The 144,179-nt window shown below is 45.1% G+C and overlaps 1 long non-coding RNA gene and 1 other non-coding gene across 5 annotated transcripts; one reads left to right on the forward strand and one right to left on the reverse strand.

Moving 5' to 3' along the window:
- Positions 1-28,749: 28,749 nt before the first annotated feature.
- LOC107518072 lies at positions 28,750-110,550 on the reverse strand. Of its 4 annotated transcripts, none has more exons than XR_001598726.2 (5): positions 110,434-110,550; positions 78,021-78,155; positions 56,646-56,742; positions 44,897-45,050; positions 28,750-43,451 (listed from the first exon to the last, which is right to left on the reverse strand). It is a non-coding gene; the product is annotated as an uncharacterized LOC107518072 (long non-coding RNA). The 4 variants fall into 4 exon arrangements; XR_001598725.2 differs by having other exon boundaries at positions 28,750-43,151; positions 43,330-45,050; XR_001598723.2 differs by having other exon boundaries at positions 28,750-45,050.
- Positions 77,443-77,516, forward strand: TRNAV-UAC. Its single transcript has one exon. It is a non-coding gene; the product is annotated as a tRNA-Val (tRNA).
- Positions 110,551-144,179: the final 33,629 nt, after the last annotated feature.

Genomic DNA, 144,179 nt, shown 5'->3' on the forward strand with positions numbered 1-144,179 from the left:
GGAGGGTGGCACAGATTTGGGACCAGGATCCTGAGAGGAACCACAATACTGTAAAAGTGGCCCTCATGTCCCAGGCCCCCCAGCTGCAGTGCATGGGGGCTCAAGGGTCCTCACTTCTTTGAGGAGCTTCCCATTCCAAGCCAAACATCCCACAGCTGGGGTTTCCTGAGGTTGAAACCAGAGTCTGGGTGAAAGCCTCCTTCTGTCAGAGCTGAGAGGGAACAGATTTTGATTGTCCATTAGCACACAGACAGTGTAGAAACACCTCTGAGAATTGGAAAATGCTGAGACACGCTTTGCAGTCAGACAGATCTGGTTTTGAATCCCGGATCCCGAGTCTGTGTATCCTTGGCCAAAGCACTTGACAGCTCAAAGCCCTGATCTCCACGAATGTTCATGGATCCACCAGGAGAGTTTTATGAGATAGCAAATGAACATTTGGGTCCCCAGGAGGTCCTTGCTCCATGCCACAACAATGGACATGGTCCCTATCTCTGCATACCGCATTGTAGTTGAAAAGTATTTTACATCTAGGACTTTGCTGAGCATTTGTCCCCTCTTCTGTGAAACAGAAATAACAGTTCTGCCCTCACACTTTCCCCTGAAATCCGAATGAGCCCCCTCAATTTCTGAAGCACTTCCTGCTTGTGTGAGTCTGCTCCTTCTGGAAAGCAGACACAGATATGGGATTCAATGGACAAGGGATTTGTTGGGGAACTACCCTTGTGAGAGAAAATGGGGAGGGAGTCAGGAAAGGCTGGTGAGCCACCAGATCGCAGTGCTGGTCTGACCATGGGTGCAGGGGGAAGGGAGGGCTCCATGCAGGTAACGAAAAGTTTGGCAAGCCCAAAGCCTGTGGTCAGAGCACATTCTTCATCTTCTGGGACATTCCTACCACACCAAGTCACAAACGCAGCTTTGGAGGTCAGAGTCCAATGGCTGAGACCCAGGGAAAGTGGTGTGCAAGGCGCCTCCCCACCACTCTCACAGTGCCCATCCCACATGCTGTCCCTCTGCCTCCAATACTCTCCTCCACTCTTGGCCTGACTAACTCCAGCTTGCCCAATGAGTCTCACAGCAGCGGTTCCTTCCTTCCAACAGCCTTCTCTTATCTCCGCTTTCTTCCCCTCCTGGCATTACTGCCATGTTCTATAATTGCATGAGGAATCATCATTCTCCCACTACACTGAGACCTACTCACAACTGCCCCACTTCCTGTGCCCGCCCTGATTCTGAGACTGTGCTAGAGCTCTTGAATATTATTGAGTAGAGAAAAGAGATGAATGACCCAGGGGCTGGCAAAGGTATTTGAACTAGGGAGTGCTGATTCTAGAACCTCTCACCTGTCCCATTGTGAAGACTCCTGCTCAGGGGAGGGATATGCAAATTATTAGTAACAGTATTGTGGTTCTCCACAGGCACAAACCAGTCAAAATGACAATAGACAATCATGAGTATCTGCCTGAGCCCAGATCCAGGATCCTGGGGTCTATGAACTCGTGTGCCTGCAGATAGGTACCCAGGACTTTTCTTGATGCTGGTTCAGGAAAGACAGCATCAAGGAAATAGATGTTCCCATCAACGAGCTGGAAGGCACTTAGAGTCACCAACTATCACCCTAAATGGGACATCTGGCTCCTCTATTTGACAGTCCCCCTGCTGTGCTAAGGGTGAGTGAGTTATCAATTGGCTAAGATGTCAACTCCCCTACCTTCTTGATGGCCAGAGCAGACCCTGGGACATCCAGAGCTCCTGAGCTGGTCTCTCCTGGCTTTAAGCAGCCTTGCCTGCTGACAGTTGTATGTGCACAGAGTTTACCCTTCTCAGTGCTGCCATATAAAAAGGTCAGAAGTCGCTGATTCAAGTCCAACCCCATTTTACAGATGAGGAAACTAAGGCTCAAAAAGAGAAAGGGTGCTTACTCAAAGGCACCAGGAATAAGTTTCTGGATCCTCATCCAGGGTCACTGCTGAGCCCACCATCCCAAGACCTCAGCTCTGCTCCTACCAGCCTCAGTCCTTTGTCAGCTCCAGAACCAGCTAGGACTTCATCCCCAAAGCAGCTCCCTCCACCAAGGCCTGGAGATCCCAGAGTCTCTCCTGATAGCCTCTGCAAAGAGTGAGCTCATGTCCCCGGCAGCTGTCTCCACCTCTCTGATTTCTGACTCGTTGAGGAAGGCATCATGCCAGAGTAGAATGTTGAGCTAATAAATATGTATGCAGGATTTTTATTACTTAATAGTTGTAAGGTTAATCGTCGTGGTGAACGCCTATATTTAATGTGTCAATGGAGCTGCAAAATGCCAAACTGAATAGCTTTAACACACATTAGTTCTACTTGTGAATCTACAAATAGGAACCTTGTCAGAAAAGTATTCAAACCAAGATCAGTATTGATTTTGGTCCTCAGGAAAGGCACTGGACTGTGACAGTTTAAAGTGATAAATGTCTAGAGAATTATTTGCCTGTATTGATAAAAAGAAGCAGATATAAAGCTGACAGTCTCGGAGGCGTCGCCGCTGAGTGAGGGCACACATCTAACATTGTTAGGGCTCCAAGCTAATCTCCCCTTGGATATGGAGAAGATCCACATCTAAGCTGGCCTTGCCCTGGGACTCGGCTTGTAATTGCAAAGGAGGGGCTCTGAGAGCTTGTTCAGCCCACTCCGGGATCCTGCCCTGACCACCCCTACCATATTTTTGGAAGGTAGCATTCTACAGGGATCCAAGTGTCTTTCATTCCACCACTGTCCATCTGCTCAGTTACCTTCTGTAGCACAGAAAGCAAAACTGTAGACCTCAGCCCAGCCTTAGTGTTCTTTGTCCTAAATGGTACTACCTCCCCTCCTCCACCTTGTCAGTCAAAGCTCCGCACAAAGGACCTTTGTGTCAGCAAGACTGGTGGTCGAAATCTCGTGAACTCCCCCAAAGGCTTTGCTCATACTATTTCTAAAATGCACCTCCTACCCATTTTAGCTATCTAGGCAGACACTTTCCTCAAGATAACTCAATCTCCATGTTCTCTTCATTCTCTGCTTTAATGCCACTGTGACCTGAGCAAGAAGGGGGACTCATCAAGATTCTCTCTGACCAGACACTAGCCAAGCTCTTCTGAATCCTCTTCCCACCTAGACCTCGACTTTTCAGCTACTGTGTTCATCTCTGCATTGTCCAGTTTTAGTTAGAATCTTGCTAAGTCAGTTTAACCAGGATCCTCCACCCTTGATAGCTTATCACCCTCCATTTCTGATCACCTCCAATATCTGATCCAGTTCCTCTTTTCTACCATCCCCCGTGTGATGTCTGACCACCCTGGACCACCTTCAGCAAGAATCCTGTTAGGTCAATTTAGCCAGAAATCCCCTTACCCCTGATATTTCCTCTTAGTAATTTTTCATCTACTGACACCTACCCTGCTCCTTGGCTGTAAATTCCCACTTTTCTTTGTTGTATTTGGCATTGAACCCGATCTCTCTCCCCTACTACAAAACTCCATTGTACTAGCTACTTCTCCCCACTAAATAAAGTCTGCCTTACCTTCTTTAATAAATGTCACGAGCAAATTTTTCTTTAACACAGGACACCTAAGCTGAAAGGGCAGCCCTCTCACTCTCAGCCTCCTTATCCTGATGTATTTTCCTTCTGAGCCTGTTTCAACATCTGATAGATGAATTTATATGTTGGCTAATTTTTGTCTGTCTCCTCCAACAACAATTTAAAGACAGACACTGTTTATGTTGTTCACTACTGTGAAATAGCATCTCACATGGAAGGTGCAAGATACATATTTACTGAGCAAATGAGTCTCATGCCTTGGGAAATATCTTGACATTTTCCTAGGGCAGGAGTCCCCAAAGAGGCCTTGAGAGATCCCAGAATCAGACCACTCGTTGTACAACTCTGGTGCCAAGGCCCAGAGAGGGCAACCTGCTTACCCAAAGTCACACAGTAACTTAGCAGACCTGAGACTGCAAACAAAGCTTCTTGCCTCCCAGGAAGTTACTCTTTATAGCAGCCCCAGTACCTCATAAAAGTATGTTTGTGTTTCCTTGTGACTATCAGACCTCCGAAGCCACAATGAATTAATGTAACAACTGCCAAGGGGTACGCAGCTTCAGCTGAGCTGATGAGAACTGCACAGGGAATGGGAGGCCCGGGTTCTAACATCACCCCTGGCACTTCTCCTTTCTAGGCCTCCAGGACCTCAGAAGGCTGTGTTTTTGTTTTTTATTTTTGTACTTTTTATTATTTTCAAGTAGAAAAGAGGGTCATGACTAGGTCAAAGTGAATGTGTGTGTGTGTGTCGTGTGGGGAGTGTGGGGAGGTGGGGAGGGTGCATTATAAGAAAGCAGTCTAGAATCCCAACCCCGTGCTTCCACCTAAGCGGCTCTGCTTTCGAATGTCTTTCTTCTGGGGCCTCTGTTTAGAGTTATCTAGAAAAGGAATTCTACTAGTAAACAAATGCGACACTCCCTCATTCCCCCACCTCCATCCCAATAAGGCAGACTGGTGAAGAGGCTTGGTAGGAGGAGCTGCGCATGGGCAAAGGATCCCCTGACAGTCTTTCACCAGGGACACCCTCAGCTTTCCAATATCCTCTGACCCAAAGCAAAGTTGTAATAAGAACCTTGGACAAATGACACCCCTGGGAAAAGAGGTACTATCATTCCTTCTTTAAATAGCTACATCCAGAGTCTTTGGGCTGGTCAGAGACAGTCCCAGCTGCAGGGTGCATTGGGAGTTACTGCCAAGAACAGGCTGGGCGGAGTCCGGCAGATACCAGAGAGCCATCTGGCGAGGCAGTGGCATGAAAAAAATGGATGTTTCTATGGTCCTGAATGACCAGACTAGCAAATCCACCTGTCTTTTTTCAGCCTCCCCAGGGCCTGGCCTGAAACAGAGTGGTAGGTCAGACAGGTAAAAGTTTCGAAGACCCCGCAGCCAGGAATGAAGGGCGCCCCAGAGCCTGAAATGCCCAGTAAACCAGCTAAAGGAGATAGTGAGTCTTGTCATCCTGAGAGCTGGCCCCCGCCCCAGAGGAAGGTGGGGCGACGGCAGCAGATCAGAGACAAATGGCCAGGAGGCTTAAGTGGCCGAAAGCAAGAAGTCAGCAGCAGAGAGGCTGCAGCCAGATGCCCTCAATGGCTCAGGCAGGTGATGGACACCGGGAAGAGGTGACTGAGTCACTGGTAGGGAGCTGGCTGCCCCATTCAGAGCTGACAGTCAAGGGGGTAGGTGTGGGTGGGTGCTAGGAGAAACCAGCCCTGCTGTGTCAGTACCAGGAAAGCAGACCCTCCTTACAGGAGCCCCTTGGCCAGGATCATTCCTGATGAAGCTGAACTGCTAGTGAACCTGGGAAAACAGGCTTTGGTTGGCTGGCCCCCAGCCCCAGTTAGCTCTTTTCAAGTGTTGGACTTGCTCCATATATGTCTGACCCTTGGCATTCTTACACTGTCTCAAGTCTCACTCTCTATCAGCACAGACTCACCTATTTTCCTGAAGGGAGGTTGCATCCAGCACAAGAAAGTTAATTACAAAACAGGAACACATGAAAGGGGTGACCAAATCTGGTTTTCTGAATCTAGTGGCCGTGGCACATGAACCCCAGAGAGCCAAAAAAAGTCTTGGAGCCCAGTGGGGTTTGACTCTTCTAGTAGCAGCCAACTGTTCTTTATACATAATCTTACTTAGAATCCTGAACAAGAGTCAACAAAAGCAAAGCTGCGGTGGTTGGAGTGAGGAGGTGGGTCTGACTCCTGCCTACCTCCTTTCCCTCCCTAACCCTGCTGTGGAACACTAGGGTGCCGCAGAAACTAGTTTGGAAACCAATGGCCTTGTCTAGTCCCTTCATTTTACAGATAGAAAAATAGAGTCACAGAAAAAGGAAGGGGGATATTTAAAACCACGCAGCCAGTCTGGAGAAGAGCTGAGGATGTAGGACACAGTTGGATGGGAAGAGTCCTGGACATTCTTTTTCTAATACCAGAAAACCATGGTCCATCAAACATGTGGACAGAGGACCCAGTCATCCCTAAACAGACTGGGGCAGGGCCCCTTCCCCTTGGAAAGCTGAGAGCTCCTTCTGATAAAGAGAAAGTCCTCTTGCTGCTGCAGGCACTGCTCTTCTCCCTTGAGGCTCCCTTTCTCTATCTCTCCCTCCCTTCCCTTTCAAGTCAGAGTAGGCTCAGCCCCAAACAGTTCCCAGACTGGGCCCATGCCCTCACTCCCTGCTCGTAATTACCCTGTGATAGATGTTGGCATTGCTGCTAAAGGTATCTGCGTGCAAGCTTTATGGTTATTTTCCAACAGCCCAGACCTTTTAAACTCTCTTGTGGGAACAGGTTAAGATGATTATGCAGATGGATGGACCCTGGTGCAATATTATGTCAGCGATGGAGATGTAGGAGCTGCAGAAGGGGTGCGATTACCGCCAAGAGGAGGTTGCTGCTGCCAGTGTGAGACAGAGGGGACCTGAGCAAGGACCCTGGCTCCTAGAGCATCTCTCTCTCTCTTTCACACACACACGCACGCACGCACATGCACACATGCACACACACACTTGTTCCTGCTCAGCATGTCTAGTTAGTTGTCTGGCTACAGGAGGACTCTGTTCCCATGGAAACGTGAAATGTCAGCCTCATCTTTTGGAACACCAGGAAGGCACAGGTATGTGAAGAGGAGAGGCAGCCAGGGCTCAAGGAAGACCTGCTCCTAAACTTGATAGGGATGGGGCAAACTAAGTCAGAGACAGAGGTGGACCCCCAAGGACAACCCAAAGAGTGGCCCAAAAGGACCAGGACACTCTGGTCAAGCCTAAACCAGGGTAATGTCAGCACACAGAGGTATTTATGCTATACTCTTGGGCACCTTCTAGAGATGGAAACACATTTGGCTCTGTGTTTCCCTTCAAAACAAGGAAGAAGGAACTATTAAATAGACTCATTTCTCCTACATAAAAAGAAATGCCCCTTTCTTGACCCTCCTTTTCCCAGTTCTGAAGGTAAGAGAAATGCCTCTCAACAATTTCTTTGGCAGCCTCTCTTTTATAAGAGGCATGGTAACTAGCTTCTTAGGGCTGATTCTCCTAACGCTGCATCTTCAGCACAAGCCAATGGCATAATGCCAAAGTGGAGCTCAAGGAGGCAGTTCTACCGGGAACAGGACAGGCAGCAAGGTGAGGAATGGCTGACTCATGAAGGTCAAGCACAAACACTGCTGGGGGACGAATGGATAGCACAACCTTTTGCAATCCTCCAAAAATAGAATTCCTTCTTCAAATACAGAGAGCTGACAATTGTCATCTCTGAGAGTAACCAGTAGGAAAAATACCCTGTGTACCGAGGCAGAGTGCAGCCACATGTTTGTATACCAATCAAGCAGAAAGTAGGAATTACATGTGTAAAGCACCTGGTAAATAGGGGTCCAAAATAGCAATGATTATGAACAGTGAAAGAAGGATTTACAAGCCTGGCTGCCCATGACTCACCCTGGCCTTAGTCTTAGTAACTAATCCTAAGTCCATCGTGAGTGGGGTAGAGGGGGCTGCTATGCTGACAACCCATGTCTAGGCTGTCTTGGAACAAGGCTGAGCCTGGACCTGAGCACCAGCAGCCATGAGGAGCTAGGGTACAGGTATAGGGGAACAAAGATAGTGCTGGCAGTAACCTTCCCATAAGAATTCCATTCTGTGTCAGAATAAAGGGGGTCAAGCTGCAATTTGTATCTTCTAAAGCCAAGTACTAGAAGCAAGTAAGAGAAATGGATTTCTCTCTTGGTATGGGAAGCAAGAAGGTCATCACCATCTCACAACACCGTCGACTATGATTAGAAGTTCTTACTAGCTGAGCATCCACTAGTGTTAGGAGTTTTCATGAGTAACTTACATTCATCCTCTCTGCTCCTCACATTGAGCCTACGAGAGGCATGTAATAATCCCCATTTTACAGATGGGGATGCTGAGGCTTGGTCAAGCAGTGTGGGTCACCTAAGGTCACCCAAGGAGGAAAGGCTCCAGCCCAGCACATCAAGTCTGCAGAGGTGCCCAATAGACCAAAAGAATCTGCATCAGATGTCCCAACCTTTGGAAACAAACACATCTGGGCTTGAATCCCAGCACAGCTGTTTCCTTAACTGTGTGACCTGAGCTGAGCGATTTAACTGCTCTGAGCCTCTGGTTCTCCATCTATAAGTTGGTGTTAATTATGCCCATCTCCAAGAGTCATTGTCAAGACTAATGAGGTTGTGTAGGAAGCACACCCAGACCACAGCAGTGCCCATTAACTTGGAGACAGGATCACTCTCTGGGAGGGTAAGGGCCAGCCTTTCTGGTGTGCCACTGAATCCGTGGGGTCTCAAAAGGCCTGGTGCTGAATAAATAGCTGTGAAATGACGTGGACTTTTTTCTTGCTGAAAAGCAGCATATGTTCATAAAACACATGAAAAACGAAAACAGACATTTTAAAATGTCATGGCTAAGTCCCACCTCTGAAATATAATCAGCGTTCTGCTTCTCTCTTAGGTAAATCATTTGAGTTCTATGAATTCCTCACTTCCCAGGCAAGATTTCTGCCACTAATGTTTCAGCCAAAGACTCCCAAACAAACTAAGCCAGCAACTGTCCTGATGCTCTCTCAGGCCCCCTCCCCTGTGAGCCTACCTGAGTTAGGTCAAAGGGAGATGCATCCCTCTCCACCATCCCCTATCTCTACCACTTGTCATCCTTTGTCTTACTACAATCAAGATGGAAGACCTCTTTCAGGAATGATGGACACTCAAGTGATTGAGTCTTTAGAGCTGCCACATCTTGTGAAAAAAGTAACCAACCAGACCCTTCAAAACATGAGCCTTGTGGAGAGGGAGCAAGGCTTACCCAGACCACCCAGAGATGCTTCTGAAAAGTGCCTCTGGCTTCCAAACATAGCCTACAAGGCCCTTCAAGACCTGGCCCCTGCCCGTCCCTCACTCCTTCCCACCATCTCCTCCATGCTCCAGTCACACAAACGTTCACACAGGTCTCATCTGAGTGGTGAACTCCTATTCATCCTTCAAGATCCTACTCAGGTACCACTTCTTTCGAGCCAGGAAGGTTTCCATATACCCCCAAATTTGGTGAGTTGGCCCTATCCTGGGTTCCCACACCACTGGGTGGCCAGTTCAATTTACTGATGATGAGTGAAGCAAGAAAGTCTCTACATCTCCTAATCCAGGAGACATGGAGAGGAGAGGAAAAGTTTTGAATGGGCAGGGCATTTCTCCTTCTCCACCAAGGAGAGAGTTTTGACATAGCTGTGAGGCCGATGTTTCAGACCAAGCCAAACCAGAGAAGGTTCTAACCAAAAGTGGTCAGAACTCATGAGACATCCCATGGAATTGTAAGGGACAAAGGGAGAAGAGAGAGAGGAACAGGAGTAAAGGAAAACCATGTAATGACTCCAGCAGTCTCCTGAGCTGGGATCCTTCACAAAACTAGTTACAGAAGGAAGAAAGGGAGGGAAGTAAAAGGGGTGCAGAGAGAAAGAAAGGAAGGAAGGAAAGAGACAGGAAGATGGACTTGGTTTCAGAAGCCCAGGCTGGGAAGAAGTACCCGGATGTCCCCATGCTGCTCACCCTCTTATGGCTACGCCAAGCTGAGCCTCTCAGTGACTGGACAAGGGCCCCTCTGATTCCTAGAAAGTGGGTCCTCATTTCTCAGGAAAAGCCCTGGCCTGCATTCTCAGTCCAGCCATACATCAGACTCACCTAAGGAGTCTTTTTAAAAATATTTACCCCAGACCCCACCCTAGCTTGGGGAGGGAGCCAGAAACTGTTCATTTTAAAAGCTCTCCTAATTATTCTCATGTGCAGCCAGGGGTGAGAACCAGTGAACAAAGCAATTACCAAAGGATGGTCTTTGCACCAGCAGCATCAGCGTCACCTAGAAACTGGTAGAAATGCAGATACTTGAGTCTTGCCCCTTATCCACAAATCAGACACACTGAAATGGACCCAGAAATCTGTGTTGACAAGTGTTCCAAGCGATTCTGACCCAGGTCATAGTTTGAGACCCACCGGACAAGAGTATATCTGAAAAGAGAGGGTAAGGAGCAGGAAGGTGAAGCCTGGGCTATGGGGTAAAAAGAACCAACATTGCATCCAGGTCATGTTTCCCTTTTACCAGCTCTTCAGCTCCCAGGAGACTTGCTTGTAAGCATGCACTAGAGAGAGGCTTCTTACTGCACAAAATACTGAGCTCCCATGGGCAACATCTATTCATTCTGGTTTCCCAGGCATATGGAGAGTGAGGGGAGCTGCTTGAGCTCCCATTAACCATCCCTGATTAAATCAGCTGGCTCCTCAAAGGGCAGCACCACACAAATGAAAACTAATAATAATAATTTACTAATTGTCTCCAAGCTGGAGTCACCCTAATCATTCGTGGACAAAAGAGAACGATTAAAATCCTCCGAATTCTGTGAGCCATGGCTGTGCCCCTCCCCCATCTAGGCAGCCTGCAGGAAGAGGGTACAGGTGGCAGGGGTGCTGTGTTGAGAATCAGATGCAGATCAAAGGGAAGGGGTCAAGGATGAGTGCCTTCTGGACGGTGAGGTGGACAATAATGAGAGGACCCAGGGAACTGAGGCAGAGAATGTATCCCACAAGCTTGCTGCTAGTGAGATTCACACAGCTCAGCCTGTTGTGGTTGAACTCCCTGGCTTTGTCTTTTATCTAGCAACCTTCTTCTTCATCACCTCCTCCAGGAAGCCCTCCCAGACTGCTGTGTGAGGACATAGGCTGAGAATACTGGTGTGAAGCTACACACTGGGAATGATCTGTTCCTATGCATCATTGATCCTTAGCCCTGTTTTACAGGTGAGGAATTAGGGGCTCAGAGAGGTGCAGTAATTTGGCCAAGGACACACAGTAAACTGAAGAGAGAGCAGGATTAAAACCTCAGGTGGTAGAGCACAGGGCTTTTCCCAAATGCAGAACTAGGGAAGCTTGCAGGGAAAGTAGCTGTTCTTTCTAAGCACTTTCTCTCCGTGTCATCTTTTCAACTATTTTTAAGGAAATAAGTTGACAAGAGAGTTGTTTTGACTGTGATGAAAAGCTATTAAAGAAAACAGTGTAAAAATGAGCCTGTAAGACACACAGAGTAGGCAGGCAGAGGTGCAGGTTCTTTTTAATGTTCTCTCCTCCAAGCAATAAACAGGCCCCAGCCCTCCCTACCTGAACCAGCTTCCAGGCTCCCTCCTGCCATGTCTAAAGCAGCTTCTCCTCCCTAGGAGCCCCCTAATCTCCTATTACCAGCTCCCAGACCCACTTATGTGAGACTTGACAGCTCCCCGTCTAGACTGCAGACTCCTAAAATCTTAATTGCTCTTTCATCAACAGAGAAGGACTGCTTCTTCCTCAAGCAGCCAACCACTTAGTGAGCCCTTATGGAGCTCCTACCGGGTACCAGGACTTGCAGAGAAATCAGCAATGTCTGAGTATTTGATGGATCATTTGGGGTCAGAGGAGGACAATTCAGATGCTGCCTGAGCTGGGCCTCAGGCCAGATGCTAGGCTTCCAACAAAAGCAAGTCTCAAGCTATCTGGGTGCTCCATCAGCCTCCAGGGAGAGAAGGCAGAGAGAGAAGTCTGGGCTGCCAATGGCCTCCCCACATTGCCTTTCAACAACCTGGTCCCAAGGCATCATGGCCTCTGAGTGCTCCAGACCAATGCTTCAGCCACACTCCCAACATGGGTTCTCCTCTTCCCTTGATCGAGCACTTACTTCATGCTGGGTGCTGTGCTTCCTTCAGGGAGAGTAGATATGATGCACATGGTCCTCAAGTTAGGACCTCTGATGCTGTAGCACCAGGCTAACCTGTTCTCACTCTCATTCTTGCTCTACCCTAGTGATGGGAGAGTTTAAGGGTAGGTGTTAGTGGGTAATAATCCTCCATGGGACCAGCCCCCACTAGTCTGCTCCCGCCCTGATATCTCCTGCCTGCCCTCTGACCCCACCTAGATGGCCCTCCTCCCACAGCATTGCTCTGGATGCCAATGCTGCTTTTTTCTCTCACCAAGCCCCTCAGGCACAATTTGGTTGTCACCACCAGGCTCCATGAGCTATAGCTACAGCTAAGTGACGACCCCACGTCTTCTGGGGACAGCTAGGACAGGGTGCCTATCACACTTGTTTCCAGAAAACAGTTCCTTGGGGCTCAGTGGAACTGCAACCCCTCCTTGGCATTCAGGACAGAAGAGAAGAGCCCTCCTTTGTCATTATTCTGGAAAGAATGTCTCCCTGGGGGCAAGGCTCTGGGTCGTCATAAACAGGATTGTCAAACCGAGAGCCATTTATTTATCCCACAATTGCCTAAGTGCCTCTGGTTTTTAAAAAAATCATTGATTGTGCACAACATGCCAACCCTGTCACTTGCTTTTGCCTTAAATCCCACCACCACCCTCTGAGGAAGCTGGACTCAGAAAAAAAGACTCCTTCAAGTTACCCAGCAAGTCAAGGCACCTTAGAATCCAGCCCCACCTGCTTCCAGATCCAGATCCCTGCAGTGGCTGCTTCTGCCACTGCTCCCCTGCTTCTCCAAGCAGGCAGTCATTAGCCTCACTGTGGATTAACTACCTGAGGCCGAAACTCGCCTTCTACCAGCCACCACTGCGGCAGCAACTGCAATCAGGATGAAATAGTGCCGCAGAAAAACCAGTAGAGTCATGGCCATAAACCATCTCTCTCTGCCAAGAATCACCCGGTGCCTCTCACAGGAGGGGTGGTGACAGTTTAAGGATATGGCAGCTAGAATGGAAGACTGGAGGGGGAAGAGTCCCTTCTAGGTCCATGCTGCACCCTGGGAGGTTGGAAAGGGGAGGGGAAAAAGGATATTCTGCTAGACAGAGGCCAGGTGCTCTTCCACAGGCTGCAGTAGACAGGGTTGGGGTGCCCAGTCCAGTCTGCACGGGAACCATATTTTCCCTATGACATTGGCCGTATCTCTGTAGGAGAGCCCCATGATGGCCTCATAATGGAAAAGTTAGGGCTCTGCTGGGCTGATATGTCCATCAAACCTGCCCCTGAGGGGACACATCATGCCTTCTAGAGCAGAGAACAATGGACACCCAGCTGAGGGGTGTGTGTGTACATGTAAGCATTCTCTCAGACACCACTAAAGGAAAAGATCAATTTAGAGAATTAGAGGCCAGCCCACTTTGCATGGCTTCTAGGAGGCATGTACGGTAAATAAGGATGCAGGAAAAGAAATGTTGCATCATTCAATTAATTTTAGCCTTGAATTGCAATAGCTTGTGGGGGCAGGGGGGCGGGAGTGTGGCATTGGGGGGAGTATAATCAATACCAAGCATTCAGCTTGCTAACATGAAGCACATTTCATACAAAGCTGGACATTTTTCTCCTTGTCATACAGAATTATCTTAATTATTGTTTCAAGGGACAGCCTTATATAGCATCATCTAGTAGTCCAGGAGGCGGCTCAGAAACTCGTCACTGAAATAATTTATGATTTTTCTTTCTAACATCTTGGTCTTGTTTGATATGCTTGCCATTTCTCCCTGACAGGGAGGTCGATTAAATCACATTTATATTGTAAACGTATGCATTGCTTTTTACCCAAGGCGCTGGATGAAGAGATACAGGGGCCCCAAGGGAGGGAGAAGCCAATCCACTTTCATATTGCAAATTTCTGCTGTTCGGAAGAAATGAATGGTTGCCAAGGAGAACTGGGAATTACTTGAGGATGCAAAATGTTATTTTAGAATCCTTTTGAGAGGGTTTTTCCCTCCCCCCATCTCCTTTAGCATTTTCACTTCTCCAGCTGCTAATGGAGGCCAGGACCAGTCTCTATGCAAACACCGAAGGAATGCATCTCGCTGGCTTTCTTCAGGGAATGGGCCTGAGCCAAATTTCGTGCTGGCAGACCTGAAGCAGGCTGCCTCTTGGTCTCAAATGAGGGTGGGGGGCACAGAGGAAAAAGGAGCTATTCACATTTTCCAGGGTATTTGATTGTCCCATCCAGGGCTTGATGAGGCCCCTCTGGAAGCTAGTAGTTGGATTTGGTGTTGGGGGTGGGGATTGTAAATAATAGAAAGTGTTGAAAATGAAGAGGGGAAAGGTCGTTAGCAGGGACCAGGAAGAAGTGGCACTGTACCATCATTAACCTAACCGAACTAATTAGGAAACATTCAGGTTTTATAAATTATGCAAGATGCTCAATTTATACTTTTTCAAATTCCTACCATAACATAGATAATGAGAGAACATTTACAGTAACAGTGTAACCTAATCAAGAAACCCTTTCATTAGCATGAAATCTTCCAACATGGTGTTTGCGAGCACAACAAACGGAATTATAGATGCTGGGGTAGGCCAAGGGATAGGCTGAATTTAGGGAGGATAGAAAGGGTATGCTGAGTTCACATTCAGCAAGGCCTGTGGCTCTAAGAAACTTTCCCTTTCCACCTCCAGCATGAAATAGAGGTTTCCCAGGGCTCAGTCTTACAAAAGGGCCAGAGAGATCTGGAAGGTCCCTGTGACTTCCCAGCCCATTCTGGGCTGTAAGTTAACTGTCTCCTCTGTCTTGACTCTCTAAGCCTGGAAGGCTGATAACCAAGAGCAAGACAAAATTTTCTACAGGTAGAAATACTCTTTCCCAGGAGGCCATAAGCCAGGCTCCTGTTGAAGGTGTTGTCCTTCATAAATATTGGACAAATGCCTTAAGTCCATTCATGGAGGTGACTTTGCCTGGCAGTACTGAGCTCATTGCTAGTGGACAGAAGACAAGGAAGATAGTCCAGGTGCCACCACAGAATCCCAGGACTCGAAAAGATCCCACCAAGATCAGTGGGGCCAGCTGAATCTCTCCAGTAAGAACTCATTGCCTCCTAGGAAAGTATAAATAATTATAAAGCCTTTCAAAGGCTCTCATAGGAAAGTGGTAAAAAGTAGAGGCTTCCAGTGACCTGTACAATCGCTGACCCTCCAGGTAGGGGGTTGGATGGTGGCTCTTATATCAGTCGACTCAGGCTGCCATAACAAAATGCTACAGACTGGGTGGCTTAAATAACAGATATTTATTCCCACAGTTAGGAAGCTAGGAAGTCTGAGATCAAGGTGCCAGCAAGGTAGGTACTATTCTGAGGCCTCTTCTTGTGGCTCATAGGTGCCTACCATCTCACTGTGTGCTCACATAACCTCTTCTTTTATACACAGAGAGAATCAGAGACAGAGAGACAGACAGACAGAGAGATAAGAGAGAGGGAGAGAAAAAAAGAGAAAGAGAGAGAGAAAGAGAAAGAGAGAGAGAGAGAGAGCACTCTGGTGTCTCTTCTTACAAGGGCACTAATACTCTCATGAGGGCCCCACCCTCATGACCTCACCTAAGCCTAATTATCTCCTAAAGGCTCCATTTCCAAATGACAAATCACAATGGGGGGTAGAGCTTCAACATATGCATATGAAGGAGACACTTTCAGTCCATAACTCCCCCAAAGGTATGTCCATGCAGAATTTGTAAATGTGACCCTATCTGGACTAGCGGTATTCACAGATGTAATTAAATTAAGGCTCTTGAGATGATATTACTCTGAGTTATCTGAATGGGGCCTAAATCCAAACCAAGACACAGAGGAGCAGGCAAGGAGTTTCGAGCAATGTGTCTACAAGTCAGGGAGCACCCAAGAATTGCTGCTGGCAGCCACCAGAAGCTGCAAAAGACAAGGAAAGATTCTCCTCTAGAGCCTTTGAAAGCAGTGGGCCTCTGTATCCCTGATTTTATACTTGTGGTTTCCAGAATTGTGAGAGAATGACTTTCTGTTATTTTCATTACCCAGTTTGTGGTAATTTCTTACAACAGCTCTAGGAAACTAACACACCCTCTTAGTGTATTGATCAGGGTTCTCAAGAGAACAAATAGAGTAGATATATGTAAGCAAAAAGATTTATTAGAAAGAATTGGCTCATGTAATTATGGAGACTAAGAAGTTCCATGATCTGCCATCCATTAGCTGGAGGTCCAAGAAAACCAGTAGTATAGTTCCAGTTTAAATCCGAAGGCCTGAGAACCAGGAGAGCTGATGGTGTAAGTTCTAGTCTAAGACTAAAGGCCCAAAACCAGAAGGCCAATGGTGTAAGTCTCCAGCCCGAGGGCAGGAGAAGGTGGATGTTCCAGACTAATCAGTCAGGCAAAGAGAGAGACTGCTCCCTTCCTCCATCTTTTTGTTCCATACGGGCCCTCAATGGCTTGGATGAGGCGCATTCACAATAAAGAGAACAGTCTGCTTTACTCAGTCTGCTGATTCAAATGCTAGTGTCTTCCAAAAAGGCCCTCACAGAAACTCCCAGAAAAGGCATTTCACAACTATCTGGGTACCCTATGACTCAGTTAAGTTGCCACATAAAATTAACCCTCACATTAAGTCTCTATGTCCACCATCTTCAATGTCCTGCATGTAGTATGTGTTCCATAGATGTGAGCAACTGGCATTAGGTAGAGCTGAGATATGCCTCTAGTTCTTGTTCTACCCATTGATCTTGATTCTAAGCTCCTAGTGCCACAGAGAATAGCCTGCTCCCCTCCTACCTTTAGAAACCTGAAGACAAGGGTATTTTATGCTCATAGCTAGATACCTCTTATTCATTCTACTGTTTCTTATGCAACATAGGTGTGCAATATCTTACTGTTCTGGCAGTGAGACACTATTCTGTCTTTTGGGCAAACCTAGGCACAAGCCATGAGATGAACATAGGTGCAATGGAGTGGAACTTTCACTTCATTTATTCTAGAACCATTCATTTATTCTCTCACCATTCATTCACTGAACAAAATATTGTAAGGATCTCAGAAGCATCCAGCTCCATGCATAAAACTAAGTATATAGTGATGAAAATAGATGGAGTCCCTACTCTTATAGAGTTTTCAGACTTGCTTACTCCCTACTTCTCCCCCATCCCAACACAGACACCCAGCAAGGATCCAATTGTATGGGCAAGAGCCCACTGTGGGCAAACCCTACCTTAGTTCTGAGTTCCTTCAGACCCAAGGGCCTTGTGTGAGTCTAAGTCCAGCGCTCCCTGGTTCTGTCTTTCATCAAAGTCTGGCTTCCCCAGCACTGCAGTCCTCCCAGGCAGTAGGGCTATTTCCAACGCCGTCACAGAGATTACCTTTGCTATAGCTGTTCAGAACGCGAGCTTCAATTACCCAATCTCTGGTTCAGGGAAACCCGCGTCAGCGCCTGGGAATGTTCTCTCCCACATCATCACCCAGGTTTGCACATTCCCTCCAGTAATTTGCAAGCTACAGACTATAAATTCTGCCAGGAGGAGGCCAGGGACAATGATGTCCTGCTTTGCTTTCATAGCGAGTGGGAGGGATGAATCTTGGGTTTCTCTCCCTCTAGTTTTACCACTTGCTAAGAAAAAAGAAAGAAACAAAATGTTTCAAAAATTACTCTCAAATGTTCCTCTAAAAGCCTTAGGCTGACTCTGGCTGCCAGTGAACTATTCATAGGGTGACAATTCCATAGATCTCGGTCAATGAGCATAAATCTCTGCTTTGGGTAGGGCAATACTGTCCCCAGTTTGGGCAAGCACACACACAGCTGTTCCCAAACTTCTAGCCATTTGTCACCAGAATGGGACTTCTAAATAATAAGCTAGAGGTTTCTCATCCAGAGGTTTGGGGATCAGTCCAAAATCGTGCAAACGAGTATCTGAAATAACTACTTTCTAAAGCTGGAAGAAGAGCATCTTAGATCTGCAGCCAGCCCAAGTTCCCACACGTTCATAGAGCCAGTTAGCAGAGAGATCTTGCCATCTTGTAGACGAGGGAACTGAGGCCCCTGAGGTTGGAGAATGAAAGATTTTAGAATTAATGGATTGTTGGATTAGATTATTATTGAGACTAGATAGAACCATTCAAATGCTGTGTCCATCCAGTGGAGTCAGCAGGACACAGTGATCATCTCCATTCTATGGCACAGCAAATAGGGACCTTCATAGGTGATACTCAGCACTCAGTATCCTGGTTAGTCAGTGTAGAATCAGGTATTTGAACTCTAGTCCATTGCTCTTGCATATACACCCCAGTAGTAGCCTCTTATCCAACAGGTTAGGGTGAGCTTGAACCTGTGCCTAGCTCTGAAGGAGATAAGAACAGTCATACATCACATTTGGAAGTCATGTCTTAGATATTTCATGACATTAACTAAAAATCAAGGGGAAATATATGTTTCAATTGCATCATTTTAGTACCTAAGACTTAATAACAATAAGAGGTGAGGATGTGGAGTGGGAGGGAGTACAAAGGAGAGAGAAGGGCAGAGCCAATGTGTGGGGAGAAGCAGGAATACCTTATAGAAAGAGACTGCTCCCCATGGCACCATACTACATACAATTTTCCTTCCGTTTTAGTTTTCCGTGAGGCCTCACTGAGGTGCAAATCCTGTTTCTGAAGCTCCAGGAAAACCTGTATCTTTCAACAAAACTTCAAGAGGTGCTTGAGCAGTCTTCTCTTCTTGGCAATTAAACGAACCCAAGTGAAGATGTCTGTGACCATCTCCCCAAACCACACTTGTTGGTGCACAGGTTTCATCCTTTCTTCCTCCAAGATGCATGTGAGCATCAACATTCCAAGGTACAGCCCTCTCCCATGGTGCCTGTGTCCTAGCTACAGAATTGCCCAGATCCACTCCAAAAGTCATTTAGCTGCAGTGCTTTATTCACAGCAACAATTAACTCAAATCAAACTCACCTGATAGTGAGATGCTAGTTACTGCATCATGTTGGACATACTCTGTGCTATTGAATTTTTGTTACAGGCCAGGGACACAAGGTAAACAACATTGACAATGGAACAGAAGAGCAAGCAAAGTTTGTTGGGAACCAGAAGAACTCCAGACAGGGGAGTCAAGGAGTCTTCTCAGAGGGAATGGCACTAAACTGGACCTTAATGGAATGTTCACTTGTAGGAGGGGTGAGGAGAGGGTGGGAAGGGCATTCCAGGCAATGTAGTAAGGGTGAGGGGGCATGAACACACCTAGCTCATTTGGAGAATGCTGATATATTCTATTGATCTCAGCCTGCCTCATCAGCTATCAGCCATGGCTACTAATACCTGTTGAGGGACATGGTGATAAAGAACAAGAAGAAAACAAAGTCGTATTTTCTTCCAAATTTCCTGCTTTGCTCCTATCAATTAAAGGCCAGTGATGTTACCAGATGTTATTATGTATGAGATATCCTGGGGATGTGGCTTTTTCTGAATTTCACAGATGAGGCACATGTGGCCCAGAAAGGTGAAGTAATTTACCTGAGGTTACCCAGCAAGATAATAAAATAGCCATGACAAGGATCCATGTTTGCTGACCCCAGACCCCTGGCATGTTCCACTATACCCTTCTCAGGGCAGCCAGTTGTGAACATCTTTTGATTCTCTCCCCAGTGGACTCTACAGTGAGAAATTTCAGGGCCTAGCCTTTCATTATTTTTAATGCTGTTTACATATGAGAAAAAGACAAGATACACAAGGTGGTCAGAAGGTACAAAAGAGCACCCAGTCAACTTTAACACTCCTGGGAGCCACAGTGCTCTTCTTTTCTCCCTCTACGTCTCCACCAAACCCCTCTGGTTGTTAGGAAATTAATTGAGGCTGCCATCTGACTCCCAGCTGAGGAGCTGAGGTTGATTCAGAGAATTGATGGCCTCTCCTGGCAGTGATGGAGGAGCAGGGGGCGCCAAGGTTAGAAATGCAATTTCACAGAGGAGTTGAGGATGGTATGGGGGAGGGGAGAAGGGGCAGAGAGGAAAGAAGGATTAGTATGGAGAGCCACTGAGGGCTGGTGGCAGGCTTCCACACCCAAGCATGGGGCTCCCTGGAGGCTGAAGAAAACTGAACACTCTCTGCTCGTTTCTACAAAGAGTGCCTTCTTAGGAGACCAGCTTTTCCCCCTTCTAAGTCTCTGTGGCCTTTAAGACTTAGTTTTCTTCCCCCAGGAAGTCTCCCTTGACCACCCTCAAGGCCAAGCTATAAATCCCTCCTCTCCTACAATCCCGTAATATTACTCTATCTTAGCCCTTACTGCATGGTACTGGGATTGTGTGTGTGTTTATGTATTTGGTGTTTGTTTTTCTGTGTGTATTTGTGGATGTTTTATTGTGTGTGCGTTTATGTGTATGTGTGTATGCATGTTTGTATGTTTGTATGTACATGTGTTTGTGTGCCTGCGTGTATAGTGTGTGTGTGTGTGTGTGTGTGTGTGTGTGTGTGTGTGCTGGTTCCCTGCTGGACATGGACTACTTGAGGGTATATCAAAGGAATTTCTGTTTCCTTAGGGCCTGGCCCTAGGAAAGTCTTAACACATGAGCGAGTGCATGAATGAATGAACTAACAAATGGACTATCTTTGGGATACACCTTGGAGGACAGAGGCCTACTTTATTGGTTGTCTGTATACCAGGAGCTAGCCTCCTTGAGGGCAAGGATTTGGTCTAGACTGAGCACCACTGGGAACCCAGTGTCTACAGCAGGGTTTCTTAGCCCCAGCACTACTGATGTTTGGGGCTAAATAATTCTTCATTGTCGAGGTCATCCTGTGCATCGTAGAATGTTTAGCAGCATCTCTGGTCTCTACCCTCTAGATGCCAATAACAGCCCCCGCCTCCCAGTTATGACAGTCAAAACTGTCTCCAGATGTTGTCAAATGTCCTCTGGAGGGCAAAATAGCCCTCAGTTGAAAAACATGGGCCAAAGGGGATGTTTGGCACCGAGTCAGCTCTAACTAATATTGTTGACTAACTAGCTGACCTTTCAGAGCCTTGCAGCTATCTCTGGCTTGCCCAGGTTGACTGCCAGCCCAAATAATTTTGAAAAAAGAAAACAAAGTCAGAGGACTCAAACTTCTCAATTTCAAAGCTTACTAAAGAGCAACAGTAATCAAGATAGTTTGATATTGGCATAAGGATATAATCAATGGAATAGAGAGTCCAGAAGTAAACTCATATGTTTATGGTCAACTGATTTTCAACAACAGTGCCAAGACCATTCAATGGGGAAAATAATAGTGTTTTCAACAGATCATGTTGGGAAAAGTGGTTAACTATATGCAAAAGAATGAAGTTGAATGCTTACCTCATACCACATACAAAAATTAACTGGAAGTGGATCAAAGACCTAAACGTAAGAGCAAAAACTACAAAACTTAGAAGAAAACATAGGGGTAAATCTTCATAACCCTAAATTTAGCAAAAGGTTCTCAGATATGACACCAAAATCACAAAAGAAACAAAAGAAATATAGAAAAACTGGACTTCATCAGAATTAAAAACTTTTGTGCTTCAAAGGATAGCATCAAAAAAGTGAAAAGATAAACCACACAATGAGAAGAAATATTTCCAAATTATATATCTGATAAGGGTTCATATCTAGAATATACAAAGACATCTTATAACTCAATAATGTAAAATCAAATAGCTCAATTAAAAAATGGGCAAAGGATCTGAATAGACATTTCTCCAAAGAAGATATGCAAATGGCCTATTGTCCAATTGGCACATGAAAAATGTTCAATATCATTAGTCATCAGAGAAATGCAAATCAAAACCACAATGAGATACCACTTCACACCCACTAGGATGGCTAAAACCAAAGTCAGATAACAAGTGTTGGCAAGGATATGAAATAATTAGAAATCTCATATGGTGCTGGTGGGAATATAAAATGGTGCAACCACTTTCAAAAAGAGTCTGGCTGTTCCTGAAAACTTAAACATACAGTTACTTCATGACCCAGAAGTTCCACTTCTAGGTATATATACATAAAAGAAATGAAAACATGTCCACACAGAAAATAAACACAAATATATATAACAGCATTATTCATAATAGCCAATAGGTAGATACAAGTCAAACATCCATCAACAGATGAATGGCTAAACAAACCATGGCTATTCAGCCACAAACTGGAATGAAGAACTTATAGACGCTACAACACAGTTGAACCTTGAAAACATTGTACTAAGTGAAAGAAGACAGTCATGAAAGACTACATACTGTATGATTCCATTTATCTGAAAGTCCAAAGTAGGCAAATCTATAAAAACAAAAAGTACATTAGTGGTTTCTCAGTTTTCTTAGAACTGGGGTAAATGATAGGAGAGCAGGGGCATGGTAGCTAAAGGGTACAGGGCTTCTTCTTGAGGTAATGAAAACGTTCTAAAACTGATTATGGTGATGGTTGCACGTATTTGTCCAAAACTGTCGAAGTCTGCACTTTAAATGTGTCAATTGTATGGTATGTGAATTATATCTCAATAAAGTGGATTTTTTAAATCTTAAAAAAAAAAGAAAAAGGGAAAAAAAATACATATATCCTCAGACATTGGATTGGTTAGAATTTTAGAAAAGACATCCTCCATCCTACAGACTTTACAAATGCAGAAACTCTACCCCCAGAAATGAGTGTTAATTGAACCCAGGTCACACAGCACACCTGTGACAGGGCCAGATTAGAAATGTTAATCCAACTGCCACAAATTTGAGGCAGCTTTGATCCTCTGACTCAAGTTGCCCATCTGCAATATGGGAGCTCCCTCTCAGCCCTTATTTCCCAAACCCCAGCCTTCATGCTAAAAGGGATAGGATGTGCATAAAGGTTCAGAAACTCTAGGTAAAGAGGGGCAATCTTCCCTGCACCATGGTTTGGAGTGTCCTTACCTTCGATGTGTCTGGGCCTCTGTCCCAGCTCTGCTTCTCCCTGCAACCAGAGCCCAGGGCTGTTTAGGAGGGAGGCTGGCTCTCTCCATCGGCATCTCATAGATTCACTGGGTTGCTGCTTCTGGCTGTGATGAATTGGTGATGTCTGGAAGCGCTTTACAACCATCAACAAATCATGCTTAAGTCTTCCTGCGTTCATTAGTGTGACATTAATCCTGATGGACTCATTTGGGGTATAAGGTAAGGGAGCACTGTGTATGTATACCCAGTCCCCCTGAATCACTTGAGCTGTTAAGTCTCATTTTGGAATAGCTGGGATTCTCTTTTCAAAAACTCCCCAAGAATTCTTTGTCAGGAGGTGAAAATGTGATTTGAAACATAGCCAGTATCTCAGTCTCCCACTAGGGACAGAGCAGAAGAGAGAGGCTTGGGGCCCCTAGCTGCAGGGTAGGAGGCCAATATTGGCTGCACTGAGCCAGCCACAGCTGGAAAAGCCTGCATTTCATCAGAACCTGCAGGACTCTGGTGACCAGACACTAGCCCGTGCTCAAGCCATGGTGTTAACTGCATTGCCCACGGCTTCCTGTTGTATGATACCCAGGCCCCCAAGGCCTCATTGCCCAGCTCTGGGGCCTACAGCAGCTCCCATCATCTACAGGGTCCCATCCAAACTCCTCCAAGAGCACTGGACCAGGTAATGGCAGCTAGGGTGCATCCTCTCTTGGGAGGCTGGTTTCCTCATTCTTAAAACTCAAAGAGAGACTCAGTTGAGAGCAGGGACCAGGTAAGTAATGCAAATTGCATAGAGTGGAGGAGACAGTAGGAAACTGGAAAATGTGGGCTGTATCTACAAGATTTTGAAAATTAACAAAAGTAATAATAATAAGTATTCTATGGACTAGACAAAATGTCTGCAATATGCATTATCTAGCCCAGGGTCACCAACCGATAGACCCTACTCTAAACCTTTCCCAAGGTCCCTTACACCTTTGATACTCCATCATCTTTAAAATAATCTATTGCATAGCCTTTTCCCACCTCCTGCCCCACTCACTGCCTCACCCCCATGTCGCAGGCCACCTTATTCACCACCACCATCTATGCCAAGCTAGCCACCAACTCTGTGCTTTGGCACACGTTGTACACACCCTTTCTCTCTTCAAACTCTCCTACTCTTCCAGTCCCTGGTCAAGGCTGACTTTGTTCCATTGAACTCCTGATCCGAATAGCTGTGATTCTGCAGGTGTGGCCTCCAGGGACAGGTTCATCATTGCAGCCTTCTGATAGCACTCATGTGGATCGTCAGTGATGTGACGGCAGGGCCCACATGCTGGGGTGTGCACCAAGAAGGCAGCCCGAGTCTCTGCTCATCCCTTCGGCAAGGAGGAGAAAGGGGCACAAACTCACATCAGGCAGCTGCCTCGTGTGAGACATAGGTCTCTCTAATCATGCACATGAGCCCTCTTCGCCCTCACCACAATCTAACAGCATCTTTTCCTTGACCCCCACTCTATTTATAAGTAAACTGAAGTCCTAAGGGGATGTAATAAAGACAAAGGGGATCTTGGTTTGGATCAATATTTGCCTCTGTTTTTTGGAAAAACAAAATGGCCATAATCTCCTCTTTCCCACTAGAGTTGGTACGGAGATGGCAATGGAGGAACAGAATTCTCACTGGGGCAGCCAAAGTCATCAATACCCTGTTTAAGAGGAAAATATGGTTAACAAATTATGACATATGAGACAGGGAATGGAAACAACAGCAACTAGCTCTCCTTAGCAATCTCTTCTCCCAACAACATCAAAACATTTTGGCATCTTTAAGATTAAGGCAGGAGACAGCCCCTGGCCTCTAATTGCTCTCAGTCAAAGACTATAGCTAACATGTTATTAAATATGTAAATAATATGAAAGCCAGAAGAGAATTAATATTTCATATATAATGAGTTAAGATGAATTCTCCTGTGTCTAATTTTCTGTTTTTAAATACATAATGCACTGTGGAGTCCAAAGTGATTCATAGTATTTTATATTGGTTAAAGACATTCGGGGTTTCTCTGAAGCTGCTTCCTAAATGATTAACCTGAATATTATTATTACAAATACGATTTGTTTTTTAAAAAATTAATTCTGTGGTTAATCAGGATAAAAAGCAGGGAGTTCTTTGCTGGTGGGCCAGTTTTAAATGGGGAAAAGAAACTGAGAGAAGAGTTACAAATCCTAATGCCTACAGGGGCCTGGAGAGTAACTGAATGGAGTAAAAGGAAGCAGAATTAAGCAGGCTGAGGAACAATAGGGAGCAGTGGGGACTGTAGCAAACATTGGGAGTCTAAGCCTCATCTAGAGGGAAAGCCATTTGTCCTAAGCCTTAAGTTTAGATTTTTATGTGAAATTTGCTAATATATAAAGTTGGTTCCAAAATCCAATATTTTTAAACATTGTGAATTCAAAAGAAAACAATCCAGGGGCTGCCAGGTTGCAACCTCCAGACTGAGAAATGTGGCTTGAGGAAATGTTGCCACCAGTTCTGGGTCCTGCAATACCTGGTGCAGTGGAAAGAGTTTGCTCTTATTTTGACTAGAGGATAAACTGGTAAATAAAAAAACAGATTAATCAGGCTTTTTGGAGGGCAACTTGGCAAAATATGTAAAAGTGAAAATCTTTCAACCTACCAGTTCTACTCCAGGTCTACTTCTAAGAATTTATCCTAAAGAAATAATTAAGAATTAGCCAAAAATTGCACTGTAATTATGTTCTTCATAGTACTGTTTAAAATAGCAAAAAGTAAAAAATGGAAGCTTAAGTTCCAACATTCACGTATAATTATTAAATTATATTATAGTGCATCTAAAAACATTACAACTGTGTAATCTTTGACAAATACAAATAAGTATAAAAAACAAATTTAAAAAGACCATGGATGATATATAGTATAATCATAATATTGTTTTTTTTAATAGACATATATTTATATGCCCAAGGAAAAGGTGGGAAGGTGATACACCAAGTAATCAGCAATGATTTTCTGTAGGTGAATGGTACAATTGTGAGGCGAATTCTATTCTATCTTTTTTTTTTTGCTTGCCTATATCTTTTAAATGATTTCAAATGAACTTTCAGTGCTTGTATATAAAATTAATAAATGAAATAAACTCAATATGACATAGTACAATGTAAAAACTTTCACTGGCCTGTGGAAGTTTTCCCATCTAGATCCCCATCTTCACTCTGCTGATGACTCTGTGTGGGCTGATGAGGGCTTTCACCTCCTGAATCTTACAGTTCTCATCTCAGGAATTAATGATGGTGCTACATAATTTCTAATGTCTCTACGATTTGAGACCATAGTCAAGGGACTTGGAGGGGATGGTAGCTCATCTACTTATTCACAAGAATTAATTGACTGTCAGATGAATGCCAAGGCTTATGCTGGGCTCTGAGCTTGACACTGTCCTCCAAGAACACCCGGGTGAGAGACAGAGAGATACAGGTAAACAGTACTTACCTCTTCCTTACTACATCATGTTTATACACAGGATTCTACAAAAATGCAGAGGAGGGGCACCTACTTTCAGGACTAGTCGAAGACTTCCTAAAAGAAATTACACCTGAGAGCTGAATCATAAAAATGAGCAGGAATTAGCCATTCAGACAAGGAGACAGAGAAAGGCATTCCAGGGAGAAGAAAGAGCATGTACAAAGGTATTGAAGCAAGCATGCAGTGCTGGTATTGGGGTTCAAGAGGAAGGGACTAGATCATAAAGGTGCTCTGTTCCCCGCTTAGGAGTTGGGATTCTAAACTGGGGTGAAGGGAGCCTTGAAGTTTTTAAAAATTAAGAAATTCATGTGGCCAAATTTTTTGAAATCTTCACGGCAGCGGGAAGATGGATTGGAGGGAACAGGCACCAGGGAGCCTATTGTAATAGTCTAGGTTGGAAATTGTGGCTGTGGCAATGTAGAGGTGAGACCTACTATATGGGAGGGGCAGAGAAAGGAAGCTAAGATGACTACTAGATTTGGGGCTCTGACAGCTAATGGATGGGTATGTATGCCATTCTCTAAAATAGGAATTACTAGAGAAAAAGCAAACATTTGGAAAAGATCCATGTTAAGTTGTAAGAGGTTATGCAACACCCAAGTGGATGCATAAACTAGGCAAATGGATGAATGTATCTGGAATTCAAGAAAGTTCTAGATTTGGAATTCATCAAAGAATTATCTACAGAAGTCAAGGTAGGGATGAGATAACAGACCCAAGAAGAGAGAGAAGTAAGCTGTGCATGGAACCCTGGAAACCACAGGCACAGAGGGGTCAGATGGAGGAAGAGGAAGAGGTCCTATGAAGGAAGCTGAGAAGGAGGATTCCGATGGTGGGGGGAGAGCTTGACAGAGTTCTTTCAAGGGGAAGAACATTCTAGGGAATAGAAAATGACCAGAAATGTCAAATGCTTCTGCAGAGTCATATAAGATAAAGCCATTGGTGGTATGGAGGGGGAAGTGAAGTCCACAGGGGAGTGAAGACAACCCTCTCAAGAAGAGTGAAATTGTGGAGTAGGTGTGGGTAGCAGGAGATAATGCCTGTGGAAACGACCAGAGATGGTTGTACTCCTCCAAGAGCCATGCATAGCAGGGCTCCGGAAAAGGCTGACTTGCTTCTCTCTCTGCTAAGTTCCATCGGTAGAATCACACTCTTCTATTTCCTGAAATCGTGCCACTAAATCAGAACAATGGGTGCAGTAATTCCCTCAGGATACAGTCAGGGGTCACAGAAGGAGAAGGGGCCACACTGCCAGTTTTCCAGCAGCCCGAATAAATGACCTCATCTGGCCCTTCAGGACACATTTCCCATCCTGTCCCAGAGCACACACAACTGGAAAGACAGCTTCAGAAAGGGATCCCACCTACAAAAACAATGAAGCGTTTTCCATATCTGGGAAATAGGTCAATGAAAGAGGGAGACAGAGAGCTAGGGGTCCTAAAGGCTAGTGGAGCACCAAACCCTTCTCTCCTGCATCCAGTACTCTCTGCCTCAGCTTCTGAACTTCTCTACCTGCCCAAGCGTCATCTTTCTTTAGATCCACTGTCTTCCCTGGCATCTTGCTTAGATTGTTGCAGAACAAGACCTTCAAGAGATCTGAGACAGCTGCTGTGTCAGGCTTCTCCCACTATGCCATAATGCTCTGTCAGCTTCTACTAAGACAGGTCACCCAAGGAGCAGTGAAAAGAGCTCTGGGCCTTGAGATTCCTAGGCTTGAGATAAACCATAGCTTACATAGTACCCAGTAATGCTGTTCATCAAACATTTTCAGTTCTCCACCTTCTGGACACATACTAGGATTAACCTCTGTGTTTGGGTTCATGTGACCAGTTTGAACCAATGAGTTGTGAGCAGAAGTGAGGTGTGTGACTTCCAGGCCAAGCACTTAATCTGCAGTATAAGATCCTCCAAAAGTCTATCTTCCCCTCTGCCATGAGGACCAGTCATGCATTAGATGGTGACTATTTTGACAGCCTGGGTCCCAGAGCAAGAGTGATGAGAAGCATATCCCCTAGCTGACTCCGGATGGAAATGTAACATAGGCAAGAACTAAACCTTTGTTGTCTTGAGTCACTGAGATTCTTACCACAAAAAAACCTAGCCTATCTTGACTGATACAGCCTGGCTCCAAGGGTAACCCTGTGCAAGAAGCCTCACCCCTCTGAGGCCAGCATCCTCACTGGCAAAACTGGGAAGTAGCAATCAATCATGCTGAGAGATTGGTGAGTATTAGAGGAGCATGTAGACATGAGCAGCAGACCCTCACGCACAATCAGTTCATGTTAAAGGGGCTCAGTGCCTCCTGTGACAGAACTTAGCACCTCCAGAGTCTGCCTATTCCAGGATCCACAGAACCATGACAGCTACACAATTTGTCCTCAGGCTTCCCCTTGGCCATCTCAGAACATGTTTGTGCCTTCTTCCTTATGACAGCCATTCAGAGATTTGAGAAATGTGTGTGTGTGTGTGTGTGTGCGTGCGCGCGCGCACGTGTGTGTGTAAGAGAGGGAGAGAGAGAAAGAGAGAGAGAGAGAGAGAGATGGGGTGAGGGGAGGGAGCATGCAGGGAGGCGGGAGGGGGGTTGCGGGGGCGTCGAAGCTACTGTCTCTCATGCTATCACATGCCAGGGCCTGTGCTCTGTGCTGGGAACTTCACTCTCTTTATCAATAATCCCCCTTCCAAGTGTGGGAGGCAAGTATGATTGTCCCCACTGTAAGGAAAGAAGAGAAGTGTGCTGGTTACGATCTGTTTATCCTCAGCCACTCCACCGTTTCTTGTCCTCCCTGCCGCACTCTGCTCTGGACTAGGAGGTGGTGGGACACAGTCCCTACTGACTACATCAGTTGCTCCGGTACCAACGGGCAGGAGTCTGGAGGAGAGAGGAGAGAAAGGACGGATGTTTCTTCCCTAGTACCTTCCTGCTCAGGCTACTTCCTCAGCATGGCTGCAGGTACAGTTCCTCTGCGTGCCAAGCTCTCACAGAGTTCTGCTAGCACTGTCCCTATCGCCTAGTCCCCTCAGCCTTGGGAATGGCCATGACAGCCTTCCTGCTGTTGCTAGTTTTTGAGAGCATCATCAACTCTCATATTCCCCAACACTGCCCACACAGTGCAGTTTTCTCTTCACTGGAACCATTTGGGGTGAATTCTGTTTCCTGCCAGAGCCCTGAATTCACACCGGGCCTCTGACACCAGGCCCTACCTCTATTACTCTACCCTTACCCTGCCTCACCTCTCAGGACCCAGGTACTTCTTTTTCTCAGCAGACACCTTCCTGCACCCTCCTTTCTACATATGGCATAGTCTGGAGGTTCATCATCTCCACCTCACTCCCTAGGTATGTCAGCTTTGGGGAGAGATGCCCAGAAATGGCCCAAGGGTGCAGCCTCTGCTCCTCTGCTCTGTGAGCCTCTGCTAGGCTACTCTTTTGGCTCCTCTGGCCCACACCTGGACTGGCTAGCTGCCATGGGGCACTTCCTAGCTGATCTTAGTGCTCCAGGATGCCAGGATCCTGGCCAGGCAGTGGCAGGCTGAGAAAGCCCATGAACACAGCTTTTTGGGAACCATCAGCTCCAAGACATCCCAGAGCCAGAGAAAGCCAGGCAGGTTCCATTTTGGGCTTCCTTTGTTTTGCTCTGGATTCTGCTGGCAGATACGTGAGGTCTTTGTCATTCTTAAACCAACAACATGTGTGAAAAAAACAACTCCCAGTGATCATCAATTACCACAAGCCCATTACCTCAGAAAACATCAGCCAAGACTGCAGTATCCGTCCCTGCCACCTGCAGCCTACAGCTGAGCAAACATGAAGTGACCAGAACTCTCCAGGGTCAGCCAGTGGTGGTTTTGTCTTCGTTCCTCTCCAGAGCTGATCCCTAAACCAAGGGCACAGAAAGCTGGCCACTTTGTGGGAAAGGCTCTGAACACCCCCAAGAAAGCAGGTCTCTGAGTTGCTCTAGAAGTAAAAGAAACAGTTACCTCAGAAAGAGATTTCTGAGGCAAGCTCACCTCTGTCACTATCAGCTATGGGATCTTGAGTGAGACCCTCTATTTTCAAGCCTCGTCCTCATCCCCATTTCATTGATAAGAAAGCAAGTCTTGACTCTGGGCTGGTTTATGGTACAGGTGCATTAAAAGTAATAAGGCAAATATTTCTGGAATGCCTCCTATGTGCCCAGCTCTGGGCTAAGCACTTTGATTCTACCATTTAATTTTCGCGACCCCATGAGGTTTGATGTAGTGAAATCCCCATTGGACAGAGGAAACCAAGGCTCAGTGCAGTTAAAGTCTTGTCCAAAGTTACACAGCTAATAAAGAATAAAGCTGAAATCTGAACCCTATACATGCTGGATCTACAGCTCTTATTCATTATTTTTTCCTTTATTATTTTTTTTAATCTTGGATCTCTATGGCTTTACTTTTCCAGTTCTTACTATGAATATTTTCAAATATACGCAAAAGCAAAACGAATAATACAATGAACCCCCACAGCCCATCATCACCCAGCTTCAACAATTACTAACATTCTGCTGTTTTGCTTCATCTATCCCTATGCCCACCACTATTTCTTTCTTTTAGAGAATTTTAAAACAGATGCCAAGCATGGGATTTCACCAGTAAATAGCTGAGTGCGAATCTGCAGAGCCCTTATTCCTCATCATCATGTGACCACCTTGATTTGCACTTCATAAAGGGCCATGAACAACCCTAAACGCTAGGCCTCCTTGAAAGGCAGGTCAGAAAGAACAGGGCCAAGTCAGACCTGGGCTCAAATCTCAACCTCCTCACTGTGTCTCTGTGAACCTTTCGGTATGTCACACCTTTCAGACCATTTGTCTTCTGTAAAATGAAAATCATGGTTGGAACTTCACTGAGTTGTCATCTAAACAAGATAATGAACATTAGTGGCCCAGTACATGGGTTGGGCTCAGTATACTAGGTTCCCCTTCCTAGGCCTCTACACTTGTTTTCTGAACATACCATAACCAAATACTATAAACTGGGTGCCTTCAAACAAGAGAAATTTATTCCCTCACAATTCTAGAGACCAGAAGTCCAAAATCAAGGTATTGGCAAGATCATGTTCTCACTGAAGGCTCTAGGAAGGAACTGTTCCAGGCCTCTCTCCCAGCTTCTGGGGGTTGCTGGCAATCCTTGGCTTTTTTTGGCTTGTAACAGCATAATTTCAATCTCTGCATCCATCCTCACATGGCCTTTCATTCTTTGTGTGTGTCTTTGCTCAAATTTCTCTTTTCTTATACAGACACCAGTCATTGGATTAGAGAGCACCCTATTCAATACGACCTCATCTTAATTTGATCATATCTGCAAAGATCCTATTTCCAAATAGGTCATATTCACAGGTTCTAGATGGCCATGAGCTGGAGTGGCAGAGACACAATTCAGCTCAGTACACCCAAACTGCTGCCTGCTGCTCAGGCCTGGGTGAGAGCTAAGCTCATTCCAACCCTCCCTTCTCTCCCTGCCACCACCCACCTACGTTCCCCGGGTTCCTGGATGCACCAAGCCTATCTTCATCTTCATCCTCACCCAAGCTCTTTGTCTCAGCAGCCTTTTGCCTGCATAATTCCCATCATCTTTGGGTCCCAGTTTTGCCATCACCCTCTATCCTGAAGATTTCCTGACCCCATTCGAAGGGTCCTTCATGTTATTCTCGCTTGTAGCACCCTATTCTTCTTCTCCAAAGCATGAATATCAACATATATTTATTTGATTGTTTGATTACTTGTGCCCTGACTGTTTCTCCTACTGTAAACCCCATATGGGAAATAATCAGATAAATTTAATTTGTCTCTGTATCCCTACGTCTTAGCACAGTGTCTGGCATGTAGTAGATGCTCAATAAATCCATGTTAACTAAATTGACAATGAACCATCCAGATTCAAAGCCATCTGACTGTGCAAAGAAGAGTTCAGATTAAAGAGAGAGGGCTGCTTGTCATCGGACAAGACAGGTCCCCTATCAGGAGGCATGTACACACTTTCTGTTTAAGAAGTTCCACCCACTGTGGGCCCCTCACATAGCTCTGAGCTTGACATCAGCATCACACAGGAACCCACACACCCTTGCCCAGCTCCTCCTTTCCCTCACGTGGTGCTGACTCTCGCACTGCTCCACATGGTTCTCCCCTTTCCCAGCAGGGCATCCCCAGTGTCTTCTGCTCCTCCCTGTCCATCAGACTTCAGGCTTCAGCTCCCTCTCCTTCTCTACTCCATTTCATCCAGGTGCCTCCTCATGTTCTACCTCTGAGTCCAAGACCTCAAAGGAAGAAATTCCTTTCAGGAACTCCAGGGTGGGGGACCCTCAGCAAGAGCCACCACATTCGGTTGGCCTGGCCTTCAGGCTGGCTTCCTGTTACTAGCGTATGAGATTTGTGGCTGGGAGTACTAGACCCAAAATATAAATTCAGCCATAAGGTTGGCCCTTGGCCCATGCAGTCGAGGCATGGGGCATGTCATAGTATAATCCACCCAGTGCTCAGCATAGGACAGCTTCACCTCCCTGACACCAATCCTCACCCTATAGATCCAGGTTATTTGGCCACCACATGATACAAGGGCTCATGTAAACATACCACCAGCTATATCCCCCCAAAGAAAAAGACGGGGCACAAAAGCACCTCTCTCTGAGAACAGTTTCTCTTTACACCAGATTAGACCAGAAGGGTCTCATCTGGTAAAGCTCTACATTCACAGGGTAAAGGTCTTCACTCTTGACCAGGAAGAACCTAGAAGCATGATCACCCAAACTCAAGGCATAGAAGTAAAATGCTTATCTAGAAATAGTGAGCTAGAGGATGCCAGAAGCAGTATCAGATCTAGCCATCTGCCTTAAGGCAAGGGAGGGACCCTCCTGAAACACCTGAGACCCTGACTGGGGAATCATCCTGGCCAGGGTTCCCAGCGGGTCAGGGTGAGAGGTGGCCTGATGAGCTCTAGACAGTGTTTGTTGCAGGAGCCCGCACCAAGGAGGAAGCCAGATGAGACAGCACCTCAGTCCCACCTATGCTGCCTCCTCTGGAGAGTGTCCCCACCTCCTTTAGCAAACAGCCCTACTCCCCCATGCTTTGAAAATAGCCCCAGTGCTTCTTTCTTCCAGCAAACAAAGCTGACCACTGAATGTTAAGAAACTAAAAATGCAAGGAAACAGCAAGATCAAGACTTTGGCTAGTGTTTAAACAAACAGAACCAGACTGTGCGTCCTGGCCGGCACTGTTTTCCTCCTTCCTGGTGCTGTCATTTCCAGCCCAACACTCTGGTCCCATGTGTGCCATGGGTGGCACTGGAAAACCTGGGCTGTTTTAGGAAAAACCCAGCTCTCCCCAGCTGTACCCCATGGGGCAGATGTGGACGCATTTCAGGCAGGCGTCATGGAAATGTCAATTGGCCAGCTGTTCCCCTCCTGCTCGCCCCCTTCTTCCCAACACTGCCTGTCTGAAATGGAAGGTCAGCCCTGGAACTTCTCAATCAGAGAATTCCCTCTGCTTGGATTTCGTTTTATTTTTTCCTCCTTTCTTTCTCTCTCTCTAGCATTAGTAATAACTGGCTCAGCTGTCCACATGAGTCAGCCTTGCTGGAGGCCCTCTTAGCTCACCCACATGTACCCATTAACTCTCCCCTGGACCCTAAGTATCAGGCAGAAGGCAGCTCTCTTAGTGAGCCTGGCTTCTCCCTCAGCCCCTCTGCAACATGTACATCTACCCAATTTCCTTCACCTCCTGCCACTGCCCAGATCCAGGTCTCATCACCTCTCTCAACTTGTTCCCACCTTCTGATGGGTTTTCTGCCTCTGAGACCATCTCCTATACGTGTACACTCTCCTCAACTACTTACAAAATGACTGTGTAATACCAGACCTACTAGCGTCACAACCATGCTCAAACAATTTCTGTGGCTCCCTATTGCCCAAAAATATAAAATTCACTCTCACCAAACTTATACTTAAGACCTTCTCTAGTCTGGCCCCTACTCCTACAGTCCTCTTGAAAGCTATTCCCTAACAGGAGCCCTCCCATGAACTAAACACTGAGCCCCGGGCTTTGCACTTCTGCTGTTGCCAATCTCCCTATTTCAAAAACACTCTCTTAACCAATTATTCCAGCCTCCCTCAAGTCCCAGTTCTCATCCTCCCGCCTGCCACCTGCCCTCCCCCCTGCACACACACACACACACATACACATTAGTTCTTTCAATAACCTCTTCCTTCTAGAACCTCTACTGCATCTTTGTCACTCTGCACCTGGAAGGTTCCAACTGTATTTTTATGTAACTACTTTTATAGGTCTGCTTGTCTTCTCATCAGCAATTAACCTAAGTGCCCAACAATGGGGGATTGGTAAAATAACTAGCAGAATATCCATTCGAAATAAGTGATAGGAGAAAAAATTTATATGAAAAGATTATATATTATTATATATCATCTTTTATATTATATATTATATATTAATCTGGAGGAAAGGGGTAACAAAATAAGATGCACCCTAAGTATCCATTTTCATTTGAAATATATGTGTACATAGGAAAAGGATCCAAAAGATGCTACAACAAAATGTTGAACAGAGTCTTTTTATCTGGGTACTGGAATTATGAGTCATTTTAATTTCTTCGTGTTCCTTGAATTTTCAATAGTTAATATGTATAATTGTGTAATAAAAGACAATAAAATATATTTTAAAGAGTGCTGGGTTATATATTTTAAAGCACTTTGGAACTAGGCAAGCTAGTTCTTTTGTGTTCATCGCGGAACTGGCATGCAGAGAACACTCATTGTGTGTTGGGGTGGGGGAGAGGATTCTGAAGACCTTTTCATGTTCATCAGTCCCAACCTCTCCCTTCTAAAAAAGAGGAAACAGTCATTGAGAATTTCTCTGGGTCAGGCCTTTTGCAGGGGCTTTATCCCTAGTCCCAAATCCACTGCTTAGTAACTACCTCATGACTTTGGAAAAGCTACCTTCCTCCCCTAGTTTCCTCTGGTTTTTTCTTCTGTAAAATGGAGAAATAATAATATCAGCCCATTTTATTGATGAAAAAGGTAGTATAAGCAAAATACAGCCAGGTGCACAGTAAATATGCAGTAATCATTTGCTACGGTTACTATCACATACTTATGTGGCCTGCACAATCATGTAAGTAGGCGCTATCATCATCCTCATTTTACATGTCAAAAAATTAAGAGAATTATAGAATTAAGAATGCATACATACACACAACAACAAACTTGCTCAAGGTACTAAATCTGGGAATGAAAGAGGCAGAATTCAAGCTCAGATCTTTCCACTTTGTAGACCATGTTTCCAGCAGTAACTACTATGATAGTGATGGGAGCGACTTGTCTCAATGTCACACAGCTATTTCAGGGAGAACTGGGATTAAACCTGTCTACTTCAGGAAGTCACAGGCCTTTATATGTTCTTTAAAGCATTAATAAAATAATCAAGGTCATCCTTTTCATGGAAAGCTGGTCTTTCAAAAATGTGGCCACAGAAAGCCAATGCTGGGTTTTCCAGGAATGGGTTTGAACTGGGCCAGATCCCCAAGATCCTCGACGGATGGGTCTGGTTGAGCACCATGCTTTAGATCAGATGAGACTCAAGGAATCACTTCTTTGGGAACTACTGAGTCAGTGAACGAGCAGTAACAAGGATGAACATGAGATGATGCTGCAAATGGTGGACACAGTCACCCAGAACAGCTTGTTCCTTGGGAGGTTTGTACACGATTCGAGGTCCATGCAGCTTGCAAGAAGTAAGGAGCCCTCCAGGTCAAATATGCTTACAAGCTGGCTGCATTTTGCACCATGAGGCTAGTGGAGGGGCCCTGCCTGCACTTAAGGGTCCACCAACAATCACCATGAGAGGACATTCTTGTTCCACCACAGTTACATACTTCTTCCCCCAGTTTCTTGCTGCATCAGCCATAGTCAGCCAGGTTAATTAGAACTTAAGGTTAACTCTGCCACTGGCAATTTCAGGGCAAGAGAAGGAGAAAATTAAATACTCCTGAGATCTCCAGGATGAGAAGTTGTGAAGCAGAGAAATTCGTTCGCCAGCCCCCAGTCACTTCTCAGAACACAGCATTAGTCCCCTCTGCCCCCATTTCTGCTCTTTTTCCCCAACTCATTTCTAAAAGCCATAGCAGAGTTACATGTATACCTGTGTGAGCCCGGACACTGGAGTTCCTGGCCCAGAGCCTAGGTAGGCCCACTTGTAAAGCTTTATCTCTCACCATTAAATTTTAGTCTGCCAAATAAATTTCAAATATCAGCAAGCAACTAGGAGACAAATGGGTACATACTGTCATGTGTTCCTTAAATATTCATAAGTCAAGGTAGGGTACTGTACTAGGTACAACGAGGACGCCATTCATTTATCAGACTTTACTGAGCACCTGATGTGTACAAGATATTCTTTCCCTGACTCAAAAACCAAACCAGGAAGAAGTCACATGCCTACGCTCCCCTGGCCCATCAGACTTGAAACCTCTCAGAGCTTCAATTATGAAAACAGTGAGCTTCCCACAGAAGTGTGAATTGCCCCACAGCACTGGAGATTTCCACTTATAAAATAAAAACTATGTTTTAAGAAAGAGGCTTCAGTATTCAGGGCATGGGTAATCCATCTTGCAGTCTGATACTTTCAGCATGCTCACATCTCCTTCTGATGACCCAGTCAACACATTATTATCCTTGCCTGTGCCTCGCAGGAAGATAGGAATGTCTTTCTGAGGATGATAATTTCTATTCACCCCCACACTGAAAGGCCCCAGAGTGCCTAAATTTCCTCTGTCTCCCTTAACTGTGAGACAAGTTTTCTTACACCCCATTAAGGAATCAAAATACATAACCCTTGCCATCTTCTGGTTATCCAAGTCCTATATTTATTCATTCACCCATTCAACAAAGGCTCTCTGAGCACCTGCTCTGTGCCAACCTCTGGGTTAGGGACTCTGCCTAAGAGGTCAGAAATGGGTAAAGTCTGTCCCTACTCCCTTCCAGCCATGTTTGCTGACCTGGAACAAACCCACTTCACCTCTCAGATCCTCAGTCTCTTCCTCGATGAAGTAGGGAATTAGGGCTGCTATAGTCTATAGAGATGATCTGGTTCAAGAGCAGGAATGTACAGCCCTCTGGCCAAATCCACCCCTCCATCTGTTTTTGAATATCCTGGGAGCTAAGAATGGTTTTCACATTTTTAAATGGTTGAGGGGGAGAAGAAAGAATGCTTGATGACACGTGAAAATTATATGAAATTCAAATTCCACTGCTCATAAATAAAGTAGTATTGGCACACAGCCATGATCATCCATTTACCTATCACCTATGGCTGCCTGGCTGCCTCACTACAACAGCAGGATTGAGGAATTGCAAGAGAAGCCATATTAGTTCACAAAGCTGAAATAATTTCATTTACAGAAAAAGTTTACTGACCCCTGCTCTAGTCTGAGTAATACAATTTATCCAACACCACATCCTTCTAAGGCATCAAATCACACCAAAGGACTCAAGGCTGCCCCCAGAAACCAGGCAGCAAGCTTCAGGTCAGCACTCCACATAGACAGAAAGGCCCTGCCACTTGGGGACCTTACTCCTCTCCCAAAGTGTTAAGTGTGTTTGCTTAGTGATCCCTCTTCCCCGACCTACCTGGAGACTCTGGTTCCATAGACCTCCTTCCAAGAGGCCTGACTACCTTTGTGCTGGGGCAGTCAAGGCCCTAGAAGATGTAGTCCAGTCTCACAGCTGATCTCTGAGTTATCGTGGGTTATCAGACAGTTTGGCTCACGTGCTCCTTGGAGAGTTCTCTGGGCACTGTCGCCATTTCTGCCATCACAACTTTCACTCTATGAGGAAATCTCTTGCTGCCTTGTTTCTATTTCATTAAAGCTCATCATCAAGAAAAGTAAACAAGATCAACAATGTCAAGGAAAACACAGCTCCTCTTAACTCCTAGGTGGCTACCATCTGCACAGCCTTCAGGCTTCCTCTGTGGACCTGGGGATGACAGCCCTCTTCCAGGTGGCAATACAGCCAAGAGGCAGAGGAGTACCATGTCTCATTCTAAAATGTGTTCCCAGAATCCAAGGTGGTTTGCCTTCTATTGAGAGCCCTCTTCCCCCCTTCTTTGTCTTCAATCCTATAATCTGCCCCACACCTGACAACTCCAACACCTTCTTCCTATCACCTGAGATAGTACCCTCTGCCTCCATCTCATGTGCCACACTCATTCTCTCTGAATAAAACTACAGCCAGAGAGACAGAGGTTTGAGCTTAGAAAGGGCTTCCTAGCCCATGAGATTAGGAATACCTGAGAGGGAATTATTTTATGATTTCAACTGCTAAAGAAACAACATTCTGCATCCAAAAACACATAGAATTGAAAGGGAGTTGGCAGGTAAAATGGCTGGAAGCACACAGGAACAAAGTCCTATACTTTTAGCTACTTACAGGGTAGATGGAAATTAAATAAACAAATGGATGAACAAGGTTAATTCAAGTAGGGGTGAGTTCTGTGAAGGAAACAAGCAAATGGATGTCATTCAGAGGTGGAGCTTATATTTGATTTGCTCATCAGAGTTGGCCCTGGAGCAGAGGAGGAGCCAGGTTTGAGGACATCTAGGGAAATACCTGCAGACAGAGGGAGCAGCAAGTACAAAGGCCCTAAGATGATGTAGTGAATACTCATTACTCTGTTTGGGGCTCCCCTTTCAAGCTGGGGCCCACTGCCTTATATAGAACATAAAATGTCAGATAGTTGCTTTGTCGGCCTCCCTTGCAGCTAGCACATGGCTCATGCAGGTTCCTCAATCATTCTGACTCTAGACTTTGAGTCAGAAGCAAGCGACACGAAGAAGCAGGGGCTGTGCAGGCTGCAGGCTGGCAAGGGTGTCCCAATGCAGTAGTCCTATCCAGTCTCTAAGGAACAGCTATGGCTATGGTTCTAGTGACAGGGTCCATGTCCCGTGCCAGCACTGTTGTTAGGGATGGTCACAGCATCTGTGCCCAGGAGCAGGATCTCAGAGGTGCTCTGCAGTGTGGTTTGAGACCTTATTTCTATCTGCATAGCTTCCATGCTTAGTTTTTTGGTTCTCCAAGGGATTCACTAAACTCCATGATATTGTTTTATTAAATTCCTTTTCTTCTTACAAATCTGCATCCTTTGTCTACTAGTAAACCCCAACAAGTCTGAACACATTCCCCAACCCTCAGAGGGCCTTTGCAGAGCTTACTGCCTGGTTCTGTTCTGCTGAACACACAGCCCCTGGACCCTGGCCTTCCAAAGTCTGTCTCTAGCAAAACTGGATTCTGAAAGCTAAGTACAGTATGGGATTATAAGTCTAGAATCTCAGCACATAAAATTAGCCCAGCATGAGAGTAGTGGGTTCACAGAATCCTTTATGTTCTCATAACTCTCCTCATATATCCCCTGTAGTGAGCACAGGGGACATTCAAATATTGGGACCTGGCTCCCTCTGACTGCCCTGGCCCACATCCCCAGCCTAACCTTCAACTCCATGAGCTGATGCAACAGGAATTTATTTACAAGCTCATTATCCCTGTGAATCATGTCCAGCTTGAGTTGGGGCTTAACAAGGAGCTGAGGAGTGGTCCTTCAAGCAGCTATGCCCAGGAGGCTTGGGAAGGGGATGGGCCAGAACAAGCAAGGCCTCACTACACCAAGAGCCAAGAGGGCAGATGGGAGCAGTAGATGGGAGGTGGTTCGTGCCAGCTCTGGAGTTTGTTCTGGCTCCAGCATTCTAGGGCTTTTCCAAACACTGGCTTAATTCCAACACAGAGGCCCCAGATGGAAGATTTGGCTGGCTGTCATTCTTGACTTCTAAGTCCAAAAATGTACCAGGGCACTTGAAAGGGTAGAGAAGCAGTGACCAATATCTTTCTGATTTCTATCCCATCGGGAGGACCCCTGCCCCACGGACCCTGCTCCATCAGTTCTTAGGGTGGAAGGCTTTATGCAATAGTGTTATTCAAATGCAAGTGATGACCATTAACTTATTCAAACTTTTCTTACAACCAGTATTTTGTTTGATAATTGCATATAAGCTTATTTATATCCATTTGAGAGAAAAGGATTTAAGACTCTAAAAGGCAAAGAGACTTGTCCAAGGTTGATTTATATAAGTGGTAGAGCCCAGGACTCAAAGCTAAGTCTTTAACTACACGCCCATGCTTAAACCAAATCTCAATACCTGCCAAGTCTTTCTGATTACCTTTGAATTGCAGAATGATGCTTTATCTGTCAAAGTTTACTCAGGGAAACAGAAACATACCTGTTACACAAGAAGGAGTTTAATACAAGAAATAGGTGCTGTGGTAGGTTGTTTACAAAATTAGCCATGATTATTCTCCTCCTTGTATCCATACGAAGTAACTTTGAGTTTGGGGTACTCTTGTAGCTTAGTTTGGACAATAGAAATTACGTGCTCCACTTTCAAGCCTAACCTTCAAGAAATCTCACATTTCTCCACCTGCTCTCTTGGAACCCTGCATAGCATCGTGTATACAAGAATGAGAGACCTTATGGAGCACAGACAAATTACCCTAGCTAAGGCCACTCTAGACCAACCAGCCTGTAGGCCACCTTGCCACTGATTTAAGATGCATGAGCAAGTCCAGCCAAGACCAGAAGAACCACTCAGCTGAACCTGGTTCAAATTCTGATCCATAACGATGTGAGCTAAATACATAATTCTTGCTTTTATATAATTAATTTTGGGGGTGATTTGTTATTCAGCAAAAGCTAACTGATAACGGTTCTTACAAAACTTTGGAATAGCTAAAAATAAAGGTCATGAGATATTCAAAGAATGAAGGTTCTCTGCAAGGTTTCAGGGAGAAGAACTTGCAAGATTTGCAGGAACTGCTGCAGTATTCACAGATGCCGCCAAAATTGTTGACTCACAGGAAAATTTTGAGGTTGTTTTAAAATCTCACATCTGCCAAAGCCCACCAATTTACTCATCACAGCTGGATAACATCAATATGGCTTCTGCTTCTTTCCCACCTCCTGAATCTCATGTGATTGCCTCTCATTAAAAGAATCTAACCTGGTACCTATGTGGCAAGGATTCTTGGAAATGTTGTTCCAGGCCTCCAGCACCTGGTATAGAAAGGAACACATGCAAGCAGAAAAGTGAGACTCAGTTGCCAACCAAAAAATGCACAGGCACAGAGGTCTACTGTGCCTCAGACATTGCTTCAGAAGATGCTTAGTATCAGGAAGGACTTCTGTTGCCATGTAACACCCTCCACCAATCCCCACTGACACTGGTTCTACCTTTGGAATCACACGGGCATTATCAACTCACTTCATTCTCATTTAAGACCTGCAATGAAGGAGTGGCTGAGTGTTCAGGTACCCCAAAGTGCAGAGGGTTTGGGTAAGTCCCCAGAAATGAGGACCAACTTCCCCAGCTACCACTCTGCTGGCTCTGTCTTTCTTTAGGATGAAAGCAGCTGACAAAATCCAGTTCTCTCCACTGTAGTGATGGGAAAACTAGCCCAGGAACACCAGCAAAGCATAGCAATGACAAGGTAAGAGTAAAGAGCTTGGGCTTCCTCTCTGTTCCTAAGTCATTAAGTCATACTAGGGACTAAACATCACAGCTCAGGTTTAAAACAGACAAAATTTGAGGGTAGAGGAGATTTCCCTGGATAAGGAAAATCGGTTAGTCTAAGAACTTAAATTAATGAGAAAACTGAATTTCTAAGTGTCTGTGGAATCTCCGCCCTAGCAGGAGGTGTCTCTTCCCAGCCTCCCAGGGCTCAAGCTCTCGAAGTTGCTTTGATCCTAACACTCTTTGAACAGTCCCATCCATTCCTATGGATTTATTTTCCATTGAAATGCTGATGGCTCTCAGATCTAAATCTCCAGGCCCATTCATCCAGCTGCTTGTTGATTATAGCTACTAGGATTTCCCATAGGGTTCTTCACTCAGCATGACTCAAGCTCAGGTCCTGCCTTCTAAACTAGCACCAATCACCAACAAGCCAGCCACTGGCATCATCAAGTCACACAAGCCAAGGATTTCCCTATCTCCCAGCTTGATTTCCAGAATCAACTCCCTACCCAGTCTTTCAGCCTCCTGGCTTCTGCCTTTCCAAACCATGAGTCCTACAGCTGCCAGAGGGAGCTTCCTAACTGCATACCTGCCATAATACTTTCTAGACTGGAACACTTTATTAGCTCCCTGCCACCCACAGGATAACATCCCAGCTCTTCAATCCATTCCCTGACAAAGTCTTTGATGCCACTCTCACATTATCCCCTAGCCACAATGAACTGCCTGGGATACTCTAAGCTGTCAGGTACTCCCTTGCCCTTAGTCTACAACACCTTACCTCCATATCCGTCAGTCTGAACTCAGTGCTCTTTCAGTGAGCTGTCACGGTATCATGTTTTCACCATCCCTCTTTGCAATTATCACTTAACTTGTCAGTCTAATCCAAAAGATTGGAAACCCCATAAAGGCTGAGGCTGTACCACCAGAATCATCTTCGTATCTCAGTTCCCATGGCTAGTGGACACCAACGAATGATTATTAAACAGAGCCATGAGCTCCCCTAGATGCTGTAAAGTTCATGGCAGAGAGTGTGTTCAATTTATAATAATATAATAACAATAATAATAGCTGAATGTCTTTCGCACTTACTACAGGCAAGAGAGCTTGCAGACATTATTAGCTCATTTAATCCTCACCACAACCTCAAGAGATATTACTGTTATTATCCTGATCTGTAGATAGGAAACTGAGATTTAGAGAGGTTAAAAAATTTACTTACAGTGAAATCAGATTCTAGTTTTCTCGTTGGGGTCACACAGGCATTATTAGCTCATTTAATCCTCATTTAAACCCATCTGCAGGTTCCAATCCTAGGTGATCCCTATGAAGATAAGAAGATTTCACCTATATGTCTGATGTAAGAGACAAAGGACCTGGATATGTTGACAAAAATACTACGCATTAGGATCTCCTCACCCCCTCTCTCACTAAGCTAGTCTAGTCTTCACAGCAATGAAGAAAAGAATGTCAGGAAGGATTCAAATTCAGGTGGTCCATACCTTTGACCACTAGACATATGGCCTCTCTAGTGTACCTCCTCCATGGTAAAGTCAGCTCCATCACAACAGGGTAAGGGCCAGGGTGATGTAGAGTCTCTTCATCCTTGGTCAGGTTGTTAACTCTACAAATATTTTGGGGAAGTGCTTAGCTAATTAAATAAACTTTCTTGCTGCAGTGCTTATCAGAGCCTTTAATATGCCTTGTGCCTTGAACAAAAGATTTGTGGCATTTCCCAAACTCAGTTTACCACTTCATTCCCCCAGACATCTGCCAGGAATATCAACCCATGGAACACACTGATCCCTAATGTTTTGGCAAACATTGATTCCTGAGTCTCATCCCTCCAGAGGCCTGGCTGCTCTTGTCTCCATGAAATAAGCCAGATTCTTTCCAATGAATTTTCTTCTCTGCTAAAGTTAACTCAGGTCAGTTTCCATTACTTGCAACAATAGAGACATGCCCTCATTTGCCCTCAGAAAAGCCAAACCTCAGGAGCCTGCTGGGATTTACACTCAGGGGTAGAACACAAGCAAAAGGTTTGGGGAGGCCCAACCAGTCAGATGTGAGCGTGGCAGACTTTACTGAGACCCACCATTGAGGTGTCATCTCAAAAAAGCATGCTAAATTGCTCATAGCTCTTTTATTTGTTTTCAATTTCCTTTCTAATGAGAAATTTTCATTTTTAGGTTATAGGACTGTGACTTATATTTTTGGATTCCTGTGGCCAAGTTCATGTCCTTTTGACTTTTTATCATGTTTCCGAGTGTTACAAAGAGTTCCCCTTCCTTCGAGATGTTGAGATAGAAAGCCACATGTCCCTTTCCCCTCTATTCATCCCAACTCTAACCTATATAGACACAAGCACCCTAATTTTTCTTTATTTCACCCAACTCTATTCTATTCTCTAGGCTGATGAGGGGCTTATGGATATCCTTGGGTTTCCTGCCCATCCTTGACCAGGGAATGCTCCATAGTGGCCTCTAATAGAACCGGAAGCCCTGGCTACCAGAGTATCCCTCTTCTCCTCACCATCCCCTTGCCCCAGGTGAACTGAACGTCTGTTCTGTTAGCTAACAAAACCTATTTAGAATGTCAGTTGAGGTAGGTTGTTTGCCACCAAAATGACTGCTCATTTCAGCTAGGAAGGTGGCAAGGGGTGATGGAATTATACTGGGTTTCTCTAACTCTCCTTCTACAATCTGTCCTTACTGCCTGGGCCATGTTGCATGGCCATACTAGGGAAAAAAGGACTTGGAGACAGAGTCAGATTTACTTGTCCTGCCCTGGGGTAGGACATTGCTCCCCAGAGCCCTGGTCAGTGAAGGCCACTCATTTCCACATTACCCACACCATAGCTAAGAATGAGTCCATGTCTCTCACTCCTTGGCATGACTCACCAGCACATGTGAAAGCCCCCTACTCCTTAAGGCTCATGCCACCTGGCTACAGTACCACTACCCCAACCTCCCAACCCTCCCACATCCTATCAGAATCATCCACTAGTCTTCGAGATCATCAAAGACTTTAGCACTGGAGCCACAGCCCTCATCTCCACCCAGACCTTACCCTAGTGACTTCAGTTTCCACATGGCTATCGCATCCAACACCTTTGATGCTCAGTTCCTTAACTTCATTCATGATGACCTTCCCCTTCTCTCCACTCCAACCACCTGCGTCTTTGGCCACACTTGGGACCTTGTCATCACTTTGAACTGCTACTCTGAAATCATAAATGCAGACCAGCCCATTCTTTCTATTTCACAATTTCTTTTATTGTGGTAAAATACACATACCATAAAAGTTACCACTTTAAGCATTTTTAAGTGTAGAGCTCAATAGTATTAACTACATTCACATGTTGTGGAACCATCACCACCATCTATCTCCAGAGCTCATTTCATCTTGCAAAACTGAAACTCTGTCTCCATTAAACAATAACTCCATGTTCCCTCCTCCCACCATCCCCTGGCCACCGTCAAAGTCTGCCTCTTTGATTTTTTCCTACTCTAAGTACTTTATATAAGTGGAATGACACTGCATTTGACTTTTTGTGACTGGTTTATTTTATTGAACATAATATCCTCAACATTCATCTATGTAGAATATGTCCCAAATTTCCGTCATTTTTAAGGCTGAATAATATTTCAGTGTAGTATTTACCACATTTTGCGTATCCATTCTTCTGTTGATAGACACTTGGGTTGCTCACACATTTTAGCTATTGTGAATAATGCTCCTAAAAACATGGATTTACTTATATTTCTTTGAGACCCTGCTTTCAATTCTTTTGGGTATATATACCCAGAAGTAGAATTGCTGTATCATATGACATTTCTATTTTTAATAATTTGAGGAGCTATAGTACTGTTTTCTACAGAAGCTGCACTATTTTACACTCCCATCAACAGTTCACAAGTGTTCCAGATTCTTCACAACCTCAGTAACACTTATTTTCTGTTTTTTTTTTTTCAAACAATAATCAATCTATGGCAGTGCAGTGGTATCTCATTGGGATTCTAATTTGCATTTCCCTAATGATTACTGGTATTGAGCATCATTTCATGTGCTTATTAGCTCCCAGTATATCTCCTTTGAAAAAATGTCTTTTCAAGTTCTTTTCCCATTCTGAGGTTTTTTAGATTTTTGTTGTTGAGTTTTAGTAGTTCTCTTATATTCTGGATATTAATATCTTACCAGATAAATGATTCTATGTGTTGTCTTTTTACTCTATTGATAGTGTCTTGATGTGCAAAGTTTTTTTAATTTTCACCAAGCCCACTTGCTTATTTTTTATTTTGTTGCCCATGCCTTTGCCATCATATCCATGAAATCATTGCCAAATCCAATAAGATAAAGCTCTTTCCCTATGTTTTTTTCTAAGAGTTTTATTATTTTATGTGTCACATTTACATCTTTGATCCATTTGGAGTTAATTTTTGTATATAGTTTTAGAGAAGGGCCTAACTTTACTCTTTTGCATATGGATATCCAGTTTTTCCAATACCATTGGTTGATAAAATTGTCCTTTTTCATGGATGGTCTTTACACCTTTGTCAAAAGTTATCTCACCATATATATGAGAGTTTACTTCTAGGCACTCTATTCTATTCCATTGGTCTATGTGTTTGTCTTTATGCCAGTCCCACCCTGTTTTGGTTCCTACAGCTTCGTAGTAGGTTTCAAAGTCAGAAAGTATGAATCCTCCAACTTTGTTCTTGTTCAAGATGATTTTGTCTATTTGGGGTCCCTTGAGGTTCCATATGAGTTTTAGGATGGATTGTTCTATTTCTGAAAAAAAGTATTATTGGGATTTTTATAAAGATTGCCTTTAATCTGTAGATCACTTTGGGTAGTGTGAACATCTTAATGTTAATCCTCCCAATTCATGAGACAATATATCTCTCTATGCAAGTTTTCATTCTAAAATCTTTCTTCTCCTTGGTTAAATTAATTCTTAAGTATTTTATGCTATTATATATGGAATTGTTTCCTTAATTTCCTTTACTAATTGTTCATTGTTAGTGTATAGAACTACAACTGATCTTTGTTGAACTGTATTGACTTTGTTGACTAGTTCTGACAATTTTTTTGTGGAATCTTTAGTGTTTTCTACATATAAGTCATATCAACTGTGAACAGAGATGATTTTACTTCTTTCTTTCTGATTTGGTTTCCTTCATTTCTTTTTCTTGCCTAATTGCTATAGCTAAAACTCCCAGTACTATGTTGAAAAGAAGTGCCAAAAGTGGGCATTCTTGCCTTGTTCCTGATCATAGAGGTGATACTTTCAGTCTTTCACTATTGAGTATACATTCACTGTGTAGTTTTCATATATGGCTCTTATTATGTTGAGGTAATTTCTCTCTATCTCTAGTTTGTTCCATGTTTTTATCATGAAAGGTGCTGAATTTTGTCAAATACTTTTTCTTTATCAATTGAGATAGTTATGTGGGGTTGGCGGAGGGGGAGTTCCTTCATTCTGTTAATGTTATATACATTGATCCATCCTTGAAAACCAGGAATGAATACCACTTGGTTGTGGTTTATAATCCTTTTAATGTGCTGCTAAATTTGTTTTGCCAGTATTTTGTTGAGGATTTTTGCAGCAGTGTTTATAGGGAGATTGGCCCATTCTTTCATGAGCATCTCTAATTCTTCTTCATCTCTCACTCACAAACTTTCTGGGCAGATTTTTAAACTCATAGAGACCTATCTTCTCTTGATTCATCTACATTATCCCACACTATCCTGCTTTTGGTCTTATATCTTTCTCTATTTAGGTGAAGCCCATGGTTCATTATTTCAGCCATTTTCTTGTCAATTCTGTTTACTCTTTGCTTCTTCGTCTCCCTAATAAAACCCCAGCCCCATATATATTTCATTCTCTGGTTTTTCCACTCTCACACTGAGGACACTGAGCATAACCAGAAAAAAATATATCTATTTACAACCATAATTGTGGGTGTTATTGCAAATTTGTGGGTTCTAACTTTGAGTGAGGCTCATTATTCTAGTTTTAGCCAATTTTTCTTCCTCCCTCTGCAAATATTTCAAGATTCATGCACTAACTATAAACCCCACCATAAGCCCACTTGTGCAAGCAGAAGACCTCATTTCCTTTATTATTTGAAAATCAGAGCCATCAAATACTCTTCTTTCAGGCTCTATTTATATATAAGTTCACTCTTGCCTTCTTCCTCCCTCTCCCAATGAGACAGGTGCCCCCTCCTTCCCAAAACTATTTCCAGTTCCATGTCCTGGATTCCAACCTTGATGGCCTCTACATAGACAAAAAAAATTTCTTGATGATCCCTGTGATAGCCAGACTTCAAAGATGCCTCCCACTGCCAATGGATTGCTGATATTCAGACCTTTATGAGCCCCTAACACACTAAATTTGGCTTTGCCACATGCAGCTAAGAGAATGCAGTGGAAGTACTCTGCATGACTTCTAAGGCTAGGTCATAAGAAACCTGAGACTTCTGCCTGGGCTCTTGGAACACGTAACTCAAAAGTTTACTACTCTGAAACTGCCATACTTTTAGGAAGCCCAAGTTAGCTATGTGAAGAAGACACATAAAGAATGAGTCATGCTAGCTAGGTCCTAGCTGTTCCAGCCAACCCAGCCAACGTGCCAGACATGTGAATGAAGGAGTCTTCTTACATATAGAGAAGGATTTAGGTCACATACAGCCCCAGCCATTTTCTGCTGATGACGTCACTCCAACAAAGGCTTAGACAAAGTATCCCTGCTGTACCTTGTCAGAATTCCAGACACAAATAATCATGTGTATTCTAAAATGGTGGTAGTTTCATAAGTTTAAAAGTAATTTACTACACCGCAATAGATAACTGAAACAGTCCCCCTCAATTCCTGTAGCTTCTACCACACCTCTCTACTGTCTTCCCATCACTAGGGGAACTTGTGCAATCAGCCTCCATTTAAATAATAATAGGGAAGAAGAGAAGAAAACAAAGATAAAGAAGGAGAAGATGACAACAAACTATCCTGTATTCTTTCACAGCCAAGCTTTTTGTAAATATTTACTACATCCAATTCTGCATTATTCCATTTTCTCCTAAACACTGCATTCTGGCTCACACACTTATACACATTAAATTGAACCCACTCTCACCAAGGTCACCGTTGCCTTGTAAATACATTGACTGCATGTCTATTAAGTCTTTAAATCCTTAATCTCTTTGCAGCATATCACACTATGGGCCACTTCCTCTTTCTTGAAATGTTCTCCTCGCCTTGCTACTCCAAGGCCTCTCTCTTCTAGCTTTATCTCCAAGACACTGACTGCATGTTCTTAGTCTCCACCATGACTGCTTTATCTTCTGCCCACTCTCTTTGTTATTTTTGAGTGGGAACGTTGAGATGTAATATGTTTTCCACCCTCAAAAGGTGTGAAAATGTACAGTGAAATTTTCCTTTCTCACCCCTGTCTCTCAACCACAAGATTTCCCTCCCTAGAAGCAAACAATATTATCAGTTTCTCATATATTTCTCCACAGAGATATTATGTATGGACATGCATATATGCACACTTATATCTACCAGTTTCACTACACACACACACTTCTTCTTCCTCCACAAGAATGGCAGAATTCTATACACACTGAAGTGTACTTGCTTTTCTTCATGACAATATATCTTAGTCTTTTTTCCATATCAGTACATCGCAAACTCCTTTATCTTTTCTTCTGCCTATATAGTATGCTATTTTTAACCACTTTTTACTTATCAATTACAGTTGACATATATTATATTAGTTTCAGATGTAAAACATAATGATTAGACATTTATATAACTTACCAAGTGATCACCCCAATAAGTCTAATATCCATCTAACACCATATATAGTTATTACAATATTCCCTAAGCTGTATTTTACATCTCCATGACAATTTTGTAACTACCAACTTTTACTTCTTAATTCCTTCACCTTTTTCATCCAGCCCCCAATCCCCCTCCCATCTGGCAACTATCTGTCTGTTTTCTATATCAATGAGTTTGTTTCTGTTTTGTTCATTTATTTTGTTTTTTAGATTCCATAAGTGAAATCATATGGTATTTGTCTTTCTCTGTCTGACTTTTTTTCTTAGCATAATACCCTCTATGTCCATCCTTCTTTAAAAAATTAAAAATACAACTACCATATGACCCAGCAATTCCACTTCTGGGTATTTATCCAATGAAACCCAAAACATTAATTTGAAGAGACATATGTATCCCTCCGTTTATTGCAGCATTATTTATAATAGCCAAGATATAGAATCATCCTATATGAAACATCCATCAGTAGATAAATAGATAAAGAAGATGTGGTACATATATACAATGGAACATTACTCAGCCATAAAGAAAAAAAATCACTCAGTTTCCCACTCGGAATATTAGCTGCCATTTGTACAACATGGATGGACCTCTATGAAGGGTATTATGCCAAGTGAAATACATCAGACCAAGAAAGACAAACACCTATCTAATATACTTTTGTATGCATATACCTGGTTTATTTTATAATCCCTCTTTTGATGCCATTTGGGTTGCTTTTCATCTTTTTCTATTACAAACAATGTTGTAATAACTAATTTCATATGCATAATTATTCACATGGGAGAATCTTTCCATGGGATAAGTTCTTAGAAGTAGTAGGTCAAAAGCATTTTTAATGTCAGAAGATATTGCCATATTTCCCCCCATTGAGCTGTATCATTTCCACATGTATCAGCAATGCATGAGCGTCTGTTTCTCCATATAGTATGCTATCAAATGTTTTGATCTTGGCCAAGCTGAAAGATGAAATAATTTCCTAGTGAAATTTTAACTATATTTCTCCTATTATGAATAAGGGGGCATCTTTTCTTAGATGTTGGTAACTCTTTATACCTTGTTTATCTTTCATGTTATTGATCTATTTTATATTGATTTGTGCCAATTCTTTATATAATAGGGAAATACGCTCTTTGTTAGTGGAATTGGAAATATTTTCCAAGTTTGTCTTTTGACTTTGTGTATGTTGGGTTTTATCATGCATAAGATTTTTTTTTTAATAGTTAAAATGATCAGTCTTTTCTTTTAAGGTTTTCTTGATACTTAGAAAGTTTTAAAATTCTCCCATGTTTCACATGCATTTATGGCTTCATTTTGTTACATTTACATCTTTGTTTCATATGTAATTTATTCTACTATGTATGAGATACGGATCTAACTTTTTTCCAGATGGTTCTCCAACTCAATTTATTGAATACGCATTTTCCCACTCAGTTAGAAATATCATATTTACTTTAAACTCAATTCGCAAGTATAATTTCTGAAATTATGTTCCATCAAGTTGTCCAGTACCATATTGTTTTGTGTAATATAGCTTTGTAGTACAGTTTAATTTCTGATAGAGCTATTCTTCCCTCTTTAGTATGCTTTTTCCACCATTTTATGGCTATGCTTGCTATAGGAAAGTGAGAAGAGTCTGCATGAGTTTTTACTCTGCTCACAAGCCAGTAAGTTATCCTGTGCAGCTTCCTGGATGCTGACAGAAGACATGAGACTCCTGGGCCAGAGATAAATGCCTTTATTACTTGCAACAATAGCAACAGCAAGAATATCAGCATTCATACAGTTCCAGGAGTCCCACTTCCCAGAGAGTGACATGAAGAAGTCCCGGTGATGCCAGGCAGTGGGTTCTGTTTCAGGAGAAGAATCTTGAGTTTCAAGAACCCAAATCTTTTATAATGGGCAATAAGCCTGTCTAGTTTTTGTCCCAGAGAGAGACATTGTCTTTATTTTACTGGACAGTAAAAAAAACTTGCCTTTTCTCCAGAAAGAGTTACTATCTCTAATTTGCAAGTGTGTTCACTATAGAAACATCCCTGAAGAGACAGTCTAGAACAAAGGTAGTCACTGCTTCTGCTCATCCAGAAACATGAGAGGCCATGAAAAATTGTCTCCCAACTTGTTTATTTATCCATAGAAACTTGATTCCATTTATCTAACAACAACAAAGGCTTCATTTTTATTGAGAATCTTATTAAATTCCAAATTATATGAGGGAGAAAGGACAATTTTATGATGTTAGTTTTCCTATCCAAGAACATTATTCAAATGCTTTTTTTTTTTTGTCCCTCAGAAGCATTTTAATGCTTTCTCCACATTTTTTGTTATGTTTATTCCTAGGTTTTTATTTTTTTTATCTTTTTGTTGTTTTGGTATTCTCATTTTATCTTGAACAGGTTGTCATTAATTCCCGTTATTTAAATGATAAGTTTTCCTTCAGTGTTCCTTCTCTACCTTCTTCTCTTCTTACTCTAAGATTTTTCTGGACAATCTCATTCTCTCCCAAAACTTCAGTGAGCATCTGACAGCTGATGCCTCTCATACTGTCATCTTTGACCTGCTCTCTCTCTCAGGAGCTCCTGATATATATATGTGGTGAACACCCCATGGGTATGTTATACCCAGCCAGCTTTGAAATTAAATTCCTCATCCTTCTCCCCAAACCAGCTCTTGCTCTGTATTCTAACCCCAGTGGATAGTACCCCTATTTACCCAGGTGGCCTTCAGCAAAATGAGGAGGTTTTCCTTTACTCCCTTTTCCAATTTGTCTCCAAGTCTGTCTATTCTTCCTCCTCAATTTCTCTTTAACCTGTGCCCCTACCTTCATCCTCTCTGCTATGGCCTGAGCTCCATGCAAATGACTGGGAAGTTCCCTAAGTTACCACTTGGTCTTATATCTCCTTTCTGTTATCTATTTTTATCTTGCTGCAGGAGTAGCCCACAGTTTGGATTATGCCATTATCGACCAGAGGCTCTAAGGTAAAAACAGAGGCCACCCCTTCCCTGCCTTCCCCAATGTGGCACCCCTTTCCATTGGTGACCTGATCCTCCCTACTGTCTTGAACTTCAAGTCTTCCATTCCTGCACTATCCTGCACCTGTGCTTTTGCACATCTCTGTGCCTTTACCTGGCCTTCACCTAGAATATTTCAAACTACCATGGCCCTTCTTACCTGGCTAACTCCTACTCCTTCCTAAGGATTCAACTCAGACAACGATTCCTCCAGAAGATTTCCCCAACACTCTCTTCTGCATGAGATGCTTTCATTCATTCATTCATCCATTTATTTTAAAGGCATTATTTGGTTCCCCACTTGCCAAGCTCTCAACTAGGTACGCAGAAAACAAGATGAATTAAGTACAAGTCATTACCCTCTAGGGACTCATTATCTAAGTTCTTGTTATTCAAATGGTTTGAGACCAGCAGTATCAGAATACCAGAGAGTTTGTTAGAAATGCAGGCACTCAAATTCCCTCCCAGACCTGCCAAAACAAATCTACATTTAGACTAGAGCCCCGAGTGATTCCTGTGCACAATAAAGTTTGAGAAGCACAGGTGAAATGTAAACAGAGAAATATAACAAATGAGGTAAGTGCAACCTTATAGAAATGCACAGGGTATTCTGAGGACATGGTGAGAGATAACTAACTGAATATGAAGGGAGGGAGAGAGGAGCATGATAGGAGAGCAAAAGGACAGAAAAGCTGAGTTGAAGTTGGGACCTTCCAGGCAAAGAAGACAGAGCTTGAGAAAAGACATTGAGGGCTGAAAGGTGTGTGTGCTGGATTGGGGATACAGAACCACTGGCTGCTAAGTGAGAGGTCTTGATGCAAAATCATGAGAAAGTAACCACACCAGCTTCACTTCCTAACACTCCACACTAGGTTCATGGCTCATCCCTTCAACAAACCACGATGGGTGGGCAGGTACCATTTCCTTGATAGCCAGGCTAAGGAGCTTGGGCATGTCCAGTTAAGTGCCTGCCCACTAACAGTTTGCATTTTAAAGGCAGAAGTGATGCTGGATTTGAGTGTGAGGCACCTGCAGCCAGAAACCTGGTTAGGGATCACAATTGTGCAGGCCAGGGATGTCACCAAACTAAATCACAGCAGAGGCAACTTGAGTGTAGAGGGGAGTACAGATTCCAGCAAGATTTGGGAAGTCAAATTGGTAGGGCCGAATATGGGGAGAATGCAGACAGAAGCAGGTGTAATTCTCAGGACCCAGGCTTGTGTTGGTGAAATCAAATCCAACAAAGGCAAGGGGTAATAGAAGGAAGAACTAGCCCGGGAGCAACATTAATATGATCCGGCATTTATGGAGCACTTATTCTGTGTTGTGCACCAAAATTGGCACTTTGCACAGATTTCCTCCAGTAATCCTCATCTGGCAATTCTCAAAGCAGGTACTGTCATTGTCCTTAGTTTACAGAGGAGGAAATAGGCACAGAGAGGTTGAAGTACTTGCATAGCAAGATTTATGAAAGCTGGGATTAGAGCTCAGGCCAAGACCATTTTGTCACCTCACGTTGTAGACTAGCTTCAGACATGCTGGGAGCTAAGGGCCTGTAGACTTCCAGTGGGAGAAGATTAAGACAGAAGCTCAGGTGAGCCACTGGGCCCATGTCAGCCCACAAAGTTTGCCAGCACCATCGAGTAGATAAGATGATGCAAGAGTGGGGAAGGGGCTGAAGAGAGGAGAGAATTGGTGGGCAGTGAGTAGGGTTGAATAATCGCGTAGCTTCCTACTGCTCCTTGGGTTGCATTTGCTGGTATAGCCAGAACCTGACATTAGGTGGATACCCCAGGAACCTTCAGGAACCAGCCTCTTCATCTGGGAACCGAGCCTCCCACCAGGGCGGAGGCTGGGAGAGCAGGAGAGCCTTATCAGAGAAGGATGACAGATGTGCCAGAGCCAGGCAGATGACATCAGAGGGCATAAAGTAGACATTAGTATTTCACAGGCCCTTCTCTATCTCTCACCCAGGAACTCCACAATAGAGGCACCCTGCCCCACCTACCGCCTGCTATGTTGACAGCAAACCCTTTCTGCGTTTTCTGACTAAGTAGTAATACCATTCTCAGGCCGACACCTTCTCAGCTGTAAGATGGAGGCAATGGGACTCTCCTCTCAGAGCTCTCAGGAGGAACAAATGGTCCTTACATGAAGAAAGTACTATGCAGATCGCACAGCATTTCCACTTCACTGACAGCACTCCCCACCACCCATAGTGGGTAAGTTTTCTTCACTGTGGGTATCAGGGCTGGAGCTAGTTAAGAGAACTAAGGTCCTTCCACATCCTGCTCAGGCTCTGAACGCAGGGCTAAGGGTCCAGGTGGGACTCCTGGCTAGCTGACAAGGGCTCCCCAGGAAGCACCTGACCCTCACCTGGGCTGGCAACCTCAAATAGCCATGGCAGGGTGAGGGAAACAGCTGTGGGGAGAGAACTTCAAGCACAGCCTAAAAAGGCCCCTGCTGCTCGGCCCAGTCCATTCTGGCCAACTGGAAATAGGCCTCAGATTGCCAGAGTTCCAGATTTTGCAAGAGAAGACAGAAATCCAAATCATTATGTGGAATCTCCAGGTTTTTAAATGTAGAAAACTAATTTATAAATCTTGTAAACACCAGAGTGGCTAACCTAGCCTAGTCATGTCTAGGATTGGAATTAGGCCATTTGTCACCACATCTTTTGGCGAAGACAAGAGCACCTGGCTGTTTTTTCGAGTGTGCATGGACATGCCCACGTGTGTTCCTACATGTGAGAATGTAAATAGGGGATGGCTGCAGAAGTCTAGTGACGTGTGTGCCCATGTGAACACATGCATACGTGTGCTGTGGGTAAATCTGTGAGTCAGCACGTGTGCATGGTCCTCGCATGTGCATCTGTGAACATATATGAAGATGCACGAGCATATAATGTGTGACAGCACATGTGACTGTGAGGTGTTAGTGTGAGTGCACACATGTGTGTTAATGCACACGCACGTGGGTTCCAATATAGGCCCGTGTCTGCACTCACGAGTAAACATCAACCAGTGGCATAGCAGTTTCCTGCGAGTGTCCCAGAGGGAAAGCCGCGTCCACACCTGCGACCACAGAGACACGCGTGCGCTCTAGAGCAGCGGGGATGGGAGTGGGGTGGGGAGCGCTGCAGTGCCCGGCTGGCTGGAGGTGGCGGCCTCCTGCACACCAGGGCCCTCATTCTCTCGGCCCGCGCCCCACCCCCACCCCCGCTCCCGCGCCGGCCGGCAGAGCGGAGGGGAGGGGCGGGGCAGCTCAGCAGCTGCGCCACTGGCGCTGCGGGAGGGAGGAGCACGGTGCGCAGCCGCGGCTATTAGTCACCAGATGTCACCTTCTGCTGCCAAGGCGGCGCCGGGCGCAGACAATGGCTACGCAGGCCCAGGGGTGGGCCCCAGCGAACCCCAAAGCCGCGCCTCTGCTGACACCTACAGCCCCGCTCCCACACTCTCCCTGTCGCTCTCTGCGCGGTGACGCCAGGCTGCCGGCTGCCGATCCCCTTGGTCTTTGCCTTACTGCCACCACCTACTCCACGTCCCTTCCCTTTATCTGCTTAACGCCTCATTTTTCAGGAGGCAGGGCAGGTGTCACCTCCTCCAGAAAGCATTTCCTGGCCTGCTCCTCTCTAATTCTCATAGACTTCCCCTACTTCCCTCACCTTGGATGTCTGTTTTGAGACCATCGTGGTCCTTCCAGACTGGGCAATCTGAGGTCAGCAGGACCTATCTTTGTTTTTTTCCTGTGTCTGGCACAGTGCCTGACACTCAAGTTTGTATGTTTAGAAGAACAAGCCTGGGGGTCACAACCCCTGGGTTCCAGTCCCTGGCTTGCTTTGTGAATCTGAGACACTCCTTGGCCTCTCTGGGCTTTGGCTCCTCATCTGTAGAATGAGGAAATTAGACTGGGTTGTGGCTGGACCATCATTCTGTCTGTGCCCATAGAGTCTGTACATACCTGGGCTCCAGTCTTGTCTCCTAAGGCTTCCTTCCTTCCATCCATCCAGAATGCACTGGGTAAGTGGGCCTCTGGGCCTCAGAGTGGGGAGGGCAGCCTTCTTTGAAAAGACAGTGAAAGTGAGAGTAACCGTGAAGGGTAAGGTCCTTAGCCTTACACTGCCCCCCCACACACATACACACACACACTGACATCACCAACTTGCTCAGGAACCTTCTGAGCAAGCTGGTGATGTCTGGAACTGAGGCACAGAGCAAGAAAGATAAAAGGAGAGGGGAAAAAATTGAGCTTCTTGTATGCTTTGTGGACACTCCAGAGAGGCAGGTCTATGACTGTAGCACTCCCTGAAGGGCTCCCCAGTCAGAATCCAGCCAGAGCTCCTTCAGCCTTCCAGCCCTCAGACCTCTCCAGAAAGGACTGCTCTGGCCATGAAGAGAGCTGGTACCTCCTGAACCCCCAAGAGATTCAACCTCCACTGTGTTTCTTTGCTTTTTTTAGTTTTGTTTGTTTGTTTGTTTTCTTTAAAAAATTTTTTTTTGATTAAAAAGTAATGCACATTGTTTCAAAGAATTTGAAGAATAAGAAAATTTTTTTAATTACCTTTACCTCATTATCACTTAAAGCTGTTATCTTACATAATTTCTTTCAGATTTTTTTCTTCCCCTCTTTTCACCCCTGACCTATGGGTGTTGCCCTTTCCCCTTAAGAATTGGATTTCTGAAGGTGGGGTGTCTCCTCCCACACACTGATGGTGAGCGCCTGGGGCCTGGTGCACCCAGGGCCTGGCACACCCAGGGCCTGGTCTGTGGCTCCATCCAGGGCGCAAACCCAAGATCTTCTTGCATGTAAAGCAGATGTACTAACCACTACACTGTAGAGCCACCTCCTCTTTCAGACTTTTTAATGTATAGTATATATTATCTATTTATGTAGATATATATTTTCACAAAAATAGGAATATATGCTATTTTGAAAACTTATTTTCTTTTCACATAACATAGCTGAACATCTCATATCTTTAACTCTCCTGTATCACTGTTTTTGATACCTATATAGTATTCTATAGTAAAGATAAACCATTTAATAACCCAATCATCTATCAGTGGAAACAAAACAGATATTTTAAATGGCAATTAGTCGAGAGCATTGCCAAGTCTCATGAGCACTTCCATTATGGAAGATATTCAACCGAGATATGGAGAATAAGAAAGGGGCTTTGCATGGAGAGTTCAATCACCTTCTCCTGAAGATCTCAAGTTTCCCACCAGTAAAAGGATGTGCCCCGGATGTGCCCTGAGGGCCATTGCAGCTCAGCTATTCCCTGGGAAAGACTCGTTGTCCATCAACAGGAAGACATAGCAGAAGGGAGAAGAGAACCAAGTCTCTCAACTCAGAGCCCAATGACCATCTCGCGGTGCCATCTCTCAGTCTTGGTACCTTGTCCCACTGCCATATAAACATATAAAACAGAGTGTTCACATGAGCCATTTTCCTCCAACTCAGCAAGGGGAGGCCAGGTATGAACCCTGGGAGAAAACACCGAAGAAAAAAAAGAGAGAGAAAACAACTCTGCCCAGCGTTTGACAACTCTGTAGCCAGCCAGTAGAGCAAAGAGGAAATGTGACACAGAGGCTGAGACTGGTCACGATCCATTTCAGAAACTCTACAACAAAACATCTCAATGTCCAGGATATAATCCAAAATCAACATATAAAGAACTGGGAAAATATGATCCATTTTAATGGAAAAGATAATCCAGAGTCCAACACCGAGATGATCTTGAAGTTTGAAGTATCAGACAAGTCTTGTAAAGTAGCTATTATAACTATGCTCAGCAAGGTGAAAGGAAATACACTCTTAATGAATGAGGAGATAGGAAAACTCTAAAGAGAAATAGAAAATATAAAAAAGACCAGGTGGAATTCTGGAACCAAAAAATTCAATATCTGAAATGTTTTAAAGCTTCATGGTACGGGTTAAAACAGAATGGAGATGACAGTGAGTTTAAGCAGATTAAAGTAGTAAGAGAGGGAAGGAGAAAGGGAGAGAGAAGATTGAAAATACAGTCGCAGGAATCTGTGGGATAATATCAAAGGTCTAACATATGCATAATTGGAGTCCTAAAAGGAAAGGAGAAGAATAGAGCAAAAAGTTCTTTGAAAAATGAATGGTAAAAAAAAAAAAAAAAAAAAAAAAAAACCACCTCACTTTCCAAATCCAATGAAAGACATAAATTTACACATGTACTCATATTGAAACTGCTAAAAATCAAAGATAAAGAAAAAACCTTGAAAGCAGCCAGAGAAAAAAGACACATTGCATAGAGGAAAAGAGATTCAAATGACCACAGACTCCTCATCAGAAATTGTGAAGATCAGAAGAATGAAAATAACACCATTAAAAAGCTGAAGGGCAAAAACCTGTCAACCCAGGATTCTATATCCATTGAAAATATCCCTCAATAAGGAGGCAAAATAAAGACATTTTCATTTAAAAGAAAATTAAGAGAATTCATTGTCAGAGATCTGGACTATAAGAAATATTAAAGTAAGTTCTTCAAGTTGAAGGTAAATGACACAGAGGAGCACTTCGCTCTTCAGAAAAGAATAAACAGCATCAGATGGTAAACATCTGGGTAAATTTATAAAATTATGAGTGTTTTTTCTCTTAATTTCTTTACTATAATCATGACTGTTTAAAGCAAAGATGTTCACATTGTTTATGAAGTATCTAGTACCTTTGAAAACTAAAGCATACAGGATGGAGGATGGCAAATGTTCGCAAGAGTTTTATATTTTTTGTACAATGGTAAAATATTTACTCTAAATCTACTATAAAAGTTCAAAGATATGTATTATAATCCCTAGGAGAGAAAAAAAAAACACTTAAAAATGCAAAGCAGTATAGCTAAAAGGTTAAGTGATTACATTAAAATCAAATTCTAAACAGTCACTCTGGCTCTTGTATGGACTATAGGGTAGAAGGGTAAGATCATAGACCAAATTACGATATCATTGACATATCCAGGTGAGTGATATGTTGGCATGGACTAGGATGGGAGCAGCGGAGATGGTGAGAACATTGGATTCTGGGTGTGTTCCGAAGGCAGAGTCCAAAGTGATCGTTAATGGTTCAGATTTGTGGTGTAGGTGAAAGAGCCAAGAATGACCCTAAGGCCTGTGACCTAAGCTATAAGGATGGAGTTTGCCATTTATTGCCATTACAATGAAGGTTCTTCTCCCACCTGCCCTCTCCTACTTTTCTGTTATTTGAGACCTGTGGCAGCCCCTGTACTTGAAATCTGAGCAGGGCTGGGAGCCAGGTAAGGAGAGAGAAAACAGTCACATGCCACCCACCATAGCCCTCTTGGAGGAGGAGGATGACCCAGCACGTGTGCCTTTTGGCAAAGTTCATGCTGAATCAAAATGTCATCGTTATGGCTTCTTCCAGCTTCCAGAGCCTCATCTCCAAGAGTTGCTTTCCAGTTGGGAAGTAATTGAGAAATAATTGCTACTATTTCACAGAGATGGCAGAAGCCTCAGCTCCAGCCTCTGGAAACAAATTAAAGATGAGCACAAGGTTCAGAAATGGAGAACAGCCCTGCTTCTCATTAGCAATTACAAATAAGATTATGGAAAAATGTTTACTACCATGAGAATGGTGTCCGCCTGAAAAAAAATTAAACCAGTTTGGAGGCCAAGTGGAGACCCTGGACCAGAATTCAGGAATCTGAGTCTAGGGATAGGGCTTTAGGGTCTACTCACCCAAAGTCACAGACCAAATTTGCCACAACCTGTCTGAGCCTCAGTTTCCAAGTCTTTTAAAAGGAAAATAATTACAGGACTCAACTCTGGAAATGGACAATTATTTCTCCTCTGTGTGAGAAACTTTTGCAGTCAGGCAGTCTGGATGCCAGCAGCTCAGATAGCACAGACTCAGAGAGCTGGAGAGTAGAGGAGGGGGAAAAGCGTAAAGTCTAGCTTAGAGATCTGTACCTTACTACGGCCTTCCCAGCTTGCCCTAACCCCCTATGTCCTGGCTCCATCCCAAGTAACAATGGCTGACAACTTATTGAGTGACGGGCACTGTTCTAAATGATCTCTCTCATTCATTTAATCCTCCCAAGAGCCCTATGAGGTATGTACAACTACTATCCACATTTTACAGAGGAAGAAAGTAAGACACAAAGAAGCTAACCAATTTGGCCAAGGCAACAGAGCAAGTAAGTTGTAGAGCCAAGATAGTGAGCCTAGTCTGATTTTAAAACCTGTGCTCTTAACTTCCATGATACCTGCTTTCAAGGCTTGTGAGTCTCATTGACTCACCCCTACATTCCCCAAACTGTAGAGGTTTTGGCAATTATCCAATGACAGGATCCCAGGCTCAGAAGTCCCGCAGACCTGGGTGTGAATCCTAATTCTACCACCGACGGCTGTATGACTCTGACCCCGTTTTGCTTGTGTGTATGTCTTTAAATTGATTATAAATTTGGCACAGATTTGCTCTAAGGAAGAAAGTACGCCTAGATGTAAGATACTAGGCCCTTTCTGAGGGTCAGTTCCTCTCTCGTCCTGTGCAGCACCATTTCTGAATAAATGTTAGAATTTATTCCTGGCTCAGGGACCCTCAGGGCTCCTTGAAATACTCTCTCCCTCCAGGCTTCTCTATCTTTTTCCTGACCCAGCTCGAGGTCCCCTTTGCTGAGAAGCCCTCTGTACTCCCACTCCCCTCGCACATGCATCAGTGCTCCTTCCTGGGCATCTGCAGTTCCAGTGTTCCCACCTACGTGGCCCTTCTTTTTCATCCCAAAATACAGCACCCCATGGCTACCTGGTCTTTGGGGATTTTTCCTTTCCCCATTGCCACTAAAGGTGGTGTTTGAGGAAGACCAAATCCTGCCACCTGGCATTCAAGGCCCTCCCAATCCCTACACTCTTGGAGAAGCTAACCTCATTTCTATAACCTCCCCAGGCTCCATTTTCCTTACTCACACTAGAGCTTTTATCCAAATCCTGCTTCCCCAGGCCCCCACCCAGGGGCCAGGAAAGGGGGAATGGATTCTGAAGCACAAGGATATTCTGGCCAGATCTACCTTGGGGACAGGACATGAAAGAGAGTCCTGAGGTCAAGGCAGAGGGTTCAGGTTACTGGAGAGAGAATCTGATTATATCTGGTCAAGGGAGGAGGGGAACAGTGGGGGAAGGAGGATCCTTGAGACTAGAAAACTAGAGGAAGAGACACAGCAAGACACTGAAGCCAAAGATGGGAGGACAGAAACAAGAGGACAGGATAGAACACAGTGGGAACAAATAGTCCTGGGTTCCAGTCTCAGCTTCACCACATACCTCTACCTGCCAGCTGGGCTACCCTCCACAGGCCACCTAACCTCTCTGAAACCTGGGATTTTATTCTTAAATCAGAATAACCCACCTAGTGCCCAGACTTGTTGGAGTAATTCCAAGAGGAAGCATAGGGAAAACAGGCCAGGGGCTGTATTTTCCAAGTGTTCTTCCCCTCATCCTCCCTCAGTGCACAGAGCCAGGTAAAGTGGCCCCCATCCTGCCCTGGAAACTGGCATGTACCCTCACTGCACAGGCTGCAGCTGGTCTGTCAACCTGAGAGGGAATCTGCCCCTAGGGAGGCTCCTAATTTAATCAGCCTCACAAATCAGCTCGATGGGCTTAATTGATCTTTTTCACTCCTAATATTGTCACTGTCACTTTCTGAGCTTGCCTCCTCCAGCCACCCCATGCATGGTGCTCAGCCAGCTGGAGAAGGAGAAGAAACACCATGAGACGAAGGAACACTATGAGTGTATAGCCAGGAAGTTCCTGGGCGGGAGCTGGCATGCAGGAAGGTGAGAAGGGCAGGGGAGGTTGGAAGGGTCAGGACTGGCACCTGAGCCAGACCTCATAGACCAGACAGTGCCCACGGTGGCAATAAGCAATTGTGACAGTGTAGAGCAGAAGGGCTCCTAGTGAGTCATCTGCCTGGAGTCTTGAGCCCTCTGGGCCTTGGTTTCCTCACCTGTGAAGATCATAGCACAACACAGCCCTACGCAATTTATTCATTCTACAAGTGCTTGTGGAATGCCTGCTGTATCCCAGGCACAGTGCCAGGCATAGGGAACAAACCTATTCCAGCCTTTGTGGGACACTCTTGACAGGCTGTCCTCCCTGGGTGACCCGCACCCTCCTTGGAGCATATGGGCCAGATGGGGAGACAGATGTTGATCAAATAAGCACATGAACAAATGTCAGCTGTCAAGTGCTGGAAAGGGAGGTCCATGGTGCCATGTAGACAAATAACTAGGAGGGCACTCCCTGAGGAAGCGGTGCTGGAGTTGAGATGCGAAGGATGAAGTGAATGATCTAAATAAAAAGGAAAGAAGAACATCCCAGGAGAAAGCCCTGTGTCTTTGACTGAAAGCTGGAAGCACTTATAGCTGACCACTGTGGCTAGGGGCAGACCTTAGGGGGCAGGGGAGAAGATGAGCTTAGACCAGGAGCTCCCAACCAGTGGCTTCCCAAGTAGTTGACAAAGCCATAAGAAATATATTTTTCGTGGTGACCCGGAACACAGAATAAACACATGGGCAAACACACATAATTACCTGCATACTACATCAGTTTTAGTATTGGTGAAACAAAGTTTCTCCTGCCATATTAAATGAGATCCACTCTGAGAGTTTCAGTTCCATTTCTATTCTAGCCCGTTCTACTTCTTTGCTTTAAGAAAATGCAGGTCACCAACTACTACTTTGATTTCCCAGCCCCCTAATGGGTCATGGCTGCAGGTTGAAGCACTGTGCTTTGTAAGGCCTTGAGGGCTGCAATCGGGATATGTATCTTTACCCCACCAGCTATGGGAAGCCCAGTTCTCTTCAGCAGGGCGATCTAATGAGACTTGCATTTTGAAAAGGTCACCCTGTCTGCTGTGTGGGAGTTGATTAGAGGGGGCAAGCACGGAGGCAGGGAGACCAGAGAGGAAGGAGGCTGCTACAATAGCCAAGCAAGAGATGGTGGCAGCTTGACGTTGACAGTTTCGCAAAGCAAATGAAGTAATAGGAATGAAAAATTTTGTGCCAATTTAAAAAAGGTTTTATGACAAGTTGCATGATAAAAGTACAATAACTCCAAATCTGAATCCAGGAAACCTGGGTACAAATACCAGCTGCATCACTTCCTAGTTGTACCATCTTTGAGGGATCACTTTGCCCCAGTGGGTCTCCGTTTCCTAAGTGAAAAATGAATCTTAAGAGTCCCTACCCCCAAGAGCAATGGCCAGGTTTGGATACAAGGATGCATAGCCTCTACCCAATGCCTGACCCATAGCAAGAACTAACACACACACACACACACACACACACACTCTCTCTCTCTCTCTCTCTCTGTGTGTGTGTGTGTGCGTGTGTGTGTGTGTGTGTGTGTATTAGAACTTATTCACTCACCAATACGCACTCAGTGCCCATTCAGTGTCAGTCATGCAAGAGGCAGTGGGAATAAAGTCACACAGCCTCTGCCCTGTGGGAACTCCTGGTCCAGGAGGAATTTCTAGACCCAAAATCAGTCTAGGTTGAAAGTAATTTTGAATCTGTGACAGAGCTGCCCAGCTTACTTGGTCAAGCTCACTCTCCCATTTACAGATGAGCAAACTGAGGCCCAGGCCAGCTAAGGTTCTTTTTTAAACAGGTTGGACCTTCATATAAACCATAACCTGGAGCCTATTACCTGAGTTCAGTTCATTTATGCAGGGAGCTGTGCCAGTCCTGGTACATCTGGTATGTCTGTGTGGTACCTGTTAATATATAGCTCTTCAATCCCCGCTCTCCCTCAGAAGCTTCCTTGGGGCAGATTTATAGAGAGGCCAGAGCAACAGCAGGCTGTGCAACCAGGAGCTGGCACAACCGGGCAGGCTGTCTGCTCCCTGCAATCCAAGCTCAAGTGAGCAGATGGGGATGGTGGCTGGGACCTCCCTACCACTGATTATTGCCACATCCCTTCACACCTCTGAGGCTCAGTTAAATGAACATGGGCAGGTAGGTGCAGGTTTAGCCCACCCTTACACTGGGCTCTGGACACCTGGCGTGCATGCAGAGAGAAGGCACATCCTCACCCCAGCACCCGCTCAGCAACCAAAACTCACTGGTCCTGATTTCTGAGCCATGTGGCCACTGACCATCAGGGGACTCTGAAAGCCTGCCAGGTCTTCATCCAACAAGCTACTTTCTCTGCTCTTTGGTCCGCTGCCTGGAAGTAGGGAAGTGACACTTGAATTTGTGCAGCTGGCTCTATCTTTCCTGTCCTGCTGTCTTCCTTCCCCCATACCCATGAGTTAGTTAATGTTCCTTCTGTGTCTCTGCCTCCTTTGTTCTCTGGATGCATCTCTCTGGCCTGACTCTCTCCTCTCTCTCCAAGTCTAGGCAGATCTCTTGGGCTCTATCTGTCACAGGCTGTTTCTCTCTGCATCTCTGGTTTGCATCTCTGTAGATGTTTGGGAATACTCTTCTCATTTGTCCCCAGTCGCTCTCTGTGGGTCTTGAATTGCCTGCCCTTCACTTTCCATTTTGTGTTTGCTTGTCACTATGTTTATCTCTTTCTTCAGCTTTGTGAGGCCCATACCTGGGGCAGGGGAGTGAAGGTGTCTCTCTCTAGGCCTCTGGTGAAGGGCTGTCCTTGGAATGAGCCAATCAGACTGCAAAATTCACCTCCCACTTGCCATCCTGTGCTCCAGCACCCACCAACACACACATAGACACACCTGCTTCCCTAAGCTTTGTGCCAGCAAAATGCACAGGAGATCTTAAGTGGCTAAGCAAGTCCCCTGCACATTCCTTGCAGTCAAAGTGCTAACTTCAGCCGGCTCTCAGCTGCTGTTCCCACACTCCTCAGTTGTGTGTCCTTGGGCAAGTCACTTAACCTCTGTGCCACTCATCCCCAGAGGTTACCTATATAACATCATGTCGCTTTCTCAATTGACCCCATCCCCTGCGTGCGTGTGTGATCGCGCACACACAGAAAGAGAGAGAATAATTAGGACTAATTACCCTTGAAAGACTTCTTCATTAAAGAAGGCAAACCCAAATTTTTCCTTTGTGTAATCACCTCCCCCCTCCCCAAGAGGAATCTGCTTTGGGGCAGTAAGGGCAGAGCTCCCATATCAGGTGTGGAATCAGCCACTTTACCTGGAAAAGAGCTGGGCTATCTTTTAGCTCCTTGCTAGACAAGAGGGAAAGAGACTTGTTCCTTAAGTGGTTGTGCTCCTTGAAAAATAAAACTAAATCCAGCCTTAGATAGCTGGACAGTGGGAAAATCTTATTTGATCACCCTGATTTAGTGCCTTACTGAAGGCAGGAGGAAAATGGGAGCAGTCTTATCTGATAGTTTGTGTCTAAGGAGAGGAAAACAGAAGCTGGTAATAGGCCTTTACTTGTTTACAGACATCCCCACTGATGCTCTCAGCAGCCAGAAGAATCTATAGGGAATGATGTGCATGGTCTATATGGGCAGGATTTCCGGATGAGGAGGCCTGGACCACGTGGCCAGCAGAGCTGCAGTAGGCACTTGCAGACCCTAAGCTCTGCAAATAGAAAACCAGGGGCTATGCTAAAACCAAGACGGATAAGCTCTCTGCCTCCAGACATGGTGGGGAAAGCTTTTAGAGTACAGCATCACACAAGACATTTGACCCATGATGCTTCATTGGTGCTCTCAACCTTCAATGAGGTAAGATATAGTAGTATTCAGTCCCATTTTACACATGGGAAAGGTAGGGCACAGCAAGGTTAAGCAACTCACCCACAGCCACCCAACTAGACTTGAACCCAGATAATCTGGTTCCAGAGTCTGCGCTTTTACCTACCATGTAGTATATATAGTCTAGATGATGAAGCAGATAAGCTAACCCATAAATTCACTGTGTATGGTATATGCACCTATCGGGACTTCTCGAGAACAAAGGAAGTCTCTGCTATCCATGTGTTTTGGTTCTCCTAATATGGTTTTTTAAATGTCAAAAGAGGGTTATCAACACTGTGGTGTCAGGAGCCATCTTAAGACTAGAGGTCCGCCATTATAAATTACCAGGAAGGTCACGTAGCCGGAAAGAACTTGTTCTTCTTTTTGCATAAGTCACTCAGCACCTTCTAACTAAGCAACAGGAAGCCGCAATACCCGCAGGACAGAACGACGCTGATGCCAGCTGGCCAATCAGATCATGCCATATACTCCTCTTTCCCTAATCAGCCCTACCCCTTTCTCTTATTTCCTGTATAAAAGCAACTGCTGCTCAGAATAAAATTTGAGGCTTGATCAGAACACTGTCTTGCCTCCACTCTTTTCTCTCGTCCGTGTTACCCCTCTTTTCTTTAGGTTGGGTTCTCCTCGGTTCTCCCACCAAATAACCGGTCCCGCGGGCGGGACACTGTGGATAATTTTAAATGTTTACATTTCATAAATTAACGTTTTTAGTCCTCAAAACACAATGCAATAAAAATTATACTCCTTCCAATATAGTTGCATTATTTACAATAATGTGGGCTAGTGATGATGCAGAAGATGTAAGTTGTGGATGATCATTTCTCTCTTAATGTTGTTTTGAGGCTACAAGTCTAACCTCTTTAGGGGATAACATCATAAGTCTAATCCAGGAGGAAACCGCCCAGTGTTACTAGCCTTGAAGATGAAGAAAGGAGGCCCATAAGCCAAGGAATGGATTTCTGATCTACAGAAATCTAAGATAATAAATGTGTTGTTTTAAGAAGAAAAAAAAAAGAGTCTAACCTGGAGACCCTTCGTGAAACTGAGAACCTCCTGCCCCCTTTCTCCCTCTGCCTTGGGAGGTACTAAATACAAGGAACAGCAGTATAGGAAGAAGATGTGATCAATTCTCTCAAGAGGGAGAGATTGGGAATCAATCAAGGAGGCTTCACGGAGGTGATGACTACTGAGCAGAGGCTCTGCAAGCTGAGTTGGAGTTTATTGGACAGAAAAAAGAAGGGAAAGCATTTCTTGCAGAGGGAAAAGCCCACGTAAAGACCCAGAGTCAGCGAACAGTTTGTGTAGGGACATTATCCACCATTCAGGGCTACCTGGATTACAGTGCAGAGGAAAAGTAGGGGTGATGGGGAAGATAAAGCTGCAAAGGTATGTAGAGACCAAATCATACACGGCCTTAGATGTAAGGCCTCCTCTGCCAGAAAAAGAAAGAAAAGTGAAGAGCCCGATGTTCATTCTCTTGGAGGAAATGTTTAACCTGGAGACAGAAGACTTGGGGGAAAGCAAGTGTGTGCTAATATCTACAGGACAACTTTCTCATATTTGTGAAGTCTTTTTTATTCCCACCCCAATACACAGGGCTTAGGACACACGTGGAAGTTACAATGTGACTGGTGCCGTTTAGAGAAAAAGATGACACTCAAAGGTGTACAAGAATGGACTGGGCCACTGAGGTGGCAATGAGTTCCCCATCATTGGAAGTATTTGAGAAGCCAAAGGGCCACCTGGCAGAAATGTTGATGGGAGATTCGAACATCAGGTAATAGCTGATTTAGATAATTTGAGTTTTCTTTCAGCCTTGAAAATCTCCAACACTATTTTGTCTTGTATTAGAACAGATTCGAGACATTGCCTTTGGGGGGAAAATAGTAATCAAAATGTAAATACCATGGGAATAATAGATTTGGCCTAATTATCAGCGATTACTCAGAGTTTGTCATTATTTCCATACAATATATCCCAAAGTTCCAGAAAACAAATCAAAGAAAGTACCATGGCCAAAGCCATTAATAGAAGCAAAACACTTCAAGACAAGAATTTAATTTCCTGGGTGAGTTCTTGAGGCACGTTTTTGTTGATGAATATTTATAAAAGTGGGTTAGGCTGGACCTGGTAATGATTGCAAAAAATCTTAATGCTGTCCCTCTCATTAATTTACTTTTAATGAATGACTTGGTAAAGCGTAACCATTTGTACGTAATGATTTCATTAATGGCTATGGCATATGCAACCGTTTTTCACACGTTTGAATGTCACTTGAATAAAATGATACCTTAAATTATACAGTATAATAAAGTATGTTTGTTGAAACATGACAAGCTTCTGCCTCTTGGTACTCAGGCTCCAGGAATTCGTTGCATTTGGAAGAGCAACAGTTTAACGAGACTCGAGTGATGGATTTCTTCTTCCATATCTGAGATTTCTCTCAGAACTAGTCCCTGGACTTCAGCCCTGAGAACCCTGCATGAAAACTTCGAGCAAGAGAATGCAGTGTGCCTCATAGTAACCCCCCACAGCCTCACTTTGGCCTTTAAGACTTAAGATTCGCTTAAACACGGTCCTCAGGGCAGAAACCCAGATTATCCCAAATAAGGAAGGCGCCTCTGAGTAGGACCGGTCAGGGGCGGGGCCGAACTGGAGGCGGTTGGGCCGGGGGAGGGCCCAGAAGGGGGGTGGGGCCTGGCAAGGAGGCGGTGTCAGGAATTTTGCCTAGTAAGGGAAGAAACTCCCGCAAAAAATACCCCATGCTGATCACTCTGCTCATCTGTCTGGCTCTCACCTGCTCTTCTAAGGACTTCCTAACCCTGGTCATCAGGGATGTCATGCTAACATGCTTCCTTAAGCTTTGTTGAAACTGGTTTGGGAGATAGAGTGGCCAGGTGCTATTTACAATGAGTCCACTTGATTATGCCTTAGCTCAGTCTAGTGTCTGTTTTCGCAGAACGCTTATCCAGTTTGTAACGCCGCTAGTGTTCACTATTGAATCCCTACCCCTGGAACGTTAACAAGTGATCAGGAATTATTTCTTGTCAGAGAGAGACTGAGAAGGGAAGAGAGAGTGAGGGAGAGAGAAAGGAAGGAAGAAAGAAGGGGAGGAAGAAGAGAAAGAAAGAGAGGGAGAAAGACTGATTGAAATAGATTGGAAGCTTAAAGCGAAGTAAACCACTGGCCAAAAAAAAAAAAGGAAAATAAGAAGCGTCGGTATCAATGTTGGCTCTATAGAGCAGCCATTTCCCTTCCTGGCGCCCAGCATCCTTTCCAGCATTGCCAGCTCCCCTGCTTAGGTCTCATCGCCCTGCTCCCCTTGGTCACTTATTCTCTCCCGTCATGAGCGTGGTTCTGGAAATGAATAAAGTGTTTGGACAACAATGACAGCAATGTTTCTCTGCAGGTGTACAATGCTACGTGGTTTTCAAAGCGTTTTCCTATCTTTGATCTCAAATTCTTCCTGGTCCAGTCTGTCTCATGGGGTTGTTTCATTCATTATTCCCATTTTTTCCCAGAGAAAACAGACTCCGTGGAATTAAAAGTAGGCTCAAGGTCACAGAGCCAGGAAATGGCTGAGCTAAGAGGACTTCAACTCAGGTCCTGCATTACATGGATGAATAGCTTTTAATGTTTCTCAACCACTTAATAGTTTACCTCTCCCAAGGGTGTTTGCATTTTAAAAGAGAACTAAAAAGAGAGGGAAATGTATAATCTAAATGAATGAATTGTAAATAGTAAAATGTCCAGTAGAAAAGCATGTGCACAGGAAAGCACTGGGGCCAGAGGGACAGGGTGGTCCCAGAAGATTTTCAATACACAGGCTTTCAGGGTCAACCCTATCTGGGTTCAAATCTCTTCCGTCCCATATATTAACCCAGTGATCTTGAGCCAGCAGTTTCCACTTTTTGAGTCTATTTCCTAATCTGAGAAATGGAGATAATAACCCCATCTTAAAAGGCTGATTTGAGAATGGCATGCATAGAAATTGGCACACAGTGGGTGGTCAGCATAGATTAGGGCAGTACATGGAAGGCCTCAATTACGGGGCCTTGGCAGGAATTAAGGTCCTCATATCCAGTTCTGCAGAAGGAAAGAGGAAGACAGGATGGGGAACCCAAGCCTGCTGCCCCAGGCCCATCTCTGTCAGGCACAGGGCTGAACTCACCTACTCCCATGCTAATTACTTTGCCTTTAGGAGCAAGCCCAGATCGGAAGAGGGGCTAGCTACAGCTAGCTACATTGCAGCCCTCATCTCCTCCCGGTCTTCTCCCACCTCCTCGGAAAAGATTTATGGAAAGATTAAGGGGCCTTTTTTTCAATATCTATTAATATTCATGGCAGTCTTCACAGCCATCTGCTTTTAACGATTTTGTTTGCAAAGACCTGAGATTAAAATATGGCCTGCTAGTGCTCTGAAGCATCTGAACTGAAGGCGATAAAACAAAGGCCTTTTCAGGAGCTCTGAGCTGGCCTGTCACTCTACCTGCAGCAGGGGAGACTAATGACTATTGGGAGGGAGGGGCAGTGGAGGGGGTGCCCAGACCTGTCTGAGACTAGATGAAGGCAAGGGAGGGGGACCCGTGCTGCCCTTTGGCCTGGCAGGGTTAATTGAAGGGGAATGAACAGCCCAGCTCCCTTCCTACCACCTTGCACGGGGGCCCTGGGGGGAAGGAGGCTTAGATAGTACAAGAGGAAGATGCTGGCTACAGCACAGGGGAGACTCAAGGCTTCGAGGCCTCCAGAACCCGGGAATCAGCACTCTGAGAGAGGGCTATCTGCACTGGAACTGTCCAGGGCTTGAGAGAGGGCTGGGGGAGCCCCTCACTGTGATGCTGTGACCCATACCCACAAGTGTCACACCGTACCTCTTCTATGCATCAGTGCTTGTGATTAAAGTCCAGGACCTTTGCAATATAGTTCTGCCTTGGGAGGAACCCCTTATTCACCCGCCAATATTTTGGTGTGCTCTTGGCCAAGTTGGTATCTCTCTCCTGGCCTAATCTGGAAGAGGGGTTTTCAGTGAGCTCCTAGGAGGTAGTTTGGAGACAAGGAAAGGACAAGCAGTGGAACACAGCCCAGCGTGTGGCCAGGCATCTCATGCCCTGCACAATTTCAGCAGGTGCTTTTCTGAGCCTCTGAAGTGGTCCTGAGCGGCCTCCAGGCCTTCCACCTTGAGCAGTGCCAGGTCTCTCTGTTTCATATGTCCAGGCTCCACCTCAGAGGTCATTTGACTGAAGCCACCTACTGCTATGAATGTTTGAAAAACAGCCAAGTTCCAGTTACTTCTCTCATTAGACAGCATCTCTCCTCTCTGGCTCCCTTGGATTCTAGGTTCCATACTTCCAAAACATCCCCGGAGGGGCAAATGCCTAATTCCTGTGCAAGCAGGCAGAGATGGTGGGTGTCTATGTGTCTCTATGTGTCTTCCCCGCCTCCTCCCCCTGCCAACAGGGTCACCTCTTAGTCAAGGCTCATGCTACACATCCAGATTCCCACCCTCCGCGTGTGGAAAGTCTCTATCTTTGTCTACCTGCCTGCCTCTGTATGCTGAGACCCAACCCACAAATACCAGAAACACTCCCTAGCTGTCCCTCATAGGAAAGAAGAATTTTACAACAGGATCTCCCCAAGGAGCTGCATCAAGCTGAAGGGAAAAGATTCTTTGTTAAATCTCACAAGTTTAGGAAATCCTTCCATTTCCACTCTCAGGGTGCCGCTTATGATTCTAGCAACCTTTCTAAAACTCAGCAGACTCACCTGCCGTGGCTTCCCATGCTGTCTTCTGCCAGGCTTTCAAGGCCCAAGTGAAGGAGAGGTGGTTGGCCGAGGGATAACCCATTCTTTGAGGACTGCTCAGCACCCACAGTCCTGTGAAGGGGTGGCCATGCTTTGTCCACCTCGGGACCCCACTCTGCTTGTGCCTGGCTTTCCTCCACTCTAATGGTATTATCAGGCTGTGACCCTTCAGTGGCCTCAGCTTCTACAGGAAAACACCATTCCCTCAGAATGAGACACAAAGTCTGTCACTATCAGATCCTGCCTGCCTTTCTAGAATCTTCTCCCATCTAATCCTCCTCTTGATACCTCCAGTCACACTGAATATCTAACATTCATGGGATGGATATACACACCCTGCCATGCCTCTGAGCCTTTGCACATGCTGATCTTCCTGCCTGGGAAATGGAAGTGTGATCTTCTTTTCTTCTAACCCTCAAAGCCGCATCACCTTCTCCATGAAGGTGTCAAATGCCAGGCCACTTGCCCACAAGCAGAACCAGCCACTCTTCATGCCCCTAAATAACAGTGAGATTTGGGAGACACTTTACCTGCATCACCTCATTTAGTCCTCACACGTTACTGTACAGGACTATCCTGTTATTATCCCCATGTTATAGGTAAGGACATTGCAGCACAGAGAGAAAAAATGACTTGCCTGAGGTCACACAGCTACAACATAATAGTGCCAGGATTCAGATAGAGTAGTGTGTATAGCATGTGTGTACGTTAGGGTAGGTGTTGTGTATGAGAAAGGATTGTATGAGGGAGATTACGAGAGCAAATATATGCAATGTTGTGTATGGTGTGTAAAGGCATCTGTGTAAGCAGATGAGTATGTGTGTATGCATGTGTGTGTGTGTGTGTGTACGCACACACAGATGTCCTCAGACACTCCCCAGACCCTGCACGGGTGACTAGAGGCCTGATCTCAGCTGCATGAATAGTTAAAGCCCTTAAACTGTGCCGCTTCATCATTGATATTTTTACAAAGTTGTCACAGAGAAATATCATTTTTCTTCCTCCTTTATTTCATTTTCTTTGGGATATAGTAATTAACAAAAGCTGTTAGATGCCAGCAAAACTGTTTCTTTTGAAGTTTCTACATGGCTGTCACCCAGGAGATAAAGGCAGATTATTCAATCTTGACATTATAATTGTGGATGCCAGATAAAAGCCTGGATTAGACACTTCACTGTCCCACTCAGAGGGGAGGATGAGATCACCAGGAGGGAGCTTGCCCTCAGGCGGGAGGGTAGGAGGGCCAGCAAGAGGGGATGCCACTGCGAGGGGAGGGAGCAGCTCACCACCTGATTGGCTTCTTTCATTCTGAGTTGAGCAGTCCCCGAACAACACAATGTTAGACAGAAAGGAAGAATGTCCCATACTGTAGTGGAACAATTCAGAAGTCAGGAGCTAGCCTCCCAAGCCTGGTGACTCCCCTGTTATAACTCGCCCCAAACCGACTGACAGGATACTGCTTCCTCCGCCACCCTCAACCCCACTGCCACCCCTGGGCTAGATGCCCAGCTTCTCAAAAGAGGGGCTGGGTGTTTTCAGTGGTGGCATCTCTGAACATGACAGACGCATGGCAGGCACAGTATGTGCACCTCCTGAGAGAATGAGCCCTGGGTTCTAGTCCTGCCTCTTGCTCCCTCACTGTGGACTGGGCTTGGAGAAGGCAGGAGAGGCTAGGGTGTGGAAAAGTCATCTGGCTGCTCAGAGCCCACCCAAGCCCCAATCACGGGTCACCTGAGAGCAGTGGGCATCAACAAGGGAGAGGCTGGACAGGGCAGGGCAGAAGAGGCTTCAGCATGAAGAACAAGAGGCCAGCTTTTTAGTGGAGGAAGAAGGACCAGAATCCAGATGCCATGGAGATGCCACTCTTAGACTGGAAGCTTCTAAAATGCAGGGACCATTATTGTCTAATTTTCAGATCAATCCTAAACCAAATGATGACCTTGAAATTCAGCTTATCCAAACCAGTCATGAACTGGTTGGTGTTCTCTATACTCCATCCAGCCCACAGACAAGAATTCACAATGTTAAATAATAATAATAACACAAGCATTAACTATATCAGTCAGGGGCCAACCTAGAACCTATAAACCTCTAGGTATTTAAAGCTGAAGGAATTTAACACAAGGACTGGTTACACAGAAGATGAAAAATCACAAGGCAATCTGGAGATTAGCAACAGCAATGAGTCCCGTCGGGAAGAAGGCAGGCAGTGGTGTTCCCAGAGCCCAGAGGCCACAATGACCTGGCCAACCTAGAACCTTGGTGGGTCACAGAAACACTGCCAAAAATGGTGCCCAAGACAGAGAGATGGGGGAGACACCCTGTCTTCTCCTGGCTTCCCACCTTCTCACCTTCCCATCTCCAACCAAAGCTTCTCATTGACTCAATGCAACAAATCCAGGAGCCTTAAGGGGATAGTTTCTTAGATACAGAGTAAAACAGGGGAAGGGTGAGGAGGGGAGCTGAGGACAAATTAACCAAGGGGTGGCCCCCTTGCCAGCATTTTAAAATTTGAGCTGGATTTCCAACTTCTCCAAGAAAGGGCAGCATTTGGCCCATTTTTCCAAGTGGCAACAAGCATGAGGAGGTAAGGGAGGCTGTTCTCTTCAGAAGGAGCATGCTCTTCAGTTTTTCACTGTTCCCACCAGGCCTGCCTTACTCATCAATGGTACCTGGAGGTATTTCAATTTGCAACTTCTGGTCTAAATTGATATACCCATTTTGAAGTGAGAGGAACTGAGGCTCAACCAAGGAGAAGTGATTTACCCAAGGTTACACAATGACTCAAGAGTAGAGACAAGACCAGAATTTAGATGCCCTGGATTATATTTCTTAAGTGCTAAATTGATTACCAAATAGGGGAAAGCATTTGTAAAGTGTCCATGTCTGTCAGTGGGGAAACAGTTGGTATTTACTGGACCAGCACTGGCAAAACAGCAGTGCAGGTGCTCCTGTGTCCACTGGCCAGTGAGCTTTGTCAGGAGAATAGCAGGAGAAACTCCAGTAATGATGACAAGAACAGGATCAGAGATGACAGAAGTTGTTCTGAGCCTGGCACTGCCACTCAATTGTTATGGACCATAGCAAAGTCCCTCTTGGTGCTCCACACCACAAGGAAGTATGACCAAGAGTTCTCTGGAAGCCTTCCCCACTCCACCAGGCTGGTACAGTATTTCTTGGGCAGAGGTGGGAGGAAACCATCCTCCTATAGAAGCCAGCTGAGTGCATGAGGGTCCTTAAAAAGAAAGGTCGAGGGGAGACACTGGGATACATAAATCTGCCAGCACAGCTCTCTCAGAAAGGGTTTTAATTAATTGTTTTTATACGACATAAGAGCAACTCATTACTGAACAGCTTTGATTTGTGACACCTGCATTATAGATGATTTTTAAATTAACATTTCCCCAATAAAAGGTGTCAGTAGAGAGCTGAAGGCGCCCAGAGAAGTATAAAAGGATAATAATATGAAAACACAAATAAACACCAGCCCAGCCCAACAAAGGGGGTTGCTTAATCAATTTTACAATTAATTAAGACTGCCTGAGGTATCTGGGGCCCTGGAGGCAGTTGGAGGTACTGGGTTGAGACTCAGGCATCAAATGGTAGGAGAAGGGAAAGAGGTTGAGGCTTAAGAGAGAAATTCAATGAGAATGAAAGCTGCTCTGCCAGGTTTCCCGTAAGGGGAGGGAAATAAGAGTCAAATCTGTTCTGGCGAGCACTCTTTCTCCCTTTGTTCTCCTGGATTTGTCATTGATTCATTCAGTAAGTATTTATAGAGCTCTTGCTATGTGTTCCAGGCAGAGCAATGAGCCCAGGAAAGGCACCAAGGTGAGAGAAAGGGAGTGGCACCTCGGAGATGCTGAGAGCCCAGTATGTCTGGTTCGGAAAGAATGAAGGGCAATGTAGCAGAGAAAACTGGAAAGGTAGGCAGGGGCAAGATAGACTACAGAAGCCTCTGGAAAATGTCATGTCACATTTAGAGTTATTTTCAGATGCCCTTTGAAGAGTTTCAGGTAAAAGAACCACATGATAAAATTTCCATTTTAGATAGATGCAAGTGGATGCCACATTGGAAGGGTAGGGGGAGGAAAAGAAGTCACTTGAGCAAGACTTGCTGATGGATTGAGTTCAGAGAGAGGTAGCTGAGGCAGAGAAACAGATCATTGGTACCAGGGAGACTTCGAAGCTAGAATCCACAGGTTTTGTTCCTGGGGGGTAAAGGGGTGCTGGGGAGAGGGGAAGTGGGAGCTGAGGATAACCCCAGCCAAGAATAATGCTGGACAAGCAACTATACACAGGACACTAACAAGGTTTCACCCATGGAGTCTTATGTTCTGGTAAGGAGAAACAGGAAATAGACGAGTAAAGGGATGAACAAAGGACTTCATAGTGCGCTGAATTGCGGGGTGGTGGGGTATACCGAAGAAAATGGACCCAGGTGCTGTGGTGAGGACTGCTGGGGCAGCATAGTCTGGATCAGGGTGGTTGTCAAAGGCCTCTCTGAGAAGGTAATATTTGAAATAAGACCTGAGGATGAGGAGCTAGGCAGGCCAAAGTTAGGACAAAGATGGTCAGAGATCAATTCCGCAGTTACAAAGGCCCTCACAGTGGGAGGGGGGACCTGGACCTGGGACCCCCAGCAATCTACCTATTCTACTGTTCTCTCTTAGTTCTATCTTTTATTTTGCTCTGGTGGACCAACTGGTATATAAATGAGGACTGGTCCCAGCTACAGATAGAAGCCATGAGCATTGAGAAGTTTCCCATGCCTCACCCCAGGCCTTTACACTCTCTTGCCAAAGGATTCGGCCTCTCCAGGGATGTCAGTTTCCATCTCCGTGCCAATACCCCAGAACTCTCCTAAACTCTGGATCCACTTGGACATCTCCCAGGCATCTCATAACACATCCATCATCTTCCTCCTGAGGTCCACTTTTCTCCTGTGTCTCGACCTCAATTAAAGATGCCCCCATCCATCCAGTTGCTCAAAACAGAGGCCAGGGAATCATCTCAGTGCTCCCTCTCCCTCTCCTCTATATCCAGGTCCAAGCTCTTCCTCCTTATAGCTCCTGAACCTATCTTCTTCTACACATTACATTCCGTTCTACTTGTTCTAGCTGCCTGCATGTTTTACCTTGGTGACTACAATAGTACCCCTCGCTCTCCATCCTCCTCCCATTAGTGCACCCTGCACACAACAGGAGGAGAAATCCTTCTACAACGAAAGCCCTTGGTGTGGCTCCATAGTGTAGTGGTTAGCACATCTGCTTTACACGCAGAAGGTCCTGGGTTCATGCCCCAGGTGGAGCCACACACCATACCTCGGGTGCACGAGACCCCCATAATGTGCCAGGGGCACCAGGTCATGGGGGTGTCAGGCCCCGGCTGTGTGCCACAAACATTTGGGAGTGTCTCAAATTCCCTTCAGAGTGTCCCTTCAGAGACCCAGTTCTTAAGGGGAGACAGCAACATCCATAGGTCAGGGGTGGAAGTGGGCAGAGGAGAATTTAAGAGGGGAAAAAAATGATTTAAAAAAATTAAATTAAATTAAAGCCTATCACATGTACTACTGTTCAAAAAGCTGTGCCCTCAGACTAAATTCAAACATTGTTACTATGCTTATTGAAGATCTCTAGAGCCCAGCCCCTGCCTACCTTCTGTAGCACTATGTTGTCTTCCCCTCCTTCAGTGCTGTCCAGATACAGAACTCTCGCCTCAGCTCCTGAAACTAACATTGTTTCCCTCACCTGTCTTTCACATCCATGGTCCCTCTGCCCAGGACATCCCAGATGTTCTGCTGCACCCTCTCACCCACCTCCATTATCTGGCCGCCTTCAACTCCGCAGTCCATGCTGCAGGTCCATCCTCCAGGTTGTAAGCTCCACAAGATCAAGAACTATTTCTGCCTTGTTTGCCAGTCTTCCCAGCATCTGGTGGGCAGACCACATTGCTGAATGAATGGGAAAAATCAATGAATTAATGGAGGAATCCAATGATGTCACATAACAAAACATGAAAAACGCTTCCTAGAAGTTTAGGTGTTCAGTGAGACCAATAATAACCAGCATCTTTAACTTAGTGACACATGTTTCACTGGTCAGATCATGTCCTCACAAGTGACTGGATAAGATCACTTTTCCAGGAAGGAAATTAATATTACGATGGGAGGAGGGGACAGACCTCCACTTGAGATGGTGCATCTTCTACTTTGACAAAACCAGTGGGCGATGTGGGGCCAATACAATATCCACTCAGTCTGTGGGCCAGCCACTTTCTATCCTCTCCACATTTCCCCTTGGATACCAAGAGGCTGTGGCTATCACAGGGGCTCCTGGCTGTGGTACCTGGGTGTTTAAGGTCCCTTTTGCTTGTAAGGGATGTGAGATAGGTGGTTCCTGCCAGGTGTGCCCCGCAGCAACTCCAGCTCACACTTATGGGATGGGGAGAAGGAACTAAACAGCAGGGCTCAAATTGCGTCCAGGACCCAAGCAGACAAGTGAGCATGTATGAGCAGGATAGGCTGTCCAGACAAGGACAACTTCAGGCCAGTGTTGGGACCTGGGGCTCAGGTTAAAACCAGTAAGTGGTACCAGTGTTGCTGGCAGAACTATGATATGTGTGCACATGTATGTATACGTATGTACACACTTGTGTGTGTGTGTGTACTGGTGTTAGGGTCATGGTAAGGATAAGAGTCAGGGTTACAAGAGTGGCTATAAAGAAGTCTACATCCATCAAACCCTCCAGGAAGACCAGCAAGTAGAAAAAAGAAAAGACTGGAGTGGAGGTCAAAGTCAAACATGTAGATTCTTTATAAAGGATAAGGAGTAATTCAGGAGGGCCTCCTTGAGAAGATGGGCTTAAGCTGTGCCCTAAATCGGGGGTCCCCAAACCCCAGGCCATAGGCAGTTAGGACCTGAGCTGCACTGCAGAAGGTGAGTGGCAGGAGAGTGAGCAAAGCTTCATACATATTTACAGCCATTCTCCAGTGCTAGCATCACCACCTCAGCTCCATCTCAGATCATCAGGCATTAGATTCTATAGGAGCACTGGTCCCTGGTGCCAAAAAGGTTGGAAACCTCTGTCCTAAAGAATAAGGACTGTCAAAAGGCAAGAGTTCTTAATCAAACTACTATTTCCTTCATCTTCAAAACCTCCCACCAGAAGGAAGCACCTCTGAAGGCCAGTTTTCTCCTTCCCATAAGTCATAAACTCATCATTGGTGATGCCGAAAGAGAAACAAATATCTTCCTTTGCATTTGAAATGGGCTTCTTGCAACACACCTGCACAATAAGCATTATTCTCTTCCATTTAACAGATGAGAGCACTGAGTCCCAGAGGGATCAAAAGACTTGCAGAGGTCACATAGGATGTTACAGAACTGGAATTCAAACCTGGGCTTATTTGATTCCACATCTAATACCCTTAGGTGACTTTCTCTGTCTTTGGTTCTGATTTTTCTGAGTCATGAAAAGAATTACTGGCAGTTGATGTCAAAAATATACATAGCTGTTTTGATTGACAGCATAAACTCAGTGATGTACAAATAGAATGATTCCATTTTTCTCAATAACTGCTATCAGCTTTACTCTACAAGCTCCAACCCCACAAGCTGGTAGTCAAAGTAGAGGAGGGACGGATGGAAGAAAACAAACTTGCCAAATAATAGCGTCTTCATCCCTTCTGACAATTTTCCTGGTCACATTTAATATCTATAGCTGTCACTTTCTAATTATTAAAAAAGTCATCGTTCAGTTCAAAGCCACCTCTTGCATAGCTTCCATGAGCCCTACCAGCAGGGATGGGAGTGTTATGCTTACAAGTGACTGGCTGCCCCTCAGTGGGGGGCTGGACGCTGCCCTGCAGGGTGCTGCCACCTAACCCTGGCCACTTATGACCTCACCCTGGCTGTCCTCTGAGGGCACTGGTGGAGACCAGTTGCCAGCTCCTTATGTGACACTGTAATCCTCTCCACAACCCTTGACATCAGGGACACTCCAGGGCATAGCTGCTTCCTCTCCTCACTCCTGGCAAGTCTGGGGAGAGAGACATGGCTGTTTTCACCAAGCACACTCTGCTCTTCTATTTAGAAAGCGGACAGAGGGCACATTGCTTCTGCTAAAATGCTCTTCCTTAGCAAAGCTTGGATTGGATGTTGTGGTAGAGACCACTCACTCTCCACCAATATGCAATCTCCCCTGACAAAATGTCAACAGTCCAAGGTCACCAACTAGACAAGGAGTCTGCACACTATGATCCTACCACTGCTTATTTTTGAATGGTCTTTGAGCTAAATAATTGAAATCATTGAAAAATTAAAAGAATAATATTCATGACACATAAAAATTGTACGAAATTCAAATTTCTGTCCATGAGTAAAGTTTTATTGATATATAGCCACATCATCATTTGCATACTGTCTGAGGCTGATTAAGATACAAGCATAGAGTGAAATACTTGCAACAGAGCATATTGCCTAATATTGCAATGGCCGTATACAGTGTCAGTGGGTACTAGAGTAATCGGGGTGAGGTAACTTCATAAATTATGTAAATGCCTAACCATTGTGCTGTATACCTAAAACTAATTTAAGAAGGAAAGAAAGAAAGGAAGAGAGAGAGAGAGAGAGAGAGAGAGAAGAAAAAGAACTGTAGGGAAAGCATTGTTAAGGTAAAGTTGAAGTTAGAACAGAAAGAAATAAATAGGTTCCAAGTGAAACTACTGAAGCCAGGATACCTTTCATCTTTTATAATTAGATGAGCCAATACAGTCCTTTTAAAGTTGTTTTCTTTTTTAAAAGAGAGAGAGAGAGTATATTGCTCACAAAGCCAAAAATCTTTCCTATTTGGCCCTTTGCAGAAAACATTTGCAAAGCCCAGTTAAGACTACATTTTTCAGCCTCCCTTATAGCTAAGGGGGACCATATGATAATTTCTCACTAGTGGAAGTAAAGTGAAAGTGACATAAGATATCAGGTATGCCTCTCCATGTTCTCCTCTGACTCTGGCTGGAGCCAGGCATGGCAGCTCCTAGTTTTAACTACTGAGACCATGGTGGCGGGGCAATGACATGGAGTACCCCAGTCTCCGAATTACTGTGATACTCAGAGCTGCCCTGCCAACCTGGATCATTCACATTAAATCTGTGAGAGGAAAAGAGAAACTTCAAACCTATTTACACCACTGCATTATCATGATACAGCAGCCCTTCCTTACTCTGACTAGTACAGATGTTTATCTCTAACTGGGCACTGTCTCTAGAGTTCTTTACCTACAGATCCCGATTGCCTTATTTTAAGCTATGATTTTTGTGTGGGAGGCTTGCATAATAATAGAGTTGTACCCCTCCTCACATCAGCGGTACCCTATAGACATGATAAGAGAATTATTTATTTTAGAATTCTTCTGTTTCCAAGGAAGAGAGGGGCACTAGCTCAATGAGAGACTCGAGGAGAGAGACTAGTTCAGTATAAAGTAGACCCTCATCAGAATCCCAAAATAAAATGCCAGGAGCAGCCAGGCTTCATGGGAACCAGCATTGTGAGATGCCCCTCTAAGACAAAACTCTCTCTCATGGCATCTAAGCATCTCTCTGTGTTCCTTCTTGGCTGACCAGCTCTCTCTGTTCACTCACAGCTGGTGACCATGATGGATCTCCAGCCTCAAGTCCAGCTCATCAGCATTCTCATGCCCAGGTTCAGCCTCTTCCTGACATTCTCCAGGTAGGAGTCACACTGGCTCAGCTCATGTTTTTGAGCCAGACCATCCAAAGTATATAGTATGGAGAAACCTGTGTTTCAAAGGCTCACCCCAGATCAACCAGCTAAGGTCTGGAGGATGCAGACACATGGCACAAACATAGCCGCTACCACATAACGTGCACCGGGGACAAGGGTTTTTCCTAGCCAGGAAATCAATCTCTCTAAGGGGCTGAGAACTTTCATGGCTAAGGGCTTGGACTTGGGGCTAGAACGCTGGCTTCAGCTCCACCTCCTTCTTCTGTAACCATGGGCAAGTTTAATACATTCATTTCCACTTCTATGAAATAGTAATCATAATAAAAACACCTGCCTCATCTATGGCCATGCTACCCTGAACAAGTCCAATCCCATCTGATCTCAGAAGCTAAGCAGGGCTGGGCTTGGTTAGAAATTGGATGGGAGACTACCTAGGAAGACTAGGTGCTATAGGAATAAGAAATTTAAAAAAAATAAAAAAATAAAGAATTGTAAGATGACAAGATCCTTGCAATCTGTGAGGTCAATCAAGGGTTAACTGGCCTAAAAAAAAAAAAAACCTGATTCATAGGGTTGTCAAGAGGATAAAATGAATTAACCCATGTAAAGCACTTAGAACAATACCTTCTGACCTATAGTAAACTTTCAAGGAAGCCTAGTGATTAGAATTATTATTTTCATGATCTTTAAAACAAACAAACAAAAATAAGTCAAAGCTCTAGTTCTTTGCTATAAAAGTCTCAATGTGTGCTCAGTGAATGATACAAGTCGGCTGGAGAAAAGCACAATGATTGAGGCACAGATGCACCTCCTTAAGAAGCACAGGGCTTGGCCCTCTACACACAGACCAATTGATTCAGTGAGGTTGAAGCTCTGAGAGGGTCAATAAGCTGTCCAAATTCACATATTTTAGGTTAATTCCACTGACTGTGTATTTCCATCAGCGTGGATAACCCACTGGGTCCACTGCAAGCCAATTGCTAAATCCTGTGTATGTGGAGATAAACATAGTGAAGACAGAGAAAGGGGCTTGAGGAGTAAGGGACAGCAGAACTCCCACTGGGAGAGGAAAGGGTGGAGTGATATGGAAAAGATGGGAGAAGGCCACCTTGGGGAAAGTGCAGCAGGTCTGGGACAGGTAGGAAATGTGGCTATGTGCTTATTCGAACTTCCCCTGTTAGGCTACCCAGATGCATGCAGCAGAGTCTCCATTTAGCAAACGGAGACCTGGCCTAGAACAAAGCCAGAAGTTCTCGGTGCTTATCCCTCAGCTCTGCCTCCCCGTCCGTCTGGGGCCATGAGAGTGAGGCCTTACCCCTCTCCCAGCCACAGTAGTCATATGTGGTAGATCAGATGACTTTAAGGCCCTCCTGACTCTGGCCCCACTGTGGTGATTTTCTAGTTTCTATTGTGTTTTTGGCGGCAAGCCATGAGCACAGGCCACCCTGTGACTTCCATCCCAACCTGGGACCATGGTGTTGCACTCCCCAATTTATCGTGTGCTGAGGAGTCATGGAAAAAAATAAAACTATTATCCTCAAAACCCCAGTAGATCTCTTAATGACTACTCCACTAATTAGTAGCAGCTGTTAATGAAGTGTGCAGGTACAAGCCTAGGCTCATCAATTAATCCATACATGCTCCTGGGCTGCAGTAATATTTAAAGGGGAAATCAATATCTGGCAGCTGGGCCTGGGAAGGTTGGTCCGGGTGGGGAAGGTGTAGCATTTCAAGGAATTTGTAACTAAAATAGCTTATGCCTGGAGCACAGTGCAAGGGAGCAAAAACTAGGATAGCCCTTAAGGGGCACAGGGATACAGAAACACTTGCTGGGTGGGGGCAGAATCAGCTGGATTGGCAAGGTGAGCAGGCACCTGCTCCCTCCATGAGTAGGTAGCAAGCTCCATGCCAGGCCAGCAAGGGCGCTCAGAGGTAACACCTCTCCCCAATTCATTCTATCACAAAATCCACTTATTATTTTGGGGTATGGAGGCTGGGGGTTTAGTACTACCTCCTCTTGGCAGATGTAGAGATGAAGGCTCCATGTGAGACACCATCTTGTCCAAATTTACAAAGCAAGTAAGAGAAACAATCGCTTTCCTGGCCTGTGCTGTGCAAAACACCCTACACACATCATCTCATTTAATCCTACACCAACCCAAAGAGATGAGAACTGTTATTTCCCCATTTCGAAGATGGAAATACTTCAGCTTTGAAAAATTAAAACACCTGCCTAACAAAGCTGGTCATTGGCAAGGCTGGTATTCAAAGCCACACAGTCTGACTTTGGAGCTCATATGCTTAGCATACATGACTCTTAAGCAGCAATAAGCCTTCAGGCCTATAGAACCAAATCAAAACTCTTTCACATAATTTCCAGTATCTTGAACTCTGGTCCCCTGCCTTAGATTCCTATTGCTGCTATAGCAAAGTATCACAAACTTACTGGCTCAAAACAACATAAACCTACTTTCTTATAGTTCTAGAGGTCAAAAGTCTGAAATGGTTTTCACTGGCCTAAGGTGCCAAGTCTGGCTTCTCACCATGTCATGTCAGGGACATGGGGAGAGACCATGATCATCATCTTGGGTTAATAATCTTTCCCTGATTAGACTTTATTCCATAGCTCCTCTTCCCCAGCTGCTTATCCTATGCTGTCTGTAAAAGGGGCAGGGAGGAGACTGGAAAAATATATCATGGTTGAAGGGAAGGGAAGGGAAGGGAAGGGAAGAGAAGGGAAGGAAAAGGAAGGGAAGGGAAGGGAAGGGAAGGGAAGGAAAAGGAAGGGAAGGAGAAAGGAAAGGGGCAGGGAAGGATCCCAGAAACCAGTCTTTTCCAAGGAGGCCTGGGTTGGGGCTGGAGTGGGGACATTGAATTTCACCTCCCAGGCCGTGGAGTCCCCTTCCTCAACTGGATGAGGTATTCTTTCAGGGCCTCCTATCCTGGCGAATGACACCCTTACCCCTCCCAGCCAGGTAGCAGGCTACATACCTCATGGAACAGAGTATGTGTTCCAGACTCACTTTTACCCTAGGCCTCCTCCTTGCACACCAATGTGTTCATCACCAGGCCCTCACCAGTCTACCTGTCCCCTGTCCTTATCCTCAGTGCCATAGCTTTAATGAAGGTCCTGCCATTCCCTCTCCTGGATTCCTTTGACAGCCTCCTAACTAGTATTAGTGCACTTGGCCTCACCCCCTAATCTAGTCTTTACACTGCTTCCAGGACCATTTGTTTGGTTACCTTACTCCTTTACCTAAACCCAATCAGTGACTTCCTGCCATATCCAGGGAATTCAAGGCCTTCACTTCCCTTTCCAGCCCCCTCTCCCCCCTCCTCCACCTTTTTCCATCCTATCACTTTCCAGGAACCTACCTATAAAGTTACATGCACACAAACACATACACATACACCGTTTACACTTTTATACATGCTGCTCTCAGCTCCTGGAATCCTTCAATCCCCATACCCCATGAATAAATTCATAGACTTAGGAATCTTTACAATTCTATTCTAAATCTTGAGTCTTTAGAATCATATTCAAGAGTCATCTTGCACTGAAGACTCCCAGGTGTCATCCCCACCTAATCCCACTCCCTCCTGCTGCCCTGTCCTGCTTCTCCATCTGATCTGTATCTGATCCTGGCCATATAACTGTACTGCTATATAACTGTACTTCCCTAACTAGCACCCACCTCTGGGCCTGGTGTGGGGCTAACACAGCTCTTGGGGGTAAAGGTGGGAGAGGTGATCCAATGAGAGTGCCCACAGACACAGCGGGAGTAGGAATGGGCTGTGGGTACTAGATGTTCATTCATAACCACTGATGTTCTGCCATATTTTCTATGAGGACCCTCCTTCCTTTTAAGATCACAGATTCTATGGAGACCTGAGTAACACAGAGAAGAAAGAAACCAGTCTGGCTGCTTACTAAAGATTAGGAAATGTTATTGATGTCATTGGTACTGACACCTAACAGCACCATGGGGAAAGGATACATCCCTCCCCAATGCTATTTGAAGGCCTTCATTTGAACCAAGGCAAAAACCCATTCTCCCTTCGTAGTATTCTACCATTGCCATACAGTTCAGGCATGCATTCACCATAACAATTAGCACCCCAAACAAGCCATGATTATCAGGAGAAATTATAGAATTCAGACTGCTGGCTTAGCCCTTAGCATAACTTCAGGATAGTTTTATCACCTCTTTGGGAGCTTTGAGCATCCTGATATTTACCACTCTCCCAGGGTCATTGCAAAGTCTCAGATGAATTTGGGCTGAATTACTCAACATCTTCTACATGAACTCGCCCTATAGCAAGTGATCAAAGAACTATCAGTCCACCTGCCATTCATTCCTTGATTCTTCAAATATGCACTGAAAACCTACTGATTATAGCAGTACTCTCAGGGCTGGGTGTACAGCCAAAGGTCTTGCTCTCACAGAGCTAAGATTCTAGTGCAGGAAACCAAAAACAAAATAGTAGATGTGTGATGTGTAAGATGACAAGAAATGCTATAGAGAACTATAAGGCAGAGAAAAAACTGGAGGTGGGTGTTTTTCCATTTTGCAAAAAGAAGGACAGGATAAATTAAATGACAGTTTTTCCTCTACTTAAACAATAAGGGAAAGTAAAATAATAGAGAACAGAGACCTGTATTGGGAGTGTCTAGTATGGTAGAAAAAAGAAGGAAATACACCCCCAGGACTGCCATACTGTAAGTTGAGAGCTTCGAATAGCTCCTCAATATGCCAGTTGCAGAGTGGCCAACTGGCCACTTTCAAAGCAGAGTGGCCCAAACACCCGTCTTCCAGTGCAAGAGTAGAAATACCATCTTAGACAGAGTGCTTGCCTTCACACACCCCACCACATAGGCTTCTTTTTTCTCCTTATTCCTCTGAAGCTCTGTGCATCTGCACATTAACTCAAGCTGTTCCCTGGCCCCACAATGACCTTCCTTTCTTCTCCAAATGCTGACCCATTCCACACTCAGCTCAGCATCATCCCATGAAACAGCTCTGGTCATGACTCCCAGTCCTCTGAGTCCCCAAACTTCAGGACACTCATCCCTATTCTGTATCGAAGGAATTTCTGGACATGCATCTGGCTGCTCCACCACAGATCTTCGTGCTTTTAAGAACTGGCATATTCTGAATGACTTCAGTGTCCTTCATAATGCCTGGCACATTGCAGTTCATGCAGAAGAGGGAAAGGGTGATGGGTGTAGGGGTGAGATCCACCCCCTACCAAGAACACTGCCTCAATTCATCTTCACACAGGCAGAACAAGGCTGGCAGGTACATGGCCACATCTGAGAGGCCGGGGAGCTGTTTGTCCAGGTCACGTTCAAGGAAGAGGCTGAGCTTGTGCCAACAGAACTCCTATTGACCACAGACTCCTTTCCACTCTCTCATGCTGCCTGATCACAGAAGGCACTCAACAAATATTTGGCAAGTGAAAGTGTCTGAACAAAGAAATACACACACTGTCCCCTCCCTACCCTGGAGCCCTCCTCACACATCCCAGTAGACACACATGCTGGGTTGGACTTCAAGCTCATCCCACTATCTTGCCTCCAGAAAGAGCTCGTCTTGTGCCTTCAGCAGTGTTACATGCTGGGGGAGGGCCTTTATCCAACCACTGATCTGGCTTTCTAACTCAGTCTTCTAGAGAACTGTCTAGACCCTACCTCCAACACTGAAAATGGGAGCCAAGTCATGGGTACCAGGTCTGGCTGTGATCCAAGCTGAGGCTAGGGATAGGACTCTGGATTTAGAATGCTACATTAATGTAGTAGGGCACCTGCACCTAACGTATATAGGTATGATTCAGCTTATTATATCACGCATGTGTGGCAGAATACCACTATTGTTTTCTGACATATATAAAGTCCATGCGGTCCCCTATGGAGCAGAAGAAGAGCAAAAGAAGTACACTCCCCTCAACAGAACTGCACTCCCTGCAATGGGCACATGCTCCCCACAATAAAGTTGGTGCCTGTTGTTTCATTCTCATGTCAGCTCCTTATGCATTCTTTCAACTGCACATCTCACCACCGAAACCTTCTCTTCTTGATCAGCTCAGTGCTGACACATGGCATAATCTGCAGGATGAGGTGCGTATGACCCCCAGTGCTCTGGACGTTCCCCAGGTGGAGGATACCCAGGTAGAGGACATGCAGCCCCTAGCCTCCCAGTGGTATACCGTGGCCACATATCTGGCTATGTGGACAACCCCAGAGGATTGGGATAGAGTGAAGCCACGTCCCGAGGACATTCAGAAAGCCTTGGAGATGATGGAGCCAGATGTCACAACCTCTCGCTGGGAGGCAACGGGTTGGGTGGCCTGGATGTTCCTGGCCGTGCTGCAGCCGGCCAGCATGGAGGTTCAGGATCAGGCTCAGTGGGTGCAACAACCACAACGTCAGGAAGAAGGCAGCTGACAGCAGCAGAACACATGCTGCAAGGCCCTGACAGGTTGCTGCTATCGTCCAGGTCTGGGAGCCCATCAGCAATACAGCAGCAGGTGTGGCCAGTGATACAGAAGGAAGTTGAAGGGAAACAGCCATTGGCCCCCAGGAAAAAGCTTGCAGCACCCCCCCAGGCTAAAAAGCATACCACCTTGATCCAGTACACCTCTGCCAAACTCCAGGATCTGACGAAACAGGTGCAGCAGGGAGCCAAGGAGACAGTTCTGGGGTGGCCGTGAAGCTGTGGGATGATAGGGCCAAAGGGACTAAATTATCTCCAGAAGAGATGGCTCAGCTGGCCTCTCTAATGGTGATACCATTCCTCAAGCAGCACCTCCAGAATGTGGTGTGTCTTGGGGTACAGGCAATCACTCCCTGATTAACTGGCTCATGTCCGCTGCACAGACAATGTGGGCTGACCTAGGAAAGCTGCCAGAGACAGTGAGCAGATGGATCACGTACTCAGATCTAGTCCAGATAATTCAGGAAATGGGCATGCAACAGATAATGTTTCGTGCCCAGTACATTATCCTCAATGAAGAGGTATTTACAAACCGTATGAAGGACTTGATCTTGACCTCTGGCTCGGCCGGTACTTTTGGCACCATGGAAGCTCTGCTGGCCCCTTATGTGGAAAGGCGGATCCACGAGGTAACGTTCACCATGGCTAGATTGGGGGATGTGGAAGTGAAGCACAAGGAGCGTTCCATCCAAGTGCGTGCTGTACCACCCTCTGCACTTCCAAACCGACCGGTGCACAGATGGAAGTGTGGCTGAAAAGGGGGGTAGGGTGGACAGCACCTAGTTCATTTGGACATAAAAGTGAGCCACAGGCAGATGTGATTTGAGCTCCTTGCAGCAGGGGTCACTGCAGAAAAGATGGAGCAGCAACCTAATGAAGTGCTGCTGGCGCTGTGGAATCAGCTGTGTCCTGACCAGAAATTCACTCTTATTCCCAGGAAAGCCACAATCCATGAGGTATGGCTGACTGATTATCTCCCTGATTAAGGATTTGACCAGGACACCCAGTTGGCAGGGGAACCGGCTGACCTACTGCTGGCTGCATGTGGAACTGACTATACATTGGTCCCTCCGCAAGGTACAGAGGGTATTAGCCCTCATGGACACAGGTGCTGACTGCACCCTGCTTCATGGGAATCCGGACAAGTTTCTCAGGCCTACTGCAACCATAAAAGGCTATGGAGGTCGAATCATCCGAGTGTGGCAGGTACCTATGACACTGGGTATTGGCAGATTGCCTCCTCAGACGTACCAAGTGTACATATCCCCCATACAGGAGTACATTTTGGGGATTGATGTTTAGCAAGGCTTGACTGTAAATGCCACTGCTGGTGAATTTTGCCTTTGAATCCAAGTGGTAAAACTATTATCTGAGGACATCGACATCATGACCCATTGGTGTTGCCCCAGGCTACCCGGGTAATGAACACAAAACAGTATCACCTGCTGGGAGGCCATGAGGAAATAGGAAAATACCATTCTGAAGGTGGAAGAGGCTGGTGTCATTTGTCCTACTCATAGCCCATATTACTCCCCTATGTGGCCAGTGAAGACGGTTGACAACTCCTGGCACAAGACGGTTGGCTATCGGGAGCTTAATAAGGTTATACCGCCCCTGAGTGCCATCATACCGAACATCATGCACATTATGGACTGGTTGTCACATGAACTTGCACAATACCATTATATGGTAGACTTGGCAAATGCCTTTTTCTCTATTGCCATAGCCCCAGAAGTCAAGAACAATTTGTCTTCACCTGGGAATGGCGACAGTGGACATCCCTCGTCCTTCCCCAGGGCTATTTGCATAGCCCTACCCTGTGCCATGGTCTTGTGGCTCAAGATTTAGCCATGTGGAATTGACCACCCACAGTGCACTTGAATCATTACATTGATGATATAACCTCTGATTCTCTTACAGAACTAGAAGCAGCAGTGACCAGCCTGTGAGAAGCTCTCCTTGACTGGGGTTGGGCAGTCAACGAGGACAAGGTCCAGGGACCTGCGTTCTCTGTCAAATTCTTGGGGGTTGTCTGATCGAGTAAGACAAAAGTAATGCCAGAGGCGGTGATTGATAAAATACAGGCATATCCTTGACCCCAAACTGAAGCAGCTTCAAACCTATTTGGGATTACTGAAATTTGGGAGAGTGTTCTTTCCCCATTTAACCTCCTTGATGCAACTGCTGCACCATCTAATGCAATGGGGAACCCAGGGAGATTGTACCCCCAAGATAGAAGAGGCCTTTAAGGCTACAAAGCAAGTGGTAGCACAAGCCCAAACTCTATGTGGTAGATCCAGCCCTCCCATTCCTGCTTATGGTGTAGGTAGATGATGCATGGTTTGGATAGGGCTTGTGGCGGAAGCACAGTCCCCGGAAAGTGCCAACAGGCTTCTGGTCCCAGTTATGGAAAGGTGTGAAAATGCGGTGTTCTTTGACAGAGAAGCAACTGGCTGCCATATATGCAGCCCTTCTGGCCAGTGAGGCCCTCACTGGCCCTAATCCCATAGCCATGCAGTCCACATACCCCATGGAGGGGTGGCTGCAGTCTTGAGTGAAGAATCTCCATATGAGAATTGCGCAGACCCCTACACTGACCAAGTTGAGGGGCAGCATACCTGGAGCAGCGGGTGCAGTTCTCCACAAGCTCCCTGTCAGGTTAACTTCACTCCCTATTGGGACCAGTGCAGTTTCAAGCAGAGCTCCTAGTAGAGCCTGCTGAGATGGGGGACATACTGAGTCCCTATGTACAGGGCCGGGCTTTCATCTCTGAGGATGCCTGGTACACAGACAGCTCATACCATGGAACAGGTAGTGAAATAACGGGGGCTATCGTTTACCCAGGCACAAACACACGTTATTGTGTCACAATGCCCCTGAGCAGCACCTAGAGAGATGGCAGGTAAAGAGTACCCCAGGGGTAATGCCCTGCAGACTAAGCCACTCCAGGAATGGCAAGTGGATTGTGGGCCCAAGGTAGTGCCCTCTGGGCCAGATCCCATGCCGTGACCCTGTAGAGGTGGAATGTGGGTCCCAGGTCTTGCTGTGATCCAGGCTGGGGCTAGGGATAGGACTCTGGATTTAAAATGTTACATTAATGTAGTAGGACACCTGCACCTAAATTATGTAGGTATGATTCAGCTTATTATATCACGCATGTGTGGCAGAATGCCACTATTGTTTTCTGACATATATAAAGTCCATGCGGTCCCCTATGGAGCAGAAGAAGAGCAAAAATACACTCCCCACAATAGAACTACACTCCTCACAATGGAGCATGCTTCCTGCAACAGAATTAGTGCCTGCCATTTCATTCCCATGTATTCTTTCAACTGGGCATCTCACCGCTGAAACCTTCTCTTCTTGATCAGCTCAGCACTGACAAGGTTTTTTTTTTTTTTTTTGGTGGGAGGGAGGGGTGTTTCCTAAGGTTATAATCAGTGATAGCCTGCAATCAGCAAGTATCAGACTCAAAAGCTTTTCAAGTCTAATGGGACAGCCCTCTGCTCTCATAGAAAGGAAGGGATGGGGTCCCAAACACACAGCTAGCAAACAACAGACCAGACCCAAGCCACCCAGCTCCCAGCCCAGCACTCTTGTGTCTTCTAGACTCTCTTCTAGGCTTCTCCCTTTCACTTTCAGTAATGCTGGGTATGTCCTTAACTAGCTGCGGTAAAGTGAACTAGAACTTCTCCCTGACCTGGGCCTATGGTTGGGAGGAAATTTGGGCATTGTCTGTGGATTACAGCAAAGATATAGACTTGGAGCTGTTCATTTGTCAGTTAAAACAAGGAAGCTTCTTTCACGCAGCCTGGGGCAGGCAGGTGGGAATGCTCCCTGAACATAATCAGACCAGGGCTGTCATTGCACAAGAAACGGGTCATGCTTATGTTAATAAGAGGCACACACATTTCTCACCTACCTGAAGGGGAGCTTGAGAAGGGAATTAATTCTCACAATGGTGAGGCATGTCTGATTGCTGCTGATTTAGAAGATATTAGCTCCAACCTGGAGTGAGAGTCTCCCCACTCCTCCCCAACTTCCTCCTAGGTACTCTCTACCTTGTCCCTCCTCAGAGCATGGCTCAACCCTGCTCTGAGTGCCTGCTGTGTCCCAACCCTGCAGAGACCATGGGGGTGCAGCTGAGGAGGGGGCAGGAAAGTGGGGCTTCTCTATCATGTTAATTACCAAAGCTGTTTCAAGGGGTCTGATTTGCAGTGCCCACTGCCAAACTCATCTGGGCACCCCAGGCCAAAGAGCTTATCAAATACAGTAATTCTAGTGTAATCAGACCTCCCTAAGTAAGGTCAGAAACCCCAGATTCAGGGGCTCTTCCCACTTGCTTACCAGCCCCCCTCCTTTAGCAATTCCACTCACTTGATATCACAGACCTACTCTGCTAGACACTGGTCTAAGTGTTGGAGATACAACCATGAACCAGTCATGGCCCCTGCACCCTTTTCTCACAGCCCCATGAGGAATCCCAATATATGATCTAGCAGTGACTATTTAACTGGAAAGCGTTCTGATGGGGAAATGCAGAGCATTTCAAAAACACAGGAAATGATCAGAAGATTCACCAGGTGGAGACGAGAGAAGGGAGATGACTCTTTCAGGAGGTAGGGAGGCCATTGGCCACATCTTGAAGGTCAGAGGAACTGAAAGTTTAGTATCCCATTGGTTAAAGTTTGGTAGAGAGTCACGGAGGACAGATTGCAGTCAGGTCTTATCCAGCCTCCTAAGCCACCATAAGGAGTTTGGAATTTATCTTCAGAGCAGTATAGAGTCTCCCAAGGCAGTGACAGAATCAAATGTATGACTAGGAAAAATTTCTCTGGACATATAGTAGAGGAGAGATTAGAGGGACCACACACAAGAAATTCAGGAGACCTGTTCCAAGGCCATTGCCATGGGTGGAGAGAAAGATAGGTACACGGAAGAGAGGATGGTGAAAATGGACCCTTAGAAGGTGGAACCTCCAACATGGGGTAACAAGTAGCTGTGGGAAATGGCAGAAAGAGAAGTTAAGGACACTGCTGATGGTTGGTGAGCACTTGCTCTGTGCCAGCACCTTAGTTGCATCATCTCATTTAACTCTACAACTGCTTTGTGAAGCAGATATTACCCCCATTTCACACATGTGGAAACGGAGGCTCAGAGAGTTTATCCTCTCTGACTTACCTTAAATTAAAAAGTTAGCATGTAGAAGGACCAGGATAATTCACAATTTCTGGGCAACTAAGCAGATGTGAGTGCTGTCGCTCTGAGAAGTGGGTCAGAGGAAGAATGGCTCTGGAGAGGCAACAAGGGGGTCAAAGATGATGACCTGGAGGGCATCGAGATGGTGGTGTCTTGTGGGCAATGGAATATGTGGGTCTGCAATTCAAAAGTGTAAGACATGGATTTGGGAAACTGTGTTTAGAAAAAGGAAACCACAGGAATGGAGGGGGAGGTCTCCCATGGCACATGGGAGGAAGAGATGAGGAAGCCAAGAATGAAGCTCTGGGAACACAGACATGTAAGAAGTGAGCAGAACAGATCTGAGAAGGAATGTGTTAGTAGCAGACCATTCTCTACCTTTATTGTGGAAGAAAGAAAGATGACCCCTCACAATCAAATCACCTCATAATCACAGTAGTGAGAGAGCCCCTGACAAACGCATGATATTGGCTAGCATAGGGTTCTTATCTATGGAATGCTTTTAGCAAGATACACCCTATCTGTCTAGTATTTCTCATGATAATCCAACCTGGACCCTATGGATTTATGGAGTTTGGCTCCCTGGGAATTGCTGTGCAAGTTATGTAACTATCAGAGGATAAAATGGAGATATTTTGTGACCAAAATAGCTTCCTTTTTAGTAAGAGATGCCTCCCAGGTATCACATAGAGACTTCTTTTGATAAATCCAAGCCAAGGCACTTCCCATTGTGGCAGGAAAGGTCCTGGAAGCGATATTGGTGGATCTAGGTTTTAGGCTTTTCCTATGCCTCATAATTATTTGTATCCATGCAATTATAATTAGTAAAGCTTAATACTGGCTAAGATCTTTGATTCTTAGTAAATTGATTCAAAAATCTGACCCTCTGTATTTTGTCTCAAGGATGGAAACTTACTAAATTTTGCCATGATCTTTTGAATTTTCTGTCCAGTCATGGGATGAAGCCAAGCCTGGGAAGTGGCTATTTGATCTTACTAACGAAGTACCTGGAGACAGGACGGAAGCCTTGAAAGGCTTGTATATGCCAGGCTAAGGTGCGATTTTTTCCTAACATAGGTATAACAGGACACTACTGAAGGCTCAAATGTTGGGGAGTGACAAGGTAAGACTGAAGCTCTGGAGAGTCCCCTCGATCACTGGGCAGAAACCAGATGGGAGAAGCAAGCTTGGAGGCAGGGAGCCCAGGTAGTGGTTTATCCAGGAGAAAGATTATAGGGCCCTGGAAAGGATAGTGGCAGTGGAAGTTAAGAGAAACTGGTGAATTTAAGACTTCCTTGTAACTTGGAATATACAGGACTTGGAAAATAATTAGGTCTTTGACCAGGGGCAGTGAAAAATGGGAGCTAAGTTTTCTCACTTGGATAACTGGTAGGTAATGGAGCCAGTCACAGGAAAGGGAAACATGAGGACAGGCAGGTTTGGAGAAGATTACAGATTCTGCTTTGAACGTTTCAAGTGTTTGTGGCATATCTTCATGAAGTTCTTTTGTATGTAGTTGTATATGTGGTTCTGAAGCTCAGGGACAATGACTGGACTGAAGATAGGAAGTGCACTCTAAGCAGTAGCTGATGCATTGGACCAGTTGAGATTTCAAAACCATGTGAATGGTTAAGAGTCAAAATGTCCAAGCTAAGGACCACCAAAAATTAAGGCAAGGTTTTTTGAAATGTAGTCCAGAGGCCACGTGCATCAGATGACCATAAGGACGTAAAATCCAGCTTCCTAGGTCTGCATGAAAACTGCCAAATCAAAATATATGAGTGTAGGCTTGAGAATCTGATCTTCATTTCAACAAGCAGCCCTAAGTTTGGAACATCTCTAAGTTCGGAAATCACTGAGGTAAGAAACAGGGTGAATATTCCCAAAGGAGACTGAGAAGGAAGAGGAGAGAGAAGAAAATAGGACAATTCCTATTTTCCTAGGAATTATCCTAATTTCCTAGAAATTTCCTTGAGTTTCTTAGTGTTGTGAAACCCAAGGGAAGAAGTTTTGCAGGAGGGAATTGTTGAGAGTGTCAAATTTTTTTGCTAATTTGAGTGAGATAAAGACTGAGAATTGTCCTTGGATTTGGTGAGTTGAAGGTCACTGGGGATTTTATTCAAAGCATTCTAGGGAAAGTATGAGGCAGAAGCCCTACTGAAATGGACTTTCAAGGGCTAAGTGGGAGGTGAGGAAGTAGGAAGGAGAGTGTAGACTATTCTCTCAATAAGTTTGACTGTGAATGGAAAGAGGTGAGGGGGCGGAGGAAATTGAAAGAAAGGACTGCATTGCAAATATGGAGAAGACATAAACATATCTAAATCCTGACCAGAATGATTTAAAGAGAGAGCATGAAGATAGAGCGAGGAGGGGTCTTTAAGTCAACAGCAAGTGGGGGCATTAGTCTTGGTCAAGAACAGGCCTAAAGAATGAAGACAAGATGGCAGACAGTGTCTTTAAATTAGAATTTTGTTGGCAAGAATTTGGCATTCCCATCTGACATCTTCCATTTTCTCTTAATGGCAAAGAGAGAGTAAGGTGGAGGCAAGAGCAGAGATTTGAAAAGGAAAAAAGCAATAGAGGTAAGGCCATGCTAATGATGTCCACAGTTCCTATAGTGAGTATACTTTGGCTGAAAGCATATTATGGATTTGAGATTTTTGTCCAGGTCAACAGAGCTTAGCCAGAGAAATGTTCTAATTTCTACAATCACCATGCTTGTGTGCTTCTAAGTTACATAAAGTAATAGAGCCTGTACGACATAGACCTTTGCTTGTCCACTTTTCTCCGAGAAGGGGCCAGATGAGTGACAATGCTCCTGATCCAGCAGTCTTAGGATGGGGAATAGAGGAGGACTCACTGCTCTGGGGCACAGGACCGGGAGTGCTGCTTCTCCATTTAGCCCTAGTCACTCAGAATGCTTCTGAGAGATAACTCACACTCTCCCAGTACCAAAAAGCCAAGTCACTGAAAATGGGGGATATCCCAGCCAAATCTTGACATGCAGAGGCTCATGACAATCTTATCTACTCTAAGTGACACCCAGCTCAGGGAGCAAAGCCCAAATGGTACAAGACCCAACTATGGGACGAGAGGTGGAAGACTCAGAGAAGGGGCAACTGCTAACATGCTTTTCCCCTTTGTTTTCACAATTGTCAAATAAAAAGACCATTGTTCCTTCTTGAGAGTTCGGTATTGCCTGTTTAATTTCCTCAAAGTCTGCCACTGGTCTTGGGGGAATTAAAATAGGCTCTGTGTAAATTACTCAAGTGAACCCTAAAGCCAATCAGCAGCCCCAGTGTAGAGGTTCATTGGAGACAGGAAAGGAGACCAATAGGTGGCTTGGGGCAATGAAGTCATTACATACAGGCAGCAAGTCTTACCTTGCCTGTGCTCAGCACCTCCCGAGGAGAAGTTTAATGCAATGGACTGATGAGGTTCCCACCTCATCAATCAGATTCTGTCAGGTACAGTCCACAAGTTACACTGATACCCTCCCTACCTTGAAAATCCTGGACCAGGACCTGACTGAGCCCAGCAAACCAGAATTGCAGAGTCATCAGTGACCAGACATGACAAGCTCCAGGATGCTGACTCATATCTCACAAGGACAATGATCAAAGCCCAAACGCCAATATATTCTTTTGTAGACTCTTCTGCTCTCTAACCAGCACATTCTCTCCCCCATTGCTAGCAACGCAGGATGGCAGAGTATTAGAGTGTAGCTAAGGGAGCCAGTGGCATCAGGCTATGATGTATCCTTCTTTATGACAGACAGAGGACTGTCAGGTAGGCCAGAGGCCCAGCCCATCCTCCCGGGGTCCTGACAAAATGTGCCCTTGGGCTACCTCATTTTTTCTGTTTCTGTCAGCTGATAAAACTCCCTTCTGGTGGGCACAGCTTTCACATGCACTTGGTAAATCATTCCTAAACTTTCTTAGACCACTGCCTCTTGAAAGTGAGTTGTGTCTTTGCTCCATCCTTTATTATGGGTTAATGTCTTAGTTGAGTGTGCCGGGCCATTGTATTCCCATTATATCCAATCCTTAGGGACAGTCACATTTTCCAGATACTGCCTTATCCCAACTCACAGGTAAAGGACCTGAGGCCGCTTAGGTTAGGTGTTAGATCCAAAGCCATCAGGCTTCCTCCTAAAAAAGGATGAGGTCTGAGCTAAGTAAGTGAAGTAAAGATGAGAAAGTGGGATCAGGCTGGAGCCATATTAAAGAGAGCAAGGAAGCAAGGTTTCTAGCTTAGAAAATGAGCGGGAAGAATGATACTAAGGAGACTAATATGGCAGGAGAGTGCTGGGTGACTGGGTAGCTGTAAGAGGGCCATGTTGCTCTTGGATCTTCCAGTCAACACATTTGCTTAGGATCATGCTAGGTGCTGAAAAAGGGGCATAAACAAAGACAGAAATGGACATGTGCCTGTTCTGATAAAGCTTTCAGAGCACAACAGGCCTATGATTAACGCTGTTATGATTAACTGTTATGTACCTGTTCCCGGCAAGCACTAATCTGGGCTGTTCTTTTAGGACAATAAGGAGTTCACAGCAGACTACGGTAGTCTACCTGCAGCTCAGGCATCCCTGTTGAGGGATCCACCTTGCTAGCATCATGCAACTATAAATCAAGACTTCCTGGGCTGAAGCTTAAACTGGCTTAATCTAAAAAGAGAATATGAGACTAATATAATGGAAAAGGCTATAAGTAGCTCTCTGGTTTCAGGTCTAACTAGATCCAGAGGCTCCAACCATATCTTCTAGATCTGTGTTTGCTCTCTCATTCTTTGGTCCTCTCTGTGGTCTGTCTCTTGGCTTTGTTTTCCTCCATGCTGCATTCAATCTTAGGCATACTCTCCCCAGTCAGAGGATCCCAGAATCCAGAAAGAAAGTTCCTCTCCACAACCCGACACAAGTGCCAGCATTGGAGTTACTTTGCCCATAGACCCACCTCTGGACCAATTACTATGCCAAGGCAATCTAATGCACTAATTTTCCAGGCTTGGGTCACATGCCCACCCTGGAGTTATCATACCCAATCTACATAGACTCAGAGTGGAGATAGGGAATTTCCAAGGAAAAAAATGTTCTGTTGCCAAAAGAGAGCAACAGGGAGATGATATTGGGCAGGAAAAAGATGTCTACCATTATTAAGCAAAGCTTTCTGTCTGGGTCTACAGGAGAGCAGTGATGGCCAGAGGCCTTCCGGGCCCAGGACCACACCCTAAGAGCAAGAGCTTTTTCTCTTTATAGCTGAAGCTGCTGTGCTAGTGCCTAGAGGGTGCACCACCCCCCTTCAGAAGAGACCACAAAGGTTTGAGTGGTGGGTATTTGTTGGGGAAGAAAATATGAAAAGGGTAGAGCGATGGGAGAGAGTCACTCCCAGAGCCCTTAGTCTCATTAAAAGTTATAGTAAGAAGACGCTGAGTTTTCCAGAGATGCACAGGTGGGTCTAATCTTGGGCAAAGAAGAAAAAGGATTTGAGATCAAGTGGGTCTGTAGGACAGCAAGAAAAAAGGGGAAGAAGAGCCTTTGAGGGAAGCCAGAGAAATGAGGCTGAGTTATGGGTATAGCACCTTCCAAATGATGAAAACAGAAAACTACTCTGAGGCCTCAATGCCTCACAGCAGGGAACCTAATGGTTTCGCACCTGGACTTTTAATCAACTCCCCTCCTGGCTAATTAATAGCCAATTATAGGATAGAGAAAGAGACTGACAATGAGAAAAAGCCAGATTAGTACTGTGACTGCTCAAACTACCATTTGAGGCCAGTTTACGCCCTCGTCCTGAAGCCTGTCCTACATACACACTCTCCCCCAGCCCTCTGGAGCCTTGCCCTACTCTCGGCTCCCCAGCTCTCTCTATCTCACCTACCAGATCCATGGGTCATTCAAGATGGTCTTGTCTCCTCGACTGCATCTTAGATCCATTCACAGCACTGCATAAGTCTGAATCACCAAGGGCACTTGTTGAAAATACAAACTCCCAGGCCTATCCTTGGAAATGCTGATTTGGAAGTCTGAGATGGGTACCAGATATCTGTATTATCGACAGACTCCTTGGGATATTCTGAAGTAGAACCAAGTTGGAGAATCACAGTCTTAGAGATACATGAATTACTAAAGCTTGGAAGGACTTTCTCCTCTATGAAATGAGAGCAATCAACTAAAACAGGGGCCAGCACATGATGGCCTGAAGTCCCAATTCAGCTGCTGCTGCTTGTTTTCATAAATAAAGTTTTATTGGAATGCAGCCACACCCATCATTTAAATATTGGCTCTGTCTGCTTTGGGGGCATCATGGCAGAGTTGTATAGTTATAGCAGAAACCATATGGTCCAGAAAGCCAAAAATAGTTACTATCTAGCCCTTTTCAGAAAACGTTTGCCAGCTCCTAAATTAGAAGGCAATCAGTGAGACCCAGAAATATGTGTTTTGGTTGAAGATTTAGAACCAGAAAGACCTGCTTCTTTTTCTCTTTGTCCAGTGGTCTCACCACCTCACTACTGTTTGGACTGTGGAGTAGGCATCTGCTGTTCCACCTACTCAGAATGCATTCATTACCCTCTTTCTGGAAACAACCTCTTACTTTGGGGAACCTCTTGCCCTCATTGGATAAAATTTTAAACAACTGTCAATCAGAACTTCCACCTTCTCATTGGGCATGTAACCCAAGCTGAGCCAATGCCATGTTCTCTTTCTGCAATTTGAACCTTGAGCTGAGAAGAGAACCATTGACAACCATTAGATTTCTTTCCTCCCATCCACAGAGGTTAAAGACACAGACTGAGACCCTGCACTGCCAGGTTCTTCGGAACAGCCCCTGGTCTGCCTAAATCAAAACTAATTCTTCAGCCTTTTCTGTGTTTCTGTGGGTGGCTCCATCTCCTCTCCAAATATTCTTTTCATGGTAAGTTAGACAGAGTTTAAACCACTTGCATACACCAAAAAAAAGCCCAACTGATGCCAATTTCAGGGGTTGGACTACTCCATGAGGTAGGGATCTGCTTATTTCACAGATGGACACCTGGCCCCTAAAAAGGAAAGGTAATAGCGAGAATGAGAATCCAGACCTTTTTCCTCTGTTTCAGCATCTCTTCCCTGCACTCCCTGTGATCACTCCAAGTCAATGGCATTAGACAGCATCAATCCCAAAACACTGACATCTTTTTCAGGAATTAATAAACAATCAGGAGCACTCCTCACAGAGAGAGCAATAATGGTAACTATAGAAAAAACAACCCTCAATGAGAACTGTGTGTGTGTCGTGCAACATCAGAAATTAAGAAGCATCAAAAGATCAAGTGGAAGAAACATGAAATATGAATGGGATGAAAGAGACATTTCTGTACACGGAATAATGACTCTAATGAGTTTCCTCACCAGAGCCTCTGCATCATAAAGTACAAAAGCCAGGGAAGGGATTTCGAAGGGCAACAGGAGTGCAGGGGGAGGTTTTGCGTGCAAAAGTGAGATTAGCAGGTGGGTAGGAGAGGAAGAGACAAGAGCAGAAAGAATTGTCAGTGCTGGGGTGTTGGCCCTGACACAAGTCATTGGCCTCCCAGGAGGTGCCTTGTGGGCATAAGTGCAGCAGGATCATCTGGCCCCAGAGTACAGAGTACCCCAGAGACCCTCAACCTTGTGGTAGATGAACTGGAACCACTGCAGCCCATCAAGACAAAGGCAGTGTAGGTGCCTCCCAGCTTGTGAAACATCTCTGCTGAATCTGGTCACCCAGATGGGGACCCTGTGCTGACAATTCTTGGAAGCTATGGAATTTCCCCAACAGGCCAGGAGCAACTACACATACAGGGACATAGCATGAGCTTGACACAGCTACCAGCCCTGGAGCAGTCATCTCCTGGTGTGAAACAGGTACTTAATATGTCTACACTGGAGACTCCTCTCCTATGAGGTAAAGATGCTCCATCATTCTCCGTGTTACTGGAGGGTTAAGTGAGACAACACATGTAAGCCTCTTAGCCCAGTCACAAAGAAACTGTTCCTTCCCCTCACCCACCCTGCTGTTATACACATGGTAGCCATCCAGACAACAATTCGGAGCTCATTATCTCAGGCAATGCTCACAGTAGCCCTGGGAGACAGGAAAAGCCTGAGTTACTTTTCACAATGGACAGGGAAAGCTGCGGCAGCAGAATGGCAGGAAAAAAAGACATCTATCCCGGTCCATCATCCCCCATGACAAATGGAGAGGCTAAGAGCCAATGCAAGGCATACCAGTCCAGAGCCCAAGTTCCAACGACCTGAAACAGGTGCATTTCCATGACAACCCTCTGCTTCCATGACACATGGAAAACCCCAAAATGCTCAGGCATAATACCCATTGGCCTCTTAGCAGCCAGCTCTCCAGAGGGGAACTGAAGGAAAGTTCTGCGGAACTTCAGGCATGACTGAGCTTTGTGGAGGCAAGCAGATGGCCACAAGAGGCAGAGACAGAATTTTCTGCTTTGTTTGCATCATTGGGCCAACATGCTGGGGAAATAGTAATGGTAATAATGACAGCAAACCTAAATGATATTTTCTGTGAACCAAGAACTATATGTAGAATGACTCATTTGATCCTCAAGATAACCATATGAGATAAACATTATAATTATTTCCATTTTACAGAAAAAGAAACTGAGCACAGAGAGGCTAAGTAACTTGTCCAAGGCCACAAAGCTAGCAAATGGTAGAGGTGTAATTCAAATCCAGGTCATCTGACTCTAAAGTCCATGCACCTAATACTAAAGGACTGCATGGTACTAAGTAAGCACTATAGACATTTGGGCTGGACAAATCTTTGTTGCAGGGGGCATCCTGTGCATTATAGGATGTTTAGCAACAACACTAGCCTCAAACCACTAGATGCCAGTAGTACCCCCTCCCAGAAGTAACAACCAAAAATGTCTTCGGGCACTGCAAATGTCTCTCAGGGGACAAAATTGCCCCCAGTTGAGAACCATTAATATGAGCCAATATCCTTGATTAGTTCCACTAATTGAACAAGGAAAGCCAAGTTGAATCTACTCACCCAATGGACAGGAGGGGACCCAAGCACCAGAAGCCAGGAAGGGCTGAGAGAAGAAGGTGTGAAATCAGGGGCAAACACAGAGTTCTAGATGATTATCAAGAAGGATAAAGAAGACGTGGTACATATGCACAATGGAATATCACTCAGTCATAAGGAAAGCTGAAATATTGCCATTTTCAACAGCATGGATGAATCTTGAGACTATCATGCTAAGTGAAATAAGTCAGATAGGAAAAGTCAAGAGTCATATGATTTCACTTATATGTGGGATATAAAACAGAAAGCAACAAATGAACAAAGAAGAAAAACAAAACAGACAACACTATGGTGGTTACCAGAGGAAAAGGGGGGTGAGGGAGATAGTTGAAGGAAAGAGGGTCAAATTTATGGTGACAAAAGGAGACTTGACTGTGTGGTGAATGCACAATGCAATATACAGATGATGTGTTATGGAATTGTACAGTTGAAACCTATATAATCTTATTAACCAATGTCACCCCAATACATTTAATAAGATTTAAAAAAAAAAAAGAAAAAGAAAAGAATGGAGCCCAGAGCCTGGTTTGCCTTTTCAGTTCTGAGGATTTGGGGTCATTTGTGCTGACTTTAACATACTGAATCAGGGCAGGCTGGAAAGAAGAGGGTGCTGGCAGCAATCAGGACGACAGAGAGGCAGACTGAGACCAGACACTGGAGCGAGGAAAAAACAGCCCCAGGCTTGGGGCAGAGAACAGATTGGGCAGCGCAAATCCCCACGTAGCTCCCCAACAAGGGGCCCTTTGACAGGTGGCCTTACAACAGAGACCTTCTCTTGTCTGAGCTTTGAAGCCTGCCCTGTGAAATGTGGCCTTGCACCCAGGAGGCCTGTGGATCAAGGTGGTCTCGACAGATCCACTCGAAGGGATTAGCCAGTGACATTACAGCTACATGACGGCCTCGTTATTATTACATACACACTCACCCTGTCTAAGCTTCCAACCCCTGATTTGTTTATTTCTGAAAACTGTTTTCAACAGGACGCCAAGCTGGGCTAGGAAAGATAGCACCGACTCAGCCATTTCCCCATCCTCAGCATAAAAGGGTCTAAAAAGAATAATTTAAGCTTCTCTGGAGTGAGATCATTTAATGAATCTTCTCAATGCTAAGAGGTTTTATATGCCTTTTTAAAAACCCTTCCCCAAGCACGGGGCTATGATATTACCTTGGAGAGTGAAGAGATGAAGTGATATACGTATGCACAGCACACAGGGAAGAAGGAGGTGGTTTCCTTGGTAACAGCATCCATGTTCTGGCTTCCTTCGGCTAAATTGGAATATATTGAAATATCTGCTTTGGGCACCTTTCTTGCAAAGGGAAATGAGTGGTTTTCTATTCAGGCACTCTCAGAACGGCAGGCCTGCAGCTGGGGAGCGATGTTCTGTGAGTCTGACATATCTGATGTGGGTAAGGCAGTTAGCAAGCTGGCAAAAGTCCTCAGCCTTCATTTGCAACACCAAACCATCATTTCATGAGCCAAAGGAAAATGAAAGCAGCAAACACAGGAGACTCAACCAGCCCAAAAGATAGGACTCCATCTCACGCGGTCTTTCTACATCCACTGTTGTACAGCTTTCCAAACATGCACAGTTCAATAGATCAGATTCCAAAAGTCAACACATGATGTGCTTAAAATGGAGAATGGCTCTAAGAAAAATAGTCAGTTCCAAAAATATGTCCTCAGCTGATCAGCTCAAACCTTTGGCAACAGGGAGATAGCTATAAACCCAAAGCACAGTGCCTGGCACACAGCAGGGTGTCAATATCACATTTGAGGAATTGGACTTGGAGTCACACAAACCCGGGCTTTTGCCCTGGTTTTACTGTTAACGTGTCGCATGACTTAGTGCAACTTGCATAAAGCCTATGGCCTCAGTTTCCACATTTGCAAACTAGAGATAGGCATCTCTTTCTATAGAATTGCTGCGAAGATTAAATTAGGTGACCTATAAAATGCCTGGGACAGAGAAGGCATCTGGTTATGTTTTCTTCTCACCACAAAGAAAGAGGAAGCATCCTGATTCTTTCAAATAGTTAAAATTTACCAAAAAAGGGTTGGGGGAAGGGCAGCATCTTAGAGGGGCAGGAAAACTTTACCAAGGAACCCACCTCTTTCCTATTTGTCTATCTTTGTTTCCCAGGTTGTTTTTGCAACGCTGAGATGGCCCTGGCTGGGAAGGATCTGTTTATGGAGGACAGAAGGACCATGTCAGGCATAACCGGAGAACTAGCCACAAGCCTAAGAGGAATTGGGTCAAGGATACTAAGAGGGACTGAGATTGGAGCAGGCCAGTGGCAGGCAGCACTGCAGAGCCTAGCAGCGGCTGCCAATGGACGCATCAGCCATCAGCATGGTCCAAGTTTGGGGGACAACTAATAGAGTGCGGAGAAGAACTAGTTTTATGTGTCATGGACATGGCCTTTAGAATCAGGCTCTTTATTTAAAGACCCTCACAGAAGATGCTCATTATTTTTCGTTTGAATATTTTATACCCCTTAATCCTCAAAAGGTCTTTCTAGGGCCTCACTTAAAATCGTGCTTCAATTTAACGTACCATGAACAAAGGTTTTCCATTAGAAGTGCCAGCTTCAGTCCTGATTTCTGGACAAATGCTCGTTCTAAAGAGCCTTTGTAGTCTAAAGAATGCAAATCTGTGTTTTAGTCTTTTTTTTCTGATATTTACTGTGTGACCTTGGAAAAAACCTTTCTAAGTCTGTATCTGTGATCTAGAGCAGAGGTTCCCAACCCATTTCACCGCCCACTTACCCCCTACCCCCTCACCCCAGGCTGCACAGCAGGAGGTGAGTGGCAAAAGAGTGAGCGAAGATTCACCTGTATTTGCAGCCACTCCCCAGTGCTAGCATCACCATGTCAACTCCACCTCAGATCATCAGGCATTACATTCTCATAGGAGAACCTATTCCTGGTGAAAAAAAGGTTGGGGACCACTGGTCTAGAGAACAACCACCTGTTCCAAGAGTCACAGAATTGCTATAGAGATCAAATTAACAGGTAAGCAGCATAGTGAGTGGAAATACACCATCTGTGTCATTATATCTTCTGCTTTTATGTCTTCTGGCCTTCTGGCTTTTCTCTCAGAGGAAGGTGAAAGGAATTTGAAAACACAATAATTCAAACGTTTCTCTAGAAAACTTAATTACCACCCATTAATAAATTTCTGAAATAAAAGAACATCATTACAGGAATATTTGCTCCACATATATTAAAATGTATTCTAAATCTACTGTAATTAAAACAGTGCGGTACCAGAAAAGAAACTGGCAGACAGAGAAATGAAACAGACTCAATATATTTGAAATTTTCACATACCTTTAAGACAGAATTTCATATGGTTGTGGGAAAATATGGAATATGATTTATGAATAACTGACTAACTCATCAGGGAAAAAATTTAAACTCTCTCTCTAGCTCAATCTATATTTCAAAATAAATTCCAGATAAGTTAAATATCAAAATAAAAAGTAAACCATATTAAGAGAAAATACAGATTAATATTCATATTATCTTTGGGCTGTATGTCCATCAGACATCTCTTATGTCCCTTTGCACATCTTCTCAGCCTAATTTTTGCTCTGGCTATTGCTGTGGCAACCATTGCACTAGGTATCATCTGCCAACCCCTCACCTCTGCTACACCACTTTCGCTTTCTCTCTCTCTCTCTATCTCTCTCTCTCCTCTCTCTCTCCCCTGCCCCCACCCCCATTTCTCTTTCTCCTCCTAACTTCCCTGACACAGCTCTATGGGACACCTGCAGTAGCCCACTCAGCCATTCATGGGTGTGCAAGAATCTGCAAGTACAAGGGAATCATGTTGGCTTCCTCTCCTTCCCTCTTTCACTCTTTTCAGCACACACTCCCCATTCCTCTATTCTGGAATCACTTACCAAAGTAAACTGCACACAAGTCCTTGTCACAGAGTTTGCTTTTGGGAGGGCCCGGGCTAAGATGAAGTAGGGTAAGGCCTAAGCATACCACTAAATTGAGAAAGCATAAAAAAAGGTGAATAGATTCACTTGTTTTAATGTAAAGCTCTGTACATCCAAACACACTATATAAATTCTTCCCTTCCCTTTCAGAACAATTTAACCCAAAAGCCATTAGATGGAACCTAGCAAAGTAGGCATCCATGCAAGGTGGGCAGGGGCTGGGGCATGGAAAGTAAAATGGATGTTGAAGCCTGAGTAGGGCAAAGGGGATATACATGAGGGTAGGAGGTAGCCCATTTGGAGTGTCAGAGCCCAAGTGGAGTAAGGAGGGCATCTGGGAAGTGGAGGACGGCCCAGAACAGGGTATTACTGTGGACCAAGTAAAGTGAGGAGGTATCAATGTAGAGGAGGTGAGTCAGCATGGGGTGCTAGAGCCTGACTAGAATGACAAGGGTGTCTGCACTGTGGAGGAGGGGGTAGGGATGCTCCTAGGCAGTGACAGTGGTGGAAAACTAACTATATACAAAGTACTGATCAAACGAGTAAATATATTGTAGATGAAAAGATGGGAGCCAGGTTTCTCACAGTCATAGAAGATAGTTACAACAGTGGAAAGGGAGAAAGCTAGACTGGGACCCGTGGTGTATGGTTAGAATTGGAGGCATTAAACTCATGGCTATATATGCTTTCAACATATCTAGATATATAGAGAATAAACATGGATGTAAATGTGTGAATGTGTGCTTATATTTGTACATGTTCACAGAGAGAAAATGGCAATGACCATACCTAGGACCCAGTTATTGGCTTCTAAACACTATTGTCCACTAAAAGGAATCTTGGTGAAGTGGCTAATTCCAGTGCTGAGGAGGAATATCTTGGTTTAACAAAAAAGTAAGGATGTGCTCAAAGAATGATGAGAACAAAATCACAAAGATACAGAAGCCCACTTGAAAAGTGCCTACTAACCAAACCTAGGACAATTTGATATTTATCAAAATAAATAATGATATTAATAGATTATAATCCATTATATAAAATAGAAATCTATGAGTTTATACAGATAAAACATTCAAATCAATAAACTGACAGTTTAAAGAGGAACAAGATATTTGTGTAGCCTCAAAGTATCTCTCCACAAAATATGTACTAATCGCAAAGGGGAAAAGTAACTTTAAAGTGTAGAGATCTGGCAGATGTTGCTTTAATCAAGTGATCAAAACTTCACTCTCCTGTAATGAGACTGATCCAACTCATGTGTGAGCTGATGGAATGCAATGAGAACTCAGCATTACTTCTGATATCCTGCCAAACATATGGATACGCTGGAGCAAACAAGAAGAAACATTAGAAACACACATTGATGGACCTTCAACAATAAACTGGCCTGTGCTCTTCAAAAGTATCAAGGTCATAAAAGTCAAAGAAAGGCTGAAGACCTGTTCTAGCTTGAAGGAGAATATAGAGACATAACAACTAAATGCAACAGATAATTCTAAACTAGATTCTTTTGCTACAAATGACATTGTTGGGGAAGTTGGCAAAAGTTGGGGTCCAAGGAATAGCTGGTTCTCATGTATAAGGCCAGCTCCCTGACTTTGACAGTCATATAGTGGTTATATAGGAGAATGTCCTTGTAGGAAATATGCACTAAAATATTCAGGGGTGATGGGTTAATATCAGGTCAGCAACTTACTTTCAAATGGGTCTGGAAAAATAAAGGTCTTCATACAATATTTTTAACTTTTTCATAAGCCTGAGATTATTTCAAAATAAAAGTGAAAAACAAAACCATATAAAAGTATAAAAGACAAACTGGAAAAAGTGCAAGTCACACAAGATGGAAAAAGAGTTACTTCCTCAATAAATAATGTGCCAAATTGTATCAGAAAAATATGAATACCCAGATAGAAAAAAAATGACAAAAGACAGACAAATAATGCCCCCAAATGTCCAATGAACATGAAAAAAGTTTACCTTCTCTTGAAACCAAAGAAATGCAAATGAAAGTGACACACCATAATTTTTAACCCTTCAATTTTCAAAATATAATTTTAAATAACAATATCTCATCATGGCAAGAGTATGAGGTAACAGCTACTTTTATTTACTGTTGATGTGAGTGTAATTTTACACATTCATTATGGAGGACAGTTTGGCAATTTGTGTCAAAAGCCTTAAAACTTTACAGACCCATTGCCCAAGTAAATCTCTTTCCAGGAATGTCTCCTTAAGAAATAGTCAGAAATATTCAATGATCGGAAACAAATATTTGTTACAGAGTTGCTTGTAGAGAGAAACAACTCAATTTCCCAATATAAGAATCAGATAATTAACCACAATACAACCAAACAACAGAATACTATGGCAACCATTAAAAATTATTGATTCAAATATCATTTAATGACTGTTGTGCATATAAATGTAGTTATTTTAGCATTCATATTCGAATCCTGGTAGTTCTGAGCTCACATCGCGTAACCTCAAAGTGTTATCACTTTTCTTTGCCATCTCCCCCAGTTTTTGCTGGGAGATGCTGCAGATGCTTCACGTGTCTTCAGGAGCAAGCCTGGCCATCTCTTTCCTGAATACATTGAATTGACCCATCCCACATTGACACTCAGTTCTAGTGCTGAACTGATGTTGTGTCGGGCCTGGCCCCAAAGTGGACCTCCCTGAGCTCTAAGATTCACCCCATCTTTTATTAACACCACTCAATCAGCTTCTGCTCCATTCCCTCTCCCATCTGGGCCAAAACAAATTCTTCATGCCAGATAGGGGACTCCCTCCGTGTCCCACTTATATATCCCAGGAAAAAAGTCCCTAAAACCTCCTCCATCAACCACGAAAAAGAAAACTCCCCCCTGCATGGATAACGCTGGGGGAGAAGGGTTAGAATCACCAGGCCTCTCCACAAAAGAAACAGAGCCATTCCCAGCTCTGTCTCTACCTGCATACACATACACATAAAGGCAGATGTGTGACCAAACAAACTAAATAAATAAAAGCCAGAAGACCTACACCAAAATTCTATCTGTGTCTATCTCTTCAGGATAAGAGAATGAGTGACTTGTATTTTTTGTTTGTTTACTTGTATTTTATAAAATTGTCCCTTTAAATTTGCACCTTTGAATCTGTTAAATATTTATTGGAATTCAGACTAATAATTATAAAATATGTGTAAAATTAAAATAAGAATATCCATAACCCATCCACATACTCATTGCCCAACTGAATACATTGAATTGACCCTCTTTCAGCCCCTATATGACCTTCCAGGCCCCCATCCCTTCCCTCCCCAACAGCAGTAACTACAAATACCACTCTCCTGAACTTCGTTCTCATTCCTTTGCAAATATTTATAATTGTACTACATATGTTTGTATCCCAAAACAGTAGTTTTGCAGGTTTTTTTATTTCCCATAAATAAAATCATACTCTGCATATTCTGCTGAGACTTGCTCTTTTCACTCAACATTCTGTTCTAGAGATATCTCCATGTTATTATTTAAAGCTGTAGTTCACTCATTCTCCATGGCATGAACTTACATGACTTACTTATCCATTGTACTGTGAGGAGCATTTATGTCTTGCCCTTTCATTTTATTGCTGGCAATGCTGCATGAACATTCTCATCCATGTCTCCCAGAGCACATGCCCAAAAACTTTTCTAGGTTCTACTCTGAGGGCTAGACCTGTTAGGTAACAGGGTGTGAGCATCACTGATTTTTTTCTGGATAATGCCAATTTGTTTCCATAATGATGTGCCAACTTACTCTGCCCCACAGTAGTGTTTAAGTGACAAGACTGGGATCCTTTTAGAAGTTCAAAATGAGGGCTGTCTCCTCCATGAAGTCCTCCTACGGCACATGTTCCTTGGATGTGGAAGTTGCTGTCAGGCACCTAAAATGATGAAATGACAACTCTTTCTTAAAAACACAAATAGCATTTTAGAATAACCTGAATAACATCTAGGTCTCCCAACTCATCTTCTATTGTGCTTGGTTCCCTCTGGGCTCTCTGATCTATGTTCTTGGTAGAATCCTTTGCTGTCCAGAGCCAGAGAAGCATCTCTAAAGTGCCATGGGAGGAGCCCTGGGATGGACAATAGGAGGCCTGGACCATAGGTCAGTTCTTGCCCCCACTCACCAGGAGGCTGTGGGCAGGGCAGACTTCCTCCTGCGGAATGAGACAAGGGGATCAGGCTGGATAGTCTTTGAGGCCCTCTACCTTCAAGCTACACTATTAAATCTTCATACTGCCTTTACACAGGCCTGACAACAATAGCCATAGAGTGAAGCAACAGCTAGGAGCCACTTCCTGGCTTCTCACCAATACCCTTGACCCAACACAAGCCATGCAATGAGAAGAGATGGTGACTTCCCAGTGTCATATCTGTTCCTCCTTGGTCCAGGGATGAAAGTTGCATAGGGACCCCAAAGCCCCATTTCTCTGCCCCAGTTCCCCTGAGGCATCTCATGCCAGAAGCCCTAGGATAGGCATTCCAATTAAGAACTTTGTGCCCTTCTTCTTTCTCTTTTTTCTTTATTATTATGTTAAAAAATGGGGTCATCAGACCTGGATCTGAGCCTTGACTAGCTTTTTGGCCTATGTGACTTTGAACCAATCATTTAACCTCTCTAAGCTTCCATTTCTTCATGTATAAAATGACAACAATATTACCTTGCCCACAGATTTGTGAGGTAGTGGTCTCACAAGTGAGACCATGTACCTGGAGCACTTAGCATAGTGCCTGGCATGGAGAACATGCTCAATAATTGGAGCTACTATTAAAACAGGGCTCCTTTTGAACAGGGCTCCGCCATGGCACTAAGTTCTAAGAATCCAGCTCTTCCCAATGTGATACTGCTGAAATTTTTCTCAACTCCAGCCTACTGCTCAGTATTGAAGCAAATGGAAAATGGTTTCAGCCTGTCCTTAAGGGGAGGGCAGAGCAGCCTGGAAAGGGGGAAGCAGAGACCAAAGGGAAAGGGCTCCCCAAAGAAGCAGAAGCTCAGGCAGAAACATCCACTCCTACATGCTCATGTGAAGAGACAGTATCCCAGCACTCCTTCCAAAGTCTTTGCCATTTAACTGGATTGGATGGGAGTTTTATTTCTCAAAAATTCTTCTTGCACAGTATGTGTTCCTCTCCTAGTACACTGAGCACAGTCTGCATGTACAATCATGATGTGTATGTGTGTACTTGAACACCCCTGGTAGGCCCTCGCCTCCCCGCCCTTATAGAATCACCCTAAAACATGGAGTGTGTCGGGATTATCCTTGGACTTCCATGAGACTAGTCCAGAAGTTTACACATGAGAAGTACTCGACAAACACATGTGTTCATCAAGTATCGTTAAGTATAGATTGAATACCGATTTACCACAGGCCAAGGGCTTTGAAGGTGGTGGGCAAACAGATGTGACTATGACCAATCTCCTGCCCTCAAGGACCTCACAATCCAATGAAGAAATCAGTCCCAAGTCAACTAAGGGAGCAGCTAGAGAATGAGAAGTCTAGGCAAAGGCATGGAGGTAAGACATTGCTTTGTGTGTCCATTGTGAGTTGGCTGGAGCAACTGCAGCTTTAGCTACATGGAAAGGCTTAATGTGATGAGACTAGGGAAATAAGCTGGGCCTATAGGTCACCAAAAACAAGGGACTTCTTGCATCAATGGAAAGCCATGGAAGGCTTCGATACAATGAGTTTGTATTTTAGCACAATCACTCAGGGGTTTTATGGAGAATGATTTGAAAATTAAATGTATAAGTGAAGAAAGTAGTAAAACTCAGAAAAGAATTGAAAGATAAAAATGAAGAAAGATTTCAGAAAGAAAATAAAAAATACAAAAGGAAAGGAGAAAATGAGATAAAGTTAGAGGACTAATCCAGGGAGTCTAATGTATAAATTATTATGAGTTCCCAGAAAAAAATAGAACCAAAGAAATAAAGGGAAGGAAGTCATCCAAGAAATAAATCGGGAAAATTTCCCAGAACTAAAGGGCATGAGTTTGTAAACTAAAAATTCCATTAAGTGCTTGACACAATGAATAAAAATAGGCCTTCAGCAGAGCAAAGCAAAGTCAAATCTCAGACCCCTGGCACCAATGAGAATAATCCACAGCTTCCTCAAGCTTTCATGGAAACACACACATACACACACAGGTAATATACAAAGAATTAGAAACAGAATAACATTGACTTCTTCACATCACTGAAAACCAAATGATAATGATGAAAATTCTTAAATTAAAAAAAAAATCCAACTCTGAATTTCATATTCAATCAAATAATCAAGGGTGATTTTCGGAAAGGCAGAATGTTTGCTTCTCATGGATTCTTTAGAAAAGTTGTTGGAGGATATGCTAAAGCAAAGTTGTATACCAAAATAGACTGGAAATACAGGAAACTCTGACACAGGAGAGATGGGAAGGACATCTCTAGCATGACTATAAAGGAAGACCCCAGAATGAGATGGTGGCCAGCAATCGGGAAGGCACTGCCATTCTGAGGACACCAGCTCAGAAGATTCTGCTGAGGTCATTCAGTACAGTGAAATTGATGAGTGCCTGATGCATGTGAAAGCCTTGGGCTCTTTGAAGAAATGGGCAATCAGCATGGACTTTGGAGTCAAATTAATGATAAGTATATAGATAGGCAAACAAACAAAACCACTAGCTCTAAGGGGAAAAAAACATTGTGCAGGAAAGGAAAATTAAAGTATAGCACAGGAACTAATTGCCTCCCTAAACAATAAACATACATGACTTTGACAAAATTTAAAAAGGAAAACAGTCCACTTATTAATATGTAAATATTAAAGTCCTCTCATCCTTCCTCCTGCTTCCCCAAAGTTCCCAGAGTGGGATCAACCAAACCCAGATAGCTCCCTCTGTCTGTCCCCTAGTAGGTAGCTTCCCTTTAAGGAACAGGAGTTATTCAGCACCAGAGAAAGAAAAAGAAAAAGAAAAAGAAAAAAGAAAGGAAGAAAGGAAGGAAGAAAAGGAAGAAAGGAAGGAAGGAAGAAGGAAGGAATGAAGGAAGGAAGGAATTAAGCGGAATGGAATGAAGTGAAGTAAGTTAAAGGAAGTCATTACCGAACGAAATCACATCGAACGACCAGCACAATCTGAAAAGAAAGAAAAGAAAAGAAAAGAAAAGAAAAAGAAAAAGAAAAAGATAAAGAAAAGAAAAGAAAATTGAAAAGAAACCTGTAAGGCCAAAAGAAAGAAATCTGGTAATTAGAGCTTCAGACAGATCATAAATTCTGAACATCACAAATAAAGCTCTACAAGTCAAGTGTAGATAATTGATCCCCCAGCCTGGAGAGCCTAACAGATCGCCTTAATCTCACTTTTTGTCTTGTGCATTTTAAATTATTTAGTTCCTTTGAAAACCAGAAATACTGCCTTGTAGAATCAGACAGCTCACTCCACAGGATGCCAATTTGAGATCTCCACCAGCTTACTCCACAGGGTGCCAATTTAAGATCTCCACCGTGGGTTTGGCCAGAGACAGTTGCCTTGAAATCTGTAGACCTGTACCCGGTCAAACCACAGTGATCAGTGCTGGAGCTTGGACCTGCTCCCTTCCATCTGCACCTGCTGCCTAAGAACCTCTCAACCTGGGGACTCCACTGGGAGACAGCCATCTGCAGGGCACCAGACACAGTGAAGATGGTACCAACTCTAGGAGATAAAAGGCCCAAAACACTTCAGACTGCTCAGATGCTCCCCAAGAATTTTGTCCAGCTCCAGCTACCCATGTTTCCCACTGCAGGCTGGGTACAGTATTTGGTCCTCACTATTCATGATGCCATTTGATCCTCAGAACAGCCCAGTGAGGTAGGCAATATTATTAGACCCAGCTTCACAGATGAAGAAACTGAGGTTCAAAGAAGCAAGGTGCTTTGCCTAAAACGCCTCAGCTAAGAGGCAGTAGAGCTGGGATTTGCATCCAAGTGAGACTACTTTGCTAGGCTCCTTCTGAGGACTTCTCCTGGGCTAGACCCAGGACTGACCCTGGAGATTTAAAGAAGACTAACATGAGGTCTGTGCCCTCAAAAAGCCCACCTCAGGTGTGTATATTGGCAGTGGGTAGGTGCGGGGGAGGAAGTGAGGAAGGGCGGGTAGGCCCAGAAACTGTGCTGACATGCAGCACTGAGCTCCTTGATAGAAGACTGGTGAGCACAGGTGCAGAGGAGAATGCTGCCCTACCCTCTCCTCACTGGGAGCAGCCTGGGAAAGAGGAGACTTGCAGACATAGCAACTTGTACTCAAATTCCTGAAGAGTATGATCATTCAGAACAATCCCAAAAACTCAACTAGACCCAGGGGGTAGAAATCATAGGAAGGCTCCTTTGGAAAGAGAGCTGAGCAGGAAAGGGCCACTTTGCAAGAGCATGAGGTCCCTGGTGTGGAGAAGTATTTGAGGCAAAGCCAGACGTGCTTTGTCAGGAATGTAGTTCAAAGGATTCCTGAGTGGAGGGAAGGGGACAAGAGCACCTCATTTTCTGTTTTGGTCTCTCTTCTCCTCAATTCATCAATTACAACTTTCATTCGCCTGAAAAATTGGGATAATAGCTCCTGCCTCACCCAGTAGTTAAGAAGACTAAATGAGAAACCAAGGCTCAGATATATTCAGCAATTTGCCCAAGGTCACACTGCATGCAACCAGGGGGAGTAGGGTCTCTTTCATTGCATGGTCTCCCATTGAAACCAGCTGGATCATCCCTTCTTCCACAGTAATCCCATTGTGGATGGTGGCTCTGTGCTCAAGATGAGGGCGTGAGAAAGAATTGTTCAGGTGAGGGAGAAAAAAGATTGGAGTTAGAGCTCTCTACCTGGCAACTCACCATAATCACCATCCACTGGTCCAGGCTTAAGCCTACCCTGAGCTCTGAGAATTCTGAAAACTACAGCAGGAAGAGGGCTGGAATTGAATTCAGAAGACACAGTTCACCTCTCACCTCTTTCGCTTACTAGCTCCATGATCTTAGACATGAGTCTCAGTTATACAGCTGTAAAATGAGGATGATGATTCCCACTCTAAGAAACTTTCAGGATTAGCATACACTTCCAGTGAACAATGTGTGTAAAAGCCCTCTAGTAAGTAATATACTTAATATTTGTGAGGAAAGGAAGCAGAGAACCAGTGCACATTGATATCCTGCTATGTGCCATGTCACAAGCAGATCCTGATATGAAGATGCATCTGCAAATGATGTATTATGAAATTGCTCCTGGGAGAACCTGTTAAGGAAGTGGAGGGAAACAATGGGGGAAAGGCCACACAATGACACAATTACAGGTGAAGTCCCAGCATGGCCTAATTCTGCAGGGAGGTCTACAGTGTCGATTATACCTCCAGTTTTGTCACACCTGAAGCAAAGGAGCTGAGCTTTCATACTCCTGCCTTGGTTGATCACTAGTTACAGGCCACTCTGAGGAGACTTCCTACCCTCAGCACCCATGGGCAAAGCAACTGCAATAGCCTAAAGGTGATCCTCTGAAGAAGCTTTGTGACTGTAAGCTGTTAGGAGAGAAGCATGAAGAAGCTGGATATGGACAAATGAAACTCGTAAAGGATATCCAAAGGGACCCGAGGAGAGAACTGACAGTGTCTACTACATACATCCTCCATATACATGTTCTCATTTAATTAATAGTCAACTCAATGAGAGTATCATTAGCCCCACTTTATAAATGAAGAAACTAAGAGTCAGAGAATTGACTCACTCAAGGTCCCACAGTTAATAAGAGATCAACTCTATCTTCCTCCAGAGTCATACTTTCACTATAATGATTGAATTGCATCTTTCCTTCTGCTTCATTCTCCAAATCCCCTTGCAGCATTCATCACCTAGGTACTGCTCTTCTCACACACTCCATCCAGTCTGCTTATTCCATTAACATCACACAGGGTCAAGGTATTCATTGAGTCAGAAGAAATGGAGATAGTGGTGTTGGTGGTATAGATGTTGGCAATGGCAGTGGTAGTGATGATAATAACATAACTCTGATGGTGTTGATAGAGACAGTGATGATGGGGTAAAAGAATTGGGATGGTGGAGGTCGCGAGGAGAGGGATGAAGACAGCATTGGTGCTGGTGCAGTGAAGCTGGTAATGGTGGCAGTGGAGGTGGTGATAGTGATTGATGGTAACGATAGCAGTGGTGATGGAATTGATAATGATGGTCATTGTGGTGGTGATGATTATGGCGGTGGTAACGAAAGTGACAGTAGTGGACACAGGGATTGAAGTGATGATGGTAATAGTGATGATAAAGGTTGCGGCCATGGTAGTATCAACATGGTGAAAGTAGTGGAGGTGATGACAGTGGAAGTGATAGAAGCAAAGATTGCAGTGGTGGTAGAGACAATAAAGGTGGTGGTCATGGAAGCGATGGTGATGGTGCTGGTGTTGGAGAAGTGGTGGGGGTAGTAATGGCGATGATGACAATGGTTGTGGCCATGTAGTACCAATATGATGGAGGTGATAATGATAGAGGTAATGAGGGTTGTGGTGTTGTAAGTGATGATGGTGGTAGTGGTTGAGGTGGTAGTTAAGGTGATAAAGGTGGTAATGATGGTGACAATAATGGCAACATTGGTGGTACTGGTATTATGGTGGTAGAAATACTGTTTGGGAAGTGGAAATATTGTTTTTGGTAATGACAATGACTGTCCAGGAAGATAGTAGTAGTCAACATTTGCCTTCTTTGGTGTAGAGAAAAATGGAGCCAGTGGGTCTTCACCTGACGGCCATGGGAATGCTGAAAAGCCCTCTTGAGTGATCGCGGCTAGAATGAGAACCCAGTCTGCCATGACAAGACCAAGACCACCATGTGCTTCCCCTCAGCAGAGAGCCAGAAGGGGCAGAGGATTGCAGAGCGAGCAAGACAGCAGAGCAAGTCAGTCACATCATATTTCAGTAACAGCGTGTAGCTGCTTGTTAGCAGAGATCTGCTTTCCAACGGCAAATAATAAAATTATGCTTTTTGTGTGGCTAATGAAATGCAAATTGAAGCTGGATGCGCATTAATGCAAAGAGTTGAATATCCATTTAATCAGCTCCTCCCTGCAGGGGCCAATGATAAAAATGACAGAGGAATTGCATTGCTAATTCTGGGACTGTCACATCTTATACACCCTTACCTTGTAAATGCACTACTCCTGTGGCTGGCACCTGCCTGAAGGGCTTAAGGTCTATGTATCAGGGTTCTGGGAACCTGGGAATCCCTTTGGGGTTAGGAAGAAGTGGTAGGCCTGGCTGGGGAGGGAAGAGACCTGAAGGGAGTAGAATAAAATAAATCAGGTCTTTCCCATATTCCCAAAATAAACTGCCCCTATCTTCTCCACCATGCCCCATCGGGTCAACTTCTCTCCAAGGGGGAGTAGGGGATGATGGTCAGACTATTTCTTTCTGTAATAAAAATCAGAGATTAGTGGCATAACACTAAGAGTTTATGTGTGTCAACTGCTTACTCTGCACCAGGGACCATGCAAGGTAATTTACCTGCATCTACTTATTCAATCAATACACACGAGGTGAGTATAATTACTCCTGTTTACAGATAAGGAAACTGAGGCTCAGAGAAGCAAAGTGCCTTGCCAAGGGACACATAGCTCGTAAGGAATTTGAACCCAGATAGTATAACTCTGAAGGCCAGATTCTTCACTACTATATTTTACTATTTCCCCTGAAGGAAGTGACGCCTGGGGAAATAATCCAAAGCAGATCACCTGGTGCTTGGTGTCCAGTAACACAGAGAAGTTTGAAGAAGGGAGAGCTGGTCAGTAGCAGAGCTGAAGGAGGTGAGACTAGTGCTGCATAGTAAAAGATGGAAAGGATCTGCCTAACGGTAAGAGGAGCTGGAGGTTATCTCTATAGACTCAGAATCCACCCAAACCTGCAACTTTAGGGCAGAAGAGGCAACTCAGCCTGTCTGGAGGGAGCAGAGGGGAACGGGGCCATATATGCAATTGATAATCCCTGGAGACAGGCATTCAGCGATGATCTGCAAGTCACCGATTCCAGGGACAGCAAGGAAGAAAGATCAGAAGAGACAGGAGTAGTGACGGTCTGCTAGAGTGGCAGAGGCCTGGTGATGGGGTCCATTTGGGCACACCCTGTCTGGGCCTCTACTGTGTCATTCCAGAGGCACCCAAGGATGGAAGGAAAATGCTGGAGCCTCGGGGTCCTCTCCCCTTCCCTCCCACCAGCACCAAGAGCAGTTTGGTGGGCTCTGAGGAGCTCGGTGGAGACATGTAAGCAGGCCCAGATGACAGCATGACAGGGGATGCTTAACCCTCCTTAACAGCACTGGAGATAGGAGCGAGAGCAGGCATGCTGATGAGCGACACACGCTGCCTTCGCAGAGCCTCTGCCGTGACAACCTGTCTCAGGATTCTGATGGGACTTGACAGGGTCCTTCCAACCATCACACCATTATGCTGCTACTCAAGCAAGATTTACCTATCACCCAGCATCTGATGAGATACAAATGAGGAGGCACAAGCTCCCAGATCCATGTAAACAAGGGCCCCAGAGCGTGCTACGCCCCCTCAACCTTGTCAGCCTCACTAGCTATAGAGGAGACACCAGGGCCCCTAGACAGCCCTCAAGGCCTACCCCCACCATGGCCATGGCCATGGCCATGCTGATGCCACTCAATCAGCAAGGATGTGATTTCATTGACTCTAAAGGCCTTCTCTGTGTTCATTGTGGGAGGTGGGGTGTGCCCTGAGGGCTGTCTCAGAAGAAGTCTACACAGTCCTTATTCTCAAAAACCTCGTGAGCTCATCTGGGGTGACCGTCTTTAAAAAAAAGTGAGTACTTCACACATGCACAGCTTCCTACAGCTTAAAACAGCCTTAAAAACCAAAGCACAGAAAGGTGCACTTATTATTCTACCATTGGTATAAAAAGGAGAGAAATGAATGCATGATTTTGTCTGCTTTAATGTAAACATGTTTAAAAGAAACCCTCAGGGACATGAAAAATTAGTAGCAGTGTCTAGCTAGGGGAAGGAATGGACAGATGGGGGCCAGGGAGGAGGAGGAGATTTTTATTCTATGATCTTTCTATTTTATTTTTGAATACATAAAAATATCAGCTACTGAAAATTTTTAGTAGAGTTTTTAACTAAAAATTAAACATCATTCCACATGCATTAGTCCATTATGTGTCCACAATAAGACAGTGACGGTGGCGTTCTGCAACAAAGAAACCTAAAGCTCAGAAGGGTTGGTTGGGGGCTCTGGCTCAAGTGCTGGTCACCAGGGGAACCAGGAAGGGCCACCCACCTATCCCCTCATTCCCCAAGCATGGGCTCCTACTCTAGTGCCCAGCAGGGCTGGGTACATAGTAGGTCTCAGTAAATAGGACATCATCTCCCACCTCTAGGACATCAGATGGGTGGGCTACGGTACAATAAACTTGCTCCCCTAAAAAAGGAAAAGTAAATAACCTCAATGCCTGCAAGTCTTGGCCAGAAGAACCTCTTAGGAGCAAAGAAGGCTGGCCCACATTCATCTACACTTTAATGTCAGGCAGTGATGAGGGCCAAATAACAAGAGCTACATGGGGGCAGTATGGGCAAGGTAGAAGTCATTTCCTACCATGATACAGCATTCAAGTATTTTTGCACCCACAAGTGATAAGACAGACATGGACATAGAGCTATGGAATAAGGAGATGAGGAAGGGAGAAGGTCTTCACAGAAGTTTTGAGTTGGGACTTCTCTATCAGCATCCTAGATCCTAGCCTGGGATAGTGGGGGAGGGGGTCACACAGATGAATGACATAAGGCTCCCCAGGGTAGGATAGATTGATATGAAAACAACACAGTTGAAAGAGTTCCATATTATAAGAGAAAGGAGATGGAGAAGGGACCATTGGGAATGTCAGGGAGGCTACAAAAAGAAAGGAAAAACAGGGGTGCAATCACCAAGCAGACCAATAGGGAGGAAGCTTCCAGACAAAGGAAACAAGCTTCCTTCACTGCAATTGTGCAGACCAGGTCTATATCACATAAGCAACTGGTCAATTCTAAAGTAATGCTGTCAACATTATGGAAAACAGTATGGAGGTTCTTCAAAAAAACTACCATATGATCCAGCAATCCCTCTACTGAGTATTTACCCCAAAGACTTGAAAACCCATATCCAAAAAGATATTTTCACACCGATGTTCATAGCACCATTATTCACAGTGGCCGGGACATGGAAGCAACCAAAGTGTCCTATGATAGATGATTGGATAAAGAAACTGTGGTACATATATACAACGGAACATGACTCAGCCATAAGAAGAGATGAAATAACGCTATTTGCGACATCGTGAACGGACCTTGAGATCATCATGCTAAGCGAAATAAGCCAGACAGAAAAAATTGAAAATCACATGATATCACTTATATGTGGGATAAAAATCTAAAAGCAACAAATGAACAGGACAAACAAACAGAGACCCATGGACATGGACAATGGACTAGTGGTTACCAAATGGTAGGGTGTGGCAGAGGAGGGAGTAGGTAGATAGGGGAAAGGGGGTCAAATATAGGGGCGTAGGGGAGGGTAAAGTGGGTAAAGGGGATCAAATATATGGTAGCTGAAGGAAACTGGACTTTGGGTGGTAAACACACAATAGAATACACACACGCACACACACATACATATATATGTATATATATGCCAAATTATAATGTACACCTGAAAATTATATAATTGTATTAACCAATGTTACCCCAATAAACTTAAAAAAATGAAATAAAATAAAGTAATGCTATCAAATTGAACTTCCTGCAGTGATGGAAAAGGGCTCTCTCAGTACATTTGCCAATACCTGTGTGCAGCTACTGAGCACTTGAAATGTGACTAGTACAACTGAAGACCTGAATATTTAAGTTTTTAAAGTTTTAATTCATTGAAACTTAAATAACCACACGTGGCTAGCGGCTACCATATTGGACAGCCCAGCTTGACATTTATAGAGGAACGAAGGTGAGGAAAGCTGCTGGCACCCAGTAGTCACTTGATGGCTATGTCATGAGATTGAGACTGTCAAGGAAAAAGCAAGTCAAGGAGAGGATGTTGGCACTGGTGAACTTCTACACGTCAAACCAAGGTTGGGGTCAAGCTCAGCGCACTGTCCAGGTCAAAAACGGGCCATCTGATTTCCCCAAAGCCGAGGATAGTGACTCCCCTGAAATCACCACTCAGCTGAGTTTGGGGTGGCCTGAATTGCCTTTGTTTGGGGCTGTTTGTTTTGAGTGGTGTCATTATTTTATTTTTAAATTACCTATAATGCACCCTTTAAAAATTCCCTAATTACAGATAGGATAAATACATAATTGCAGACTTTTAAAAAGCACATATTATTTACTCAATACTCCATAATTACGGTCTTTTCCATAAAATGTATTATTTCCTGGATGGTCCATAATCACTCCTTTGAAGCCGGCTGGGGAAGGCCAAATCGTTCCTCAGATTCAGTCACAGGTCATTGCTCCCATCCCATCAGGCAGTTTACAAGTCACCATGGCTAGCTGTCTGAGCCCAGCAGGTCCACACTCTGCAGGAAACACCAGACTCTGTCACTACACAAGCATATCACTATCACCGTGGGCTCTGGTCAAGCGGAAGATGGGCGGAGTTTGGGGTTTGAGATTGAGGCATTCATATTTCTCTCTTGATTCTTCTGATGGCAGGCAGAATGGCTTATGCTCTCAGGCTTAGGATTGGTGGCCTGGTGTGTATTGCAGCGCCATCACTCACTAACTCTGCAATTTCAGACAAGGGTCTTAGTTTGGGTTATACCAAAAGCAGCCACTGAACTCCACATTTGGCAAGGTGATTGCAGGAAGTCCAGGAAGAGCAGGGAAGAGAGAAAAGCCACATGCACATGCATTTATCAGCGGATTACCAGAGCTGTACCTGAAGAGACTGTTAGAATACACCTCAGAATTATCCTCTAAGGGCTGAGGAAGCAGGGTGTTTGTCCACCAACTCCCAACCCCCACTTCTTAAGGGTTGTCACAGAGCGCATTAACTTCTGGGCACTTCCAGGTTGCCCTGCACATAAGCAGCTTGATATCGGAAGCCAACAGCATGTACAAGCTACTGTGCACCAAGGCTGCCTGTGACCTCCAAGAGAAATCAAATGGTTATGGGCAGGACACTAATAATATTGGCTAAAGCTCTTAACCTCTTAATCTATTTAACCTCTCCCTGCCTCAGCTTTCTCACCTGCAAATGAAGAAAAAAATAGTACCTGGCTCTTAGATGATGGGGAAGAAAAGTGAGGTTCAATGAATGGAAGTTACTACTGAATAAACGAAAGTTGCCATATTGAGTGACTGTGGACAAGGCCTTAGCTCAGCCCTTGGTATGCTCTTCTCCAGGCCTTCATGAGAGCTGCCCTGGCAGCCTAGATGGCAGCCGGCACCAATTCAGAGAGGCTATCAGGACCAGCCAAAAAATTATCTCAGGACCTGCAGAGCAGAACCTGGTGTAATGGCAAATCCTTGAGCACATGGCTGTGTCCCCACCCCTGTCACCCTGAGTCAGACATTGTTGGCTAATTCATTTCACCCCCTCTTATATCTCACTATAGACCACCAAGTTGGTCCAAATATGAATGGCTCCAGGAAGATAAATGTGTATTAGACTCAGGCAATCACTACAATTCTATTCTCCTCTCCACAGTGATTAACTTAGTCACTTGATCCATTTCTAGCCAATAAGATGCCAAGAAAGTCATCTGGGAAAACTTTCTTCTCTCCAAAAAAAAAAAGATATATTCTCTCTTCTGGCTTTGGACAGTGTTGTATGAATGATGCTTGGTGCAGCTGCAACCATCTTGCACTGTTGAGGGCACAGGGCTGAAGACAAAGTCAATACATTGACAATGGCAGAGCAGAAAATGAAAAAAATCCAACGTCTTGCTTGCATCACTGAGTCCCTAAACTGATGAGCCCCAGATCAATCCTAGCTTTGGTGTAGAAAAGAATCTATACTAATGTAGCATTAACCATGTCTCAGGCACTGTTCTAAGCACTTAGCATTTGTTAACCCACTTAATCCTCACAAGAGCCCAGTGAGGAAGGTATTATTGGTAGCCTCATTTACAGATGTAAAAACCGAGGCCCAGAAAGGTGAGGTAACTTGCTCAAGGCCATAAAGCTAGCAATTATTCCACCTTCGGCAGCCTAGCTTTGTGTTTTGAACTCTTTCTGGTTACACTAGACTCTACTACCACCCTACTATTATTGCAATATGTGAAAATTAATCTCCCTACCCTTTAATCATTTTGACTTGGTTCTTCTGTTAAGTTCAGCTGAAAGTATCCTAATTGATATACCTCCTTGGGACAAAAGAAAGAAAGAAAGAAAGAAAGAAAGAAAGAAAGAAAGAAAGAAAGAAAGAAAGAAAGAAAGAAAGAAAGAAAGAAAGAAAGAAAGAAAGAAAGAAAGAAAGAAAAAAGACAAGAAAAGAAAGAAAGACGCCAGAAAAGACGCAGAAAGCCCAACCAGACAAGCCAAACGATCCCTACCTCCAAACCTCGACACGACCGAAACCGGCTTGTCTGGGGTGGCCGTAAACCCATGGGGAGTGCGGCCGGGAGATAAGGAAATGAACCAAAATTTAAAGTTAAAGGGCCTGAATAAGTCTAAGATGTGCATCAAGAATGCGGCACCTGGGAGTCCACATCTCATGCACTCCATTGACAAGAGCCTCCCCATGCAATAATAACATGACAAAGAACTATTGTCACTACTAGGCCAGCTTTACCGTCAGCCAAAATCTGTGCTCAGCACTTATGTAGATCATCTCATTTAGTCCCCAAGATGACTCTGCAAGCCAGGTGCTACCATCCTTAGCTTACAAATTAGGAGGTCATTATAATACTATCTAGCATATATTGAGTTCTTACTCAATATAGCCACCTAGCTAATCACTTGCCATGCTTTTTCCATGTGTCATTTAATCTTCACAACAATCCAATAAAATTACCATCATTTTATAAAAGGGGAAAACAAGGTTCAGAGAAGCTAAAGATGTCCAATTTCACAAATGATAGGGAGAGCCACATTCAAACTCTATTTCCTTGACTCCCAGCCTAGGCTGTGGGTCTGCAAGAAGGAAGAAAGGCATACCTGAAGAAGCAGCCTCCACTGATCGAGAAGTAGTGAGAGCTCAGCCAATGGGAGCCAAGTGGCCCTGAGTCCAGGCTGATAGCCACTAGCTACAAGAAGGAAGGAAAGAGAACTTGATATAAACTGGAGCGGCCAACAGTGAGGAGGCATAAGCTCCCCATCATCAAAAAGGTTCAGAGTTCAGGTGAAGACTTTTGCCATGGGTAGGAGAGTCTTAAGACTCCATCTGTTTCCAAGAATCACAGATTTTAGGATTCCAGAATTTAGTAGCCCCATGTCTGAACTCTCTCCAAAGCCATGTAACTTCACAGTCTGTGTGTTTACTGCTTACTCAAAAAAGAAGCCACAAAAGGAAGACTGAACCAGGAGTCCAGTATCTGGGACTTGCCACTCTGCCATTCCCTGTCTCGGGAACCCCAGACCACTTCAAGTGCCAACCCAGGGCAAAGAGCCAGGTATGGCTTTCTGCTGGTACAACAAGGCACAAAAATGAGCTGGAATCTCGAGGGGCTTACCATTTAAACACTAGCCTGCAGGATTTCCAGAGAAATTTATCTGTTGACTTATGAGCCCTCCCCAAACCTGTCCAGGTATTAGGGCTTATGAGGGCTGCTGAGAGCCTCATAGAAGCCATGTTTAGCTTGGTTACTTCTCAGAAGGAACCCGAGGGACTTCTCTATTCCAGCCTCAGTTTTCTCTTCTATAAAATGGGATATACACAAGAAGTTTCCAGGGTCACTTCCAGTTCTGGAGTGGGGGTTGCTGGAGGTCTAAACAGGGTTGCCATATGGGCCCCATGCCCTTTGAGAGGGTAAGATCTTCGCTGGCTTCTGAGAGCTCACACTGGGTAGCGGTAAGCCGTGGGGTCCCCCTCAGGCCTTATCAATTCTTAGTACTCACAAACGGTGTCCAAGACCCACTGAGGAAAATGAGGTTTAAGGTGGTCTAGCTTACCTGTCAGCTTCATCACTCTCACCCTCGGGAAGGAATCACGGAAATAGAAAGACCCAGATTGAGGCCCCCAGCCTTGTCTTTACTGATTGTATAACCCTGGGCAAGTCTGTCTTACCTGTGGTTTCTCTTCTTTGAAATGGGAATATAATATCACATTACCCCACCTTTGTGAGGATTAAATGAAATAAGGCATTAAAAGGTCTAGCATAGTACACAAAGTACAGAGCTGGTACACAATAAATGCCCATGGGGAAGGACACTTGGCCTGTGAGGAGCTGCAGAGCCAGCTTTGATGCCAGTCAGGACAGAGCTGACAACTCAGTCCCCAGAGATAGGACTCCTTTAGTGTGGAAGCAAATTGGGATGCATGCCGGTTCTCAGGCCAGATAAAGGACAAAGGAGGGTCTGAGACAGAGCTGCATCAGCAGTTAGGAAGGGCAGTACTGTGACAGTGACACTGAGCATAGCTCACTCTTCTGAGCCGATGCCCAAGAAATTGCACTTGGCCCAGAAGAGTGTGCACTGCCTAACAATGAAGGCGCAGCATGCTCCCCACTCCCCCTGTCCCTCCTTCCCTGCCACCTCCCACTTAAGTTTCAAGGTCATGGATCCCTTTCAGGGCACCCTCCTAGCCCAGCCTTCAGGGAACACTGCCCCAAGGTGAGCTTTAAGTAGATTAATGACTCTCTATCCAGCACATGTGGACTCAGACCACCATGTGCCCCCGCTGGATGCTGTGGGGGAAGCAGAGATGGACAACCAATATTCATCCCAACCCCAGCCTCTGCCACAAGGAGCTTCCCTACAGTGAGCTGAAGTCGGTAGCCTCACTCAGGGCCTTGCCTCCACCCAGAGAGAAAACTCTGGGTGCCCAAGCCCAGTCTTCCCTGCAGGATGTCATCTCCCAAGCTTGTGGCCAGCTATGGTTCAAATAACCCCCACAAGACGTGCCCATTTCCTGGCAGGGCTGCTGTCCAGGTAGCATTGTTAATAACCTCTCCTTACAAAACTGGTGAGTCAAGAACAAGTTACCAAACGCCTTCCAGCAGATACTGAGGAGTGCAGCGAAAGGAGGCCCCTCCTCCTCATCTGTATAATTAGGGGTGGGGCTGGGATCTCTAAGGCCCCTCCCAGAGCTAACCATCTGAGGGTCTGATAACCTACCTACACAGGGACAATCCAGCCCCAAGTCCCATTTTCAAGTAAGCCCACTAAATAAGACCCTCAAGAAGGTAAGCTGCAGACAGTACGGGTGGTGGACTCCCATGAAAGAGGTCTGGAACAGTGGGAGTAGGCATTTAGTATTAAAACATTCTCAACAAACTCTCCATGGAAGTGCACTGGAAATGGATTGAAAATGGGCAGAACCTGAGCAGAAGTATGAAGAGAAGAACTTCAGAGCAAGTCCACTCCCTCCAGGTGGCCCCCATAGCACTCCCATAGAATTCATACTTCTGAACCCCTTCCCATGCTTGGAGAAATCTTGTAGGAGTGTACCAGACTGGTCAGCACCCACCACAGTACCTTGGGCCACTCCTGGCTTCAACACGTGAGAGTGGTCTGGCCTGTGTTCCCAGCAGGGCAGAGTGCCAGGCAGCTGACAGCCCCAGAACCAATCTTTACCAATCAGTGACCAGAACTGGTGAGTGCTTGCCTCAGCTCCCTTGCCCACAATGGGACAATGCCCAGATGTGTTCTACACCTTCTCTCAGGTCCCCCCTCCCACTCGGTGGGGCAACATCCTGGGGAGCCCCTGGGGCAGGTTGTGCCTCAGAAGCCACCTGCTCGTCAGTCTTCCTCCGTGTCCTGTCTCCCTCCCCACTCTCACTTTGCTTTCTGGTATCACCCCACATAAATCCCTTCCTCCATTGTTTGTCTCAGGGCCCATCAGACATTACAGAAGACAAAAGGCCCAGAGGTTGTGCTTCTAGCTCCTCTCCTAGTAGTTATGGGATGGTAGGTGGCCCGGGTAAACTGGTCAAAGACAGCTGCCTGGACTTTTGAATCTAGCTGAAGACACACACAAAAAGGCAAAGCATAGAGTTCCCATTCTGGTGAAGGCAGCAGCAGCTGCACAAACATCCTGTTTCCAATGGCCACCAGGGCCACAATACCCACAAAGCTGTCCAATATCTGGGGCTAGCAGAGCCGCGACAGGAGGGTCCTCTCTTGTGTGGCAGGACTGTGGCTATGATCTGGCTGCCACCTGGGCCCCCTGCCTACTGCCTGAACCTGGTTTCTCAGGCTTCCTGTAATACAGAGAATAGTTGCTACCCTGTCTATAAATTGTCTTTCCTTTATCCTGAGTCTATTTTTGTGGCTTGTAACTAAAAACCCTAGCTGATAGACACACAGGATACCATGCAAGAAGGCCTCTTCTCAGACTCAATGATCTTGAATTCTAAGCCACAGAAAGATGAAGACAATAGTGGAGAGAGGCAGGGAGAAGGGAGAGGAAAATGAATGCTGAGGTCCATTCAACAGTGATCCAGGGCCTACTATACTGAAGAAAGGTACAGCCTTGCTTTCAAGAAGGTCCCGGTTCAGGAGGGAGACGAGCATGAAAGCCAGTAATCTCAATGTAGGGCAATGGGTGTAAAGGCAGAGGTAAACATGAGGCACAGAGATAGCCAGCATCTGGAATCGGGAAGGTCTTCCAAGAGGAATGGTATCTGAGTGTGGCTGAGTGGAAAGCAAGGAAAAAGAGAAAGGAAAAAGAGAGAGCGAGCCAGATGCTTCACAGCCATGAGCAAGCTGGCCTACAGCCAATCTCAGGATCAATCATGACTTAGTGCCTGGCTCCAATTGTAAATCTGGGAGATGGACAGGCATCTCCCTTGAGGGACTTCCACTCTCTGAGGAGGGCTCCAAGTTTGTTACCAGCTAACAGGAAATTAAAACACACCCATTTGTGTGTGAAGAGATATATAAGTCTGCATACACACATGTGCACACACATGCTCACACACATACCCCAAGGTAAGGCAAAGATCAGGAATGGCTGTTTGCTGCAGATGGATCTTTGTATGAGAATCATCGCTAGTGTGGGACTCAATTTATCTTCAAGGGAAGACATTTGCCTTGCCCAGGCCCAAGGCCACTTCTCTTAGCAGCAGGGTTCAATGTTCCCTTGTTATTGCTTTCAAAGGGAGAGGTGACAGTATGGGAAAGCAAGAGAGTGCGGGCTTGGGGGACAGACCGCTGGGCTTCTAGCGCCAGCTTTTTCAAACTGTTTGGGAGACCTTGGAAGAATTTTCTCACCTATCTGGGCCTCATTTTCTCCATCTGTACCTGAGAAGGTTAGTCTAGACCAGCAATAGCAAAGAGTTGTCATTTTTCATGCCAATCTAATCAATTGTTGGTGGCTGCCTGGAGCACTCTGTTGAGAACAAATCTGGGCTACGATTGGTCAGCGATCTCTGCCACGGGCACAGGTCTGGGTGGAGGCGGCATCTGTGCTACTTACTGTCCCTTGCCTCTTGAGTCCTGACACACTCTGATCTGACTTCTTGGACTTAAACTAGGCCCCCATCTGTGGTGTAATGGAGCCACTCATACCCACTTATAAGAATCAACTGTGTACCTCTTCCCAACTCCACATTCAGTGACATCACATTGCTAGCTTGAAATCGGCCATGATGGAAGTAGCTACACCATGGAAATAGGCAAATACTATCAATCAGAGCTTCCCCCGTCCCCAGAGAACTGGTTGTTAAACCATTATTTGCACACCACTGCCTCTACCCCTCTCCACAGCAGACCAGGTCTGTGAAGAGAAGGGAATCAAGAAAAACCCTTCATTCTGAGATCCATGGGGAATCCTTGTGCCCTAGAGAGTGGCCAGCGTCCACAGATGCCAGAGTCCACGCTACCCTTCTCAGATACTCGCAACCCCTGCATGATCCTCCTTACCACTTGTCTCAGAGAGATCAGGCAGCTGTACCAGAATACCACAACTGGATGGCTTCTAAACCACACACATGGAGGCTAGGAAGTCTGCTATCGGGACATCAGCAGACACAGTGTCTGGTGAGGGATGCTTCCCGATTCATAGACAGCCATCTTCTTCCTGTGTCCTCACCTGGTGAAAGGAGTGAGGGAGCTCTCTGCAGTCTCTTTAATAAGTTTACTAATCCCATTCCTGAGCGCTCCACTTAAAGACCCCACCTCTAAACACCATCGCAAGGGAGAGTAGGTTTCAACAGATGAGTTTTGGGAAGACACAAACATTCGGTCCATAGCAGTGCTATTGCTGTACCTACCACCGTTCGGCACTCCCACTCCCCCCTCCATCTGCCTTCACAATTCATGTCCTCCTCCTCCAGGAAGCCTTTTCAGACTCCTTCAGTTCGTAGTGATCCCAACCCCCCACGTCTCCAAGCTCTCATTCCGCTTTCTGTGTTTGTTGATTCTAGGGTGAAAACTGCCTCCCTGGAATAGCTTCTTGGTTCAAAGCCTAGGTCTCCTACTTCTTCAGTCCCCACAGTCACTGCCCCACAGAGGCCTGGCCATGGAACATGTGCCCTCAGAAACACCACCTGAGTCATTCACTGCCTGAGACAGAGTTCTGAAATGCTGATAGCCAACATCCCAATCAGACTCATTTCCCAGATGGAAAAACTGAGGCCCAGAACAGCATATAACTGCCTGTTGGTAGCTGAGCTAACTCTAGAACCAAGGTCTCCAGACTCCCGCCACACTCCCTCAGGAATCCCCAGTACAGATACAGAGAGTGAGGCCCACAGAGGGCATGAGATTTAAGCAAGATCACAGTGTGACCCAGTAGCAGAGCCAGGACAGACATCCAGGTCACCGGCATCCCTGAGTGGGGCCACGCCCTCTCTATCAACACCCCCACCTCTTCCTTCACTTTACTCTTAGGTTATATGTCCACAGCAGGGCTCTGGGACCCATCGCCCACCTCTCTCTCCACTGCCAGGATTGAACACCATCAAACCACAGGGGACATGTAAGCAACCAGTAGGCCTGAGGCCCCAGGACCCACATGGGCCACTTTGTCCAGCAGAGAGCAAGGCCCAGTCTGGGCCTACACGGGCTGCATCTGGGGCCATCCCCTCCCAGCTCTCTCTTCTTCAGGCTGCTGCTTAACATGCACACGGGAACCTCGACGCTGAGCGTATAGATTTCTCTTTGTCTTTGGTGGTAATTATTAGCTGTCTCGGCGGGTGAATGCAGGCAGAAACAAAGGCAGCAAGGGTTGTAAAACCTTTTATCTCGATCAGGCCGCATTATTTGATAAGGTGCTAAGCTAATAGCAACGCATGTCAAATTGTGTTTAGACAGATCGAGGGGCTGGCAGTAGAGGGTATATTTGTCTCCGGAAACCTGCACCTGGAAGGATAAAAAGAAAGACGCACTGATATTCGCAGCCCCATGCAGAATGCAGACAGCTCAGCCTCTGAGGTTCCTGGCACAGAGACTCCCTGGAAAGGGGGCAAAACAAGACGCTGAGAAGGGAGAAAATGAGCCCAGTGAGCTCATTCTGACTAAGCCCATCACAGGGTCTTTGCCCACTGGTCCCACAGGGGTCAGCTGCAAAGTTTGGATCCAAATTCATGTTTCCTGCTCCCCACGCCATAGCTCCTATTACAAGCACTTATTAAACCCCAAGTATGTAAATCTTTACTGTGCATAACACTGACTCTTAGAGACAGAATTTCTATCTATGGGATATGGCATGAATCCTTCAGAATTAGTACTAATTGTGTACAGCCTAAAAAAGAGACTCACAAGGGCTAGAAATCAAGGAAGGCTTCCTGGAGGAGGTGAAGTTTCAAATAGGCTTTGCAGAATGAGAACAGTTTAGAGCAAGAAGCTGGGAAGAAGCACCTCTAACCATCAAGCTCCAAACTCCTTACTATAAACTCATGGTGGCTATTCGGCTGTTTCCCCGGGTCCTGCCAGGCACTTCTGGTTTGCCTTTTCCAATCCCTCCAAGAAAGTTTCACTCAACCTCCAGATCCCCCAGAACATACCCACAGCTGGCCCATCTGTGGGCCAGAAGGTGGTGTTAGAGATGGGGAAAATGTGGACAAATATTTAACAGTCTTAGAAAAATGCACACCCTTTGAAACAGTGGCTTCATGTCTAGATATAGTCCCTAAAGAAATAACTAAGAATACACAGCTACTGAGCTCCAAGGATGTCCATCGCGGGATTGTTTATATTAGCAAAAAAAAATTGGAAACAACCTTTAATGCCTAACAATGCAGGATCAGTTGAGGAAAATATTTGGGATATTTACATAAAGCCATTAAAAAGTAGTCATTGATCAGAGTATTAGTAGTGGTTCTCCCTGGAGCAGACCCAGGACTCAAATGCAGGTACACTTGAATGTATGGAAGGTAAAGGTAGAGGAATGGAGAGGTGAGACTAGGAAGACAGGCCATCAGTAATGGGTAAGTTTTTAAACCAGATACCAAGGTGAGTAATTGGAGCCTAATTCCTCTGGCTGAACTCTGGGATTAACACAAAATGCCAGCTTCAAAGTTGCCCCACCCAAGAGTTGAAGGAGCAGGGGTATCTATACACCAACCCGCTTGATCATTGATTGAAGGTTGTTGGAGGCGTGAGACAAGAGCAGGTTCTCCAGCATTTCCAACCTGCCACAGGGCAGGTGAGCAGGCTTCTGCAGGGAGAGAAAGTGCTCAGACAACAAAACAGGAGCCAGTAGCTTAAATGGGGACCAGAGGTGTACTGAAATGGCAGGGCCAAGGGGATGTGGGAGGAGCGCTACCACTGTGTGCTACAACCCGTGTTTCCTCCGCTGTGGCCCTCAAATGGGAAAAAGTCAGGCTAAATGAAGACAAACTCGTTTCTTTACTTCAGGATGCCTCTTGACAAATGAATCTGCACTGGTAAATTTCCAAGAGCTCAACTATACACTGACTATATTGACTGTGTACCTGCCCAGATTTTTTTTTCCTCTCGAGTCATACCTATTAGTGTCTCACTGGACATCAGTACTGTCCAGAGCAGAGTTTGAGAAATGCTGTCACAACTGCCTTCTTATTAACACAGAAAAGTGGATAAGGCAGATTCTCATGGCAGCTGATCAAAGACACCCCCATTTGTTTAATGTGTTTGACAAGAGAGTGACCAGCAACTTCTCTTTTCAGCTTTGATCCTAGAGAAGCATTCTCACCCAAAGAGGCACATTCAAGAGCATTTTTTTCAAAAGGAAAAAAAAAAAGCGTAAGCAATCTAAAAGCTCATCACAAGGGGAATTGCTAAATAAACTCTGATGTATCTGTGCTGAGGAATTCTACCCAGCAGTTAGAATGAATGAATCTGAGCTATAAGTACTGACATTGAGAGAACTCTGAGACTAATGGTTAGGTGACAACGTCAAAGTGCAGAGCAATACATACAGCGCGATACCATTTCTGTTGAAGAAAAAAATATCCAAGCACACTAAAAATAAAACCATGTTTCTCTACATGTACAGATATAAATGTGTGTGCACACTTAGAGAAAGATCGGGAACGATACACATCAAAATTATAACTGTGTTTACCTCGGTGGGAAAAAGGAGCGGGTTGGGGAGGGAAAGAGGAGACCTTAGCTTAGTCTGTATTGTTGGAATGTTTCTAACAAGAATGCATTCCTATATTATATGTGTAATTAAAAATAAATGAAAATGTTTCAGGAAAGAAAATGGGAGAGCCTGGAAGGATATCCACCAAAATACCAAAATATTTACAGGATTTATCTCTGAGTGCTGGGATTAGGATGTTTTTAATTTTCTCCTGTTTGCTTATCTGTATTTTTAAATTTTCTACAAAGAGCAATGTGTGTTTTTGTAATAAGAGGAAAAAAACTAATTTTTAATTAAATACTCAGTACACAAGGCCCCCAGTAGGGAGCCATCCCTTCCTCTGAGCAGAGTTTGTGCCTGCCTTTTTATTTTTTTATTTATTTTTTGCATCCTTCCCGAGCTCGCTTTGGATTTTGTTTCCAGGCTTCCTAGACCTTACATTCTGCATTGGACACCTCAGTGACCAAAGTACTGGCTTACCTAAGGGCCAGCTCTATAATTCCCTTTCTATGTAACATCAGGCCCCACAATGACCTCTGTAAGCCTCAGCATCATCTCCTGCCCCAGGGGAATCCTAAAACGTGCCCTGCCGCCTCCACATGCAGCTGAGAGGCCCAGGGAATTGATAGCCTTGCATGTGCTAAGGCCACCATTCTGATGATCAGCAGAAAGAAGAGCCTGACCAGGAGCTATAGTCACCAGTAGAATCCCAGGACCCCAGACCTTGTCAAGGAGGCTGAGGGTCAGTTCTGGGGAGTCCTCTGGAATTCGAAGTCAGGCTGCTCACAGGAACGTGGAAGATGCGAATCAGACATGTGAGCAGTGCCCGGCTGGAGAAACTGTGTCTCCTCAAAGTGGGGCTCTGAGTGTCAGATTTTCCACTCTATTTCTCTGTGGCATGTTCTGCACATCCCAGTGCTAAAAATAACTGGCACGTGAGCGAGGGGCGGTCCAGAGTGGCTCCAGGAGCCGTGGGGTTGGTTTTGGCTTGGCAGCCTGCTTTCATCTGGGCAGGACAGGCCCAGGCCATGCAAACCTCTTTTCACTCTCCTCTCCTCTCTCACCTCATTCCCTGGGTCCATAACTTCCTCCCCTATTACCCCAGGGATCTGATAGCCTGGAAATAACAAGAATGAAAAATCTCAAAAGAAGTCATCCCTTTCCTTCCCCTGGGAGAGGCACAGTCAACCCTAAGTCCTTAAGGGACAACAGAGAAGGTTCCCCAAATCTAAGACTCACCCTGAAACTTAATCTGTCAAATGGCCCACAGTCTTCGCTACTTGGAAAGTCATTCCTGAGTCTAGCTGGGATCTCTGCTCGAGCTAGTTCCTATTGTTCTCCCTCTAGGAAAATAAAGAGAGAAATGCTGGTTCTAAGTTCAAATTGAACTGGACATGAGGCAGATGTATGCACCCATGACATCTTCTGCCCTGAGTGCCTGGAACTCCTACACCAAGGCCCAGAAGGAGTCACGGGTTCTCCCCACCACAGGATGAAACTCAAGCCATGGCAGCAGGTTGCAAAGTATCAATGCCTTTCTTTCTCAACTTTCCCTGGCATCCACTGTTCACTGATCCAGCCATGAGGATGAATTTTATGTGTATCTATGCCAGGCCCAGGAGGTGTCAGGAGACATGGAGGCCTAAGAAGACACCTGTGCCCTCAAAGACTTTATGTTCAGTTCAGGGCTCAAGACTCATGCAGGAAAAGGCAACTCCAGCTGCCTCTAATCCATTGCAGAGGGAGGCATGGCTATCAGAGCATGCCAAGGGAGGAGCCCTTGGGCTAGGGCATCCCTAGAGGAGTGAGTCAAATTGGCATCACCCATCCCACAGGCTTGTCAACAGTATGGTCATGCTTTTCTTTATGAAGAAATGGGTTCTGTCTCTCTATCCCTTAAAATCCAGTGGTTCCATGAATGCTATGTCCAACGGAATATGGAAAAATGTCACCGCTGGTTCAAGGTATAGCCAGCCCTTAACTAGCTTAATTGCCTACCTTTTTTGTCTCCTAGAGCCAGCTGCCATGTAATAAGTGCAGCTACCCTGAGCCCACTCTGCTGGGAAAGACCCAAGTCATGTGAAGTTCCTGGAGGAGGGCAACTGCCCAGAGAGAGAGGCCAAGGGTGCAAGTGGTCAGCCACGGGAGGTAAGTAGCCATTCCTCAGGTGGCTTCTAACCAAACCCACAACTTGAGACCCCCAAGAGAGAACTGCTCAGCTGAACTCAGTCAACCCACAAAATTGGGCACCAAAATAATAAATCATTCCAAGCCACTAAGTTGGGAATGACTATTACATTCAGTAGATAACCAGAACAAGTTATCACCCTTCCTTCCCTTTCAGCTTTAAGAGAGAAGATCATCACAAAGAGATGAGGAAAAAGAGAGAAGAGGAACGAGGGGGAAGGGGTCCGGGTTACAAGGAGGCTGAGAGGCAAAGCTCCTTTCTAATATATCCGTGGGCCACAGCCTGCAGATATGCCTGGCTGAGCACCTCAAACATGGCCTGAAAATGAGGGGCCTACATGGCAGGGTCTGGCTTGGCGCTGGCTCCTCTGGGCTTCCCCATCTCCTCTCGTTAAGTGAGGAACTGAAATGCATGACCCCTGAGGTACATTTCGGCTCTTGCATTTTGGGTCTCCACCATAGGGTTTTTTCCAACCCTCATTCTGTCTGACAGAGCCAGGTCACCCTGGCACTGGGTAGACCCCGGAGGGCCCCTGGAGGGCCCTATCCCACCCTAGGCCTCTAAGCTCCTGAAGTGAGCAACACTACAAATCTCTTGAGTCCAGCAAGCACAGTCCAACCAGCCAGTAGAGATGTATAGCAAATGGCTGTGCCCTACCTCCCCTCACACTGATGCTCTGAGCCTACTGGGTTAAGCGCCATGCCAGGCCCTTAACACAAGATGATACTATTTCATTCTCACAATCATCCAGGGAAGTAGATATTGCTATTAACTCAATTGTTGGATGAAGAATCTGTGGTTGAAATGTTAAGTGGCTAGGTCTAAATCACACAACTGTAAATGTGAAGCCAGAATTTAAACCTGGAGGATGATTCCATGGCTCTCTCTCTTATCCACTACACTAAACTTTACCCAGTTGACACATGTGAAGACACAAAGACATCACTCTGTATTCCGCATGCAACACTTCCCTGCACCTACACACTCACACACTCATAACTGCACAAATGCATAGGTACAGACCCATGAGTTCAACACTGACAGTACACATGTATCGACGACACACCTCACACTGGTGCACACGGGTACACTTGAAAACCCACATCCACACGGTTGCATACAAACACTCCTGCACACACACATCTACATCATTCTTGCACACAGACACGAACACTCATGGTCTTGGCACGTGCTCACACACACACGCACACACACACACCTGCACTTCCAGCTCCACAGGCTCGCATGCAGACATTCACTTTCATACATTCTCATCACACACACATACACAAACACTGCACCTTGTTTAATGATGCCCAGGAAATGAGAATCATTATTTTTATTCTTTTAAAAAAAAGAAGGCTCTCAAATGCCAATAGATTCCAGTGTGTTTTTTCAGTGTTAAAAGGTTTCACAAGCAAAAGTCGCCCAACAGTGCCACCTGCTGAAGACTGGCTATTCTCATCCTCTCCCCCTCTTACCCCGCCCACCCTCAGCAAAGACCCTTCCTCAGTTTTCCACAAATTTCTCAGGAATTGGGAGCTGGGTGGGGAATGAGGGGGATAGTAAATGCAGGTGGGGAGAGGAGAGGAGGTGCTGAGGCAGGGAGAAATGTGGAGAAAAGGAGAGGGAATCGGACTTCCAGATCCAGGCAAGCAGAGGAAGATGGAGGTGGGGAGCCTGCAGGAACACAGTCAGGGGAAGAAAGCTCAACCAGAGAATTCGAAAGACCCTGTTTAAAGAACCAGACCTGGAGGACAAGTCAAGCATACAGGAAAATAGATAGGGAGGGGGTCAAGGAGAGATATATGTGAGGAAGAAGATAGAGGGGCAGGCTGTCAGGACATGCAGAACAGGCCCACGTGGGCCTCCGGACTCACAAATACAGCAGACCTAAAGAGCTGGCCCTCCAGGGGATGGCAGGAACCTGAGGCTACAGTATCATCTTGGAGGCAGGAACACCCATGCAACTCCCAACCCTCCGATGTTTGTTCAGCAGCACCTGCCCCAAAGAGGCTCAGGTCAGGATGAGCCGACTCTCAACAGGGAAGTGTTCTGATATGTAACATCTGGTCTGGCTTCTGAGGTGCAGAGAAATATGTAGAGGGGACTTGTCGAAGGCCACGTAGCAAATTAGAGTCAGCCATGGAAGCTTCTGGGGCCAAGACACTGCCCTCTACCCCCAATGTCTAATGAGGTGGGGGTTTTCACATTCTTGTTTCCTGATAGAATCCCAGAGGAAAGGGAGAGCTTTGGATAGAAAGCTCTGGGAATTGCACCCCTAGTTTTATCTCTCTGTTCTCAGTGGTCCCAGGAACCCTGGCCCACAGCAGCTCCTCAGCATAGCTCAGGGTGTAGGTGGGCAGGGGGTTAACCCCTGGTCCCCTGTGAAGAGAAACAGCCTGTGTCACCATCACCATCTGAGTAATCCCCTCACCAGGATTCAGCCATGGTCAGAGCTGGATAATCTGCAGAAAACCGTAGACACTCGACCCATGGGACATTAGTTCTGAAAGACACTGGAGTGCTCACTGACCCCTTCCTGAGAGAACCCTGAACACAGAGGAGCTGGTGTACAAAGGAAATGAGAACTCTCTCCTCTCCCCGCCCCAGGCCGGCCTCCCACACTACCTCTTGGCCTCTTTGAAAACCAAACCCTCTAAATCCTGAGGCCTGGGCTCCCTGTGGTGGCAGTCTAGGGCACTTCATCTTGCTATTTTTGGGCCTAAATTTGGGTCCTTCCTTCTCCCAATGGGACACTTCCTCCAACAGAAAGGCCCCTGGCAAAGAAAGTCTTGGAGCAATTTTATTTTTTATACAGCTCCATGATGTGTCCCATAGCTCAGCTAATGTCACAAGGAGACATCTCTCTCAGCTTTGGTGAGATGCACAAGACCCTCCCTGCTGCAGAAAGCAGCTGATGACACAATACAGAGCAGGTGCTGGCTCACATCTAATTTGCATGTGGTTTGCATATGCTTCATGATTTCTCAAAATACCAACAAACATCCTCTATCCCATAAACTTCTTGGCATTCATAGTCCTTCCTGACTTACAAGGGTCATCCATTGGTGCTGTGGACTTCCATCTGCTTAGCTAGAAAAAGAGATCAACTGTAAGCCAGACAGTATCCAAACTCCTTAAAAGAAGCATCCTGGCTCCAACCTACCCTCCAAACAGTCATGTCAACTGCACACTTCTGCTGCCCCTTCCTTCCTGCCAGGCCAAACCACGCGCCCCCTCACAAAAAAAAAAACCCTGCTCTTCTGTGCCAACAAGAGTTAGCCTGGCTTGCCCTTTCTTCTCCTTCTCTGCCTGAAAAACTCCTATTTACCCTTCAAAACCCATTTCAAATAAAACTTCTGCATAGCTTCTGCACATCATTTCCCCTCACCCAGTAACACTGAGCAGAATTAGTGCCTCTCAGTGGGACCAAGCACTTTAGCTCACTAACAGCCGACAATTAAAGGAGTGATTTATTATATTAAAAGTGGTATTTTCCAGCCCTTGTCTTTCCTATCAGACTGTGAACTCATTGAGGGCAGGGACCATGCGGGACATAACGATCACTGCATAGCCACAGGTCCTCACTCAGGAAAAATGGCTGCTTGATTAATTGTTTGATGAACAAATGAAGGAATTATTTCTTAGTTTTTTCCAATGGTCTTCCTGCCTGAACTTACTGATTTTGTCTCCTTAAAGTCTCATCCAGATTGGGTTAAATAGTGGTGATATTCCACTCAATATTTATAACATGAAATAGCACAGAACAGAGTGTCGTTGGGGACTCAGTCCCATATAGATGACTGTCTACTTCTGAGCACCCAACTCTTCATAGACAAAACCTCAAATCAGAGTCTACAAGCCCAAAAGGCCTTTGGTTCCAAGGGGATGTGAGGCAATGGGACCAAAGATGCTGTTTAAGAAGCAAATAACCAAGCAGGGAAATTTACAGTCAGATAATTGGCAGCTCTGGTACACAGTCAAATGCAGTAAATTAAGTGTTTTCCTGTAAATCAAGTTTATGATTTGCACTGGAGATGTAATTGTTAAAACTGTTCATTTTACCCGCAAATAGCAGTTGAAAGAAACCAATTTAGGAGTGACAGATTGGTTTTGATTCTAAATGTAGTGCTAAAACAGTTAATTTTAATAGCATCCATTGGACAGGAGTTGGCTTGTTACTTAATGTCATAGGCAACAGTTTGAAAACTGCACGTTCAGCCACTGCTACTTCCGCTAAAAATTAAGCCCATTCCCCCACCCCCACCCCCAATAGAGGCACTTCTCAGCAGGAAGTGGCATATCTATGCAGGAGAGCTTCTCTCATTCACCAGGTTATGGCCTTTCCACGCTACAGAAGGGAGGCCACAAGAAGGTCATCTGTAGGCTTGAACAAAAGGCACAAGTCGCAAAATATCAGAGCTGAAAGGGACCCGTCACAATATAAGAACGCCCTCTGCCTGAACACCTCTGGTGACTGAGTGCTTACCTTCTCACCTGCTTCCTTTCCTCTTGGGGTATCTCTGAAACTATGTAGACATCAACTTCATTATCCATGGTCTAGTCCTCAGGACCTGGCAGACAGTCTCCAGGTCTCTGCCTTTCCTGCCTGGCTTCTTTTCTTCTCCCAGTTAAACATGTCCAGGCCTAGGTCCATAGCAGTGTGGTATACGGGAGGGCCTTGTGTGCTGTTGGTATCTACTGGGTAATTCTGATTGAGCAGGACAAAGTCTTATCGTCCAGACTTGTCACCATCCTCCTTGCCATTTCAGGACATGTCTAGCAACATCCAGCTTCGGTTTGTGGCATCCAAGACTGAACCCACTATTTTTGTCATAAGCCAACTTGGGTCCTAAGCAGACAGTGGGCCTACCAGTTCTTAGGACCAGGAAGCCATTTGGCTCAGGGGGCCCATGAACTCTTTCAGGTTCATTCTACTCCTTCAAGCTCGCCTTGATGTTTCACAGGCTCCCAGCTCCACTCCCAAGAAAACAGAGCTTCTCAAGTTTTAGTGAGCATCAGAATCCATCCCCTGGAGGGCTGACAAGACAGATCACTGGACCCCACACCCAAAGACTCCAATTCAGCAAATCTGGGCAGAACCAGGGAACTTGCATGTCTAGCAAGCTCACAGGTGATGCTGATGCTGATGCTGATGCTGATGCTGCTGCCAGCCCACAAATCTCACTCTGAGCAGCACTGATGGAGGGGATCCACATTGCTGTTTATGCTACCCTGTTACAGATGCAGAAGCTAGGCCCTAGAGAAGCCAGACACAAGAGAGAGGACACATAGCCCAGTGGGCTGGGCCATTCCTCTTGCTGTGGGAGAACCTGAACACTCTCCTAAGATACTCCTGGGAGCTCCAGATCCCTAGCAAGGAAGGAGCACACATCAGACCACTTATCCAGTTTTCATTCAATAATTTCAAGAGGTACTAAAAAAAAAAGGCTGTTCATTTTCATGGCCACCACTTGGAGGACTGGTTCTTCCTCAGCCTAGGCAATCGCTTGTAAGAGTCTATTATAAAGGGACACCTAAATCACATTTATAGCTCATACTGTAAGGCAAATGTAGGTATTAAAATTGTTCCTTTTAAATGATAAACACCAGCTGAAATAGCGCAATAGAACCGCATCAGAGACAGTTTTCACCAAAAACAAATTGACTCAGGAAAGGCAGTAAATAGTGAATTTGACTGCAGTCCCATAACTGCTGTTGATATAAGGAGTGGGAGGGAGGGGGCATGAAGAAGAATTAACACATGGAGACCATGTTTGTTTTTAGCAACGTCCACCACCTTGCTAAGCCCTGTCTTCTTACAGGACTGAAAAATGGGATTTCTTCCCCAAAAGGGCACTGGCTTCATGTTTTCTCGCCTGGTTTTGTATAGTGGGCCCTCCTTTAACTGTGCATATCACAATCATTGTGGTTTTGATTTTGAGAGGGAAGTAATGGAAAAAATAGTTAATCACCCATTCATAATCTCTTAAACATTATTTTTAAGCTGATAGTTGCAAAACAAAATGCAATCTTTCTAACATCTTCATGCAATTACTTATCATTTTCCCAGTTTCCATAATAAAAGGAAATTAGGGTGGGGGTGGGGCGGGCAAACTCCTTACTTTGAATTTTGGAAAAAAGATGAAGGGCAGACTTAAAAAGTAAATCCTGCTTGAGTTTTCCCTTAAAAAAAGAATGCAAAGTAAGGAGGAGTAATGAAAATTGAGGTGTAGGGCTTCTCCAGGGCCTGCCCACCCCACCCCCAAACATAATATAATGAATGTCTAATTATCTGATCTTTGTTAAGCAAACTTGCCTCTGCCCACCCCATGAAGGAATTTGGGGGACATACCTACCTCTCTCCTGGGCTCCAAGGAGGCTCAATAAATGAGGAATCATATCCAGGAGTCAAGTGTAGCCCCTCTGAACACTATAGTGAGGGTTTAATTCATCATAATGAATGGATGAATGAATGGATGAATGAATGAGTGAACGAACGAACAAAGGAAAGAAAATAGCAACTATTTTTAAGAAAATAGCAACTTCAGACATGCTAAGGCAAGTCTTCTCAAACTCTCAGCATGAAAAAACCACTTTATCATTTCTAATTAATTCGTTTTCTAATCTGTTAATGGTACTTTTGTAAAATTAGTTATAATGTCATGGTAATGCCAAGTTGCTGTACAAATTTCTAATTCTTACTCTCAATGTCCATAATCCACAAGATTGGGATGGTGCTGGTCCAGAGCCAGCCTTGGAGTAGAACTGCCCTCAGGTTCACCACTAAGCAAGTTACACACGTAAATCTCCTTGTTCTCCCAGCCACTCTGAGATGGACACTTTCATTTCTTCTTTCTGGATGAGGTACCTAATGCCCAGAAAGGGTTAGGGAGCTGCTCAAGTCTCAAAATCCAATGGCTAGAGATCTAAGCTTTACACCCAGATCTCTCAGACCCCCAAACCTTTGTGTATTCCCGATGCCAGGTTCCACAGGCACCTTAAAGTGTGTGGAGGGGAGTGATACACTCCCAGTTGAATCACCAGACAAGGCTCCCCTGAGGATGTGGATCAGGCGCTAGGGGAGGAGGGGATGCTCAGCAGGAGTCAGTGGACCCAGGGATCCAGAGCACTGAGTGTACCTGGTATGAATCAAGGAGGACCATGGATGGGAGAGCCAGAGTGGGTGCGGAAAGGGAACTAGGAGCCTAGTGGCTAGTCTCTCTGTGCAGCTGGGCAGCCAGTGGCCCTCAGGCCAGAACAGGGAGTGAGGAGAGAAGTCAGCCACAGGAGTCTCTCCCTATGCCTTGATCCTCACATTTTGAAACTCATGGAAAGTAGGCATTTAAAAAATGCAAATCTGACAGAAGACATTCCCATCAGGGCATTTTTCTTTTATAAGAGTTTAAGAGACTAGAGGGGTCAATGTGACTCTCGCTTCCTGCTGAGCAGCTTCTGTGAAGCTTTGAGTGCGGAGGACCAAGGAGGGCACAGGGTGGATGTTCAGAGAGGCCCAGAATGAAAGGGAGGATCAGAGAGGACTTGCCAGCTGCTCTGCCTGACTGAGCTGAGCTCCCATGGGCCCCAAGGGATGGAGCGGGGCTCATCTGGGGATGTCGAGGCCTTCTTCAAAACCCACAGAAAAAATCAGACCTGGGAAATGCAAGTAAAAAATCTCACCACCCTAAGAGGGGGAGATTTTCACCCCTTTTCTCCTGGACACCTGCCCAGCTCTATCATATAGATTCTTCAGGGAGGCGCCTCACTGATCTTGAAGGCAGAGTCTTCCACTTCCCCTGCCTCCCAAGAAATTACCCTGATCTGAAAGTACAGAATTTCCTCCTACTGTGTAATCTTAGGGCAGTTCAACTAATATTGAGTAAGTTCCCCTCTGACCAGGTCCTCTGCTAGGGATGGAAATTCCAAGATGCAGGACACCTGGTGCTTGCCTTGGTCTGCTCCCGATCTAGGGCAGAGCCAGGTCACTGCAGAGAGATAGGTGCTTTGATAGAGGGAAGCCCAGGGTTGTAGGTCCCAGAGGAAGGGCCCTAACCCAGGTGGGTGGTCTGGGAAGGCTTCCTGGAAAAATAGGGCACACCTGAGGTGAGCCCCAAGCAAAGGAGGGAAGGTGACATCCTAAACAAATGCACACACAACAATAATACCAGCAAAAACTTTGAATGCAAAGTTGTCTTTTCCTGGTGAAGAGGAAGAGAATTTTCATAGTTTCTTGGACCAGGTAAGGAAACTGAAGCTCAGAGAGGTAAGAAGCTGCACCCAAGATCACACAGGAAGCTGGGGGCAGAGGTCAGAGGTTCTCCCAGCTCCCAGGCCAGTTCCTCTCTGCTGTGACTTGCTCTATGCTTCCCCCAGCCAGGCATTACCAAGAATAAAGTAGAGAGAAGGCCTCTACGAGTGCCACTCACCCTCCCTGGGTTGCTGCTCCTCGGAGAGAAGAGAGGTAGCCAGCACTATATCATCCCTAGGAAGCATATCTACAGAGTGAGACATAGGGAGGCAGCACAGAAGCAAGTCACAACATTAAGGGCCCTCACAATTAAAAGGAGGCTCTGTTGTTCCAATATCACCTGCCACTCACCTTCTCCAGACCCACCCTTGCAGGAGAGGACTGCACTACTGACTCCCACTAGAGTTTC

This window comes from Rousettus aegyptiacus, unplaced genomic scaffold, assembly GCF_014176215.1.
Source record: "Rousettus aegyptiacus isolate mRouAeg1 unplaced genomic scaffold, mRouAeg1.p scaffold_m13_p_6, whole genome shotgun sequence".
In the NCBI taxonomy this organism is placed as follows: domain Eukaryota; kingdom Metazoa; phylum Chordata; class Mammalia; order Chiroptera; family Pteropodidae; genus Rousettus; species Rousettus aegyptiacus.